The sequence below is a fragment of the Spinacia oleracea genome, chromosome 3 (assembly GCF_020520425.1).
Source record: "Spinacia oleracea cultivar Varoflay chromosome 3, BTI_SOV_V1, whole genome shotgun sequence".
NCBI classification, from domain to species: domain Eukaryota; kingdom Viridiplantae; phylum Streptophyta; class Magnoliopsida; order Caryophyllales; family Amaranthaceae; genus Spinacia; species Spinacia oleracea.
In genome coordinates this window covers 155004628-155107130 of record NC_079489.1, presented here as the reverse complement: position 1 = coordinate 155107130, position 102503 = coordinate 155004628, and the positions used below count along the sequence as shown (strand labels likewise).

Sequence of the window (102503 nt, the reverse complement as noted above, 5' to 3'; positions counted from 1 at the left end):
ATAAAGAATTTACGTTAAAAAAAAAAAAATTAAGCTCTCACAAGTTTCTATTCATCCATGTTAATATCTATATTAATTACACAATTTTTTTATTAAAAAAACTGGTTAACAGTAAATTATAAATGGCTAACCAAACTGATTAAATATGTGCGTTTTATTATTGCACTAATTGCACTATTATCCTTGACCATGGTCCATTTTCTCCTTGAATAAGGTCACTTTAATTTGTCCACCGTGAGTGGTTACCCTTGAGTAAGGTTACTTTTCTCATTCGATAATATAACTTATTTCCTTGAATAGTAAGGTCACTTTTATCTATAATTAGGGTTATTGTTATCTCTAATTAGTGAAGTAAGATGGGTATAATGGGGTTAAACCTTAACAAAAGAAGGAATAAAGAAAAATGGGAAGAACTTCAAGGAACAGATTTAAACGGAAAATGGAAAGAAAAATAGTGCATTCTCTAAATAATAATAACAGTGTTATTTAACATTAAATAAATATTAAGTATCGTGATAAAAATGGTTTGTCTATTGGAAGGAATAAATATTCTTAGTGCAAGATTGAATACTTAATATTTTAACACATTTAATTATTTATGTAACGCAAACACTCAAACAATAATGTTGCATAATTTAAAATAATTCTATTATCAAAATTATTTTGTTCTAGAAAAAATCTCTAACATTAAAGCGTTGAAACATATTTACGGGTACTTGATCAAGAGCCAAGAAGACTCACCACATACTCTTAATTAGTCTTTCTCGAACTTTTAAATAAAAAATTGGTAGGTTAAATATGTATTAATATAGACTATATGGCTACTAGAGCACATAAAGTGGGTGGAGAAACATGTAAGGATCCTTGCTCTAGAAAGGTATGAGGTAGGTGGGTGGAGCTAGAGAGTGTTTTAAGTGGGGTTTGAGATGTCAAGGGGTACATAAGATTTAATAAAAGTTAGATAAAATAGAAATAAAGTAGAAGTGTAATCAACCAAAAAAAGTGGGATAAAAATGAAAAAGGTGTAACAAAAAAAACTCGAGGAGGTATCTGCTTCTCTTATACAATTCATTCCCTTATATATTTGTAATTATTCCTTTTTTTGAAGAAAAAAAAACTTTGTACGACTCAAAAGAGAACATATTGACGGTCTCTCTATGATCGATAAATTAAGTATCGAGTATATTTTAGTTTACTAAACGACTATGATGATTAGTTTCTTAATGTAATTACATAAATTTGTGATGTGAAATTTTATGTTATGACACATCTATATAAAGTAATAATTTAAAATACAAAATTATATAAATTTAAATATCTGATTTTTATATCATCACTTATGGAATTTTAAATTAGCGAGAGCTTAATATTTAAAAAATTTAAACCGTGCAATTGCACGGGTACTATACTAGTTATAGTCTATTCTATAGGAAATGTCAAAAGGTCATTTACATTAGTGATCTCATGAGTTTCTTTGTAGAATAGAGAAGAAATAAGATAATAATATCGTACTTAAGCTAGTAAAAACGGAGCAGTCCGGGAACACTCCCCCTACTTTTCCCTAGCTTCATGCATTCACAACCCCATCCGTTAATTTAAGAATCCGTCAATCGGATTACTATTATTTGCATGTTATAGTTTATTAGTAAGTTATGGTCCTTATGGAGAGAATCAGAAAATAGATTATACTCCGACAAATCAAATTATTTGCATGCTACATAATTGATTTGATTTTCTTATGGAGTTAAAAAAAGATTCCTTGTAATCAAATTTATTAAGGCAATATTAATTGAATGCTACACAATTTATTTGTCTTTTTTTTTTAATTATAAAAAAGATGTACAGTATTTGATTTTTTAAGGAGGTAAAAATCCTTTGTAATCAAATTATGAAGTTATTAAGGCAATATCCCCTCAAAAAAAGAATAAAGAGAATTTGTTAACGCAATATCCCCTCAAAAAGTATATTCATGATATTTATTTATTAACACAATATCTTGTTTTTAATGTATTCCTTTTAAAATCAGCCCTAATTAACAAGCTATCACTATATATAAACACCTAACAACGCACGAAGTAGAATATCATTACAAAATTTTCAACTTCTTCTGAGCAAAAAGTAAATTGCTAAACACTGGAAATGTCGTCTACTCTTTCATTGAAGAAGATCATCACTCTTTTGTTAGTGATTGTAGCCGGTATTCTTCTTTTTTCAATATTTGATATTTGTAACGGGTCACACGTTTGTACTTATCGTGTCTCTTTTTGTAATAATTAACATTTTGCTTATGCCTTTTCAGTTATTAAAAATTGTTTTACTTTTAAAATATGAAAATTTTATTATTTAATCTAAAAACTATCTTATCCAATAGAGTTATATGTTGGTTTGTGCAGTTGTGATGGCACTGGCAGTGGAAGTAAAAGCAAAAGATTGTAGCGGGACCATTGGGTATTGCGGTAATGATTGTGGGAAACAATGTTGTTGTTAGTTTAGATGAACAACACAAGAGGGGGGTTGAATTAGTGTTTGTAGATGTTGGATCTACTTTTTCGCGGAATTAAAAACATTAAGAGATTGCAAGAGAGATTTTAGCGTGGAAACCTCTCTACCCTAATAGAGAGGAAAAACCACGGCCCCGTAGGGACTTAAATCCTTTTACTAATTAGGAAAATCACAGTTCCCTAAACTCAACTCCCTTAGGAACAGTCCCTCAACCGTTCCTTCTCAATGATCTCTCTAGTGATCTTCTCTCTCAACTCTTCAGCTTGACTCTAAGCTGATTCTCTCAATTACAAGGTTCACTCAAACCCCTTCCCAACTCTCAAGTATAAAAGATAGAATAACAAATAGAATCTGAAATTATGCTGGAGCAGGAACTACGTATGTGGAACAGGAACTGACGGTACTGACGTGGGTTATAATGTAGATTTAACTTAAGCACGTAACACCACTAAGTCAGACAATTTTCCTAGACTTATGAATGCAGTATATATAGTGATGCATGTTATCTATTAACCCTAGAAGATATATTTTATGTTTATCTTTTATTTAGGAATCCTAGACCTAATAGAACTCTATCATGATAGACTTTTATCCTAAGACTCTAACAAACATATGATCGAATAATAACTCTTTATGCAGTAGATATATTAATGAAAACTCTATCTAAACGACACTCCTTTCCTATCATGACTCTTAAATAAGATAAACATTATTTAACCATTAACTAATGCAATCCTAATTACTATCAAACACATAATCCTAACTATACTAAAACTCCTTAGTACATGACTTAGTATTATTATGTTTAGACTTCTATTAGGACACAAACTCTAAGGTAACGTGATCTAAATACTATACTCATGCAATCCTATATACTACGTGCAGACTAGGACCAGTACCCTCGTCATTGACACTGTTCCACGTACGTTGTTCCACCAGCTCCGAACTTTCAGCTTCTAAAACAAATCTATTAAGCACACTAATGCTACTAGATTTTCTTCTCTTCTCTTTCTCTGTACTTGTACTCTTAATTCTCCTCGAGTCCAAGTTCCTCTTCTCTTAGATTCTCTAACTCTTGAATCCTCGTTCTTCCTGTAAGTCTTTGGGTCTTCTTCAAAGTCTTACCTACACACGTCATTTATCATTTATTTGCATGCATAATAAACCACGTTAGATATTGAGTCAAGTATGATAAATATGCATAAATCATATATTATAATATTTGCTTAACTAAAATACACATAGGATAATATGGAATATAATATACTAGTGGATAAATACTATTCCTATCATAATATGAACTTAATATTTACGGCAAGTATTATGTGACTCAAACACCTAAAATACATTGAATCTAGACAGTCCTATATTATGCATAATACTAATTATAAAAGCTTAAACTCTAAACATTTAATCTTTCCTAACATGCTTATGCAAACTAAAACTCTTAGACTCCTACATCGTCTACAATGCACCATAATATATGATAAATGAGACCAGCTATGATATGCATTCCTAGAAGACTCCTAATGCATATATAACTATATGAAGAGTCCTAATCACACACAACTATATGTACTTATGATAGGATATTATAAGAGACCTAAACTAATGCAAAGTCCTAAGTCTAATAAACAACTTATCCCAATATGGACTCTTAATTACACATGCATATAACGAACATATTAGGATGCAAATATGAAAGAACTATATGCACTCCTAAACTCTATTGATGCACGCATGCGTATCTCGTACGGGTGACTGGGAACAGGAACAGTCAGACAACTAGGAACTCTGTTAAACTGTTTCTGATCTCTTTCTTGTTGTTTCTGCTAGACCATATAAAGTATCATTTCGTTCCTCCTTTGTCACTTTACTTACCACATGAAGTTTACCAATGTAAATGCTAATTTACATATAAACAACATGTATAACGTAGCCATCTCCGCTCTCGTCAACAATAGCTTATCATTGCTCATGTCCCTTGTCTCTTGGTTTAATCATAGCTTGTTCTTCCTATGCATATCTTAGCACACATGTTAACTAGATAATCATCATTTGTTTATAATCATCAAAACCTCACTACTCAAAAATTTCCCCCTTTTTGATGATGACAAACTAATGATGCTTATCACAATTTAAGCAATAAATCGATTACACTTATTCCCCCTTAATTTTGTAAACCAACAACTTATGAACAAGTATAATGACATAGTACGTAAGAGCAATACTAATAAACACCATATAGATAAGGATTTAGATTGTATTATATCAAACAATAAGCATCATACATACTCTTCCCCCTTTTGGCATTATCGAAAAGGGTTACTTTGCACACAATCTTTTTAGGTTAACCATACACACCCTGATTTTATATGTCACACACACCACCTGATAGGTTAGACACTTGTTTGTCACAAAAGTCCTCGAGTTTCCAATTTTGAACTAAGGATGTTGTTGCTACATAATTCCAATTCACAATCCAAAGACCCAATGTTAGAAGCAATGAAGTAATTTGACAAATAATATAAAAAAAGGTTAGAAGAAAATGGTTTCATTGTTAATTGCCAAGGGCGAGAATTAAGTAGAAATGGTGTGAAGAAAAGGCTTGGTGAATAATCGAGTAGAGGGAACCAAAGGTAGATGATGTGTTTGTGGTTTCTTCTTTTAAATGAGGTCCTCAACAATCATTAGAGCTTTTTAATGAATATGAAACCAAACCCAACACACCTCCATCTCTTTGTATGTAGCACCTTATCGTACCAAGTTCCCATATATCACCAATCTTCCATAAGGAACTGACATCATAGTGAAACGTGGACTGACTGCTGAAATCAGTGCCTGCAGTGGCTGTTCAACTTACCAAGTTTAGTGGAACAGGAACTAACATTAGTGTTGCTTCCTTTTCCTGTTCCTGGTCCTAGAACCGTCTGTTCCTTTACTGCTCAACGAGTGTATGAGTTTAAATTTCTGTAACTCATTGATATTCTTCATAATAATTGAATTCTAGGAGAAAATAATAAAGTACAAGAATTGATCACCTTTGCTTCAATTTTTTTATTTTTATTTTTATTTTATTTTTTTTTTTTTTTTGATTTTTTTTTTTGATTTTTTTTTTTTGATTTTTTTTTGAAACAAAGGCGTCATTACAAAATTTTGAGCTTTCCTAGAGTATAAGATCATATAATAATATAGAAAGGACTTACCATTAAATATAAGTTCCACCATCGAATATCAAAATCATGTTCAATGTTCCCTACCTTATTCCCCCTGAGTTCCTTACCATCTTCTTTCATGCGGAACCTTGTAGAAGTGAAGTTCCATATGATACCTAGTAAATTTCTATGTGATACGTACATCATACGGTGATTTTCCTTCAAAGCTTTTATTGATAAATAATAACCCGCTGCTTCTACTTCATCTTTGACTTCCCTCTCAAAACATATTCATAATTATTACTCTTCATGCATCGTCGAACCATAGGAAAGAAGAATATATTTTTGGAGTTCAAGGGTAGTGAGAATGTGAAGTGGTAGAGTACACATATGATATGAGATAAGGAAAGAACATTCAAAATTATTGAAAGATGATATGGAGAAAGACAAGATCAGGATTATAGAGTATGATTGAACTTAGCACACACCCACAATCATAAGATTGTAGAATTATGCTAATGGCTCGGCCTGGGTAGGCTCAACCCAATCACGAAAACACAAACCTGACTTGGGGAATGATATTGGTATTGAAAGTTTGTTCCCTCTAAAAGATTTAAAAAGAAGTGCAATATTTCAGGGACACTACTGCCTTGTTCCTTCAACGTTTCTTTCATTGTTCCTTTGGCAACTTAGGAATTTTGTATTGGGACAACATCCAAATTTCTCAACGAGTCCTCTAATAATTTTGGGCAAGTGAATATGTCTTTTAAAACATGAGAATTGAGTGTGACACATTGACTTATAGGCGTGCATGATTTACTTCAATTGAAAAGTGTACAAGGGCCCTAAACGAAAAGCTCATGTTAGTTTCAACAAGTCTTGTTCCTTTACTACTTGGTGATAGCATCAAAAGCATTTATTCACATGAAATAGCATTTAGAAAGTTGCTTAAAATAAATGGTGCGATATTCATGCAATTTGACACATCATTAATATGAGTAAGAGTGTTATACCTCACATGGTCCAAACTTGCTTGAAAACATTGGATATGGTTTGATCATTGATGGCTTGCTTACGAGTTTCATTAAGTGTTAGTTTCACATGTACTCCAGTTGCTCCTTGTGACACCTTTTAATTGTTGAGATCTTGTTCGCGTTCTTTTCTTCTTTGCTGGAACGCTCTAAGTGATGCTGAATGGTTCGTCTCAACTGCTCCCTGTTCCCTGTTCCTTTTTCATCTGAACAGGAACTCGTTCTATTTCCTTTGGTCTTTATGCTTGACCATGCTTCTTCATCTTGGTTTGTCTCTCGTAGATCTGAGGAATAAGTTGCATTGGCCAGTTTGGGGTCTTTATTAACCAGTAAAGCATCTTTGTTTTCGCTCACAATGATGTAATCTAAAATTAAGACCCAAGTGTAATCTTTTGTGCAATTATAAAGTTAGTAGGTTAGTCTTCAAGAAATAAATATATATTAAAGCATAGAAATAAATATACAGAAAATTCAAGACGTGGATACTCCCTTTTGATAGTCTCTTACAACAGTGCACCTTGTTGATGTTCCTTGTTGTATATTCACTAAGAGAGTTGTTCCCGAACTTCTGTTATATTTGTGAAATTGAGTTCCTCATGAGTTGGACCAGGAACTTATGCGTCGGCGTCAAAGCCTTCTCATGGATAAGTTGTTTTTCGTTCCTGTATTCTTAGGTACTTCAGTCGTTCCTTCAAATCTTGGTCTCTGTTTCCTTGATACGTGGAACATATTTTTACGCTTCAATTTCATTTACTTCAAGAATAGACCTTCAAAACCTTATCGTTAATTTGCACAACTGACCAAATACAAAGTGAAGTTAATAATATAAGAAATAAAAGAAACAAAGTAAATCACACAAAGTAAATAAGGATTTTGATTAAACTCCCTTCTTCATATTACTCATAACTCAGTCTCCTTAACGTAGTCTTTGAAACTTCAATTTAATCCATATGAGTTTGTTCGTTGTCTTCATCCATCTTGATTACAAGGAACTGATTTGTTGTGGAGGAATTGAATTTGACTTTTTACTGTTTTCTTATCCAGTTCCTACTGCGCCTGTTCCTAATATTTCAACGGACCTTAAGGGATATACCATCTTTCCTTTCTTCTTTGTGTGATTCGTTAGCTGTTCATTTCTTCGTTATAGATCTCTTGCATAATGATATAAACCTGTAATACAACTTCTCTTCTAGAACCTCTTTTAAAGGCTTTTCGTGAGAACGCACTTATATGTCTTCAAATATGTGCATGAATAACATTTTTATCATGAGCTTTATATTGTCTTTTCTCACATATGGCCTGCAAAATAGATCAGTTCTTGGTCTTGGGTACCCAAATTTGCTTGAGTCCCTTCTTGTTAGTAGGAGTAGTCATATGTGCCCCTTTTTTTTTTCAAACATGTTCTACTATACTACTAATACTAACAAGATTAATTATGCATTCATATGGTACTGAATAAGTAAATAGTTCATAATGCATAACCTTCTTGACTTTAGGCATACTATTTGAGAATATTAAAATAACAGTGCCTAAATAATTCAGTTCCTATAAGTAGGAACAATCAGTTCCTCCAGATTTGTTCCTTGTACTGTTTCTAGTGAGATGAAGATTGATAATTTTTTGAAATGATTTGAAAACCTTCTCTTCCATTGAAGACACATAAAAATCGTATTTAAAACAGTTAAAGTCGGATTTCAAATTCTAAAAATAGATAAGGTCATCTTTACTAGAAACAGTTGTAGGAACATGTCTGAGTTCCATCAAAGTCAATTGAAAACTTAAAGTCGGAAATTTCCATATAAGCTACCTACATGTGTTCAACACTTCACCAATAAGAAACTTATTTTGATTCGTAAAACCTGTTTTGAAATTGATATGACTTGATCCATAAACGATATATAGGTTGTTCCTAGTAAATTCAGATTTTGAAAATTTTATTTTGAAAATCTGATTTTTCCTTTTTATTTGCATTATGAAGAAGTTCAATCATTTTTAAACACAGATTTCAAAACTCTTTTGGAACCAAAAATTGTTTTACCGAAAACAACACAAGGAACAACGAATCTCAGTTCCATCTCAATAATTTTGGTGTTCATGGTCACGTGGTTCAATTCAAGTTACATGACCTTTTCGACAATTTGCAAAAACAATTTTTGATATCTCAAATCAATATTGCTTTTAACAAGTCTTGTTGCACACATGTTCCTGGTAAAATATTTATGAAACAAATTCTTTGCAATTTTTAAAATCTATTTAAAAATCAAACTTTTCAGATTCAAGATAATAAAATTATATTTCAAACCTTTTGGAAAAATAGAAATATTTTTAATATCGACAAGACTAGTAGAAAATTTTAATTTTGCTGGAATTGTGCAACAAACAAGACCACTTTGTTCCTCTTCAAAACCGCAAGAACTATTTTAAATTTAAAGCAAAGCCCTATTGAAAACTTGTAAATGAACATGGTTAATTCAAGGTTGCTCACAATCAATCGTTGATTTCTATTTCTGCGTTACGGAATGAACACACATATGGCCAGTAATATATAACGTATGATGTTCATAATATTTAACAATTAAGAGCGAACATAAATAATATCATAAAGATTGAAAATTTACCTCTAATTATTTTTCTTCAATCTTTGTGTTAATCATCATCATCAAATACGTGCTATCCTCCTTTTCGTCCATCAGGAACAGCAGAATTGTGGGAACTGTTTCTTTCATAACATTGTTCATCTTTTACCGGATCACTCATCAGAATTACCTGTAAAATATAGAGCACCAGCTCTGATACCAATTGTTAGTTTAGATGAACAACACAAGAAGGGGGGTGAATTAGTGTTTGTAGATGTTGGATCTACTTTTTCGCGGAATTAAAAACATTAAGAGATTGCAAGAGAGATTTTAGCGTGGAAACCTCTCTACCCTAATAGAGAGGAAAAACCACGGCCCCGTAGGGACTTAAACCCTTTTACTAATTAGGAAAATCACAGTTCCCTAAACTCAACTCCCTTAGGAACAGTCCCTCAAGCGTTCCTTCTCAATGATCTCTCTAGTGATCTTCTCTCTCAACTCTTCAGCTTGACTCTAAGCTGATTCTCTCAATTACAAGGTTCACTCAAACCCCTTCCCAACTCTCAAGTATAAAAGATAGAATAACAAATAGAATCTGAAATTATGCTGGAGCAGGAACTACGTATGTGGAACAGGAACTGACGGTACTGACGTGGGTTATAATGTAGATTTAACTTAAGCACGTAACACCACTAAGTCAGACAATTTTCCTAGACTTATGAATGCAGTATATATAGTGATGCATGTTATCTATTAACCCTAGAAGATATATTTTATGTTTATCTTTTATTTAGGAATCCTAGACCTAATAGAACTCTATCATGATAGACTTTTATCCTAAGACTCTAACAAACATATGATCGAATAATAACTCTTTATGCAGTAGATATATTAATGAAAACTCTATCTAAACGACACTCCTTTCCTATCATGACTCTTAAATAAGATAAACATTATTTAACCATTAACTAATGCAATCCTAATTACTATCAAACACATAATCCTAACTATACTAAAACTCCTTAGTACATGACTTAGTATTATTATGTTTAGACTTCTATTAGGACACAAACTCTAAGGTAACGTGATCTAAATACTATACTCATGCAATCCTATATACTACGTGCAGACTAGGACCAGTACCCTCGTCATTGACACTGTTCCACGTACGTTGTTCCACCAGCTCCGAACTTTCAGCTTCTAAAACAAATCTATTAAGCACACTAATGCTACTAGATTTTCTTCTCTTCTCTTTCTCTGTACTTGTACTCTTAATTCTCCTCGAGTCCAAGTTCCTCTTCTCTTGGATTCTCTAACTCTTGAATCCTCGTTCTTCCTGTAAGTCTTTGGGTCTTCTTCAAAGTCTTACCTACACACGTCATTTATCATTTATTTGCATGCATAATAAACCACGTTAGATATTGAGTCAAGTATGATAAATATGCATAAATCATATATTATAATATTTGCTTAACTAAAATACACATAGGATAATATGGAATATAATATACTAGTGGATAAATACTATTCCTATCCTAATATGAACTTAATATTTACGGCAAGTATTATGTGACTCAAACACCTAAAATACATTGAATCTAGACAGTCCTATATTATGCATAATACTAATTATAAAAGCTTAAACTCTAAACATTTAATCTTTCCTAACATGCTTATGCAAACTAAAACTCTTAGACTCCTACATCGTCTACAATGCACCATAATATATGATAAATGAGACCAGCTATGATATGCATTCCTAGAAGACTCCTAATGCATATATAACTATATGAAGAGTCCTAATCACACACAACTATATGTACTTATGATAGGATATTATAAGAGACCTAAACTAATGCAAAGTCCTAAGTCTAATAAACAACTTATCCCAATATGGACTCTTAATTACACATGCATATAACGAACATATTAGGATGCAAATATGAAAGAACTATATGCACTCCTAAACTCTATTGATGCACGCATGCGTATCTCGTACGGGTGACTGGGAACAGGAACAGTCAGACAACTAGGAACTCTGTTAAACTGTTTCTGATCTCTTTCTTGTTGTTTCTGCTAGACCATATAAAGTATCATTTCGTTCCTCCTTTGTCACTTTACTTACCACATGAAGTTTACCAATGTAAATGCTAATTTACATATAAACAACATGTATAACGTAGCCATCTCCGCTCTCGTCAACAATAGCTTATCATTGCTCATGTCCCTTGTCTCTTGGTTTAATCATAGCTTGTTCTTCCTATGCACATCTTAGCACACATGTTAATTAGATAATCATCATTTGTTTATAATCATCAAAACCTCACTACTCAACAGTTGTGATCTGAAGTGCAAATCTGCGCATCCTCCATATGCGACTACTCGAGGTGTTTGCCAAGGAAGTATTGGCGTCACACCAATTGTTTGCGCCTGCTACTATCAATGTTGATTCAACAATAATCAACTTTTACTCTAATAAATAAATGATTTCTCATCTTATTAATTTTATTTCATTAATACCATGTTCTGAATGATATTTATATGTTTCATTTTAGCACTTGTTTTATTTAATACTCTCTATGTTCCTAAATACGTGTCCTGTTTTCAAAAATAGCATCGCCTTATAAGTGTATTGTTTCTATTTTTGAACATACACTTTTCCATACATTTGTTGTCACTTTTCCATTAATTATAATGACTTTTTTTTTACATATTCTACACTTTTCCCATTTTTCAATCCCCACATCCACTTTTATTTGTATTTTATACTTTTTTCAAAAATACACTCCCAATCATTATTTTTCTACACACTTTTCATTTTTCTTAAACACCGCACATTTATCCAAAAATTATACATGTTTAGAAACGAAGGGAGTATATTATGGTACAAATATATACCTAGTATATTACTACGTATTAAAACTTATCATAGGACCAACAATTTGGGCTTCCAAGTTGTGAGGCCGCATCGGTTTCGATTAAAATTTGCGCCAAAGCGAATTGGGTCATGAGAGTCGGACTCTTCTGAATTTTTACTAGCTCTATCTATACGATTATACTACACCTTTTATTTTATCGGTAATTTTTGTGTAAGACCGCCTCACCGGAAAGACCACTTTCATTGCTTAACTAATTAGTTTCAATGCTTAACTAATTAGTTTCATTGCTTAACTAATAAGTTCCAGTGCTTAACTAATTAGTTATAATGCTTAACTAATTGACTTCATTGTTTAACTTATCTGACAACAAGTGTAAGACCGCCTTATAGAAAAATTTGTATTATTTTAATTAAAAAACTAAAACCACATCTGACACATGTCGCACTCTGGTTAAAAGTTTTCCAGCTTTTTTTTCCTTCCTTAATTAAATAGAATAATAATTATATATTTTGTTCAATTTACGACAACACTATTTTACTGAATCCATTGTTACCTAAAAATAAGTATATTGAATTTGCATAAGGTAAATAATGAAAAATTATATGGACATGAAATATTTTATATATGCTGAAAATATTTTTAGATTCAGGATACTGATATAATATGATGATAATATTTTTAGACTGAGAAAATTAATATAATAACCATAATAACTTGAGCAAATTGTAAAGTAAAATTCTAGGAGACACACATTGATAATATTCAATTACCTAAGAGTCTTATTGTATATACTTCACGTAATATCGTTAATGCTAAGAATCAAACTAATCTTAGATATAATATTGTTGGAAATTAGTCTTTTTACGAACTATGAAAGGCCTATTGACTATTGGTAATATAGTTAAACTCCACGCTCTAATAATACCTAATAATCTTACTATCCATTGATTATATAATTAATTACTTAAGATACAAACATATATTTTGTGTCTACATATATATCAATTAAAAGTTAACAATATTTTATTGACTCGATCATTTAAAGTTATAATTTTATTAACATCACAATATTATTGACTCAATCATTACCTAAAAATAAATATACTGGATATTTTTAGATTGAAGGAACTCATAAAATGTTGGAAATATTCTTTCTCCATCCTGAAAATATGCTTACGCATAACTTAATTTATAAGTAATAATTCAAATATTATGAATATTAGTCTACGTGTATAAAGCTCTAATGTTATATCAAACCAAAAAAGTTATAATTTTCTTAGTAGAGATTATTAGAGCATAATTTTGCCAATAACTAAATGATTTGTTAATGTAATATACACGTCAACGCGTTCAAAGACTGGGTTCTATAGCCAAAAGTTACGCTAAACTTGTTATACTACAGTCAAGTTATCTTACTAAATTTGTTATGCTACAACCAATTGCTCAAAAAAAGCACGGGTAATTTCCTTAATTACAATCAATAATAAAGAATTTACGTTAAAAAAAAAAAAATTAAGCTCTCACAAGTTTCTATTCATCCATGTTAATATCTATATTAATTACACAATTTTTTTATTAAAAAAACTGGTTAACAGTAAATTATAAATGGCTAACCAAACTGATTAAATATGTGCGTTTTATTATTGCACTAATTGCACTATTATCCTTGACCATGGTCCATTTTCTCCTCGAATAAGGTCACTTTAATTTGTCCACCGTGAGTGGTTACCCTTGAGTAAGGTTACTTTTCTCATTCGATAATATAACTTATTTCCTTGAATAGTAAGGTCACTTTTATCTATAATTAGGGTTATTGTTATCTCTAATTAGTGAAGTAAGATGAGTATAATGGGGTTAAACCTTGACAAAAGAAGGAATAAAGAAAAATGGGAAGAACTTCAAGGAACAGATTTAAACGGAAAATGGAAAGAAAAATAGTGCATTCTCTAAATAATAATAACAGTGTTATCTAACATTAAATAAATATTAAGTATCGTGATAAAAATGGTTTGTCTATTGGAAGGAATAAATATTCTTAGTGCAAGATTGAATACTTAATATTTTAACACATTTAATTATTTATGTAACGCAAACACTCAAACAATAATGTTGCATAATTTAAAATAATTCTACTATCAAAATTATTTTGTTCTAGAAAAAATCTCTAACATTAAAGCGTTGAAACATATTTACGGGTACTTGATCAAGAGCCAAGAAGACTCACCACATACTCTTAATTAGTCTTTCTCGAACTTTTAAATAAAAAATTGGTAGGTTAAATATGTATTAATATAGACTATATGGCTACTAGAGCACATAAAGTGGGTGGAGAAACATGTAAGGATCCTTGCTCTAGAAAGATATGAGGTAGGTGGGTGGAGCTAGAGAGTGTTTTAAGCGGGGTTTGAGATGTCAAGGGGTACATAAGATTTAATAAAAGTTAGATAAAATAGAAATAAAGTAGAAGTGTAATCAACCAAAAAAAGTGGGATAAAAATGAAAAGGTGTAACAAAAAAAACTCGAGGAGGTATCTGCTTCTCTTATTCAATTCATTCCCTTATATATTTGTAATTATTCCTTTTTTTGAAAAAAAAAACTTTGTACGACTCAAAAGAGAACATATTGACGGTCTCTCTATGATCGATAAATTAAGTATCGAGTATATTTTAGTTTACTAAACGACTATGATGATTAGTTTCTTAATGTAATTACATAAATTTGTGATGTGAAATTTTATGTTATGACACATCTATATAAAGTAATAATTTAAAATACAAAATTATATAAATTTAAATATCTGATTTTTATATCATCACTTATGGAATTTTAAATTAGCGAGAGCTTAATATTTAAAAAATTTAAACCGTGCAATTGCACGGGTACTATACTAGTTAGAGAGAAAAGGAGAAAAGGTAAAGAGAGCAGGAGACGATAATAGAGAGATAAAGTGACAAAGTAAAGAGAGAAGGTACCATTTCTTTTTTAAAAAAAACATCAATATTGTTTCATTTTTTTGTACCATTAATTTATTTTTTCGTATCCATAATCAATCAAAAAAGTTGACATCAATTGTTTTTTTGTCTTTTCTCAATTTTTTTTCTATGTTATGTAATTGGTATTACATAACCGTTATCCGAAAACTTCCTCGATGTGTCACATAGATTTTCTTAAAAAAATTGTAAATGAACTTTTAAAATTTTGTTAATGCAGAGAAATACTTCCTCTATTCTTTTTTATATGATACAATTGAGTTTTTGACACTCACACAAACTCAATTGATTTCAATTTGTGATTTATACTTGAGAAAAAACATAGTCGTGGGATCTTGTTTGATTCGTCTCAATAAATATGTTTTTAATATCAACTTTTTATAATTTTTTCTTTTCCATAATTGTAGATATTAATGTATGAAATCGTACATTGATAAACGTGACTAAATAATTGTGTCATCTCTATTCTATAAGGGAACACCTGAGGTCAATTTAGTAATTGAACTTTTGGTGTCCCCTATTGAATAGACAACAATACCCTTTGATGCCTCTTTACAAAATACAGATTAAAATAACTGAAACTTTTTTTTACCAAATTAAATTAATTTAGAAAACGTATCTAACGCTAATCATCAATAACGAAATTCTAACGTACATAGTCAATCAATTATGAAAATTTACAGCAAAGAAAACAATTAATCCATACAGCTAACTGATTTTTTAATCAAATTGAATTAATTTACAAAATTGACTATTTAATACTAATCATCAATCAAGAAATTCTAACGTATAGAATCAATCAATTGTGAAAATTTACAGCAAATAAGTCAATAACAATTAATCCCTACACAAATAAGTCAATAACAATTAATCCCTACACCTGCAAGAAAGCAAATTACAAAGTCAAAAAATCAAAAAAAAAAACGGAGTACTTAATTACAGTTGTAAATCACGCCGGAAATATCTCTCATTTTCCTTTAGGAAACAATTAACAATCCTTATAAATATTCCTCCACTACAAATCAAAAGAAGATCGTAATAAAGTACAATTCTCAAATTTAACAGATAAATAAAATTAGACATCACAACCACCATCAGCGGCGGAACGATGCAGGAAACCCCAATAATGGTTAGCCTAAATAAGAAGAGTGGGAAGCCATACCTGATCATGCATGTCGTAATTGGGTAGTGATCAAATCATTGTCTTTCCACCCTTTCTTATTTGAAGATCAAGGCTTTCCTAAATCAAATTCCAGACTTGGCGATTTGAACTCCACACGATCTCAACAGCATAGAAAAGTTAATTGGAGAGGAGGATGACAGAGTTGCGTCGTTACATAGTTAAGAGTTGAGTTCTCTTGAGAGGACACAACGGGGAGCAGAGATTAATTGGTGGGACTATTGTCACCATCTTTGGGCAGATCTCCTTCTTAATTGATGTTGATGGTGGTGTTGTTGTCGACAAAGAGGAGAGAGTGACGAAGAGGCGAGAGAAAAGGATTAGACGATTGTGGATGATGACAACTCTTCACTCCCTTAGTGCTCTCTAATTTTTGAGTCTTAATTAAGGGTCTTTAGTTTTTTACTCCTTTAGTGCTCTTTAATTTTTGACTTATATACGACCATTTTCTAGAATATATGAGGTGAAGTATAGTTTTTGTCTTTATTAAGACAAGTTTGATTGAAGTAATTTGGTGAGATAATATTGATAAGGTAATAAAAATATTTAATTAAAAAAACTTAATAATATCGATAAAATGATACGTCTTTTTACAAATGTATAAAATTGAAGATCAAGGTATGTAATATCAAAATACGACAAATGTAATCACATGATAACATATAATGGAAAGAAAAGAGGATTAATGTTGTAACTATTCTAAGGTACTCAGTACGAATCGAAAAGTTCTTTATTCTTGAACTCACGTGATAATATAAAATATCTAAATTAATATCTGATTTTTTAAAGGAATTTTTTTATCTGATTATAGGTCAAATATTGCTTCAACTTATGCTATCTGATAAAAGTGATCATTTGAAAGTAACGGTACTATAAGACCTTGCACAACACATTTTAGACTACTTAGCTACTAAAATAAAATCATTACTTTTTTTTTCTTCTAAAGAAAATAAAATTAATCCTTCAACAGGCTTCAATCTACTATGACTACATAAACTTATAATTTTAATTACCTCATATTTTATTTAAAATTAAAAGGAAAATTGTTAACGTTTATTCACCTTAATGGACACAATAGTCCGGGTAATGGAAAAAGAATTCTCAAACTTCAGAAGCTTTTTCGTGGGCTACCTCCACCAATATTTCAAGGTTTTAATCTAGGATTTTTATACTTAATGTTAGTTATGTGATGCACATTAATTGGGCGAAGGAGTGCGCGCATGTGGTTAGGCAAGTACATTGTGAGAAAAATAAATTGCGAAACACACTATTTTATACTATGTAAGTGTTAATTTATTTATTTCGGTATTACAATTAAGATTTTTCAATGTGTACGGGAATAAGTATTATATTATTTCTGGAATTAGATTTTATTAAGTAGAAATGATGTCTATTGCAAATAATTTTTCTTGCCTATTATTTATGGTGATTAGTTATAACAACACATTTTTTTTAGTTTTTATATAATCTCGCACGCATCGCGTGCATATAAGACTAGTATAAATAAGAACAGAGGAAGTACCTCTACGTCTCTTTTTGTTTTTTACGTATTCTTGTCCCATTTTGTTATTTACATTTCCTTTTATATTATTACATTAATGCTTTAATATTCCATCAAAAATTGTCCTCAAAGATCATTTTAACCAAATGAAATTTATTGGGACATTAAATCCCTCACACTTTTTCAAAAATATGATTTATGCACCCGGGTGCACAATAGTTAAAATACAAACCCTGTTTTTAAAAGAACATATAGTTCAGATACAAAGAACATATAACAACTGAACATATAGTTCAAATATTCCACATGTATATGTTCATTGCAATCACTCTCCATGTTCATCAGGGTGCGCAATGAGCATTATACACCCGGGTGTATAATCCAAATTGCGAGGGGCATTAAATCTTTCCATTTTCTCAATGTTAGATTTTTAATGGAAAAAAAGATGATAATTACAAAAGTTAAAAAATTTCTAAGATGATAATTACCGAAAAATCCTTTATTTAGAGTTATTATTTCAAGTTTTCAACCGAACTATTCGGAGCTCCGCCCAGTCAATCTCCATGATTGAAGAGCAAAACATACCAAACGGTATTTTCCTAAATAAATTGTCAAAATATACAATTTACATATTTAAATATATATAGTCTAATTTTATATTAAAATTATTTTCTTTTATTTTTATTTTATTAAAGTATTAAATAAACTGTACTCCGTACATTATAATTTTTATATTGTATATGTATTCATTATAATCACGAGAATGCCACTTGATATGTCAAAATCAAGAGGTCAAAGTCTTCAAAGTTCAAACTAATCACCTTTACAAAAGTGTCAAACGCGCCATTTTCTCATTCAACACTAAACCCAGAAAACGCAGAACTCCAGAAATCATTCGAGCAATGTAATGCGATCTCCGACTATTCCTCGTCTCTCACTCTCAGCCAACGCAATCCACAAATTCTGCTTTCAAGACAAGTCAATTCTCCCTCCTCCAACCCCAAATCACCATCTTCAACAACTCTCTGAATCACGCATTATCTCTCTCCTCGATTCCTGCACTCATCTCAACCACCTCAAAGCCGTCCATGCGAGTATCTACCGTTGCTGCCTGGAACAAAACAGATTCGTCCTCACCAAACTCATCCGTGTTCTCACCAACCTCAACTCACCCATTAATGGCTACCCTCGCGCCATCTTCAACCAAGTTCAGCACCCGAATTGCTTCCTCTGGACCGCTCTGATTCGTGGGTATGTCGTAAGTAGGCTGTTTCATGAAGCTATAAATTTATATGATTGTATGAAAAGAGATTGTGTTAGACCTAATTCTTTTACTTTCTGTACTCTGTTTAAGGCTGCTACTTTAATGGGGGATGTGGGTTTGGGTTGTCAGTTACATGGAGAGCTGTTTAAGCTTGGTGGGTTTGGTGGGTCGGGTTTTTTTTTACACGCTGGGAATACTTTGATTGATTTGTATGTGAAATGTGGGGTTATGGAAAGTGCACGCAATGTGTTTGATGAAATGCCTGTGAGAGATGTTGTATCTGGCACTTCGCTCATTGTTGCGTATGCTAAAGGTGGGGCGATGGAGGCTGCTATGGAGTTGTTTGATGAGCTTGATGTGAAGGATGTTGTGGTATGGACTGCTATGATTACCTCGTATTCACAGAATGCTCGACCTAGGGATGCTTTGGAGATGTTTGAGAGAATGCAAGGTTGTGCAATTGAACCTGATGAGTTTACATTGGCTGGTGTTATTTCTGCTTGTGCTCAGCTTGGTACGACTAAGTATTCGATGTGTATTCGAGATATTGCTGAAAGATCGGGACATGGGCCAGAGAGAAATGTGTTTATTGGGTCTGCTTTGGTAGATATGTATTCCAAGTGTGGGAGAGTGGATGATGCGTATGCCATTTTTAAGGTGATGAGAGAAAGGAATGTGTACAGTTACAGTTCGATGATTCTGGGGTTCGCAGTTCATGGTCGTGCTGTTGAAGCAATGCAATTGTTCTGTGAGATGAAGAAGACGGATATAAGACCGAACAGAGTCACTTTGATTGGGGTTCTTACAGCTTGTAGTCATGCTGGAATGGTGGAAGAAGGCCGTAAGTTATTCAAAACTATGGAGGAAACTTATGGTGTTACTCCTACAGGTGATCATTATACTTGCATGGTTGACCTTCTTGGAAGATCTGGTCACTTGGAAGAAGCTCTTGATCTTGCCAAATCAATGCCAATAGAACCTCATGGGGGTGTATGGGGTGCATTACTTGGAGCTTGTAGCATTTATAATAACCCTGAAACTGCTGAGATTGCTGCTAGCCATTTATTTGAACTTGAACCTAATAATATAGGGAATTATGTCTTGTTTGCAAACATACTTTCATCAGCTGGAAAATGGGATGGTGTTTCAAGAGTGAGGAAACTAATGAGGATCAAAGGTTTGAAAAAGAATCCTGCTTGTAGTTGGGTGGAAGGAAAGAAAGGAATTATACACGAGTTTTTTGCTGGAGACCAGACACATCCGAGATTCAGAGAGATTAAGCAGGTGTTGGAAGACCTTCTTACTAGGCTGAGGCTTCATGGATACCAACCAAATCTGGTTTCAGTGAGTTATGATGTTAGTGATGATGACAAGAGACAAATACTAATGACTCACAGTGAGAAGTTAGCTTTAGCTTTTGAATTGTTGAGTACCGAGTCTGCTCATACAATCAGGATTATGAAGAACCTTAGAATTTGTGAGGACTGTCACATTTTTATGTGTGGTGCTTCAAAGATTACTGAGAGGGAGATTGTTGTTAGAGATAACTTGAGATTCCACCATTTTCGAGATGGATCATGCTCATGTGGAAATTTCTGGTAACATATGATTTACTGTGTGATAGTTAGATAATGCTCTCATTCAATAACTATCATCTGCCTGATAGGATGGTGATAGTGGATCAGCTGATTCAGTGCTCAGAGGTGGTTGAACATGTATCAGCTGATTCAGAGGTGCTTATTGTGGATTTTGCGGGTGCATTTCCAAAATGTAAAGAATTCACTAGTGACTTATTGGGGTTTGTAAAGGACCAGCATTGGTGAGATATCTGTGTATTTATTTACCTTGGTCTTCATAATAATTGGGTGATGTTTTCTTAATGGAAAACAGAAATAAAGAAAGAAGATAGCATGGAATTTGACAATATGGAATGTAAGATGTGTTGGAAGTTATTTTAATTTTATTTCTCCGAATTTGGGTAATTTTTATTGGTAATTTTCTTTTGGACATTGATGACTACAGATTAATCATAATATCTTTTACAGTTTCTTACTGTCTGTGTGCTTCTAATACCCTTTTCCTGTCTCTGATTTCTTCTTTCTCCTCTCATCAATTCCTCTATCTTATTTCTAATACCCATTTTCTTATTTCTCCTCTCATCAATTCCTCTATCTTCCTCTTTCTTTCCTTCCTGTAATCTCTCCCTACCTTTCCTAATCTTGTCACCGTCTTGCTAAATTTTGAATGGTGAACCAGGTATTATCATGCTTGGAGTTGGTTTAGTCTGAGTCTCAACTGCATGAGAGATGAGACACTTCTCCTCATCCAGTCCTTGTAATTCCCAATAGAGTGTTGTCGTCTTGATGGGCCGTTGGAATGGAAAAAAAAGAAATTATGAACCTCAAATTAAAGAATCTTCGTATAGCTTCATTTTTGCTATGTTTGGTAATTTTTGTAAAATTATTTATTTCGATTTATCTACATGTTTGTGATCATATTGATAGTCTATGCTTCTATAGTTCTATGTTGTGTCACATTTAGAGGTTGTCCCATTTTTTGTTACATAGGAAGATTGTCAGACTAATGCTGCGATATTGTTACATGCTGCAGATCACGTCTGCTTGATTGATAAAGAAGGCGAGTATGCATTCCATGGCTGTGAATTACCCGCTATCACCACTTTCATCGGAATTGCCAACCTGCAAGTAAGAATGATTAAATATTATGCTCAAGGATTCTTGTAGGTGTAAGTACTTTTATTATAGTACTCTCTTGTTAATCTGCTGACCGTTAATTCCTTTCAATTTCCCAACTCCTGATTCTGAATTACTATGAAGATCAAAGCCTCAATTTTCACTTTTCCTAATCTGCTTCTTCTCATGTCTGCAATCTGTTGATGATATTTTATTTTGTCTGGTCTTAATTAAAAAAAAATCCCCATTTTTACTTAATTGACACTTGTAATTAGATAGGGTTGAATTATATTATGGAATTTGCTAGATTACTGGGGATTTGCTCCAAAGCTCTTTTCACTATAGAGCAACAACTCTGTTACAATCCTATAAGGAACTTGGGCCACAATTGTGTTCCTCTAGGGACAAATTTCCCAAGTAGAAGTTCCCTCTAACTTGTAATGAACTGATAATTTTGATAATTTTGAGCAGAAAATTAATGTTAGAAATATATTAATTTGCTTGGAAGATGATGAACACAAAACAGGATACAAAAGGTAGTGACTTGAGGCCACCAATCTCCAGATTTAGTGACTTGAGGTCACCATTCTCCAAAGCCTAAGCTTTACCCAATTCTCAACCTACCTCTCATAACCTAATGTGCCTTATTTATAACCATTCTACTACACCTACCTAATTTGTCTTCTACCTAATGTTACTCACTCCCTATTATGCCCTCCCCTTACACTTGGTTCATTGCATGACTTCTGCTGCTCACTGACTTCCTTAGAAGTCTCTCTTTACTCTTTTGTTTTACTCAAAGCCTCTCTGTTTCTTTCTCATAGACTTCACTCAAAGTCTACCCAAATACAACAGGAACTACTTCAACTTCATATCCCAAATTTGATACGGGAATTCAATCAAACCCTTGACCAATTCCCCATTACAACTTTACAAGAGTTCACTCACACCCTTGAACAACTCTAAAATAGACGTTTAAGAATTGGTTTAACTCTAGTATGTAGCAAGTGAAGAATAATTAGGAACTCATAGGAACTTAGAACCCCTGGAACTGAATTAGAAACGTGGAAGACAAACTTTATTTCTTTTGTACATGAAATTATTCCACCTAAACCATACCCTGTGGAATGATAATGATGGCTAAAGTCAGATAGATTGGAATGGAGAAAGCCTTCTTTTATAGTGTAGCAAACCCTAACCACTTTCCCCCCACAACCTCATCCTCTTACGGTCATGTTGCCTTAATTTTAGGTATGTTCCCATGATTTAGTCAGTTGAGGAGAATGTGCGATATTTCCCTTCTAGAAATAGTGAGATGAGAATAAAATAGAAAAATATGAGTAAATAAAATCCTTGGAGAAAAGTAACATTTTGTATATAGAATCCAAGTTGTATTTTCAAAAACATAACCTTTTAATTTATTTCCATGTGATAAAAACTCTATTTTATAAAATATTTCTTTAGAAAGTGTTAATCTTAACAGAGAAAATTCAGTTTACCATTTTAAGACCACAATTTCTCCAAGTTCCTTTTAGTACCTTGTTCCATAATCCTTTAAGTTTCTACATATTTACATGAATCCTAGAAAACAAACTCTTATTTTATGTCTTCATCTTCCATGCTGCTTCGCATGCCCAAATTTTTGGCTGCATAGCTATGCATGCAAAATTGCATGCATATGAGCTTCAACTGCTTCGTTTTAGCAGTTTCAGCCTTCCTTTTTTAGTGTATTATTCTGTTTCCTTTTCTTCTTCTTTTTTTCAAATTTTTAATTTTAATTTTTTTTCTTCTAAAGATTATATAACGCTTTTTTTCCCCAAAAAAAATCTCATTATTTGAGTAAGCTGCAAGCACAACAGGGAACAAACAAATGGATATTTAAAATAACTTAATGAACATTCATGTTCAAAAAATGAACATATCATCTATTTTTTTATATGTTTCATCTATTTTTTTATATGCTTCTTCTATTTTAGTTCTAAATTTTCTGCTTCTTTCCTTTCGGCTTCCACTTTTTCGTTAGACCGGTCGTTTTTCTCTTTCAATCTGCTTCCTTATTTGCAGATTCTTTTCTTGTTGTTTTTGCGTTCAATTTTTGCAGCCTCTCTTAATACCACATCTTTCATTTCTGAATCGGTTTCTTTTTTTTCTTTTGTTGGCGCATTCATATTAACCTTTTCCTTCCTGCATGAAAATCATAATGTTGTTAGTTGAACATTGTTCTGTATAAATTGAACATAAGACTTGAGAAACTGAACATCCCACAAAGTGTTCTTATTCATGAACATATGATAGTTTATAAGTTGAATTTAGTTGAATATGATTCGTTATAAGTTGAACACGAGACTTGAGAAACTGAACATCACACAAAATTGTTCTTATTTTCATCTTTTATAAATTGAACATCATCTTTTATAAGTTGAACATGATGAGTTATAAAATGAACATGACAATATTTAGAAAGTGCCAATTTTGATATTTTAGTAAAGACTAATGAACAACTGCTTATTACTGTTGCTACTTGCCTTTTTAGTTGAACATGATTCTGTACATAATTCTTTATAAGTTGAACATGAGACTGAGAAATTGAACATCACACAAAAATATTGAACATATATTAGTTTTATAAGTTGAATGTAGTTGAACATGATTTTGTATAAGTTGAACATAAGATTTGAAAAATTGAACATCACCCAAAAGTGTTCTTATTTGTGAACATCATCTTTTATAAATTAAACATCATCTTTTATAAGTTGAACATAATGAGTTATAAACTGAACATGACAATATTTAGAAGGTGCCAATTTTGATATTTTAGTAAAGAATAATGAACACCTACTTATAAAATCTGAACATGATCTTTTAGTAAAGAATAATGAACATTAGTTTTAAAGAATGCTTTTGGCTCGTTGTTTGAAGGTATACTGATTTTTTTTATTTTTTATTTTATTAATGTCGATGCTTGCCTTTTAGTTGAACATGATTCTGTATAAGTTGAACCTAAGACTAGAGAAACTGGACATCACACAAAGTGTTGAAGATGTCATAGTTTTATAGGTTAAATTTAGTTGTACATAATTCTTAATAAGTTGAACATGAGATTTTAGAAAGTGAACATCACACAAAAGTATTGAACATATATTAGTTTTATAAGTTAAATTTCGTTGAACAACATCACACCAAAGTGTTGAACATATCAGTTTTATAAGTTGAATTTAGTTGAACATGATTCTTTATAAGTTTAACACGAGAGTTGAAAAATTGAACATCACACTAAAGTGTTATTATTTGTGAACATCATCTTTTATAAGTTGAACATGATAAATTATAAACTGAACATAACAAATTCAGAATTAATATTCAGCAATAACTACCACAAGCACCACGAACAACAATCCCAACAACAACAACAACAACACAATATGAAGTTACCAAATGTAGTTCATTCTACAATTCCGAACATCGAACTTTATAAATCAAACATGAACGGTGATAGATCTAAAATCGCAGCATAAAATTGTTGTTTAAAAAAAATGAACACCTACATATATTATTTTGAACATCTCCATATATTAATTTGAACATCTCCAACCACGAAATCAATTAACGACAATATGTAAATTAAAATCACAATCAAATTTGGTGGCGAAACTACCAAATTATTAAACACGAATTCGCAGCAAAAACCTTGAATAAATGCAAATTAAAGATCAATTTACAAAGAAAACTCACGAATTTCACACAAATATGGATTGGCGTAAAGAGAGGAGAGAGATATGCGACGGATCTGATCAAAAATTCGCCGAAATCGATCAGAAATTCGACATATTCGACCAGAAAATTGACAGATCTGACCAAAATTTGACATATCCGACCAAAAATTCGATAGAGCTGACCATAGATTCGACGAATCCGACTAGAAATTCGCCGGAATCGCATGAGTAACCGTCACTGTGGAATCCATCGGAGTCAAATTGGAGGTGTAAAGAGAGATAAATATGTAGTTTGATGAGAGAGAATGTGGAGGTTTTGATGAAAGAGAAAATGGTGAGAGAAAAATAAAATGGGGTTTGATGAGAGAGAAAATGGGAAAAGGTTAGAGGAGAGAGAAAAATGGGTATGTATAATGTAGTGTGTCTTGGCTCATATGCATCTAGAGATAGATGCATAGCTATGCAGCCATTAATTAATTGCTTCGCATGTTGATTACTTTAAGTAAAGTTTTTTACGGAATTTAAACAACCAAGTATTAACAAACGTAATAAGCACAAGAGAATTAATCCGAGGACAATCAAAAAGGAAAAACCTCACCTCTTTGATATAGAGCAATAACTATATTACAACCTATTCTGTAACTCAAGTTCCTCTCGAACTCGAGTTCCTCACAATGATTCCCTTTAATCATTATGCTTCTCTTTCTCTCTCACTGCATAGACTTAACTCTAGGTCTTACTCCGTTTACTCAACCCTTTGAACCCAAATTACAACTCAATGTACATAAACTCTAGTGTTTAATAACGCTTAATGACAATAAGGAACCTTATGAACACTATTTTGGAAAACTGACTCTTTGAAAACGGTTTTGCTCTTTAGGAAATTGAAACGTCCAACCTTTTATAGAGGAGTCTCATTAGGGTTGTTCCACTATCCTGTCAACATGGAAAACATTTTACTTGGAAAACAAGGTTTTGAAAAACAGAATCCAAGAATTTATTTTACAAGAATGGTTTTATTTATTAACATTTAATTTTCACATAAAATCCCATTTTACCAATATTTTTCCACAAAAACATACTAAGACTCTTTTCTTCCGTATTACCATTAAACAATAAATAACACTTACACAAAACCTACAAGCAAACTCATGTGATTTAGTCTTCATGTCAACATCTTTTAAAGCTTCAACCCGAGTTCTAACTCTGGAATTTCGAAGTTTCTCATAGGATAGAAGGAACTCTGATCAGGAACTCAGTCTGGAATATCTTTAAATGACAGTCTTCTTAGCTGCTTCGAACATCTTGGTCTTGTGTTGAACACTTAACTCATTTAGCTTGTTCCAGCTATGGAACTTCCTAGCTTAGCATTTTCCAACTCAGGAACTTGAGGGCCTAAACTTCATACACAATTAATTAACATCAGGAACTTTGCTTTGTCATCAACCAAAACTATAAGGTCAACAAAAACCATGTTAGCTCAACAAACACTTTCTTTTTATCACTTTTGTCAATGCATAACTTCTAATAATATTCTGAAACTATATGATAAGAACAAGATCTCAAATAACTACTTTGTATATTTTCCCCTCAAGTATAACTCACAAAAGATAGTCAAATTAGATTATTAAATCCGAGGAAGCATAACAGAACTTCCACAACCCTTTTTGGTAAGAGAGGGGCAACTCTCTTGAGTCTTGAATATGAATATAGTTCTGAACTTCTGCATTCCGACCTTTGTCTAAAGACTTGAGATAATAATATGCTTTCTAGCTACCCTTTAAGTTTCAAATACCAATGGGTCGTCACAGCCAAAGATTTAGGGAATTACAAACAATTATGGAATTTGCAGAAGCCACAAGACTATCAGATCTAATATGTGGCAACTTATAGGCTCTATAATACATGATTTTCGTTAGTACGTGTAAAATTTACATGGCTTTCCCATCTATGTTTATCTTCTCCAAGAACCCTTCCTCTTATGCCAACTAATCCAATTTATAAGCTTTCTACCCAGTAGCAACCCAACCATCAATCTTGTTAAACAAAGTGTAACTTCTTACTTCTTAGGATTAATCTTAACTTTCCTCGAGTTAATATGATGAGTCAGAATCCTGATCATCAAGCTGATCAAACACATGTCAAAACTCCTGAGACAACCCAACAAGGAGTTGTGCCTGCAAGATCATCAGGCCCGGACACACAACCCAAAACCCATGACTCTTCTGAAATTGTTTCAGAAGGGAGCCAGAAAGAACAAGTGGAGTATCAGGATCCCATAACCGTGGCATTTAGCTCTCCTTATTATGACCCGTTTGGTGAGGGTGATGAAAAGGAGGTGGAGTTTGTTAGTCTTGTTGACAGTGAAGGTGTCGCAACCATTAAAGCGTATCATTCAAATGGTTCCCATCGTTAACAATGTTCACCAGTTCTTTGTTTGTAGTGTTAGAAAAAGCATGGGGGTATTGTCAAGTATTATCTTCCATGTCTCCTTGTATCTGAACTAATAAGCTGGTTCTCTTGTTTTCCTTGTGTTAAGTTAATGTTATCACTTCTATATCTTAGTAGTGGAGGCCGAAAAGGGAGATTGTATGCTCTTCCTCCAGAAATAATCCTACTTATCCTTGAAAAGCTTACTTTTATGGAAGAGAGATTATGATATGAATTCCTTGTAAGCTTTGAAAAAAACCATAATTCTTCCTTAGATGTTGCCAGATTGATTTCGCAAACTGTCACCTTCGTAAGTTGTTTCTATCATTCTATGATTATAGGACTCCTTATCAAATTCAGATGTTCATTCATGAGAAATTGTTTCTATGATTATACGGAGTATTGGGGGATTTTGATTGATCTAGCCATCTAGGGAGTTTCCTGCGATAAGGCCCTGGTAAATTCAGTTTCGAAAAATATTTAGAAACTATAGGACTCTGTCACCTCTGTGCACTCACTGGGGGGAGCAAAGGATGTATATACTCACTGGATAGAGTTTTCTTAATCGCAAAGGAAGCATACCCCGTTACCCCCGAAATAGCGTCTGCAAGCAGTGTCTAGACTGTGTACTGCACTGAGCTTACTTAAATGGCCAAAAACTCAGCAATCTTAGTTTAAAGAAAAAGGAAAATGGAAACAAATATGGCAAGTGGAAATAAGCAGATGACTATGGGGGTTGTAGGAGCACTACAAGTGGGCTAGGTGGTCAGGTGGATAATTTGTGGTTCCGCTGCTTCTTGTGGAGGTGCAGGCCGTGCAGCAGGTGCAAGGTCAGGCGGTTACTTGTAGTTTTTTTTGGTGCAGAAGCCCATATACTACATATTGCCCGTCTGCAGGTTCTGGATTTGGAGGTTATGATACAACTACTGGATCACACCGTTCCTAAGGTAGCCAAGAATCGCTTATTAGGCATCCAAGTCTTGGAGATAAGGACCAGGGTCAAGGGCTGAGGTAACAACCCCGGACCCCAGGGTGAATAGGCTTGGGTCCGGGGATGATAAAGAGTCCAATCAGGGAGCTGATGTCGTTGTGGTTGAACAACCCTTGGCATTGAAACTGGTGTTCAATTTGTATACCTAGATCTTAGAGACCGTATAATGTATGAATCCAACTCTCTGTTCTGATTATCACTATAATCAATGAGTTCGGCTCATTTACCATTTTACCTCTTTATGCTGAGTGTAAAAACTTCAAGATCATGGTTATAATGAAGCAGACAGTACAGGATATTAGAGATAGATAAGCATCAATTTGGGACGGTGGCAGCTTGGCCGTATACGGCAATATGTCAAAACTGTCTGCATTTGCTGATGCAGTGCAGAGATATTGGCAAAGAAGTGTCCACCGTGCATACCGGCCAGGTGTTATTTGCACCCTATATGCCGTCTTAAGACGATGCCACGCCATGTGAGGCAAACTCAAATGGCACGCAATTCAAGTAAACTTAAACCTTCTGCAATACTAATAATTTATAATAGTTAGATTTAGGTCCTTGTTTCCAAGGTTTCAAATGTTATAAGCAGTCTAAATAAGTACACTTAAAACCTTCTGCAAGTTATAAAGCTGAAAGTAGACAATCACCTTTGTTTTTATGGCAGATGCTCAAAGAGGAGGAGGTCGAGGAGGTGACCATGGTGCTGCAACCGTGGATCCATATAGTGGGACCACCGGGGCGGGACTTGGGTCTGTAGAGGTCGATAATTCCTCCACCACTGATAATGGTACTAGCACTGAACATACTGGGAATGATACTGGGGGTGCTTATTATGCTGTGTACCAAGGGCAAGCAACCAGGATCCCTGCATCGGAGCCCGTTGGGCAGGGACAAGGTCAAGGTCAAGCTCAAGGTCAACTTCATCGTCGCGGTATTAGAGATGAAGGAGCGGCTGACCACAGGCCAGACCCTACTGGTGGTCACTTTGACTTTCGCCGTAGGTCAACCTAGTGTTGATCATAAATATATACAAATGTATAGGTAAGAAGGACCCTACTAAACCAAAACTTGTCACAGGTTAGCCAGTCCAAGTACAACAGGTGTTTACTTGAGCCACTCCCAAGCATTTGGCAGTTGATGGGGCTCGACCTACTCAATCAACTCCACCTACTCCCCCAACTTGTGTTGATATTGCTGATGTCCATGATAAGTTTTTGGTGATGTCCATATGTATGTTTACGGTCGTCTGTTATGTTTTGAATTAGGTGCTTGTAGGTTTTTCAATGTACTACTTACTACTCGTATGTATTACTAATGTCTATATGGAATAGCAAGCAAAGACACACATTCCATTACTCGTTTGCTTCATTCGTTTGCACCTGAAACTCTGAACTGATTATATGCAAGATGATGACAAAATCGGAGTAGTAACCTCAAAATTTGTACTTCTCTGGCAGAAATAATATCGGAGTCGTAGTTATCCGAGGTGATGTTTGGTTGAAATGAAAATTCATGGAAAATATGATTTTCTAGGAAGTGGAAGGTTATAGTGTTGTCTGGTTGACAAATACATGAAAAGTCTAGGTTGTCCGGAAATATATACTCCATAAAATGCATTGTAAGCCATAGTAATAAGAGGTTTGTAGCATACGCAGTGAGAAATTAAACCTCACTCAAGAATACAAGATGGTCGTCGAGGCGACATAATTTGGTAGATATAACTATTATGTAACCCAGGAGTTGTCCTGAGTTTTGACTTTTATTCGGGGTTTTTTTTAAAAAATATGTGTACGTAGAGATGATGTCATCATCAAAATACGGTGGTGACATAAGATTAGTGGCCGATCAACAACCTCCCCGATTAAATCCCACATCCAAAAATCTAAATAAAGGATCCTTTTCTTCAAAGTAATAATTGTACATTTATGAATTAAATAATCATTTATTTTTTACGTTCAATTTTATTCAATGTATTTGTTTATTGTAGAAAGAATATATAGGCTTATATGGAAAGATATTACATAAGTTGTAGTTGGTTAAGATAGTAAAAAGTGTAACTTTTAACAAATAGGTTTGGCGTTCGATCCTTGTTAGATGTTTTTTTGGTTGTAATGACGTGTCATGATGCTAATTAGTGGTGACGTGGCGTAATAAGGAGAGGTTTACGTGACACGTATACGTTCTTCAAAACGCCTTTTAATATATTAGTATAGATATAGACTAGAATAGGTCCCGTGGACGCACGGGTATTTGATAATTATTATTGACTATCTTTTTTATACAAATTTTAATTGAATTATTTATCCCTTAAATCTATTGCGTAATTAATTAATAATCTCGAATGTACTCATTTATCATATTTTAACTTACTACGTATTATATATTTTATATATTTAATATAATGATCTGACTAAAATATTTGATATATTTAATATAATGATCTGGCCAAAATATTGAGTAAGAATATTTTCTATTATTGATATGAAAGTTTGACTAAAATATTACCAAAATTTTAATAATGGCATAATCCATAATCCCATATTTTTTTCCATATATAAACTAACATTTATACTAAAGGAGAGAAAATAAAAAGAGGAAAAAGTAATATATGTCTTTTTAGGAAAGAGTTTTTGGCGGGAAATTTGTTCACCAGGAAGTGACACGTGTCATTCCTGGTGTCTCTTTTATTATATAGTAATAGATGAGTTAAACAATTTATCATAGTTGATACTTGATACCATTATGTCACGGATGAACTCCCACACCATCGCATCATGTAGCAGCATGCAAGGCCTTATCGCAAGGCAACGCAGTGCACCGCCAAGGGTGGCGGCAAGGTCGTTTGGTAACGTGTGGGTCGATGTGGCAACGAAGTGCATCAGGTGCACGGACGTGGGCGCTGGCACTAGGCGCTAGGCAACATCGTGGGCAGCAGAGGTGTGCCTGGGCGTTGGCGGCAAGTGGAGCACCCACCCCCTCAAGATGTTTATTTTGAATAGGAGAAAATTCTTAGTGAACACCCACATGACATTAACGTAATAATGGGCCGTTCGGGAGACCAAACGATATCTAAATTGACTGAAACTTGGGAGTCCCACGTATTTTGGGCCAAAGAAGATGATGGTGGGGCCATATTTTGGGTTTGAGACCCCGAAGGCCTGGTTTTCCAGCAGGTCAGTCTAGTGTGAATCGGAAGGTTCTAGAGTGATGCAGATGGGTCTTGAGCATTCTAGCTTGGTTGTTCTCGAAGGTTCTAGCTTGGATGATTCTAGAACCTTGTTGTACAAACTTCTAGATACCTCCATGTATTTAGAGGGTTCCCTTGGAGCGTAGGGATTTCTTTGTAAAGAATAGTATATAATATTCTAGAGAGTTGAATTTCAGGCCTTAGGAACTTGGGTGCCTATAAATAGACTGCCCCATTCATCAACCAACACATTGTAATCATTCTAAAGCAATCTAAAAACTTTTCTAAATACTCTTGCTTTTAATTTCCTTACTTAGCCATTTTCGTAGGACACTTAACCTAGCAACAATCGGGTAGTCTTGAATTGTGATAGGATGAGACTGTGACGTTAGCGGGCAGCGTACATAATGCTTGGTTATAGTCCGCACGTGACAATTATGGAAACCTCTATCATTGGTGGGAAGGTTTTTTTTTCCTTTTTTTTTCTCAATTGGGGAAATTATTTTCTCACCAATATTGATGTTGTTGTGTGTCTGTATGAGTGTATTACTCCGTATTTAAGTCAACTTTTAGGACTTTGATATCCAAATAAAATATAATTCACCCCCTTATTAAATGTTGGAACATTGATCCGATGTAAAGAACTTTAAAATATTTGCACCGGGAAAATAATGAAGTTGGACTTTCTCAGATTTTGTCATTCGAACTGATTGTCTATGTTCGAATATTGTAATTTGGGTTAGATGTTTCTAACCTTCTACGGAAAAGAGACAGATCGAGAGAAGATGGTGCTAAATTTCTGGGTATTTGGATTCATTGAAATCAGATTGTCTTTCGGGAAAGCAAGTTTAACTCCGTTAAGATCCGTTCTATTATCGAGGAGCATATTTGTAGATTCAACCAGATTCATAGTCAAGTCCCAGACATCACTTTCTAGAGTATTGACTCCTCCGAGACAGAGCAACCAACGATTATTACAGCTGATGGAACCTGGAAAAAAATAAAGGTCGGCACAAACATGTACATGCAGGTATTGGATGGGCAAGCCACACTCCTTCGGGTCAGAGAGAGGAAGGGAGTGAAACTATTAGGGTTATTTCAACAAAATGATGGCAATATGGAGAGGCGTGGAAAATAGAATGCAGATAGATAAGAGAACAAAGATCCAACTTGACTGTTTGGGTGCTATCAATGCTATTGCTATTCTCAAAAAAATATCTTTTGTTTAGCTAAAAGTCTTAATTGTTTATGTTGTTATAAGGTTCCCTGTCGCGTGATTACTAGGGCTCCCTCCTTAGCTTTTAGTGCTAGGAAAGCAGTTTAGTAAGCGGCGATTTTCTTCCTTACCCACAAAAAATAAATTATTGCATGCATCAAGTACATGGATTATGTTACAAGCTAATGAGTTATGGATTTAACCTACTTATACAACCGGAAACATATTAAACCAATTTTTTTTTGTTATAGTGTAATAGAACTTCCTCCATTTCTTTTTTCTTGCAACATTGGCTTTTACGATTGTCAATACATAACATTAATAATAAGTAAAAATAAAAAGTTGATATTCTAAAAATATACATCAAGACGAATCAACAAGATCCCACCTTATTACTCCTTCCGTCTCGAAATACTTGAAACGGTTTGACCGGCACAGAGTTTAATGCATTGTAGTTGACTTATTATTTAATTAGATGGTACTCCCTACGTCCCTTAATACTCACACCGGTTTGACCGATGCGGAGTTTAAGACAGTTGAATTGACTTATTAATTTAATGGGTGTTAGTTGATAGTGGGGTATTTTTTTTTAACATAGTTAGTGGGAAATGCGTAAGGGATGGGGAGGGGTGAATACGGGATATGAATTTTTAAATGATTTTTTGTAGGGAGTAGGGGTGTAAATAGGTTAGGCCCTGTTTTTTTGGCTTAATTTTAGTTTTATGATTTATTTCGCAGTTCAGTTCAAGCATTCAGTTCAGTTCAGTTTAGGAGCATTCAGTTCAGTTCAGTTCAGTTCAGTTCAACTTAATAATAATAATATTATAATAATCATAATTATGATTATTAATTATTAACTATTAGCTATTAATTATTAATTATTAATTACTAATGACTAATTACTAATTACTAATTATTAATTACTGATTATTAATTACATTAATTATTAATTATTAATTCTTTTTTATTTCTCTTCCTTTCCTTTACTAATAATGAACCAAATAGGGCCTTAGACTAACTTATTTCTTCCGACTAACTTCCCCTTTTTTTTTTCTTTTTTTTCCTCCCTTTTCTGTACAATCTCTATTTTTATAGGAATTCTGTATAATCTCCCTACAGAGTTACAGTAGCAGAAATCAGACAATCAGTAAATATTGAAACAGACCATCAGTAAACATTAAAAAAAAGTCCTTCAAAAATTATTGCCATTCATATTCTTTGATCTTATCCGATACACTGCACGGGTGTAATTCTATTTCATAAACAAGTTGCATAGTGTGTGCTTAGTGTCAAGTGAGCTCCGCCAACAATAAGCCACGCTACAACCTTACCGTTACGTGTCGAAAATAACATATACGTAACCAAACCATATCATCTACACATTACACTTATAAATACTTTATTAAATCATCTATTTATTCTCAAAACATATCCCAAAACAAGAAAAGAAACATTTCATATAATTCTACTTTGAAGAAAAACATGTCAAACCGTCAAACTGATCGACAAACAGGAACCCATGAAAAGGGTAGTGGTGGTGGTGGGGGGTTAGGAGCTCCAGGATCCACGGGTGCATCCGGAGCCCGTGATCCATTAGGAGCACCTGGGTCAACTGGAGCATCCATGACTAACAAAGGGGCACCCGGGTATGACCCAACAGCTTATGGACTTGATACCGGTGGTCAACAACAACAACTCCACCGCGTTGCTGGTGATGAGGGTGCTGGGAAACAACACGGAACCACCACCGGCGGCGGGCAGCACCGCACAGACGCGGGTGTAGGCACTGGGCAAGGGTACACTTACGGGACAGCAGGAAGCATGGGACAAACTGGTACAACAACAGGGTACCATGCTGGAGTTCATGTCCCCCACTCCACCGGTAGCGGCGGTGGGGAGCAGAAGCAGCAGCTACACCGCACGGAACACGGTGGAGGGGATACCGGAAGGGCGGGCCTCGGAGGTGTTGGCGAAGGATACGATACAGGGATGGGTGGCGGAATCGGAGGAGGACAACGAGAGGTGAGAACTGATACTGTGATTATTGAAAGTGTTGGTGTTGGAGGTGACATTGGGAATGATACAGGGGAAATGGACCAGTGGGCAGCCCGTGGAGTCGGTGGAGAGGGTAAAGGAACTCACGGTGGATATGATACTAGAGGGCAACGTAGAGGATGAAGAGGCAAAAGCACCGTACAACTGAAACTATAAACTGTTTGACATCAGTATTCTGTAGTAGATAGATTTCCTTTCTGTTTTTATTTTCTGAATAATAATGAGTAATACTTCGAACTTTGTAGGAATACCAACTCTCCATTGTCTAGTGGAAATGCTTACAAATTATAACCCCAAGGTCATGTGTTCGAGGGTCGGTACGACCGTGATTACATATCTGTCTAAAAAAAACTTCGTAGGAATTGTGTGAGTGGGTGTGGCCTTTTGGTTTTTGTTGCAAGGCTATGAATAGTTTGGTCCTTTGTAAAACCAGTTTTCTTCTTTGCATTGTAAATTTTCTTTATATCATAGATAATAAATTCTCCTTTTTTTTAATTGATTGTAAAAAAAGTACTATGAAAATCCACTAATAATAATCTAATATAATGTAAATACTACGAAAACCCACTAATCTCATGAAATAGTAAAAAAAAAAGCTATGAAAATCCACTAATCTAATGTAAATACTGTGAAAATCCCCTAATCTAATGTACTATGAAAATCCCCTAATCTAATATACTATGAAAATCCACCAATCTAATGTCAATACTATGAAAACCCACTTATCTAACTAATGAAATATAGCCAAAAAGCTATGAAAATCCACTAATCTAACTAATGAAATGTAGCCAAAAAGCTAAAAATCCACTAATAATGTGAATACTATGAAAATCGACTAATCTAATGTAAATACTATGAAAATCTACTAATTAAGTAATTAATTTGATGGAATATAGCCAAAAAAAAAGCCACGAAAATCCACTAATATAATGAAAATCAACTAATCTAATGAATTTCTCATCATGATTATAAATCCTCTTTTTTTATTAGTAGTTCGAATTTTATGAGTTTCCGCTTCATGACCGTTTCAATTACATTTTGTGTGAACTTTATTTTATTTTTTGGCTATTAGGAGGGAGGATACATCGCAGTTACCAAAAAAAAAAAAAAAGAAAATAAATTGCAATGATGGCCCACCCTTTAAGTAAATGGTAAAAATATTGCGAACTTGCTATATACTATGAAAGGTTAGATAAATATTGTCATTATTGTGTATATACTGTCATTGTTGTATTAAAATTTGTCATAATCATCCAAAAAGAAGAAAACGGAATGAAACAAAAAGAGTAAAGAGACCACTTAAATGACTGGATAAACGTGTTACATATACTCTCTATCATTAATCATCCAAAAAGAAGAAAACGAAATGAAACAAAAATAGTAAAGGGGCACTTAAATAACTGGATAAACGTGTTACATATACTCTGTCATTGTTTGTATAAATGTTGTCATTGTTGTATTGAATACTGTCAATGTTGTATTGAATACTGTCATTTATTTCCGATACTTAGTACTTTGTTTGACTTTTCAACTAAGCCGCTGATGAACTGCGATGTAGCCAACCTCTTATACTTAAACCTATTCAACTTAGTATTCCTTATCTAAACTTACCTCTTTCGAAGAAATTAAAAATAGGGTAAGTCGGTAGTAAGTGAGAACTCCGCTCTTTTTTTCCTGAATTTAGTACTGTATTTCCCATATTATTTTACCAATTAATGGAATACTCCGTATTTACATTAACATATCACTTGTGTATTTATTCATGTAAGATATTACTACTCATCAATTGTAACACGAAGTTACCAACTCATTCCAAAAGTTTCTACGGAGTACTAAAACTCTAAAAGTGTTACGACCAATTATAATGGAGAGTATATTACTAATTAACACAATAGAAGGATTCATGAAAAGAATGCTTCATGAGTCAAGTAATTAAGTTACGCTCAGTAATTAATTATTTTCGGTAAGGTGCCGAAGACCCTACTAGACTGGTGACCAGGATCATAGTGGCATACTCTCCCCTAGGCCCTAGCTATGAAGACAATCTTATGGAAGATGGGAAGCTCACCCCTAAAAACAGGAGGTAATAGGATTTGAACACTTGACCTTTAAATTACAAAAACGGTGAGAGATCTACTCCTACTACCGAAGCTTTCTAAGATTATGATTTTGTTCTTCTAAGCTTTATTTGACTAAATTGTACTGAACTAAGGTCTTATTATGTTTATCTTATTTTCACTTATTTCAGAAAAAATAAGTTAAGTTAAGTTCAAATAAGTTCAGATAAGATAAGTTCAGGAAAAATATGGGTTGACCAAGTACAACTTATAACTAAAATAAGTTTTGATAAATTTTAATAAGTTCAAATAAGTTCAGCTAAGTTCAGATAAGATAAGTTCAGAAAAAGTAAATGAAAATCAATTGAATAAAACGCACCCAGCTAACTACTTATAAAACTTAGCTTGTCAGCTGCCAACTGCTTAAAAAAGTTAGCTCCCTCATCCGGCTTATCTTGACTTTGTGCTCCTAGAATTGCCAATAACCTAGCGTTTATAGTCTCTTTGAGTTTGATTCTTTCTTCCGTAGCATATGGAAAAGGCGGAAAAAGATAAGGCACGACAAAACACACTAAATTTAATAAAATCAGACCTAGAAACTACAGCCAATGGGCTTAACCCTTGTTTTGAAACTTTGATCAGGCCCGACATAATGCAGAGTGAGCGCGGCCCAAGCCAGCTTAAGTACACGTAGTAGTGTTCGGGACAGCAACAAAGCATTAGGTAATTATTCAACGATTATTTTATTGATACGTGGGTGTAAAGCAGTGGCGGAGCTAGGTAGGTGACCCCCAAAAAAAACTGGAAAAAAAAAACTTATAGCTGAGATCTAAGAGACCGGGTATTATAGAGAACCGATCTCTTAGGTTATACTTAAAAACACCCGCTGCATACGTAAGAGATCAGTATACTATAGAGATAATCCGAAAAGAACAGTCTTTAGAAACAACCGTTCTCTTAGAAGTTTGAATAACTATATCGGGATTATCTTAAGAGAGTCCTTTAGAAACAACTGGTCTCTTATAGTTTTAAATTTAAATACCCGCTATCTTAAATTAATTTATTCTTTTCAGTTTTCATCACATATGAAAATCGTAGAGAATAATTGTAATAGTTTTGTACGATTGTAATATGAATATTGATTAGTTTAAGGACAATACATTTTATTTAGTAATATATTGTGTGTTGTGGAGGATCACTCGACATAATACTCTAAAAATCCTGGGAACGTCACTGCCGACACCCCAAAAAAAATTTCCTGGCTCCGCCACTGGTGTAAAGATGTGGGCCGGGTCAGGTTTCGGGCCGAGCAAGTCGTGGGCCTAATCGAGACGGGTCCACGTTGAATCATGTCGGGCCGAACTGAAAAGTTCAAAACAAGCCCCAGGACCACGTGCTTTTGTGCCAGACCGTCGTGCCTAAGGCAAATTAACTAAATTTAGGGTGCTTTGTCGTGCAGGATTGAGTCAGACCTTGTCATACTTTTTCTAAAAAATTATGGTCCACGGCCCACGACTTTGTGCCCGTGCCAGGCCGTGCTCTTTTAGTAGTCGTTCTGGGCCAAGATTTTTTCATACGGGGTCAGGCATCGGGCAGGCCCGACCCACTGCCATCACTGGGATGTCGGTAACAGGACACAGTCGACTTTGAAGTAGAAAAGAGATGATCATCCTTCGAGTCAAAGGCTTATCATGCGTGTCACCTCATCATGCAGCCAGAAACACCTTAACCCCCTACGTGTAAGCATCTAAGATGATCCAAACTCCAAAGCATGTGTAATGATACGGCATGTCATGCACGTGACTACGTGAGTCGATCTTTCTTCTAACATATCCGAGTTTCCCTCCCTCGAAATTTATGTATAAAATGTCTTCAGCAGACTCTTTTCTTTATCAAACACTCAAGAGCATATCACTTAAGTAATTGAAAAACCAAGCTTACAAACAAAAAGAAAAGAAAGAAAAGTTTTTAATGGAGAAATTGAGGGATGAGTATGGAAACCCGGTTCGTCAAACCGACGAATACGGTAACCCGGTTCAGAATCAGTACTCTGCAGGAACCATGGGTGCATATGATATAGGAACGGGCAAGTATGGTGGTTCGGATACTGGTGTTCCTGGTTATGATGGTGTCGGAACCGGAACCGGAACTGGAACCTACGACACGGGGGTTGGCACGGGTACTAGAACCTACGATACGGGAGTTGGCACAGGCACCAGAACCTACGACACTGGGACTGGTACCGGCATTGGAACCGGCCACCACGGTGGCAGCTACGACACAGGGATCGGTGGCACAGGTATTGGAACCGGTCACCACGGTGGAAGCCACGACACAGGTGTTGGTATGGGTGGAGGCCATGTACAACATCAGAAGCCTCATGAAGGTGGTGGTCTAACTGGTATGCTCCACCGCTCTGGGAGCTCCAGCTCTAGCTCGGTAAGAAACTCTTTAAACCTCTGCTTTCTACGAAGCATTTTTTTTTTTTTCTTTTTTACTAAGTTCGTTTTGAAATGATATTTACGTTTTTTGTTTTTAGCATGTTTCCCAATGTTATCTTAGATTGTGTTTTAGTTTATTTTTGGATATAATTTTATTATCTTACCCCTCCCATATAGTTTATTAACACTTTTCTTTTATTTTTCTTTTTACTAAGTTCGTTTTGAAATGATATTTACGGGTTTTTTAGCTTGTTTTATACTCCCTCCGTTTATTATTTTCTTTACTTTTTTTTCAAAATGTTAATTATATATTTTTATATTACCACGTAAATATTTTAATATACTATCAAAATTTATATTCAACGATCATTTTAATCTATTAAATTTATCGAGTTATTTAATCTTTCCTTTTGTTCTAAGTTTTTTTTGGATGTTTTACATTTCCTTTTATTTATCACATAAATATTTTAATATTGTATTAAAATTTGTGTTTAAGAATTATTTTAATCAATTAAATTCATTGAGTTATTTAATCTTTTACACTTTTTACCATTTTCCTTTTCGTACTTTTCTATTGGGATATTAAATTTTTTTTCATTTTTTCAGTTTTGTAATTTTTAACAAATAAACGGAATAAGTAATGTTCTCTACATTGTGTTTTTATTTTAATTTTACTATCTTACCCTCCCATCGCGTAGCATTAAGCCATTAACACTTTCCCTTCACTTTCTTTTGTTTGATTTTTTTTTTTTTACACTCATAAAACGGTAACCTTTTTACACATTTCTTGCTTTTTGTTTTATACACTATTATTATTTTTTTTATTTTTTTTGGTTCAAATGAAATGACATGTTGTACTTACTAAAAATGATGAAAATTGAAAATTGCAGTCAGAGGATGACGGGCTAGGGGGTAGAAGGAAGAAGAAGGGACTGAGGGAGAAGATTAAGGAGAAACTACCTGGTGGTGGCCATAAGAAAACCGAATATGGAGCTACGACAACTCCAGGGTACGATCCACAAGGCCGTCACAGTGGCTATGAACAGACTGAGAAGAAAGGAATTATGGACAAGATTAAAGAAAAGCTACCTGGTAGCCATTAAGAATAATGAGAAGAAAGGAATTATGGACAAGATTAAAGAAAAGCTACCTGGTAGCCATTAAGAATAATACTCCTTGCTATGTATATCTTTGTACTGCATCAGCAATTCAGCATTCAGCTACCCCTGTTTTCCTTGATTTAATGCATCAGCAACCCTATTTTCCTTGATTTAATGCATCAGCACCTCTGTTTTCTTTACTGTTTTTTCTTGTTAGGCATCATGAATCTGTAATGAAAAAAAAAAAAAAGTGTTCAGAAATTAATTGATGTATGTATCTAACAGAAATAAAGCCCCTGGTTTACCACAACATCCCCAGAGTGCCACTAAAATTCAAGCAGCCATTACAATTTGGGACACCAATCAATATATTGGGAAATTTTGAGAGGGGGTTCAGGGTTCCCCTTACCATCTTCAATCTCAAAGTATCTAGCCAGTTAACCCGTGCCGGGTTGACTCGTGCATGGTTCTGGCAAAGTATCAAGTCCGTTAACCAGAGGTGGGTGGACTCGTGCTTGATTCTGGCCGGGAAAAGTAATAATAATAATAATAATAATAATAATAATAATAATAATAAGTTGGGACAAATATATAATCCAAGGTTTCACCAAAATGCAGAATAGAAAACACGAGCCGGGTTGGCTTGTGTATGATTCTGGCAAAGTATCTAGTCCGCTGACCCGAGTCGGGTTGACTCGTGCATGGTTCTGGCAAAGTATCTAGTCTTCTAATCCGAGCTGGGTGGACTCGTGCATGGTTATGGCCAGATAGAGCATTTTATCTTACCTTTAAGGGGGAAAAAGTAATAATAATAATAATAATAATAATAATAATAATAATTTGGGACACATATATAATGCAAGGTTTCACCAATATGCAGAATGAAAAACTTGGATGTACCCAAATGTGATATACATGCTGAGCTATATGCATACAAAACAACATGATATACACCATGATTTAAAACTGCAATGTTATAGCTCCATGAAAGCCACTACATCATCATCACTCTTCTAACAAGTATATATAGTGAAAATGCTAAAATGTGACTAATATGATTAATGATGTGAGCAATTGTTATATGCTAGAATGCACAAATTTGATCTGTAGTTGTGCATTTTAGTACTACCCATAATTGATCATCAACAAGTTTGCCAATAACCTACTCAAAAAACTAAAGCTAACCAGCAAAACAGAATATCCAGCCAGATGAGGATTATCTAGGGATGGAGGACAACAGAAAGCCCGGGGATGAGCTACAAGAAGGCGGAAAGTTGCCTGTCGCTTCCTCGATGGACTTCACAAGCTCCTTAATCACATGACTCAACATATAGATCTCATCAGCTCGGTTTTTCGTTTCCCAATCTTGATCCATTCTGCAAAGGAAATTTCTTTTAGATGAATTCGATTGTTTGACCAAATATGAATAAGTGCAAATGCTTGTTGGTGTGGGGAGTTATAACCAACAAAATCAAACTCAGAGTCAAGCTTGGACACTTGTATTTGATTTGTCTCTAACTTGTTTGCAGCATTAGATGCAATAACCATATCCAAAATAAATGTAAAAACAGAGCCTTAATCCCAATTTACAGAACAACAAACTTCCTGATGCTATTTAACTGTGTAAAGAGTAGGTCTCAACTCTCAAATTCTTATATTAGAGTATCTTAAGCAAGGGAGTTCCAGAGGTGGAATTAGTGAAGTAAAGAGTCCAATGTTCAATGCTTACCAAAAAGTCAGAAGCAGATGAGAAGATTAATCATTAAGAAATATCCCATATTGAGTTTCTATGGAGCTTCAAAAAGACCAGACATAAATAATAAATCACTAGTTGTGTTTAGGTTTTATGCAAGTGTTTGTATTGTACAATGATAAGTTGGAACAAAAGGGAACTATTGAGTCTTAGTATGTGTTTACGAAATATCTGGCAGTTTATCAAAATAGTTTTCGGGGAAAAGTATTGTTAATAAATACGGAGTAAATGATTTTTGCAAAATAAAATCTGGGATTCTGTTTTTCCAGCCTTGTTCTCCAAGCAAAATTGTTTTCCATGTTCCTATTATTTCACCTGACATTTTCGTGTTTTAGTGGCTAGTTGAAATGGTCTTCCACAAATCTCTCTGTGGTTAGTGACTGCAAATAGTGGTTGTTGATTATGGTAGTTGAGAGGTTAGTGGAGCAACCCTAATGAGACTCCTGTGTACTTACAATTCACCCTCTCCCCCCTCTTGTAGAGTTCCAATTCGAATAAAATTTGGACACTTGTGTTTGATTTGTTTCTAACTTGTTTGCAGGAGATGCAATGACCAGAATTTCTTTCTTAATACTCCGTAAGAAAAACAGAACCTTTATCCAAGTTTGACCAGACAAAACAGCAAGCTAATACATGCTAGTTGTTGGTTGTGGTACAATAACAAATCTGGCTTTAAGAAGGATAACATTTGAACTTACCTGGATTTAGAGTCCGGATTGTCATCGCAATGAGAAAAAAGCACCTTGACAACAGGGTGCAGATTGATCTTTACAGTTGGTTCAGCAGTACCTTCTGAGCAACAACCAGTACAGCACCATGAACTCGGATTAAGTAGAAGTACGTGCATCATGGAAGATTTTGTCTTCACGTCCTTAACCACAGAGCGGAAGGACAGTTCATCTTTAGCACTTTCCAGGAGTTGGCAAGTGAACATTCTCTCCAATGTATACTTACTGTCAAAAAGAGCAAATGGAAGCAATTAGTGCAAGTTTCAGGTTAAATCCTGATTTTACCAATGCAGGAAAACATTTATAAATTATATAGGTAAGGAACATCATCAGAGAGTTTCAACAATTACCTGAACAAGTCATCTGATAACTCTGAAGGAGAAATCGAGATGTTACATTTAAGCAGTCTAATGCCACCGTCTAGTGGTTCACAACCATCGCTACATGGGTATGCCCCTAGAGTACACGAGCACTGAGGACATGCGAAATCAATCCATTCAATAGCTTTTGAAAGGCCATCTAATCTAAATAAAAAGGCATTTCCAAGATAGCAGTTAAGAAATGACTTCTGGTCAGCTTGAAGATCAATAGGTCCGCTAACAGGTTGGTCCTTTACGGAAGGGTTTAATGCATTGTGTTCACAACAGCCATGGGCTGTTTCAGCATCTTTAGTGGAATCAGCTCTAGGAGGAGCACAAGTCGGCTTCTCTTCGTGGTCTTCATCAGGTTCTGTGGATTCTTTGTTCAATTCTAGAAAGTGTTCTGAGCCAAGTTTTGCGGCAGAATCATGCAATAAGGGAGCTTCAGCAGATACACTTGCACCAGTTTTGTAACAATTATCAGCAATATCACTCAACAACATGTTCTCAGCACTTCTAATCATATCTGCCTTTTGAGGATTAAATCCTGAAATGTCATCCTTGCAAAGAATGACAGATGCAACGGTTAACAAGCATGTTCCCTCTGCACACCTATAGGATTTGACATACTTGTCCACAAGTTTCTCACTTATCCCTCCAAATGAACAGCAGCAAGTCCCGAACCAATTATCTGCTACATCAGTCCAGTTAACAGAAGGCAGGTCCACCAAACACCTATAATCACACGAGACGTATAAAAAGAATTTCATCTAGTTGAACCAAATTGAAAACAAAGGGCAGCATGTGTTTAAATAAATTTTGAATCGGAAAAGAAAGAAGCTAGAAGCAACTCGCCCTTAAAATTAGAATGATTAACTAAACGGCCTGAAGATATCACCTTAAAGGAATAGAAACCTCCAAATAGTATAATGATAATCAGAAACTTGGTTTTAATATCAGAATGATTAACTGGTTTGTTCATGGACACAGAGACACAGCAAGGAAACGTAAAACATATAGCATGTCAATTAAAGGAATAGAATTATCCTACAACCTTGATCAAATGTGTAGGACAGGTGGTAGATGGTGACAAACAACGACCAATCTTGAAAGACCACTCTTTCGTTTAAGGCTACCTAACCGCCATACTCATCCTTCAGGGTAAGGAGGGTCACTGCGAGGTGAGTAGTAATGTGGGGAGGGAGCCTCCTATCACATCTGAAAGACATTTATGCAACAATAGAAAAATCTCATTTTACTGCATTTCAATAACTTTTTTTTCTGTTTCTCAAGTTCAGTCAGAAAACTCTGTCAAAGAGATGGCACAGTTGTCAGCCTGTTTGTTACTATCACCTGCTTCACAAAGGTACTCAGTAGTCATTAGTAACTGGAATGTTTTCTTATTGAGACCTCGCAGAGCTGGTGCTGAGGTATGAAGGACTGGAGCCGTCATGAAAAGATTGAGAGGGCGGTGGAGGCAAACACAACGTGCCGCCATTGCAAGGCCAACTGCACATATAAGAGTTCAAAAGAGAGCAGCCAAGATGACGGCATAATCTGATGGTATAGAATGTAGTCCTGCATTATTGGCTGCATTACTGGCAGGTAAATCCGTGTGAAATTGAGAAAGAAACCTTAGACCAACAGCCATGGCTTTCCCTTCTTTCTTCTATTCTTTGAATTTCCCTGAGATCTCTTAAGGAGGAGGAGAAGGGGAGGAGAGGTTGTAGAGTGTAAAGGAGTGTGCAGATAAAGGGTTTATCTCTCACAGAGGTTCTGTTGACCCTAAGTTTTGATGATGACAAAGCAAACCGCTGACTGTTGATTAAGTTATGTTGCAAATTAGGTCCCGAGATCCTTTAAAGGATAATGCTAAGTTAGGGAGATCCTGAGTTGGATAAACTAACAAAGTGGAATATATGCAATTATTTGATCCATGTCAGACACTACGTTGAAGAATTAATAATTAAGCAAGGCGAGATCCTTAGGCGAGTTCCTAAGGCGAGATCCTCATATATTATGTGGATCCTCGATGTTCAAGAGAAGGATCAAACTGTGAATACTTCGAGTGAAGCTTACTAAAGGTGCAAGCATGAAGACTATAACATATGAGACTATGTTTAGGATTTATGTAAGTATTTAATATTGTTTATACGTAATTTGGAACGAAAGGAACATAAGTATTTTGGTACGTTTTAATTGAAAATATTAACTGTAATTATAGAAGAGTTTTAAACAAGAAAATCTTTGTTAATAAATAAAATGAATTTAATTAATATAAACATAGGATTCTGATTTACATTTTCCTTGTTTTCCAAGCAAAAGATTTTCCATGATCCTTAAAACTCTCCCCAGTATTTTCATTTAAACGTGCAAGTAATGTTTGAAATTGGTCTCCCCTGTTTCTCTCCAACTATGACCATGTTACTGAGCAGTAACAGTTAGTGGGAAGTTGAGGGAAACATGGGTAACCAACCTTAGGTAAAAACTCCTCTATAAAAGGAAAAGAGTTTTCACTTTTTCAAACACACAACTGATCTTTGCAAAATATATCTTAAAGAGCTTAAACGTTTTTAAGAGAATCAGTTTACAAATAGAGTGTTCCTTGAGTTCCTTATTGCTATAAGCTTTATTACGTACTAGAGTTTTCTACCAAATTGTATTTTGGGTTTAAGGGTTGAGTGATTCTTGAGTGACTTAGAGTTAAGTCAGAGAGAGAAAGAGTGAGAAAGAGGAGCACAGTAATCGACGGGGGTTGCTGTGGGGAACTCGAGTTAAAGAGCGTATTTGTAATAAAGCTATTACATCAACACAAAAGAGTTGTGAGGTTCTTCTTGATTAGGGTCAAGAAGGTTCCTCAGTTTCATATCTTTCTTCGCTTATTGATTACAGTTTCTTTATTGTTTAAATTCCGCAAGAAACTTACCCAAGTTCACAAGAAACAATTTACCCCCCTCTTGTCAAGTGTTCCTACTGAACTATCACTTGGTATCAGAGCAGGATCTCACAAAAATACAGGAAACCCTGCTGAGAAAAAGTCCCTGGAAAGTATGAACGCTTACGAGAAACTCGAGGAAGGTTATTCCACTCAAAGACCTCCAATGTTCAATGGAAAATTCTACACCTACTGGAAGAACAAGATAGAGATCTACATCAAGGCAGAGAATTATCAAGTCTGGCGAGTCATAGAAGTTGGCGATTTCGAGGTAACAACGACCAATGCTCAAAATGAGGTAGTTCCTAAACCTATGTCTGAATTTACTAAGGAAGATTTTGAGAAATATGAAATCAATGCAATGCCTGTGAAATCTCGCATTGCGGCCTTGAACCTCACGATCATAACAGAGTTATGGGGTGCAAGAGCGCAAAGCAAATTTGGGATCACCTTCAAATAACTCATGAAGGAACTAACGAGATTAAACGTTCTAAAATTGATTTATTAATGTCTAAATATGAACGCTTCGAAATGCAACCAAGAGAAACAATCCAGGAAATGTTTACACGTTCACTAACATTACTTATGAGCTAGTTTCTCTTGGAAGAATTATTCCCTCTGATGAACAGGTTAGGAAGATCCTAAGGAGCATGCCTCGAGATGATAGATGGAGAACCAATGTCACTGCATTGTTTGAAACAAAGGACTTCACCAAATTCAACATTGAACAATTGGCGGGATCCTTGATGACTCATGAATCACATCTAGGCGCAGCTGTTCCTGAGAATCCCAAGAACCGAGGCCTTGCTCTTAAGGCTGAGGAACAGGAGAACTCAGAAGCTGATGAAGAAGAAGCTGCTATGTTAGTCAGAAGAATGTAAAGATTTTACAGGAACTCGATGTGTGTTGAAGTACATATTATATTTTATGAAGCTAACAATGTTGATGAAATTCAGGAACAGGAAGATTTCGAAATTGGTTTAATTCGTTTTACAGATAATGATGAGGAAATCTCTCCTTGAAGGCAGCAAAATGGAATAGCAGTTCCACAAACACAAGAAACTGACTAACCAAGAAGTTCTTGTACGAAGAAATCCAAGAGTTCCCGATCCTGAGGAACTAGAAACTGTTGATCCTGAGGAACCTGAAGAAGATCAAGAAACCTCTGATGATGCAAAGGATCTAATAGAAGTTCCAGTTCACGTTGAACAAAATATCATTCAACAGGAACAAGGATCTCAGGAAACAAAGGAACTGAGGAGACCTTAGATGTTCTCACCCAATGGAACTGATCATCAGTGACATTAGGAAAGGAACTCAGAAAAGGTCTCAACTGATGATATATTATTTGGTGCTACTAACAAAAAATTGTGCAAGGATTTTGCTAATCTGAGCAGTGGGTTTGAAATGAGCATGATGGGGGGGAACTCAATTTCTTTCTTGGTTTGCAAACCAAACAAACCAAGGACGAAATTATGATCCATCAACAAAAATTATGATTATGCAGGTGATTTAGTGTACATATTATTTTTTATGAAGCTAACAATTGTTTCTTGGGAACTCGAGTTAAAGAGCGTATTTGTAATAGAGCTATTACATCAACACAAAAGAGTTGTGAGGTTCTTCTTGATTAGGGTCAAGAAGGTTCCTCAGTTTCATATCTTTCTTCGCTTATTGATTACAGTTTCTTTATTGTTTGAATTCCGCAAGACACTTACCCAAGTTCCCAAGAAACAATTCACCCCCCCCCCCCCCCCGCCTTTGTCAAGTGTTCCTACTGAACTATCAAGTTCAAGTCTACGGTTTGCATAGCTTTTATATTAATAGCAATACAAAACAAGTTGCTGTCAACCAATAACAGAACAGCAATTACTTTCCTCCTCCCACGAAAAAAATAAAAATAAAAAAAATCCTGTGACATTCCTCTCTTGTTTCTTTCTAGAGAAATAGATGAGCATAAGCTTATGCACCACTTAGCCTCTTAAGCCCAGCATCCAATATAATTTCTATTTTTAGATTTCCAACAAGTAACATAATAATGATTTTGCTCTGTTTTCATGTCAGAGTTCTTCCAAGACTTCATAAAATGCATATTGACAGGAAAGTGATCAAATTGTATTATTGAACTATATAAATAGGTTAGCTTCCTTTCTCAAAATGGAGTACAGTCTCACACGTTGTTAAGGCAAATGACGGAAACTAGAAATCAGGCCATCAAACTAAAACTCTACGAGTGAAGTTCGAAGCAAAGCACTGATGCTTAGCTGATTACATGAAATGTAACTTGTAAGCATCTAGTCATTCAAGGGGTCATCAAAGTATTCCTTATGTGACAAAGACGGTTAAAGATCATAACTTCTACTAGAATTTCATGAAACATGCTAGCATAAATTTGGTTAATAATAACTTTTAAGCTTCTATTTTGATCACTTCGTGCCAGGTGAAGTAAAATTTATCCGGATCGAGCCCCATAAACGTACTACTGGTCAGTGTTTGATTAGCTATTGACACGGGCTTGTGCAGTGGTGTTGCAGTTCTGTGCAGAAGTATAAACCATAACAAATCTTAATAAGGATACTAATTAACAGGATAATAGGATATGGAACATGTGTTCTTTCCACTTCATTATATGTCTTCATATTTTCAGAATTTACTAACAACATTGATAAATAGGATGTTTGATATACATAATTTGCTTATCAACTATCAAACAAAAAAACTCTGCATTCGGCATTAACAAGAACTAAAGAGCAAAAGCTGATAGACTGTGAAATAGTCAACGTACATATTAGCATAATATTTTCATAATTAGCAAGTGTATATTAGGCGTGTAATCTTCCCTTTGTACAAGGCTAATTAGGTCCTAGAATCTAGTCTTTAATTACGCTAACAGTTAGACAATTGTATTGTATACATTGACGTTGACACAATCAATAGAAATGAAATATTCATCTTCCTACATGGTATCAATAGAATTGTCTAACTGTTAGCATAATTAAAGGCTAGATTATAGGACCTAATTAGTTATACAAGGGGAAAATTACAAGCTTAATATACACTTGCTAAGTTGCTAATATGTACGTTGACAATTTCATAGTCTATCAAAAGAATCTCCCATTTAAACAAATGTTTGAACCTGATAATTAGCGGAAGCACACAACCGCATGATGCTGATCCTAAAAGCAAATTAATAAGTAGAGTTCCATTTCTACCAATAACAACTTACTCCAATTAGTATATACTCCCTCCGTATTTATTTAAGAGATACACTTGCCTTTTCCGGCGTATTTATTTAAGAGATACACTTGCCATTTTTAGTAACTTATCAACCCCACCATCTAATTAAATAATCTATCTATACTCATCCCCACCCCCCATCCCCTAAAATGACATGGTCCCCACTTGTTTTATTTATTAAAATATCTACTCAACCCCACTTGTTTTATTACTTTATTTCATTCAATTCTTTTTCTTAATACCCGTGCCCGACCAAGTGTATCTCTTAAATAAATACGGAGGGAGTATATAAAAAGTGTGCATATGTTTATAGCATAAGCATGACAAAAGTTTAAAGGAACTTTTAGTAGTGGGATAGCCTAAGAGATCACTGACAGAGATTTCTGATGGAGATATGATGAGGATTTTTCAAGTTCATTCACACACCATACTTATGGTTCAATCATTTTCAGTTTGATCCTTCTACATACTCTACATTTTGTTTTCGCCTTACAGTTATTACAATCAGCTGTTGAGCATACATCTAATCTTTGGTAAGTTTAACAGTTCTCCAAGTATACAGCTTTATAATCACAGTGATTAGCGCGTCTAAGCAACAAACAATAGCAAAACATTGCTATCAAATTCGACCTATCAATCTGTCAAGCCACCAATTAAACCTTTTGATAGACAAAATATGCATACTATTAGATAACAAAGAAATGAATTCAACCAAAACAAAGTATTCTTACCTAACAGAGCGGTTAGTCAACTTAAATGCGCAGTTTCTGCAATAGAAGTCAACATCTCCTTTAGAAGACAAAGCCTTGAAATCTACTCCAAAACAACAATTACACAAAATTCAAATTAGAAACAAACAAATTCCAAAAATAAACACAAAATCTAAGCAAATTTTACCGTACCGGAATCCATTGAAAGCGGCTCGAGAAATCCATTGGATGAATTACAGGCGCCAAATTCATCTCCAGAATTAAGCTCAGAAATAAAGCTGGAAACAATAGGATGATCAACAGAAAGTAGCAACGGAATCTTAACTTGAATATGATCTTCGAAAACCCTGGAATTGAGCGGAGAATCGAGGTCGACTAAAACCCTAGGTAACGGAACGAGAAGAGTGACCAGGTTTGGGGATTTTTCGTGTTTCCAGGTTAAAATGAGGAGTGATTTTTCGAACTTCAAGTTGACATGGAGATCATTGCAATGACTGATTAGATTGATTTCTGGGGAGAAGATGAAGAGTTTGAGGAGAGGGATGTGAGATTGAGCTTCCCAAGTGTATCGCCATTTTCTAGGGTTTGAGTTTTCTGGCGACATTTTTTTTGGTTCTCCCGCCTTCAATTCTTGCTGCTTGTGCTTCACTGATGTTGGTTTGAAGTTCAAAAGTAAGTTTGGTGTTGGTTTGAAGAGTAAATAGATCTGCAGGTCCCTAAACTTTGCCAAAATGAGCAGTTAGGTCCCTCAAGTTTCAAAAGGAGCATTTAGGTCCCTCAAAATGGATGGAAACCGCTGCTTTTTGACTTCTGTTACTAACGGCCGTTAAAATTCAATTAAATTAAAAGGAAACTAAATAAAAGGCACTAAACGACAAAAAAAACAGTTACATTTACCATTTACCAATAATTAAATAAAGGGAAATTCATTTCAGTTAGCTTTTTACAAAAATATAGCCGTTGAGGCTCTCAAAAAACAGAGTATTTAACATTCCATGGCAAATAAAACACTTAAAAATTTTGTAGAACGTGAATTATGAATTTTGTTACAATTTACAATTAGACGTTGCACTTACCGATATGTCCAATATTTCATGCTCCTGAATCTAATTTATTTATCAAGTTTAGATGTGCGTTCAAGCCCGTCTAATTAATTAAATAAATGAACATAAACGAGCTTGTTCACGAGCTTGTAACATGAACGAGCATGTTTGTGTTCAGATCATGTCCAAACTGATTTGTTTAATGAGCCTCATTTTGTGTTCTATCTCGTCTCAAAGCTAAGCTCGCTCATCAGAGTATTATTTAACGAAATTCAATTAATGGTCATACTCGTTAGATAAGAGGACGTAAAAGAGCTTCGTCCGAGTAAGGTAATGAACCTTAATACGGAGTATGTGTTCAAACTAGGCACATATACGGAGTATGTATCCACTGTTCTGGAAATTTAAACATTTGTATTAGATACAAGTTGCATTTCAGACGCACTATATTTAATTTGGTCTTCCTTGGTCTACTAACTACTCCTAAGTATTTAATGAGGAGCATTGAGATGTGAGAAACAGCTTATCTTCCATTGGTCTTCCTTGACTATATAAACACAAGGGGGTTGGCTTAAAGCATTACAACAATATTCATCTCTTATATCTTGGTTTGTATTCAATACTCCATATATATTTCTTCTTCTACTCAACAACCTAGTTTTTTTTCCTTTCAATTCATCACAACACAATGAATATCTTCTTTACCATAGAAGATTTCGTATACAAATATCACCCCCCATATCAGAAAATAAAAATTAGTCATAAAAAAAACACGACCGTAGTTTCTCTGTCTAAGTAGCCTTCCAATGTCATGCTTCCATGACCCCTTGTTGAGTCATTCTCAAAGGGGTTGTGAATGTTGGAGAATCCTGAAAAGCAGATCATCGAATGGTGAGGAAATCATTTTTCGATGAAGTGAAACTTGGGTTCGACAAAGGCGTGTTGTGAAGGGATCCACCTCGTGGGGCCTCACCTCGAGAGTTCTAGATGATGGCCATCAAATACATGAAACGAATGTATGGCATGTGAACAGAAGGTACGCGAGGCAGTTGGTCTGTATCCCAGAATGTCTGTATCCCGGGCCGAACAAACGTGAGTCGGATCAAATTGTGCATAAATGGTATCCGTTACTCGGTTGGTCTTATGTTATGGTTCAAGTGTATTACCCTTTTGAGGATTGGGTTGGCAACGGGTATTTACTAGCCTTGTACAGTGGGGAAGGACCATTGTCATGTAACACCCCGACTTCTAAACACCATAAATTAGGTTAATTATCTTTAATTAGCAGCGGAAACCCTAATTTAGTCGGAGTGTCACATGCCTATTTCCCTCGTGGGAAATACAAGGCGACATAACCCTTTTAAATTACTAAATAAACTTTAATAATAAACACTTTTAACATCTGATTAAACATTAATATTAAAATCTAACTCAAATCATGAAATCAAACTTAGACTTTAAATAATACATCCCTTTATTACTAATGACATAGTTATCTTTACTAAACATCGATCGTGAATTTGGTGGTTGCATCCTCACTCTAAGGCATCCCATGATCTTCTTCGTACCTAAAACAAAAGCAATATCGTGAGCCGAGGCCCAGTAACATACTACCCTAACAGCGTAAACTCATTTCAATTCATTTTATTTACTTTGCAATCAGGGAGAATAGAATATAGTAAAACACTTTCATAAATGCATTATAATAAAACATAATTTATAACTTGAAACTTTAATAGTTCCCATTATCTTTCATAAAACATTCATTTTACTTGGTAACTGACAAGTTAGCCTTGCGGGACGTCTCCCACCTTGCGATAGTCCTCAAGGAGCACTCTCCCTTGTTGGACATACGCCCGTACCTAAAAAGTTTCTCTTTTAGCTTGCGGTAACCCTCAAGGAGCACTCTCCCTTGTTGGGTGTCCCGCGGTACGGCGGTGTTAGGTTATGATACATATGACGTTACATAGATCATGCGGAAACAACCATTAACCCAGGACAACATATTATTTACACATAATCATATAGCATAATTTAGATGCATACTCTTTGTTGCGTGCCCTCCCTAGCTGCGCCCGAACCGAACAAGAACAAGTCTTTTAGGACTCCAAGTGTCGTCCCTCCGTAGATAGTCCACAGCACGTCCGGATCCGCCTTAAGATTGACCAACTAGAATCGCTCTTAAGGTACTAGAAAATTTCGGCACTTTATGAGCAAGATGTGTGTTTTAATTTTCTCTCAAAAAAAAACTCACTTTTGAATACTTTGAAACTTGTGTATAAATTATGACCCCTAGGCCTTTATTTATAGAGTTATGGAAAAGGAATCGTAATCCTAGTAGGATACGAATTAATTGAAATTAGAATCCTACATGAATTCTATTTAATTAAATTATCCAATTAGGAATAGAAATTTAATCATACACTGACTCTTGCAGATTCAGGAATCACGCATGAGCACAAACTCACACACACACGGCAGCCACAAGGGCTGCCCATGCGCGTGCGAGCAGCAGCCCACGCAGCACGGCCCACGCATCCGTGGCCCTTGGCGCGCGCTGGGCCTGCCTTGCGGTAGGCCTGGGCGCTGCCTTGGCTGGGCTTGTGGCGCGCATGCTTGCTGGGCGATTGGCCCCGGCTTCGTGCTGGGCCTTCGTTCGGCAAGCCTCGTCCGATGCTAATTCGTACGATACGCTTCCGATTAAATTTCCATTTCCGGAATCTATTTTCCGATACGAACAATATTTAATATTTCCGGTTCCGGAATTAATTTCCGTTTCGAACAAAATATTTAATATTTCCGTTTCCGGAATTATTTTCCGATTCCGGCAATATTTCCGATTCTGACAATATTTCCGTTTCCGGTAATATTTCCGATTCTGGTAATATTTCCATTTCCAATAATATTTTCCGATACGTACCATGTTTCCGTTACCGGCAACATCTACGACTTGGATAATATTCATATTTCCGATACGATCCATATTTCCGTTTCCGGCAATATCATCGTTTCCGGAGTATTCATTTCTTGCCTGTGACGATCTTAGCTCCCACTGAAACCAAGATCCGTCGGTTCCGAATATTCATAGATGGAGTATTTAATGCCATTAAATACTTGATCCGTTTACGTACTATTTGTGTGACCCTACGGGTTCAGTCAAGAGTAAGCTGTGGATTAATATCATTAATTCCACTTGAACTGAAGCGGCCTCTAGCTAGGCATTCAGCTCACTTGATCTCACTGAATTATTAACTTGTTAATTAATACTGAACCGCATTTATTAGACTTAACATAGAATGCATACTTGGACCAAGGGCATTATTTCCTTCAGTCTCCCACTTGTCCTTAGGGACAAGTGTGCATTTCCTAATTCCTTTGTCGCTCGATGCTTGCTCTTGAACATAAGGTAAGAGTTGTCATCCTTATTATGTCCAGAGGTGTTCCTCGGTTTCAGAGTTCAACTGATCAAATAAACAGATAATCATAGCCTATGATTCATCCGAGCACGGCCATGCATTTTACAGTTTCTAGCTCTCCGAGTGGCCTTGTACAACTTTTAAGCATCTCATCCCGATTTATGGGAGGACAATCCCAATCTTGCGATCTTGAGATTAGACTTCGTTTGATAGGTGATTACCTGAGCGTTGCCTTTATAGCCTCCTTTTACGGTGCGACGGTTGGTCAACGTCAAAGCAACCAGTTCTCAAACAAGTAATCTCAAATCACTCAGGTATTGAGGATTTAGTGTCTAATAATTTAATGAAATTTACTTATGACAGACTTTCATCTCTTACAGTAAAGTTTCATAGGTCTTGTCCGATACTAGTCTTCCCAAAGTAAGTATCTATGCAAATGATTATGACATTGCCATGTCCACATAGTTCAAGAAACAGAACTACTAGTCATCTTGCATTCTAATCGTCTAACGTTTTCTATGCGTCCAATTTTATAGAAAACTCCGATTAGGGACCATTTTCAATCTTTGACATTCAAGTTCACTTGATAGACATTTCTTAGTCACAGGACTGGTCCTGACAGTCTATCTTGAATATATCGTCAAATTGAAGGGACTCATCATTTAATACTAAACCAAGATTAAATGGAATATGAAAATACATTTCATATATGATAAATGTTCAACCCCAATGTTTTACAAGCATGGGCCTCAAACCCATCTTCTAAAACAGTTCATGGAATTCAAAGCTATGTTTGATTTCCAGTGCTACAATGTGAGTGTTGCTTCTCACTTGTTGCATAGGTTTAGTTATCATGCTTTGCCAATCTTAATATCCTTTTCATCGAATGTTCTTCGAGATATGATGATAAGATCTTTTCGAGTTTGTTTATTATGTGATCTAGTCTTTCTTACTTCGATGGTGGTTTTACTCATTTTGCAATGAAGAACCATCAAGTTAGCAGACGTTTTTCTTGCTTCAAGAGTGGTTCTACGCATTTTTCAATGAAGAATCATCAAGCCAGCAGATAGGTGATCTACCCAAGTTCAGTGAAGAACTTTAAACAACCCTGTTTTATTGCTTCTTAGGCAATAATTACTTTTACTTCAACTTTATAGGTTGCTAATGATGCTTTGTTTGGAATTACTTATCCAAGCAGTTCACAGATATGTGGAATACTCTCAACTATATCTTAGAACATAGAAATCATTATTTTAATTTCCCACGCAACAACTCATGGTCTCCAACCCATGTTGCCATTTCAAAACACGATGCTCTATAGCTCGTCCTTGTCAATGGTTAACTCCAAAGGGGTCTTGCTTGATCCTTTGCCAGTGTTTCTGCGTGTAGCATCAATATTTAGCATATCTTTATTTCCTTGAATCAAGAACTATTCCTATGTACCTTTTCAAGTACCATAAGTATTCTTGATCTCAATCTAGTTGGTCTTCACTTAGATCAATAGAGATTGGTATATGTTCGTCATGGCTAAAGTCATACGATACGTTTTTGGCGATCCTCATATTATATCATACATGATAAATTCTTTTGCAGAATAATTCCCAATTGAATTCTATTCATGTAACTTTAGCTTATTCAATTTCAGCAGATACTGAATCCAGCTAAATTCTTTGACATATAATATAGGTTAAGAATCTCATTTAGACTCTTTGATGTTTAACTTAGTAAATGCTTATACATAGTTCAAACATCCTTTACTTAGATTTATTCATATGGGTCGAATATCTCCAATGGAGACTTTCGTGTTTGATTTAGTAAATGCCATTACTTAATCCAAAACAATATCATAAGATCTTTGTAAATAGATCTTAATACCCAGTATGTACTAAGTTTCGCCATGGTCCATTATTGATGAATAATCTCAAACCTAAGTCATTAGCATTTGAATGTTATTTCACAATAGAGAGATATGTGTGATACACATAGGACCAAATAAGTTTTATGTACTCCCACTAAACTTCTTATATATCTATAAGAATCATGTACATTTTATGAAACTAAAATACTTATTAGCTTCACTAAAATACATTTCTAATTCCCAATCTTGCTTAAATCTGTACTTAGATTTCATAAGCTAGCTTTCCTTTTCAAGCATTTATTTGGATCCACAAATCCTATGACATACCATGTACATAGTTTATTCCAACATTTGATTGAGGAATACGTTTTGTCATCCAATTGCCATATGTACCAATATGCAATCATTGCTTGAATTATAGACTTAAGCATTACGATTTTGCATGAGGTTTCAACACAATCCATGCCATGAATTTGCTTGTAACCTTTAGCAACTAATCTAGCTTTGTGTGTGAACACAATTCTATGTTTGATGGTTTTTATCCTTAAAACAAACTTGCAACCAATAGGTGTGAAACTATTCTTGCAAATCAACAAAATTTCAATTTTGTCATCAAAACATTGAGTATGTTTTATGGCCTCTAACCATTTAAAACATTTGAGTCTATATATGGCCTCTAACCATTTTAGGGAATCTAGGTTTCGTCATAGCTTTCTTACAAGTCATAAACTCATTAATCTACATGATAATAGTTTGACTGCAAGTTGTAGGTTTCTTCACTATCGAATAGAAGAATCTCATAGTTTCATTGACCAGAACTCTATGTTTCCTTACTATCTAATAGAAGAATCTCATAGTTCCAGTGACTTGAACTCTATGCCTACTTGGGTATAGAACATCAAACAATAGAATATCAACAGGCACTTTGAGAGTCCTTTGAATATTCTATTCTCCTTGAAGCACTTGTAAAGTCTTCTAAGAGATGTCTATTCTTTAAAAGCTACTTCTAAAGTCCTTTCAGAATAAGTTCGGATTTTCTGAAGCACTTCGAAAAGCCTCCGGAATGTCCGTTTATGTTTGTTGTTCGCCTCGAAAACTTTCGAGGTCTATTTTCTCCCACTTGTCATTTTGGAAACGAATCTCCAAAAGGACATTATTTCGAGCAAACAAACATTATGTTCTCAAAAATTCGTGGTAGAAACAATACCCTTGTGTCTCATTTGAATAAATCACAATGAAACATATATCTAGACTTGGGCCTTAGTTTGTTGAATAACAAACATTAAGCTCCCACTGAGTTTAGCAACTCTTTAGATATATATAATTGAAAAGATATCCTGAAATTACTTTTCAATAGCTTTGACGAATTTGGTTTAGTTTGGTGGTAGTTGAGCATTTTGTTTTAGAAATTATAGGAAAAGTCTTTATGATTCATCATTGATCGAATCAAGTACTAATTGACTTCGATCATTCCAACGTAGATATGCCATATCTTATGGAGCTAGATTGTGAAATTACAACACACAATCATTGATGATCATATTTGGTCTCAAGTAATCATCAACATGATCTAACCTAGATCTTTATGATTTCTTGCCGAGTGGATTTTATACTTCTGAATCTTTGAACTAGCCAAACAGATTCAACTTATATCACATTTGAGTAAATAAACCTATATTCACTCAAATCCATGTGAAATAATAAAGTCATAAAACCTTTCTTTAGCTTTGAACTCTATCGTCTAGGCGTTCTAACAATAGTTCATATTCTTTGTTACTTTCAACAAGTAAGACTTGCTTGTCTTAAGTTGATCTAGAAATCAACCAACTTTCAAAAAGTCCATTAAAATAGAGTTTGTGAATGTTAACTTGTTGATATGGTCTAAGCAACAATGCCAAAGATGAATGGAACTCAAATCAAGGGTTTGATTTGAACCTAGTAAAGTTCTTTAAAGAGTTGTTTGTTTTAATCAAGCATATTAACTCAACCTGTAATTGACCATTTCATTCAAATAAACAAACAAACAAGCATTGTTTTTGTTCTTCTGAATGTGAGTCTTTCTGTGTTTGAAGCAGAAATTTAGGTATGCTGATTATGGAACAAAATAGCCATTAAGCTCCAGCCTTTGAAAGGACTTAAAACAAACTAGATGACCCTACAACTAATGTAGCATTGCCATGCTTCATTTCCCACTTGTAGGTCATTAGTGTATCCTAGCTTCCATTTATTTGAGTTATTACCGAAGTAAGAACCTCAAGCGGTATATGATACCAAGGAAGTTTGATTGCTAGGTCACTTCTCTTTAAACATAAATTTATAGGTAGAAACGGAATCGTAAATTCCTTTCATTTGTTCCTCGTTTTCCTATTTCTTGTACCCTTTCTTATAGTCTTAAGAATTGAATTCTTTAGTGTTGACTTTTATACTTTGTTAGACATGTCCAATGTCACCAACAAGGTTCTTTACCATTTTAATTTATGTTGAATATTTTGTTTCAACTAGATGATCTTACCAGAAGCTTCTAAAGTTCTCTAAGTATCGATCTATTCGAATGTCTAGGGACTAGACTCATTCGAGAATTAAATGGACAAAGATATTAGGTTGTTAACCATTGGTAAAGCTGAGCGTTTAAGCTCAATGCTTTATGATCTCAAAACTACAGTGTATTTTGAATTCACAAGCACCAATTGGTTTGCCATTCGATTTTGATATTCGAAAACAACCATAAAAGTCGATATAAGAAACGTACATTTTAAATTGCTCACTTTCTCTCTTTTCCGTGAATCGTTCTTGGATTCACTACCAATCGAGGAAATTTACTGTTACCTTTCTAAAAGGATTTATTGCAGTGCAAGATATTTAATTATAAACAATAATTAAAACATACATTGAAGCATGCAAAGTCTAAACATTTATCATGAATAATAACTTGAAATTAAAGCAACCATGCAATTCAAACAAGTTATTAGCATTTTATTCGATTTTATTGTTCCGGCAGGTGTGAATAAAATGATTCCAAGACCCTAAAACCATTGAAGAATTAAGCACAGTTTGTCGACTCAATTCTAAAACATTTTAGGTAAGCAAAAGCCTTTTGCTAATAGTCTAGAAACTATTCTTGGTTGATAGGTACGTCTAAGAACTTATTAGGTAAACCTATCGAATTTGCCACGACATAAAAGGACTCCTTACTTATATCGTTGAGTTTCACCAAAACTAACGTGTACTCACAATTATTTGTGTACCTTGCCCCTTTAGGACCAATAAGTAACACCTCGCTGAGCGAAAACTATTACTAGATTGATGTAAAGGATATCCAAGCAAGTGTATATTTTGGCATGGCACCTTTTAACTCAATTTTTTAAGTTTGGAACTTAAGGCTCTTACTATGTTGGTTAGATTTTAAGTGAACTAAAATCCTTAATCATGCAACATAATCAAGCTTTTGATCTCATGCATTTTAAGACATATTTAAAACAATAAATAACTTAAAACATGCATAAGATATTTGTGATCTAGTATGGCCCGACTTCATCTTGAAGCTTCAACTTCAAAGTCCGTCTTGAAAATCTCCGTGGGAGGCACCATTTTCTTCAAATAGGATAAGCTATAACTAATTACAACTATTTGATGGTACGCAGACCATATTTGAATTGAAAAATAACTTTGGTACTTTAGACCAATTACATTCAAATTAATGGTACGCAGAACATATTTTCTATCCTATTTGGGCCATACTAGTCACTTCATAACCTGCAAAACAGTACATATACAATATATACCATTCACCCATTCATTATCATGAATGGCCCACATAGCTGGTTAGTAAAACACATTATGCATCACGTAAACATTTGCAGCAATTAATCAAGGGCACCAATAATCTACCAATTATTCAGTCCTTATTAATTCTAATCGAGTTGTTTTAACCTTAAGGATTTGTAGACCTAATCAAGAGTTTATGACTAAAAAGCGCTCCCACTCAAACCAATAAATTCATATGCTTTACTAATTTTAAACATAAAATTGTATTTCTAGTCTAACCGGAAACATACAAATTTAATTAAAATTTAAAGCTCATATAAATTTATAATTGAATCCAAAAATTTAATTTAATTTCAGTCGCATTTAAATTAATTCATGATTTTAATTTTAGTAAAATAATTAGAATAAATTCCATTTATTATAATTATAATATTCAAAATTAAAATCCAAGAAATTAATTCAAATTATTAATTTTAAAATTAATTAAAATTACGTGAACTGAAATTTTCAAATTAAACATTCAAAACGATCTAATCGTAACGCAAACACCCTACGCGTTGCACGCCCATGGGCCGTACGCACACAGCCATTGCTGGCCATGTGCGCGCAGCCCATGCGCTCGTCGCATAGCTGCTGCTGTCCTATCGCAAGCCTCCGCACAGCGCCCCATCGCACGCGAGCTATCGCTCGCAGTGCGCGCGCGCGAGATCGCTCGATGGGCGCGCGACATCGCTCGCTGGGCGCGCTGGCTCGCTCGCTGTGCGCGCGAGCCATCGCTCGCTGGGGCGCGACATCGCTCGCTGGGCGGGCGACATCGCGCGCTGTGCGCGCGAGCTATCGCTCGCTGGGGCGCGACATCGCTCGCTGGGCGAGCGACATCGCGCGCTGTGCGCGCGAGTAGTGCTGGGCGCAGCGCTCGTGGCACGCGAGCTTGCGCTCGCTGCGCGCGAGGCTGCGCGCACTTGTGCGAGGCAGCGCGCGTTGTGGCGCAGCTCGCTTGCTGCCCACACGCGACTGCCTTGGCTCGCCCCTCGCCCATGCCCATTCGTTCATTGCTCGTGGCACACGACACAAGGCAGGGCTGCTGCCTTGTGCTCGTGCACTACGCCCTTGCTCTTTGCATTCGTGCCGCACGGGCGACGAGCTCCCTTGCTCGTCGTCGCATGCCCGCATTATACAACACCCCTTAAGGGTAACACGAAGCGTCCATTGCTTCGTGCGTGCAAGTTATTTGAACGAATCGCATAAAAATTTTAAAATTTATATTTAAAATTAATGACAAATTAATAAATAATATTAATTTCATAATTTTAGGGCGAAAAATCGAAAATTTATTATCCAATTGATTTCCGATTGATATGGATTCAAGTCTAGGTCATAAAAATTTAAAATTTATCGTAAATTTACAATTTTTATGGTGGTTTTTAATCATAGGTTTCTAATTAAATTACAATTAATTATGAAAATCAAATTAATTCTAAATTATTCTAATTTTCAACAAATTAATCATAATTACAAATTAGATTGCATAATTAACAAGACTAGGCATTCAAACTTGTTAAACATATGCAGTAGGTCAATCAAAAATTCAAGATTTATCAACAAGAATCGCAAATATTTAATTTAACATCTTAAATTTACGAAATTTTGCATTCGAAAAACTAAAACCTTCGAAAAGTCATAGTTAGGCTTCGAATTTGAGAATTCTGGGTTCGGCAGAAAAATACTATTTTTGTCAAAATTTTAGAATGCCTTTTACATGCGGAATGGACACAAAAATCACTCAATTCGGATGAGTAACGAAGAAACTGCCGAAAAACTGCGTACGTATAATTAAATAAACGCAATTTGCAATTAATTAACAATTACGAAAATTAATCACCCCTTTTAATTCTTGCAAATTTGTAATATTTAATCATGTTCATGCAATTTAGATTATGAAAATAATAAGGGGCTCGTGATACCACTGTTAGGTTATGATACATATGACGTTACATAGATCATGCGGAAACAACCATTAACCCAGGACAACATATTATTTACACATAATCATATAGCATAATTTAGATGCATACTCTTTGTTGCGTGCCCTCCCTAGCTGCGCCCGAACCGAACAAGAACAAGTCTTTTAGGACTCCAAGTGTCGTCCCTCCGTAGATAGTCCACAGCACGTCCGGATTCGCCTTAAGATTGACCAACTAGAATCGCCCTTAAGGTACTAGAAAATTTCGGCACTTTATGAGCAAGATGTGTGTTTTAATTTTCTCTCAAAAAAAAACTCACTTTTGAATACTTTGAAACTTGTGTATAAATTATGACCCCTAGGCCTTTATTTATAGAGTTATGGAAAAGGAATCGTAATCCTAGTAGGATACGAATTAATTGAAATTAGAATCCTACATGAATTCTATTTAATTAAATTATCCAATTAGGAATAGAAATTTAATCATACACTGACTCTTGCAGATTCAGGAATCACGCATGAGCACAAACTCACACACACACGGCAGCCACAAGGGCTGCCCATGCGCGTGCGAGCAGCAGCCCACGCAGCACGGCCCACGCATCCGTGGCCCTTGGCGCGCGCTGGGCCTGCCTTGCGGTAGGCCTGGGCGCTGCCTTGGCTGGGCTTGTGGCGCGCATGCTTGCTGGGCGATTGGCCCCGGCTTCGTGCTGGGCCTTCGTTCGGCAAGCCTCGTCCGATGCTAATTCGTACGATACGCTTCCGATTAAATTTCCATTTCCGGAATCTATTTTCCGATACGAACAATATTTAATATTTCCGATTCCGGAATTAATTTCCGTTTCGAACAAAATATTTAATATTTCCGTTTCCGGAATTATTTTCCGATTCCGGCAATATTTCCGATTCTGACAATATTTCCGTTTCCGGTAATATTTCCGATTCTGGTAATATTTCCATTTCCAATAATATTTTCCGATACGTACCATGTTTCCGTTACCGGCAACATCTACGACTTGGATAATATTCATATTTCCGATACGATCCATATTTCCGTTTCCGGCAATATCATCGTTTCCGGAGTATTCATTTCTTGCCTGTGACGATCTTAGCTCCCACTGAAACCAAGATCCGTCGGTTCCGAATATTCATAGATGGAGTATTTAATGCCATTAAATACTTGATCCGTTTACGTACTATTTGTGTGACCCTACGGGTTCAGTCAAGAGTAAGCTGTGGATTAATATCATTAATTCCACTTGAACTGAAGCGGCCTCTAGCTAGGCATTCAGCTCACTTGATCTCACTGAATTATTAACTTGTTAATTAATACTGAACCGCATTTATTAGACTTAACATAGAATGCATACTTGGACCAAGGGCATTATTTCCTTCAGGCGGTACGTGCACGACCTAAAAATAGTAACCCCACTAACTGCCAGAACCTGTTACACTTTTATTTATCATGTTTCGTATCTTATTAATAACTCGTAAACATCATCTTATAAAATCATTCATAAACATATTTAAATATCATCATTCATAAAACACACTTCATAAATACATTTCATATCCCACAATCCAATAAAAACACATCATTATAAACATATTTCATAATCACATAAACACATTTTATAAGGGGATTGTGGGTGTTAGCAATAGATGTTACCTCAACCGTAGTTTATACTTCCTGTTCGATGGACCGTTCTTCCTGAGCTCCGAGAATACTTATACGATTAAATTACCAAAATTAGTAATTATATACAATTATGAATATAGTTGTTAATAATCATACTTGAAGAATCTATTAGGAGTATTACTTGTATTACGTAGAATAGCATTAAAACTTACCCAATTTGTCTTTAGTGGTTGGTAAGTATAGTTGACTTTTTTTTTTTTTTGAAAAGAAAATATTAGCAGCATATTAATTGGGATTTGGAGCAAGGTCCCAACCACCTGGTTTCACATTAGACGAAACAGAGGCAAGAAAAAGGAGAGGTGAGGCGTGCGTGAGTTAGCGGCAACATCACTAGGGTGACACATGGAGGTGGTCAGGTGGTCGGAGTTTCTGGGCGGCAAAGTTCAGTGGTGCTTCCACCGGTGAGGTGATACGGTGGTGACAATGGTGGTGGTTCGTGGCGGCGAAACAGCAAGGAAGGGGGAAGGGTCGTGCGAACGGGGAAAGCAGGGAAATGGGTGTTTCCGGTCGATTATGGGCGGCGAAAGAGGTGTACAGGCAGTGAGGGTGGCTGGGAAAGGTGGGCGGAGTGCGGTGGTTGCGGCACGGTGGCGGAACAGCAAGGGAAAGGGAGTGCGAACCGGGGAGGGGATGCGGGGGTGTTTGCAGTGGTGGAAGTAGTTGCAGTGGCAGAGCTGCGGTGTCTATGGTGGTGGCCACAAGAGGTGGCGTTGGTGGTTTGTTTCGAAACAGGGGAATAGCTAGAGGACTTGAGGTTTTTTGTTAGATTACTCCACCGAATTGTTGTGAAAATGGGAAACAGATTTCATCTCTATTTATAAGGTAATTGGAATTCAATGGACATCACCCATGATCTCAGCATGGAAGTAGAGTAAAGAAGAAGGAGAGGTACTTGGGGGTCAAGAAAATGAACTTAGACTGCATTGTGGGTAAAGAGGAGTCAAAGAAACTAGGAAATTTTGACCCTTATTGTACCCATACACGTAGGAGAAGGGGGGAAAGCTAGGGGATTTCCCTTTTTTTTTTTTTTTTAATTTTAAATAGCATTTTGGGTTATTTCATAAGGTGGGTAAAATTCAGAAATTTCTTTGCTATATTTAGGAATCCTATATAAATAGAAATGTTTAATTAAAAACAGATTGTGAAATAATTCTTTAATAAATATCGTTAACATAAAATAAATTTAGTTTTCGAATAATATAGGAACGTTCCGAAATTATTAAAATCCTTTATAAACTACGAAATAATAATTAAGATTTAAAAGGTAGCTTAAGCTCGTAAATATTAAATTATAAATCTAAAATAAATAAATCGTGTAACAATATTAAAATTCAAGCGACATAAAACTTCGTAAACTAAAATCAAGTTCGAAATTAGGATTTAAAACGGTTTTAAGCTAAGTAGAAATAATTAAGCATAATTAATCAAGTTTTAAAAAAAATTCGGGGTATTACACTCTTACCCCCTTAGAAAAAGTTTCGTCCTCGAAACTTGAAAATTAAACCTATAAAATGATTGTTCTGAATCGAAAATATTCGAAATAAAAGTATGACATTTTATTTTAAAACCAAGATCTCACAATTGTATATCAATTCCGACAATGTCTAGCTTTCATTCCGCCATCTTCTTTGATGACTCAGCTTCAACTCGAGACCTAGAATTGAAGAGTAAAGAATACAAAAGGGGCAAAATTATATATCGACCCTTAATCGTCATTAAGGTCAATTACATTCTGCCAACATCTTTCGTACCTCCACTTTACTTCATAAAATAGGATCGAGGAGCAAAGAACATAAAAGGGGCAAACTTGTTAGCTTAGACTAGGCTCCCATTTTACTTTGTGATATCTTGTTTGAAAATATTTTTCTTACCAAAAATAGTAATATTTAATGCAAAATTTATGACTTTGAAAATGAGAATAAATATTTATCTAACAATTGCAATACTCAAATAATTCGTAAAAGTCATTTATTATAACAATCTCATACTCTGAGCTCAGGAGAACGTCCACCGAAGTCGGCTTCCATGTATAACGATTAGATTACCAATACAATCATGTCAGCATAAACATAATCCATAAAGCATATCATAAAGACATAATTCATAAATTGAAAATTTTCACATTCAACATAAGCATAACATTCATAATCATTCGATCTAACACACGAGCATGGTTGATTCATAACACGTTTACATAAAACCTCGTGATTCGTACATTATATTGTTCTTAGGCGACTATCTGGAGATGTTGCGTTTTCGTTTGCTCTTGAGCTTCTTTGCTGCAGGAATCTTGTCGTTGACTTTCTTTATTCGATTCGTTTTGATTTCGATCTCCTATCTTTTCCTCTACGTTGAATAACTTCGTTGACTACGTTCGTTGCAGGGGTTCGAGTCAATCACGTGATAGAAAATACATCGTTGGACATACGACTTCGATCGTTACTTATTCTTAGTATTTCAGGTAGACAACCCTCGTATTTCGCGGATAATGCTAAGTCATCAAATGTGCCTTTATCAGAAACAATCTATCTTCCAGAAAACTTAGTTCAGACTACCTGGTTTTATAGACATGTTGTTTTGTCAATTTCCTATTCTCAATTTCATTGCATTCCTCAATCATTCATAACTCATTTCGAATTTCATAACATTCATTGATATCATCAACCTGATACACATACTAATTCTTGATAACTCATTTTGGTAGAATCCTCAAAACTTTATATGCAAACTCAATTTCGTCTTTTCGATCACCACAAAACATGTTTTCCCATAACATTTTACAAACCTTAAATTATCTCTCTTAGCTTTCTTTATGGAGATTATCAAGCATCCTTTCAGATAAATACATAAAAAAAACAATCCTTATAATTATGCGGAATGGTAATCTAAGAATCGATTTCAATCGTAACTTCAATGCTTTAAACCTCGATTTAATTGTTGATTCGCCACTTACGAAATACAAACTCATGCTCTTTCGATACTCTATCATTCAATCTTTTGATATACTAATTCCTGATAACTCCTTTTGATAAAATCCTCAAAATCTTATTCATATGTCAACTAAAACGGGTCTTCTACCCTAACTCATGTGGTTCATAACATTTATGTATAACTTCTTAGCTTCCTTAATAGAGGCATATCAATCATCTTTTAGATACTAGACTTTTGTACTTATACACCAAAATATTTATCATGGATAACACGGGAAGGTAACCCTAGAATCAATTTCATTCATAATTTGAACACTATAAACCTATAATAACCTTAACTTAATTAGTGATCCACCACTCGTGAAATACAACCTTATGCTCGTTTGATACTTAACATTTATACTATCCTTAAAGATTCCATAACCATAAAAATTCCTCAAAACAATTCATATCCACAAAATCTTTGTGTTCGCATCGTGCTTTAACTTAACTTCTTTCAAGAAAACAGTAATGCTTAAACTTTGCCTAGTCTGTCTAGGGTAGGAAACTCATAACATGATAAACATGGGAAGTTCGGATCCAAAGCGAGAGAGATAAATTGAAATAATACTAATGTTGGCGCCATCGTGAATGTTGTGCTTGTTGTGAGCTTCGTTCATGGCATCGTTAATGCCCTCGACAATCGATATTTCGCATAATATATTCAATCAGGAAGACATAAATAACAAGAGAATAAATCCCTTTAATCCCGTTCCTACACTCACAATCATTCCATTTTAACTTGAATTGATTTTAAAATATTCTTTTTAACTTATTCCTTAAAATTCTTGCTTAAAGCCTAATGAATTTTATTTCGTGCAAAACCCGTAAGGTTTAGCACTTATGGTCGCAGAACCTTGGCTCTGAATACCAAACTGTAACACCCCGACTTCTAAACACCATAAATTAGGTTAATTATCTTTAATTAGCAGCGGAAACCCTAATTTAGTCGGAGTGTCACATGCCTATTTCCCTCGTGGGAAATACAAGGCGACATAACCTTTTTAAATTACTAAATAAACTTTAATAATAAACACTTTTAACATCTGATTAAACATTAATATTAAAATCTAACTCAAATCATGAAATCAAACTTAGACTTTAAATAATACATCCCTTTATTACTAATGACATAGTTATCTTTACTAAACATCGATCGTGAATTTGGTGGTTGCATCCTCACTCTAAGGCATCCCATGATCTTCTTCGTACCTAAAACAAAAGCAATATCGTGAGCCGAGGCCCAGTAACATACTACCCTAACAGCGTAAACTCATTTCAATTCATTTTATTTACTTTGCAATCAGGGAGAATAGAATATAGTAAAACACTTTCATAAATGCATTATAATAAAACATAATTTATAACTTGAAACTTTAATAGTTCCCATTATCTTTCATAAAACATTCATTTTACTTGGTAACTGACAAGTTAGCCTTGCGGGACGTCTCCCACCTTGCGATAGTCCTCAAGGAGCACTCTCCCTTGTTGGACATACGCCCGTACCTAAATAGTTTCTCTTTTAGCTTGCGGTAACCCTCAAGGAGCACTCTCCTTTGTTGGGTGTCCCGCGGTACGGCGGTACGTGCACGACCTAAAAATAGTAACCCCACTAACTGCCAGAACCTGTTACACTTTTATTTATCATGTTTCGTATCTTATTAATAACTCGTAAACATCATCTTATAAAATCATTCATAAACATATTTAAATATCATCATTCATAAAACACACTTCATAAATACATTTCATATCCCACAATCCAATAAAAACACATCATTATAAACATATTTCATAATCACATAAACACATTTTATAAGGGGATTGTGGGTGTTAGCAATAGATGTTACCTCAACCGTAGTTTATACTTCCTGTTCGATGGACCGTTCTTCCTGAGCTCCGAGAATACTTATACGATTAAATTACCAAAATTAGTAATTATATACAATTATGAATATAGTTGTTAATAATCATACTTGAAGAATCTATTAGGAGTATTACTTGTATTACGTAGAATAGCATTAAAACTTACCCAATTTGTCTTTAGTGGTTGGTAAGTATAGTTGACTTTTTTTTTTTTTTTTGAAAAGAAAATATTAGCAGCATATTAATTGGGATTTGGAGCAAGGTCCCAACCACCTGGTTTCACATTAGACGAAACAGAGGCAAGAAAAAGGAGAGGTGAGGCGTGCGTGAGTTAGCGGCAACATCACTAGGGTGACACATGGAGGTGGTCAGGTGGTCGGAGTTTCTGGGCGGCAAAGTTCAGTGGTGCTTCCACCGGTGAGGTGATGCGGTGGTGACAATGGTGGTGGTTCGTGGCGGCGAAACAGCAAGGAAGGGGGAAGGGTCGTGCGAACGGGGAAAGCAGGGAAATGGGTGTTTCCGGTCGATTATGGGCGGCGAAAGAGGTGTACAGGCAGTGAGGGTGGCTGGGAAAGGTGGGCGGAGTGCGGTGGTTGCGGCACGGTGGCGGAACAGCAAGGGAAAGGGAGTGCGAACCGGGGAGGGGATGCGGGGGTGTTTGCAGTGGTGGAAGTAGTTGCAGTGGCAGAGCTGCGGTGTCTATGGTGGTGGCCACAAGAGGTGGCGTTGGTGGTTTGTTTCGAAACAGGGGAATAGCTAGAGGACTTGAGGTTTTTTGTTAGATTACTCCACCGAATTGTTGTGAAAATGGGAAACAGATTTCATCTCTATTTATAAGGTAATTGGAATTCAATGGACATCACCCATGATCTCAGCATGGAAGTAGAGTAAAGAAGAAGGAGAGGTACTTGGGGGTCAAGAAAATGAACTTAGACTGCATTGTGGGTAAAGAGGAGTCAAAGAAACTAGGAAATTTTGACCCTTATTGTACCCATACACGTAGGAGAAGGGGGGAAAGCTAGGGGATTTCCCTTTTTTTTTTTTTTTTAATTTTAAATAGCATTTTGGGTTATTTCATAAGGTGGGTAAAATTCAGAAATTTCTTTGCTATATTTAGGAATCCTATATAAATAGAAATGTTTAATTAAAAACAGATTGTGAAATAATTCTTTAATAAATATCGTTAACATAAAATAAATTTAGTTTTCGAATAATATAGGAACGTTCCGAAATTATTAAAATCCTTTATAAACTACGAAATAATAATTAAGATTTAAAAGGTAGCTTAAGCTCGTAAATATTAAATTATAAATCTAAAATAAATAAATCGTGTAACAATATTAAAATTCAAGCGACATAAAACTTCGTAAACTAAAATCAAGTTCGAAATTAGGATTTAAAACGGTTTTAAGCTAAGTAGAAATAATTAAGCATAATTAATCAAGTTTTAAAAAAAATTCGGGGTATTACATGTCATGTAACTAGATTATCCTTTATTAATATATGTTGTGATTTTGTGTTTAATAAGTTAAGTGTAAGAACTATTTGTAATCACATCGACACTTGATTTTTAACTACTTAGATATCTCATAGGATTTTGCCTTGGGATATTTGATGTATATTAGACTTCTAGTCATATTAATGAATTAGGACTCGATCATATTGTAATCCCTATATCATTGTTCAATGGAATACACTGCCATCTTCCACCAAATGATCAATCTATTTGTTTGGGGGGATTAGATCTCAGTTTTTTCTTTCTCGGAATTAATCAAGATCAAATATTTTAGCATCTCTTTTAATATATTTTGTTAATTTTTATTGTAGATGTATAGGGTTAAATTGCTCTGTTATGATGAAATGTGTAGGGTGAAAAAGCAAATGAAAAGGCTAAGGAACTTGAAAAAGCTAAGTCAAAATCAAAAGAAGCTATTTTAAATCATTTATACACATGTAAATTGATTTCCCTTTATTTAAAATCAGTTTTATTATTATTTAATTGAACTTAACGGAAAATGTAACGGTGTTAATAAAAATAGCTTATTCCATTCATTTTGAGGGACCTAAATGCTCCTTTTGAAACTTGAGGGACTTAACTGCTCCTTTTGGCAAAGTTAAGGGACCTCCAGACCTATTTACTCTTGGTTTGAACTTCAAAAGTCGGGTTTAGGATTTGAGTTGAAACCCATTAGCCCATTTGGATTAAAATAGTTTACAATCATCGGCCCAATTGTATGGGAATTTCATTTCTTTTTTAAGTACTAATTATACGAAGTAATTGCATTCTCTTCATACTTGTAAGACGTGTTCGATGATAGCGTGAGTAGCGTCTAAGATAGTAGTAGCGTTTGACTATATTTGAAAATTGTGCAAGTGTTTGGCAGGTAGAGGTCTAGGTAGCGACTAGCTGTAGAAGTAGCGATTTGATAACTAGCGTTTAAAAGTAAGAGGTTGCATTTGATCAATTATACTTCGTAGTAAAGTTTTGAACAGTATACTCCATCTGTTCCAATTTAATTGTTGCACTTTCCATTTACGTCTATCCCAATTTAATTGTCATATTTCCTTTGGGGCATGGATCTACTAGTATTTTATTACCTCTCTCTATCCACTACCCAAAATTATGACTCTACGTCCTCTCACGTTCAATTAACAAAATTTATTCCACTATTTCTTACCACACCTACTTTTCTATTAAATTATAGTGTATGGTCTTTTGTTTCTAAAATCTCAAATCTTACTTTTAACGCTAGTACGTACTATCAATAACTGCTTTGATAGTTAAATATATGATACTAGTTTACCGCTACCCGTTACTTTGTCAAAAGTTTCATTTCATGTGCAATAGAGTGGATATTTTTATTCTGTGTATATAGGTAGATGGTCTGATTTACTACAATTTACTAACTTTGTTAAAGTATATACGGAGTACATCATAAGAAATTACAAAAGGTCTTGCATGCACAAGGTGTACAATAAATTTATCGTACACCAACATAACTTGTACCCAATTTTCTCTAACTTTTACCCTATTTTCTCTAACTTTTATATTACTTCCTCCGTTCCGGAAATATCGCACCATTTGTTTGTTATACTATTCACACTACGACTTTGGTCATTTTTAGTGATGCGTACGTAAGCAAATTTTAATCATGTGGGGTCATATTAGATTCGTATCGTTATATATTTTGTAAATATTAATTTTTTATAACTTTTACTTGCACACGATTTGAGATATTAAGAGTCAAAGTAATGGTTAGAGGAGCAAAAGTCAACCATGGTGCGATATTTCCGGAACGGAGGAAGTATTAAAAAAAATTGATAGATAAATATTTTAAAGGGTTCAATATTTAATTTTATACATTATTGGCGATTTTGAAGAAATATTTTTTATTAAAATAAAAATTAAAAATATATAACTTTTACATATATAAGAGTAACTTTTAAGCATTTTACATTAACTTTAACTCCGGTGTACAATATTTATCATACACCCCGTGAATTTTGTGTAATTAAGCAAATATCCTAAAGTTTTATTTATTTATATTTCTATAACCATATCATTTTATAAGCCAATAACTATTTGCCAATTCAAACACCTTCACACAAATAAGTAATCAAACAAGCTTATACAGGCTTTGTTCTACTCGATTTTATTTTGTCTAAACATATTTGAAAAAAAAATCTATTTTATCTAAAACAAACTTAATTGTGTGTGAAAATAAATTAAAAAAACTTTTTTTTAAAAACTTATCTTAATTGAATTTATCTAAACTCATCTAAATTTATCTAAATTCATCTAAATTTACTTACTCCGTGTCTAAATTTATTTGAACTTATTTTGTCTGAAATAAATCAAAATAAGTCGAACAAAATAGAGCACAAATGGCTAACCGCTAATCCCAAATATGGTTGAATAGCATATGTAGATCCTTCTTATGGATCGGGGTGCATAATACCCCGAAACATGGCTATGTAAAGTGGGATAAAGTTTGTAGCCCTAAATATGCAGGAGGGCTTGGAGTTAGAAATATCCTACTTTGGAATAAGGTGGCAATTGGCAAGCAAGCTTGGCATATAGCTCGAAAAGCATACAACTTGTGGGTGAAATGGGTCCATAATGTCTACATAAAGGACAAGAACTGGGAGGAGTATTCAGCTCCTGTCAGCTCCAGTTGGGCCTGGAAACACATACGTCACACAAAAAATGAGCTCCTCACAAGTAAGTTAGGTGGTGCATGGCTAACTCAAGGTAACTTCTCCATTAGTGATTGTTATGCAAAAATAATGAGGGTGGAACAAAAGCTGCAATAGTGCAGACTAGTTTGGGATAAATTTAATTTTCCTAAGCACATAATTATAGCATGGTTGCTATGCACGAAAGGTTACAAACCAGGCAAAGGCTACAACATCTTCACATTGTGGATTCTGATAAATGTACAATATGTGATGATGCTAGTGAAACACATAACCATCTACTGTTCGAATGCAAGTACAGTGCTGAGTGTATCAAGATGTTGAAATCTTGGCTTGGCATTAAAGCAAGAGTTGTTCTGTTTCATACTCTTCTTCACCGGGCTGACAGGAGGTTTAACGGCTCCAAGTTCAGGATAAGAGTCATTACTGCTCTGTTTGTAGCTGCAGTTTAAAAAATTTGGCAAGAGAGAAATTAATAATGTTTTGTGGAATGCAAGAGTCTACTCAGTGCAGAAAATTTAGTCAAAATTATGTTGTTTGGCTTTGTGCTTTGTACCAGGTGTATTCAGTATTCTGGTGTGGTTCTTGTTGTTGTAAGGCTGATGCTTTAGTCTTATTTGGTATTTTGAGCTAGAGGGGAACTTTCCTAAAAGGGTTGCCTCTTCTCTTGTAGTCCATAGGTTGGTATGTACTTGTTCATATCTTTATCAATATATCTACTTAAAAAATAAATAATAAATAAAAAAATCCCAAATATGGCCTAAAAAATCAGCTTATATTTGTTATGGGACACACAATTGTCAACTTCTTGATTGATGTTTATAGACAAAACAATCAATGGAAGGTTGTGAATATGTGACCTCATATCTCATCATCCATAGAATATGACCAAACAATTAAGCACCTCATACACCTAATCCCCTGTCCATTGGATATTAGCCTATTACGTAATACACTAACTCGGATTAGTATTAATGTAATTTTCTGCGTCACTGATACTGTGCTGTGAGTCTTGTGTTGAATGTGTGAGTGAAGAAGGAAAGAAGAAGAATAAAGGAAGGAGATAAGAGTGACGCCATTGTTGAGCTTGAGAGCTCGTGGCTTTTGAGAGAGGAAACCAGAAACTACATTTTATTAATTGTGTAACTCAAAAGTAAGGTAGTACAAACTACTGTATTTATACTAAGTATTTACAAGCTAATGTTCAATACTATTTATATACTCCAATACCCCCCCTCAAACTGGAGATGGTGTAAACATCTTCAGTTTGAAAGCTTCAAAACAGACTCTTTCATTAACTTTGCACCAAGAACTCCTCATGAACAAGCATAGATGTTGGCCACTGCTGTTGCTGTTGTACCAACTGCTCATATCAAACTGCAACGTCCAATATTGTTTTGAAGAAATGAGCCTCAATGGGTCTCATCAAAAGAATGATCACAATGGATCAATGAAATCTGACCTCTTTGGGTCACAAAACTGACCTCTTTGGGTCTCAAAACTGACATCTTTGGGTCTCAAAACTGACATCTTTGGGTCTCAAAAATTGACCTGATTTTACAGGTTCTGATTCTCCAGATCTGTTGCTGGGAAAAATGAACAAAATTGACCTGATTATACAGGTACTGAACTCCAGATCTGTTGCTGGAAAGAAATGTTGAATCGTGCCAACATTCAAAAGAAAAAAAAACTTCAACCCAAAACTGTATACTATCCTCTTGCAAAACTGCTGCATGATCTCCTATTCCAAGGTTTTGCATCCATTCTTTAAACTGTTCCTGTTTTTCGTGAATATCCCCAATTATCAGACATTTCTTCAATGCAAAGTGTAAACACAACAACACTTGTGCAGCCTTCTTATGCAATTTCCATTTGAATTGTCTATATTGCAATTCAATAGTGCAGAGAAATAGTTGAGCACCAAATAAGATCATCACATGACCACAGAACAAACCAGCAGACCAGGGGCACAAATGTATTGCAGAAGAAAGAGCTATACCACTGCTTGTAAGCATTCATCGAAGAAGATGAGCTCCATCAAAAATCGAAAACAATCTCAACCCAAACTTACTCCTATTCTCACACAAGAACCACCAACAGCAAAAATTCAATTGAACAGATGATTGGGAATTAGCTAAAATTGAGCCATGATTCGTGGACGATAGACGAAGTAATTCCCAGAATACAGGCAAGACAAAATATATTGCCAAATTTAAAATCAACTGTAGATATTCCCTAATGAACAAAATCACCCAGAAATTCACCAACAATCACCAAGCAGCGAATTGTAATCAAATGAATTAATCAAGAAGATCAAGAAATCAAACCAAGAACTCTCCAGACAACGTGCGAATTCAAGAATCGCAATCCTCCAAGAGTTTCTTCCATGGCGGCGACGATTATCCATCTTCCTCTTGTTATCGTCGGCGAGGAATATGTGATGAGATGTTTGCGGTTAATTTCAGGAGTACCCAGATTCTTGAAGTAGGAGAAGCAGACGTCGAAGAAGACGTCGAAGAAGACGACGACAAAAAAACTTCAATAAATCCAAAGCAATCGAAAACCCAGCAAAATCGAATTGGGGAAAATCGCTCAATTCTGCGATTTGGTATGAACCCTAGAAATTGGGGGAAAACTCAAGAATCAAAAAACGTTTGATTCAATTATGGAAAGAAGATTTGAGAGCGAAAATATGAGATTTTAGGGCGAATTACATCCTAATTCGTCGAGTTTTGACTCAATTCGACCCAAAAATAAATTCGAAGCAGAAAAATTGGGGAAAAATTGATGAGATGATTTGAACGAAAATTTATGCGGAATTGAAGAGCCGGGATCGTTCCCGCTCTGATACCATGTTGAATGTGTGAGTGAAGAAGGAAAGAAGAAGAATAAAGGAAGGAGATAAGAGTGACGCCATTGTTGAGCTTGAGAGCTCGTGGCTTTTGAGAGAGGAAACCAGAAACTACATTTTATTAATTGTGTAACTCAAAAGTAAGGTAGTACAAACTACTGTATTTATACTAAGTATTTACAAGCTAATGTTCAATACTATTTATATACTCCAATATCTTGTGACATAATACTTGTACCCTTGTGAACCCTAATTCGTCAATTAGTTCGTGTATGTCCAATTTTTTTGTCCCTCTATTCATAACAACAATAATAAATAATGCTACGTATATTAATAATATACCGTTCTCAATTAATATGAATAATGAGGATATTAACGAAGAGTAATAAATAGGGGTACAAAAGAGCTAATATATTCATGAATAACGCACGAGCAAGTTTGGTTGAAAGTCGGTCATTAAGAAAATGAATGCTCGAGCAAATATCTATGGCTCGTATACTAAACGAGCTTTGCTTGAACACCATCGTGCAGTGTATGACTCGTTAATGTTCATGAACATCTTATTCAGTAAGTAGTATATTTTAATAATATGAAAAATATATGTTTTCTTAAAAATCTTACAATTAAATTATAAGATTTGTTATTCAGTATAATTGTAAAGTCCAACATTTTTATGTAGTACCTATTTCAATTTCTCTTTTATCTTTGTAAAAAGAGGATGAGTTGCAAACATTGTTTGTTTAAGGCACGTTTGACTTAAAGCTCGAGCTCGAAATATGAACAAGCAAGTTTAAGTTGAGCCCAAGCAAGTATTGTGCTAAACTAGGAACAACAAAAATTAGAATTACCAATATTCCTTAATAAGCTTAGCTTGATAATGAGAATTTAATCACATATAAGTCTAATAAGGTTCCATCATAAAACCAATATATTGATGACAATTGACACTTGGAGTAATATACTAGTCTTATATACTATATGTTAGTCATATTTCCAGTTCTTTTTCCAAGTGGGGCAATCAGTCTTAACTCACGTGTGGGTTATTATTATTAACAACGAGAGTCAGCAAATTAAACGGAAAAACGGATAACTTTTAAGACGGAATGTTAATTTTTAAGAGGTACATATACTACAAGTACGTTCTATTTATCTGTTATAATTTATTTTTCTTGAACTTATCTTTTCTGAACTTTATCTGAACTTTATTTGAACTTATATTGCCTTTGTTTTCATGATCTAAGCTTATATAAATTTATCTGAACATATAATCTTAAATAAACTTATTTTTTTGGTAAAAATGAAAATAAGGTGAACAGAGCATAGCTTACGTCGTTTAGATAGAAGGGAAAATAATTTTATATACTAAATTGACTTTTGTGGGTGACACGGTTCGCATTGATTGCTCAATCCAATGATTAAAAGGAGCCAAAAGAAACCATAATGTTTTTTTATATACAATAATTTCATAACCAATCAATTTCTAATAAAATAGGTTGGAAAGGTAGGTCATGAACTCCTGATACATTGATAAGGGACCCTTGAATCATATAGTACACAAATTAAATTGTAGAAAGCTCCAAACTATCTGCATCAACTGACGCATTTGCATTACCATATCACTAATTACTAATTAGTGCCATCACTAATTACAACAATTTCCCATTCTAAAATTTTTAAACAATGTACTATCACAATAAATTAATTTACAACCATAACAAAAGCACACTTTATTCTTTAAATATAATAAAAACAAGTAGTTTCCTAAATCCAACAATCCGACTGTCACCTCTAATTTCTTCAATGATCATTAATGACATCGATCAACACATGAACACATCTAGGGTCGTAGTAGGCACGATAGGATAATTAATTACCAAACTTTAATAACAGAGTCCTGAAAATCGAACAACCCGACTGCCACCTCTAATTTCTTCACCAATGATAGTTAATTAATAACATCGATCAACACATGAACGCATCTGGGGTCGTAGTAGGATAATTCGCGAACGAAAACCCCCACGAATTCATCGAAAAATCATCATCAAACTCAAGATCAACATCAAAGCTACCAATCAAGCTAATCTCTTGATCATCACTACTACAACCATCACTTGTAGTGCTAGTTGTAATCCTCATGACGTTGTTGTTGTTGTTGTTGTTGTTGTTGTTGTTGATGTTTCCATGAACGTTGTTGTTACTGAGGCAGTTGATGATGTCATTAAGGGACTGAAGACGGTTACTGAGCTCAGACAGCTGAGCCCTCAGGACAGAATTCTCCGCCTCGACCTCCAAATAAAGCTGCGTACTCGTGTTGGTGGTGGATATTATTCTGCTGTTCTGAGCCTTGAGCTCGGCCACCTGGACCGCCAGGTCGTCCAGGTGGTTTTGTTTTCGAAGGCGGGACCTTCTAGCTGATTCTCTGTTCGACTGCATACGCTTCCTCTTTTTACAGCAGGTATCCGCCCCTTCTTGCTTTTGGTGATCTCTTTGTTGTTGACCTGATGGACTCGAACTTGCCATATTATTATATTATATTAGTGATGATTGAGGCTGAACTTGATAGAGATGACTGCGTGTTCGATCATCCACAACAACAATTATAGGAACCGGAACCTATCCACCCAGAAATCACCCTGAGTCCGAATTAATCCCTAATTGTGAACAAGGTGGTGACGCCAGAAAAATATTATATATATTAAATTTATTTACGGAGTACTGCGTACAAGTGTATATATGGATGAATATTTTATCTAGTAGTATAATGAATATGATTTGAGTAGGAGGAGAAAAGGTTCATGAGAAAACGTAGAACCAGTAAAGGAAGACAACGGAGAAGGAGGAGACGAGGTGGGTACGGCGGCGGAGGGCGGAGTTTATGGTGAACCCGGAGAGGAGGACTTCACTGATTATAGGAGACATGAAGGAAACAATTTTTGGGTTTCAATTTTAATCATTTGATTTATTTCATGTTTGGTTTTTGTGTATGTAATAGAAATGACTCAATGAGCAAGAGAAAGATAGGATTTGGGGTTTTATTTTATTTATTATTGGTTTTTTTGAGGAAGCTAATTAATGAAATTAAAGGAAGAAATCTTCAACCAAAAAAACAAAAACAAAAAAACTTTTTAATGGACAGAAAGAAAAGATGGGAGGTGAAGAAAAAACAAAAAGTTCAACCAAAAGAGAGATGGAGAATGAGGATGAGAAAGAGGTTTTTGTGATGGGTGAAGGGTGTATTTTATAACAAATGATTGCTATTGTTTCTTCCATTTTAATTAATTTAATTAATTAATTCAAAAGATTCTATTTAATGTACTCCAATATATAGTCCAACCTAATTGATTACATTTCAATTATTTTTGCAATTAATTGTAAAAGTATTTTGAATTATTGCAACTTGAGAATGACGGTGCCAATTGATTTATTTTGGAAAACTTTATTATATTAAAATATAAGGAAAAAAATTAGTCGATCACCTTTATAAAAAGTCCACTTTTTTATTAACTCAAGGTAGTCCTAATTTTAGGGATTTGCAAATTTTGAATGGTCCTTGATCAAAATTAACCTATTAAATTGATTAATAGAGCTACATGTCATGTGTCATGTTTGTGTTGGTCATTCAATTTTTTTCCTAGACGAAGTATATATTATTTCCACTAACAATTAACTCATTCACTAATTAGGTTAACTCAAAAGGTATTAGGTACCTCATCATAAGATAATTTATGTATATGCATTATCTTAATTCCGTTTGTAACAAAAAGAATTTATATTTATTCTATAAAAACATATGATGTTGACTTATATGATGTCCTGTTTTGATATACTGTCCCATTAAAATTAACAATTTTTTTTTTTTATAAACAAATTAATTCATTGATAAAAATCATACGACATTTACATAAAGATTTAAATCTAACAAATACATAACAATCGAATCAAATAAAAACTTCCTTTCACCATAGCTAAGATCGTAGTATATCAAACATTCTGTATATCCTCTTTTATATCGCTGTGATTTATAGCCTCCATTGACGAAGGGGTCTATAGATCTGTTGTAGCCTTGACAAATATGATTTCCGTCTGATTCGTCTGATTGTAGTCGAAAGATTAACAAAATTTATAAATATATGGCAAATAATATTTGAAGAAATAATTAACACACCTACAATAGTATAAAACAATAATATTTATATAAAATGTCATACACCCTCCATATATGGACAATCAAGAATTAATAAGCTGAAGTACAAAATTCAAATGATATGTACAAGTTTTGGAGAATAAAATAAATAAAAATATCTTTATTTATAATTGTTAAAGTGACTTGTGTGGTTATGTACTTATGTCCATCAAACTGTAATAAGGATTAATAAGATGGGCTAACAGACTATTAGGCACAGTTATATTAAAGGGCCAAAGGCCCACAATCTATTGCAGTCGAGTAGCTGATGAAAGCTTAATTTGGAATACACACTCTGATCTATCTATCTATCTATTACATTATATTAAAACAAACACCATGAATAGCACGCGGCATGTGTCTTTCCTGTTGCAGTTTTTCCGCCAAAACATTTTATTTTATTTATTTTCTTTTTAAAAAAATTACATGATCTTTTTTAGGAAACTAAGATAAAAATGAAATAAAAAATACTTCATCCGTCTTTTAATACTCGCAACGTTTAGATTTTTGCCACTATTCATATAATCTACTTTGACTATTCGTAGTGTTTTTTATATAAGATAAAACATAGTCACGTGGGATCTTGTTAGATTCGTCTCAATGTGTGTTTTCAAAATATCAACTTTTTATAATTTTTGCATAAAAAGAATTTAAGATATAAATGATCAAAGTTGTGTATTGGCATGCGTGAAACTAACAAACGTTGCGAGTATTAAAAGACGGAGGAAGTATAATTCAGTTACCATAAATGTTAGTACAATTTTCCTCCATTCTTTTTTAAATGACACAATTGTACTTTTGGCACTATTCATATAATATACTTTGACCATCAATTGTGATTTATATTTAACAAAAAATATAGTCATGTGGGGTCTTGTTATAATCGTCTCATCCTATAGATTTATAATATCAAACTTTTATAATTTTTAACCATTGATAATAAAAGGTATTTATGGTTGAAATATTGCATTGGCAAACGTGACAAAAAATTGTGTCATTTAATAAAGAATGGAGGAAATCATATCATAAGGGGAAAAATAAAATTGTTCAAGAGTCACACTTACCATTTTATACCGTATTTTATTAGGAGTCATGCTTCCATTTTTAGTAATTTTTCTAACCCACCTTCTAATTATTTAATATATCTAAGTTCGTATAGAGATCACCACCACAAAAAAACATCTTTGTACTTTGATTAAAATAATTTTCTCATCATCTTTTTTCTATTTGTTTACCGCGGCTCTCCCGTATGACGCGCCACACCATCAATTGATGGTGTGATGTATCCACACAAGAAGTTGGAATGTGCTGCGAACTACAGAAATTACTTTAAAAAATATTGCGAAGGCAAAAGACATACTCCGTAATCAATTAAGCTCCACGTTTGGTCGCGAGTTCGACGACGCCTAACAGCAATATTGTGTCATGATTTTTTTGGTTTCTTTTATTTTTACTTTCATCTCTTGCTTTTCAATTTTTTTCCGGTCTTTCAAAATTTTATTCTAACCTTAATATATCCTTTTCAGTAGCTCCTTAAATTTTATCAGTTCTATAATACAATATAATAATAACCTCCACATGTATGACTTATCATAATATTTAAAGTTACTTCATGTGTTATTAGAGGTTACTTTACTTTTTTATATAAAAAGTTATTTTGTCCTTGTTATTTTGGGTTACTTATTATTAGGGGTTACTTAAATTATTTTAAATGAAGGTCATTTCTTTCTCGTTATTTTGGTTACTTATTATATGTTTCGGTGTTACTTGTAATTATATTGTTGTTTACTATAACATTATTCGACATTACTCAACATAATATCCAGGGTTATCAATCTTAATTTATATAGTTACTATTTTCTAAAGAGGTTATTTTATCATACTTCCTCCGTCTTTTAATACTCGCAACGTTTGTTAGTTTCACGCATGCCAATGCACAAATTTGATCATTTATATCTTAAATTCTCTTTATGCAAAAATTATAAAAAGTTGGTATTTTGAAAATACACATTGAGACGAATCTAACAAGATCCCACATGACTATGTTTTATCTTATATAAAAAGCACTAAGAATAGTCAAAGTATATTATATGAATAGTGGCAAAAGTCCAAACGTTGCGAGTATTAAAATACGGAGGAAGTATAAAATAAGAAAATTTGTCAGAAAGGATCTTTTAAAACACAAAAATTGTGACAAATGACATTTTAAAAAAAAAGTTGTGACATAGGACCTAAAATCGATTTTTTGTTGTGAATAGGGACCAACACCCATTTTCCGGTGGTCAACTCAATTTTCCGACGTTGACCCGCGTGTGCGTGGCACGTGACTTTAAAAAATGATTTTTTTTCCAGATTTTCCCTCCACTTTTCCAGTTTTTTCCCCATTAACTACCTAAAAAAAACCGCTCTTCTTCATACACAATTACACACTACAAGTAGTTACCCATTTCTATCACATTCTGTATTCAAAGGAAATTGCATAGACCACATTAAATTGGTTAACTAATCAAGAACGAAATTGGTTTCCTGGTTTACTGATACTCCAATCTGAATCATATTCTGGAATCTCATTTACCCTTAAACCAGTCAAAGGAGCCCTATATCTCATTCACCCTTAAACTTTCTGTAATTCTGTGCTGGAGCTCTATATGTCATACAAAAATGAGTCTCTTTGTATGACCCTAAGATGTTATAGTAGCAAAAAAAATAAATAGATATGAACCCTGACTTCCACTATGATGAAATTGGACGAATTGGAGCAAATAAATTGGGGCTTTTACTCTTACCTGGTACGAATAACAACGAATTGAAAGGGGGAAGCAGTGTTTTTATTAAACAATATACCACAAATCATGAATTGATGAACTTCAGCAAGAAGATAGAAGAAACGTTCAACAGAGCAATAGGAGAGAGAGGTTTTTTTAGGGCTTTTTTTTAAAGGTAGTTAGGGGGAGAAACCAGAGGGAAAATCTGAAAGGAAAAAAAAAACTCATTTAATTTTTTAAAAGTCATGCACCACGCACGCACGGGTCAACGCCGGAGAAATTGAGTTGACCACCGGAAAATGGGTGTTGGTCCCTATTCACAACTAAAAATCGATTTTAGGTCCTATGTCACAACTTTTTTTTAAAAAGGTCCTTTGTCACAATTTTGGTGTTTTAAAAGGTCCTTTCTGACAAATTTTCCTATAAAATATTAGTAATTAAGTTACTTTAATTTTTAGTCAGGGTTACATGTTGTATGTGTAAGGTATTATGAACAATATAATTAATGCGGAAAAACCTCAAAGCCAGGAATCCAAATTAATTGTCACATAGTCAATTAGCATAGTTTAGTATACATACTATATGATGCGTGTCTTCCCTAGCTGCTCCCGAACCGAACAAGTAAAGAGCTCCAAATGTCGCCCCTTCGCAGATAGTCCACAACATGTTTGCATCCGCCTTAGATTCAATCAATTAGGATATTCTCTAAGGTTTTATGCACTTGGGAACTCACAATATGTGATAGGAAAATATTAAACTCGGTTGAATTCAATGTATGTTGTATATTATAAATTATGATCATGAACCACATATTTATAGGGTGGAAAATAGAGAAGTTTAATCCTACTAGGAATCGAATAATTAAACCCATTAGGATTCTAGTTAAACAAAACCACTTAATATTATAGGAATAATCAAACACTAATTAAGCATTAGATTTATCCTAGGATTCTAATTAACATAGTATTAGGAAAACGAACAACTTATGACCCAAGTAACTTGGCGCCTAAGTTGATAGCATGCGTGTGGGCTTGCGCCTTGGCGCGCAAGGCTGGCTTGCCTCCCACGCTGCCTTGCAGGCCACAGTGCTTGGCGCGCACTGCAGACCACGCTGGGCGCTGGCCCATTGTTGTTACTGAAGGAAATAGTGCCCTTGGTCCAAGTATGCATTCAATGTTAAGTCTAATAAATGCGGTTCAGTATTAATTAACAAGTTAATAATTCAGTGAGATCAAGTGAGCTGAATGCCTAGCTAGAGGCCGCTTCAGTTCAAGTGGAATTAATGATATTAATCCACAGCTTACTCTTGACTGAACCCGTAGGGTCACACAAATAGTACGTAAACGGATCAAGTATTTAATGGCATTAAATACTCCACCTATGGATATTCGGAATCGACGGATCTTGGTTTCAGTGGGAGCTGAGATCGTCACAAGCAAGAAATGAATACTCTGGAAACGATGATATTGCCGGAAATGGAAATATGGATCGTATCGGAAATATAAATATTATCCAAGTCGTAGATGTTGCCGGAAACGGAAACATGGCACGTATCGGAAAATATTATCGGAAATTGAAATATTGCCGGAAACGGAAATATTGTCAGAATCGGAAATATTATCGGAATCGGAAAATAAATCCGGAAACGGAAATATTAAATATTTGTTCGAAACGGAAATTAATTCCGGAATCGGAAATATTAAATATTGTTCGTATCGGAAATGAATTCCGGAACCGGGAATTTAATCGGAAGCGTATCGTACGAATAAGCATCGGACGAGGCCTGCCGGACGAAGGCCCAGCACGAAGCGGGGCCATCGCCCAGCAAGCCAAACGCGCGCCACACGCCAAGCCAAGGCAGCGCCCAGGACCACCGCAAGGCAGGCCCAGCGCGCGCCAAGGCCATGGCTGCGTTGCGGGCCTCGTGGCGTGGGCTGAGCGCGCGCACACATAGGCACCCCTCGTGGGCTGCCGTGCGTGTGTGTGTTTGTGTTCATGCACGATTCCTAAAGCTATTAGGATTTGGTATATGATTAAATTCCTAATCCTAAAAGGATAAATTAATTAATTAGAGTTCTTATAGGATTCTAGTTTAATTAATTCGTATCCTAGTAGGATTCCAATTCCCTTTCCATACCTCTATAAATAAGAGCCTAGGGTCATAATTTATAGAGACAATTGAAGTATTCAAAGGGTAAGTTTTTGAAAGGAAATTCAGCCATACACTTGCACTACAATAGCCGAAAATTCCTAGCACCTTAAGGGCGATTCTAGTTGGTCAATCTTGAGGCGGATCCGGACGTACTGTGGACTATCTACGGAGGGACGACACTTGGAGTCCTAAAGACTTGTTCTTGTTCGGTTCGGGCGCAGCTAGGGAGGGCACGCAACAAAGTGTATGCATCTAAACTATGCTAAATGATTATGTGTAAATAATATGCTTTCCTGGCTTTATGGTTTTTCCGCATGATTTATGTTTTGTCATATGAATCATAACCTAACAGTGGTATCACGAGCCTCTTATTATTTTCATAATCTAAATTGCATAACATGGTTAAATTTCACAAATTTGCAAGGAATTAAAAGGGGTGATTAATTTTCGTAATTGTTAATTAATTGCAAATTGCGTTTATTTAATTATATGTACGCAGTTTTTCGGCAGTTTATTCGTTACTCATCCAAATCGAGTGATTTTTGTGTTAATTCCGCATGTAAAAGGCATTCTAAAATTTTGACAAAAACAATATTTTTCGGCCGAACCCAGAATTCCCAAATTCGAAGCCTAACTATGACTTTTCGGAGGTTTTAGTTTTTCGAACGCAAAAGTTTGTAAATTTAAGATGTTAAATTAAATATTGCGATTCTTGTTGATAAATCTTGAATTTTTGATTGACCTACTGTATATGTTTAACAAGTTTGAATGCCTAGCCTTGTTAATCATGCAATCTAATTTGTAATTATGATTAATTTGTTGAAATTCGAATAATTTAGAATTGATTTGATTTTCATGATTAATTAATAATTTAATTAGATACCTATGATTAAAAACCACCATAAAAATTGTTAATTTGTGTTAAATTGTAAATTTTTATTACCTGAATCCATGTTAATCGGAAATTATTTAATTAATAAATTTCGATTTTTCGCCCTAAAATTATGAAATTAATATAATTTATTAATTTGTCATTAATTTTGAAAATAAAAGTTTTAATTTTTATGCAATTCGCTCATAAAACTTGCACGCACAAAGCAATGGACGCTACGTGTTACCCTTAAGGGGTGTTGTATAGTGCGGGCATGCGACGACGAGCAAGGGAGCTCGTCGCCCATGCGGTACGAATGCAGCGAGCAAGGCAATGGTGCGTGAGCACAAGGCAGTAGCCCTGCCTTGTGTCGTGTGCTATGCGCGATGGGCGAGTGGGCAAGGGCGAGAGGCAAGGGAGCGAGCAGTTGCGTGTGGGCAGCAAGCGAGCTGCGCCACAGCGCGCACTGCCTCGCGCAGCGAGCGCGGGCTCGCGCGCAGCGAGCGCTGGCTCGCGTGCAGCGAGCAATGCCTCGTGCAGCGAGCGTTGGCTCGCGTGCATCAAGCGCTGGCGCGCGCAGCGAGCACTTTCTCGCGTGCTTCGATTGATGCCTTGCGAGGGTGAGCAGCAGCAGACGCGACACAACACATAGGCTGCGCGCATCGTGGCCAGCGATGGCTGCGTGCGTGTGGCCTATGGCTGTGCGTTGCGTGGTGATGTGCGTACCTTGTGTTACGATTAAATCGTTTTAAAATTTTAATTTGAAATTTTCAGTTTACGTAATTTTAATTAATTTTAAAATTAATAATTTAAATTATTTTCTTGGATTTTAATTTTGAATATTGTAATTATAATAAATTTTATTTATTCTAATTATTTTACTAAAATTAAAATCATGAATTAATTTAAATACGACTGAAATTAAATTAAACTTTTTGGATTCAATTATAAATTTATATGAGCTTTAAATTTTAATTAAATTTGTATGTTTCCGGTTAGACTAGAAATACATTTTTATGTTTAAAATTAGTAAAGCATATGAATTTATTGGTTTAAGTGGGAGAATTTTTAGTCATAAACTCTTGATTAGGTCTACAAATCCCTTAAGGTTAAACAACTTGATTAGAATTAATAAGGACTGAATAATTGGTAGATTATTGGTGCCCTTGATTAATTGCTGCAAATATTTATGTGATGCATAACGTGTTTTACTAACCAGCTATGTGGGCCATTCATGATAATGAATGGGTGAATGGTATATATTGTATATGTACTGTTTTGCAGGTTATGAAGTGACTAGTATGGCCCAAATAGGATAGAAAATATGGTCTGCGTACCATTAATTTGAATGTAATTGGTCTAAAGTACCAAAATTGTTTTTCAATTCAAATATGGTCTGCGTACCATCAAATAGTTGTAATTAGTTTAATTATAGCTTACCCTATTTGAAGAAAATGGCGCCTCCCACTGTGGAATTCAAGACGAAGTGTCCATTTTCAAGACGGACTTTGAAGTTGAAGCTTCAAGATGAAGTCGGGCCATACTAGATCACATTTATCTTATGCATGTTTTAAGTTATTTATTGCTTTTAAATATGTCTTAAATATGCATGAGATCAAACCTTGATTATGTTGCATGATTAAGGATTTTAGTTCACTTAAAATCTAACCAACATAGTAAGAGCTTTAAGTTCCAAACTTAAAAAAATTGAGTTAAAAGGTGCCATGCCAAAATAACACTTACTTGGATATCCTTTCTTCATCGATCTTAGTAATAGTTTTCCGCCATAGCGAGGTGTTACTTATCGATACTAAAGGGGTAAGGTACACAAATAATTGTGAGTACATGTTAGTTTTGGTGAAACTCAACGATATAAGTAAGGAGTCCTTTTATGTCGTGGCAAAATCGATAGGTTTACTTAATAAGTTCTTAGACGTACCTATCAACCAAGAGTAGTTTCTAGACTATTAGCAAAAGGCTTTTGCTTACCTAAAAGAATTTAGAATTAAGTATAAATACATAATGTGCTTAATTCTTCAATGGATTTTAGGATCTTGGAATCATTTTATTCACACCTGCCGGAACACATAACTTGAATAAAATGCTTAATGAACATTGAATTATGCATGTATGCTAGAATTTAAGTTTATTAAGAGAAACTGTGAATGATTATTTATTTGTTTATTCTTTTTCAATTGTAGTTTTAACTATGGCAAACAACAATCAAAACATCATCATGGGTTCTGAGCTTATGGTCAAGCTGAACCTAACAAATTTTCTTGAATGGGAAGCTAAGCTAGTTGAAATAGTCAGACTCAATGGACTTGAGTTTGTACTATTACATCTCATGCCAAGCTACTATGCCAGAGACATGACCCCTGAAAGATTTTCCGCCTGGGATGCGGATCTCAAAAAGGTTATGAGTCTCATGCTGAACAATATCCCTGATGAATGGGCTAGAAGGTTTGTAGCTTATGAACCTTTTACGCTCATCAAGAATCTGAGGGATATCTGTCGTGGAAGCACAGAGGATAGGGACCTGAACGTCCATGAGTTGATTGAATCAATGTCTGTTCTAAAGGTTAATTCTCCCAACAGGTGTTATAGGATGGAAGTCCAAGAAACACATGTTCAGCTCCTTCGCACTAAACAAAGGGTAGGCGTCCCACTAAGGTTCCATGTGGATCTTATGCTTTCATATTTTGATCGCCTAAGTCTGCTAGGAACACCAATAAGCGAAAGGATGGCAGTCTCTATCTTGCTCAATTCACTGCACAGTGGGTTTGGTCGCTTCAAGCAACTATACCTAAGTGAACCAAGAGAAGAAATAGTTGCAGAATTTGTTCACCTTGTCAGAAAGGCTGAGATAATACTGGACTGCGAAGCCAAAGATTTACTCAAGGCTAAAGGGAGACCGTTCAAGAAAAGTGGAAAGTCCAAGGGCAATGCTAAATCAAAGCAGGACAAGTCCACATCAAGCTGTCTTTATTGTGATGGAATAGGCCATTACAAAAGAGAATGTCCAAAGCTAAAGGAAGATCAGAAGAACGGAACAGTCGTTCCATCTTCAGGTATTTTCGTTATAGACTGTACACTTGTTAATTAAACTTCTTGGGTATTAGATACAGGTTGTGGCTCACACTTATGTTCCAATTCTCAGGGACTAAGAAGAACTAGAAAGTTAAGCAAGGGTGAAGTCGACCTACGAGTGGGAAATGGAGCACGGATTGCTGCATTAGCTGTAGGAACTTATTATTTGTCGTTGCCCTCTGGGCTAGTTTTGGAACTGGAAGAGTGTTTCCATGTTCCAAGTCTTACTAAAAACATCATTTCAGTTTCTTGCTTAGATGCTAAGGGATTTTCCTTTTTAATAAAAGACAATAGTTGTTCGTTTTATTTTAAAGAGATGTTTTATGGATCTTCTAGATTAGTCAATGGACTTTATTTATTAGATCACGACCAACAAGTTTATAACATAAATACCAAAAAGGCCAAAACGGATGATTCAGATCTCACCTATCTGTGGCATTGTCGATTAGGCCATATTAACTTGAAACGCATGGAAAGACTTCAAAAGGAAGGAATTCTAGAACCATTTGACTTAGAGGATTATGGTAAGTGCGAATCATGTTTACTTGGAAAAATGACAAAGCAACCTTTCTCTAAAGTTGGAGAAAGAGAAACTGAACTATTGGGTTTAATCCATACGGATGTATGTGGACCAATGAGTACAAATGCTAGAGGTGGTTTCAACTACTTTATCACTTTCACTGATGACTTCAGTAGATATGGTCATGTCTACCTAATGAAGCATAAGTCTGAATCCTTTGATAAATTCAAGGAATTTCAGAGTGAAGTAGAGAATCAATTAGGCAAGAAGATTAAGGCACTGCGGTCTGATAGAGGCGGTGAATATCTGAGCTATGAATTTGATGACCATCTGAAAGAATATGGAATTCTATCAGAATTGACTCCTCCTGGAACACCACAATGGAACGGTGTGTCAGAACGGAGGAACAGAACCTTGCTAGACATCGTTAGGTCAATGATGGGTCAGGCCGAACTTCCAATAGAATTTTGGGGACATGCACTAAATACAGCTGCACTCACTATAAATAGAGCTCCGTCTAAAGCTGTCGAAAAGACTCCATATGAGTTATGGTTTGGAAAATCTCCAAAAGTGTCTTTTCTTAAGATTTGGGGACGTGAAGTATACGTCAAACGATTAATTTCAGACAAACTTCATCCGAAATCTGACAAATGTATCCTTGTGGGCTATCCAAAGGAAACAAAGGGGTATTACTTCTACAATACATCTGAGAACAAGGTGTTTATTGCTCGAGATGGTGTCTTTTTGGAGAAAGATCACATTTCCAAAATGACAAGTGGGAGAAAAGTAGACCTCGAAGAAATTCGAGTCGAACAACAAACTCTAGAGAATGCTCAAGATGACATTCAGAATGAAACTCAGAGATCTTTAGAAGAATCTGGTGAGAATCATGGTCAATCTAGAAATGTTACCCCGCGTAGATCGCAGAGATATAGATCTCAACCGGAAAGGTACTTAGATATTTTGACGAACGAGAGCTATGACGTTCTATTAATTGAAAGTGATGAACCTGCGACTTACAAACAAGCTATGACGATCCCTAGCTCCAATAGAAGCCATGCAATCTGAATTAGACTCCATGTCAGAAAACCAAGTATGGGATTTGGTCGATTTGCCAGATGGCTACCAAGCCATTGGAAGCAAATGGGTTTTCAAACTGAAAAAGGACAAGGATGGGAAACTTGAAGTTTTCAAAGCTAGATTGGTTGCAAAAGGTTACAGGCAAGTCCACGGTTGGATTACGATGAAACCTTTTCACCAGTTGCAATGCTAAAGTCTATTCGGATAATGTTAGCAATCGCTGCATATTACGACTACGAAATATGGCAGATGGATGTCAAAACCGCTTTCTTAAACGGCATTTTAACAGAAACTGTGTTTATGACACAGCCTGAAGGTTTTGAGGATCCAAAGAATGCTAAAAAGGTATGCAAGCTAAAGAAATCAATCTACGGATTGAAGCAGGCATCCAGGAGCTGGAATATACGTTTTGATGAAGCAGTCAGTGACTTTGGTTTCATCAAAAGCGCAGACGAATCTTGTGTATACAAGAAGGTCAGTGGGAGCAAAATTGCTTTCCTAGTATTATATGTCGATGACATATTACTTATCGGAAATGACATTCCTATGTTGAACTTTGTCAAGATTTGGCTTGGGAAATGTTTTTCAATGAAGGATCTAGGAGAAGCACAGTACATATTGGGCATCAAGATTTACAGAGATAGATCTAAAAAGATGATTGGACTTAGTCAAAGCACTTATATCAATAAGGTGCTTGATAGGTTCAAGATGGCAGACTCCAAGCGAGGCTACCTACCCATGTCTCATGGAATAACTCTAAGCAAGACTTAGTGCCCAAAAACACTTAATGAGCGTAGACGAATGAATGGGATTCCGTATGCATCATTGATTGGTTCAGTAATGTATGCTATGATATGTACACGCCCGGATGTTGCATACGCACTCAGTGCTACGAGCAGATACCAGTCAGACCCAGGAGAGGCACATTGGACTACTGCCAAGAACATTCTGAAGTACCTGAAAAGGCACAAAGATGACTTCCCGGTCTATGGTGGAGATGATGAATTAATTGTTAAAGGCTATACGGACGCAAGTTTCCAAACCGACAAAGATGATTTCAGATCACAGTCTGGGTTTGTCTTCTGCCTCAACGGAGGTGCAGTAAGCTGGAAAAGTGCTAAGCAAAGCACCATTGCGGATTCTACAACTGAAGCGGAGTACATTGCTGCACATGAAGCAGCAAAGGAAGCTATATGGCTAAGGAAGTTCATAGGTGAACTTGGTGTAGTCCCCTCCATTAAAGGACCAATAGCCCTGTATTGTGATAATAACTGAGCTATTGCACAGGCAAAGGAGCCTAGACACCACCAAAGAGTCAAGCATGTACTTCGTAGATTTCACCTTCTACGAGAGTTCGTTGAAAGAAAAGAAGTCAAGATAAGCAAGATTGGAACTGATGACAACATATCAGATCCATTGACTAAACCTCTGCCGCAGGCGAAGCACAACTCGCACATTGTAGCTATGGGAATCAAGCATGTTGGAGAATGGCTTTGATGTCCTTATTTAATGTTTTAAAGTTTTAGAGTTTAATTCTTTGTAAAACATTATTGGTTAATCATTCACAATAAATGAATAGAATTCATTTTTCCATTTAATTTGTAGTTTATTAAATGATGAGTCCCTTCAATTTGACGATATATTCAAGATAGACTGTCAGGACCAGTCCTGTGACTAAGAAATGTCTATCAAGTGAACTTGAATGTCAAAAGTTGAAAATGGTCCCTGGTCGGAGTTTTCTATAAAATTGGACGCATAGAAAACGTTAGACGACTAGAATGCAAGATGACTAGTAGTTCTGTTTCTTGAACTATGTGGACATGGCAATGTCATAATCATTTGCATAGATACTTACTTTGAGAAGACTAGTATCGGATAGACCTATGAAACTTTACTGTAAGAGATGAAAATCTGTCATAAGTAAATTTCATTAAAATTATTAGACACTAAATCCTCAATACCTGAGTGATTTGAGATTACTTGTTTGAGAACTGGTTGCTTTGACGTTGACCAACCGTCGCACCGTAAAAGGAGGCTATAAAGGCAATGCTCAGGTAATCACCTATCAAACGAAGTCTAATCTCAAGATCGCAAGATTGGGATTGTCCTCCCATAAATCGGGATCAGATGCTTAAAAGTTGTACAAGGCCACTCGGAGAGCTAGAAACTTTGAAATGCATGGCCGTGCTCGGATGAAACATAGGCTATGATTATCTGTTTATTTGATCAGTTGAACTCTGAAACCGAGAAACACCTCTGGACATAATAAGGATGAAAACTCTTACCTTATGTTCAAGAGCAAGCATCGAGCGACAAAGGAATTACGTAATGTACACTTGTCCCTAAGGACAAGTGGGAGACTGAAGGAAATAGTGCCCTTGGTCCAAGTATGCATTCAATGTTAAGTCTAATAAATGCGGTTCAGTATTAATTAACAAGTTAATAATTCAGTGAGATCAAGTGAGCTGAATGCCTAGCTAGAGGCCGCTTCAGTTCAAGTGGAATTAATGATATTAATCCACAGCTTACTCTTGACTGAACCCGTAGGGTCACACAAATAGTACGTAAACGGATCAAGTATTTAATAGCATTAAATACTACACCTATGGATATTCGGAATCGACGGATCTTGGTTTCAGTGGGAGCTGAGATCGTCACAAGCAAGAAATGAATACTCTGGAAACGATGATATTGCCGGAAACGGAAATATGGATCGTATCGGAAATATAAATATTATCCAAGTCGTAGATGTTGCCGGAAACGGAAACATAGTACGTATCGGAAAATATTATCGGAAATGGAAATATTGCCGGAATCGGAAATATTGCTGGAAACGGAAATATTGTCAGAATCGGAAATATTATCGGAATCGGAAAATAAATCCGGAAACGGAAATATTAAATATTTGTTCGAAACGGAAATTAATTCCGGAATCGGAAATATTAAATATTGTTCGTATCGGAAATGAATTCCGGAACCGGGAATTTAATCGGAAGAGTATCGTACGAATAAGCATCGGACGAGGCCTGCCGGACGAAGGCCCAGCACGAAGCCGGGCCATCGCCCAGCAAGCTAAATGCGCGCCACACGCCAAGCCAAGGCAGCGCCCAGGCCCACCGCAAGGCAGGCCCAGCGCGCGCCAAGGCCATGGCTGCGTTGCGGGCCTCGTGGCGTGGGCTGAGCGCGCGCACGCATAGGCGCCCCTCGTGGGCTGCCGTGCGTGTGTGTGTTTGTGTTCATGCACGATTCCTAAAGCTATTAGGATTTGGTATATGATTAAATTCCTAATCCTAAAAGGATAAATTAATTAATTAGAGTTCTTATAAGATTCTAGTTTAATTAATTCGTATCCTAGTAGGATTCCAATTCCCTTTCCATACCTCTATAAATAAGAGCCTAGGGTCATAATTTATAGAGACAATTGAAGTATTCAAAGGGTAAGTTTTTGAAAGAAAATTCAGCCATACACTTGCACTACAATAGCCGAAAATTCCTAGCACCTTAAGGGCGATTCTAGTTGGTCAATCTTGAGGCGGATCCGGACGTACTGTGGACTATCTACGGAGGGACGACACTTGGAGTCCTAAAGACTTGTTTTTGTTCGGTTCGGGCGCAGCTAGGGACGGCACGCAACAATGTGTATGCATCTAAACTATGCTAAATGATTATGTGTAAATAATATGCTTTCCTGGCTTTATGGTTTTTCCGCATGATTTATGTTTTGTCATATGAATCATAACCTAACAGTTAAGCTGTCGACCCATCGATGCTGCTCTGCGCGCGCAAGCCTTCTGGGCGGTGGGCCTGACGCTTGAGACAATATTTCCGATTTCGACAATATTTTTGATTCTGATAATATCCGTTCCAACAATATTTCCGATTCCGGCAATATTTTCACTTCCATTAATATTTTCCGAAACGAACTATATTATCATTTCTGGAAATATCTCCGACTTGTATGATATTTATATCTCCGTTATGAACAATATTTATGTTTCCGGTAATATCTATATTTCTGTGAAATATTCTTTCTTTGCCTTTTGATGATTTTAGCTCCCACTGGAACCAAGATTCATCATTTCCGAATGACCATAAATAGAGTACTTAATAAATATTATATTCACTTATTTACTTGATCCGTTTATGCACTATTTGTGTGACCCTACGGGTTCAGTCAAGAGTAAGTTGTGGATTAACATTATTAATTCCACTTGAACTGAAGCGGCCTCTAGCTAGGCATTCAGATCATTTGATCTCACCGAATTATTAACTTGTTAATTAATATTGAACCATATTTATTAGACTTAACATTAAATGCTTTAAATGCAAACTTGGACCAAGGGCATTATTTCCTTCAGTATGTGAATGGTGTTACTTTTAAATGTTAGGCACAATTACCACTAATAATACTCATAATTACTTATATTTGTAATTGGTTACTTCAATTTATAATTTTAGTTACCTTTATATTTATAACAGCGTTACTTTTAATCTTGTTACTTTTCATTTAAAACATTAGGAATTCAGAGTTACTTGAGTATTTTACTAGGATTATTTTTAAGATTACTTTTTGTATAATGGTACGTGTCACTTTTAAGCAACATACACAAGTTCTACTAATACTCCATCCGTCCCGGAATACTCGCATAAGTTTTACCGACACATAGTTTAAGGCAATTTAATTGACTTATTATTTAATTAGGTGGTGGTTGATATTGAGTATTTTTTTTAATATATTTAGTGGGATTTGTGTCAACTTTTTGAGAGTGGTGGAGGGTGAGGTTGATTTTTTAAATATTTTTTTAGATGTTAGGAATACAAGTGAGATCTTAGGTAAGTGAGAGAAACGATATAAAATAAGAAAAGTATTTCTTTTATAGAAAAAGTGCAAGTATTTCGAGACGACTTTATAAGGAAAGTGACGCGAGTGTTCCGCGACGGAGGGAGAATTACTAAAGGTTACATCTATTTGTAATTGATTACTTCTATTTATAATTTCAGTTACTTTTATAGTTTTGAAGAGTGTTTTTTAATCCAGCTACTTAGTGACTTAAAACAATAGAAAGTTACTTTGGTGTTTTTTACCAGGGTTACTTTTTGTATGTTAAGGGTGTTACTTTTAAACACTAGACACAATTACTTTTTTTTTTTGCTAAGCAAGAGAGAATAAAATTATTAAGCTCAAACCAAGATACAAGCTCAACTAGAACCAAGAGAGACAAACCAACTAGGTTGGACCATCTCACCAAGGAACTAGCATAAACATACTAGCCAACAGGCATACACACACCACAAACACAACCTATAAAGCCAAAAACCAGTGGCTATCAACCCTACTAACACTCTTAGGCAACACTGCCTGAATTCTAGCTTTTACAACTTGTTTCAAACTACTGATTGTACTATTGACAGAAGGGATAATATGCTCCCAATAACTTGTATTCCTGCACCTCCAAATCAAGTACACAAGAGCCACAACAGCTGCAAAAACAATCTGTTTTATGAACTTGGACCTTCTACTGTGACTGATGCTTCTGAAAATATGCTGCAATTTGTTTACACACTGCAAACCCAACCACTTCTTCATTTCTACCAGACACATGTTACTATAGGTACACCTGAAGAATAAGTGATCATGAATCTCATCTCCCTGACCACAAATCAGGCAAGTAGCAGAAGCACTAATCCCTATTTTTGCAAGCTTAGCTGTAGTCTGCAATCTAGCCTGAATAGCAAGCCAAGCAATGAATCTATGTTTAGGAGTATTGAGCCTATTCCACACTAATTTGTCCCAGTGAACCTTAGGCTTATCAACTGCTAACTTCTCATACACTTGTTTCACAGAGTAGTGAGGCATATTACTAAACTCATTCTCAGAATATACTTGCTTCAGAACTTCTTTCACTTCACAAATTTTCTTCCAATACCAGCTTGCACTATTGCCTGGCTGGTATCCCCACCATTCCCCATTCTTTAAGTACACAGAAGTCACCCATCTAACCCAAACATTATCTTGTTTGGAAGCTAAAGCCCACACATATTTACCCATGCTTGCAGTGTTCCAAAGAACAACATCTCTAAAACCTAACCCACCTGTTTGCTTGCTACTGCGTGTATTATGCCAAGAAACATTGCTAGGTTTAGAGCTGTAAGCTAAACCACTCCATAGAAAGGCCCTGCAGATCTTAGTGATCTCCTGCAACACACTCTTAGGCAAAATGTATATTTGTGCCCAATACATATGCAAGCTTAACAGGACTGAATTAATAAGCTGCATTCTAGCCACATAAGACAGATTCCTAGAGCTCCACATCTTAATCCTAGCTTTCATCTTGTCAACTAACATTCCACACTGAGCAACAGAAATTTTCTTGGCACAAATGGGGACACCAAGATACCTAAAAGGCAACTGGCTTCTGGTAAAACCAGAAACATCAATGATTCTCTGAATGACATCATTACTCATACCATGGCAATAAATGGATGATTTCTGCTGATTTGCCTTCAGACCAGAGGAAGCAGAGAATAACTTGAAAGCTTGCAAAATAAGATAAGCAGATGGAAATTCACCTTTGCAACAGAGAATAAGATCATCAGCAAAGCACAAATGTGTGAGTTTGAGCTCTTTGCATCTTGGATGATACTGAAATTGGTTCATATTACTCATTTTATGCAATATCCTTGACAAATATTCCATGCAAACCACAAAAAGGAGAGGAGAGATTGGATCTCCTTGTCTCAGTCCCCTCTTAGACTTGAAAAAGCCATGCATTGAACCATTAATCATGAGAGAAAACATTGGAGTAGTAACACACTCCATTACTAGGTTAACAAACTGCTCAGGAAAGTCCAGATAAGTCAACATATCCTTTAGAAAGTTCCAATCAACAGTGTCATAGGCCTTTTGAAGATCAATCTTCATTAAACAGCTTGGCTTCACTCCTCTCCTCCTATAATGCCTTACAAGATCTTGGACAACCATGATATTGTGAACAATATACCTTCCATGAACAAACCCCCCTTGATTCTCAAAGATCAAATCAGGAAGAATTTGTCTAAGTCTTGCACACAAAACTTTAGTAACACATTTGTACAGTGTGTTGCAGCATGAAATGGGTCTGAACTCACTTACATTTCTTGGACATTTGACCTTAGGAATCAAAGTAATTACAGTATGATTAAGCTCCTTGAGTAGCTTGCCATGCTGAAGTACATCTAATACAGCTGAAACAACATCATCCCCCACTATTGACCATGAACCTTTGTAAAAATAGGAACCAAAACCATCAGGACATGGAGCCTTGACTCCTGGAATAGAAAACAAGGCAGCTTTAACTTCATCAGCAGTGTAAGGAGCATTGAGGATATCTTTGTGATGATTCTGACAGATAGGACCAGACTGAACTATCTGTTTGATAACATGTGTTCTATTATCATGAACACTTCCCAGAAGTTCTGTGTAATAAGCCAAGAAAGCACCTGATACCTCATCAGGGTTATCTCTCCACACACCATCCTTGTTAAAAATACTATACACTTGATTCTGTAGTCTTCTGCTTTTAATACTCTGATGAAACAATGAGGTGTTTTCATCCCCATTTTTAATCCACTCCACTTTAGCTTTCTGTTTCAGAAAGTCTAGATACGCTTTATGAGTGGTTCTATACTCTTGAATTGCTTGCAGTTCCAGATTTGCTAACTCCTTATCATGTGGATTAAGATGCATTGCCTCCTGAGCAGCAATCATGCCATGGTGGGCTTTCAAATCAGCTGCCTGAATATCAGTGAAGCCAACTCTATTCAGCTCCTTAAGAGAGGCTTTAACTTTCTTCAATTTATTGGTCAAAACATACATTTTGCTACCAAAACATTGGAAATTCCAAGCCATTTGATTGGTCACTATTGATATTACTAACATACCTTCTATCTTTGATTGGTCACTTCTATATATATAATTTCAGTTACTTTTATGCTACTTATTCAGTTACAAGTACTTACAACATTAGGATGATATACTTTAATATCTTAATAGGGCTAACTTGTATATGTTAATGGTGTTATATATTAGGCACAATTAATTCTAACATTATTAAGAGTTATTTTTTGTATGTTATTGGTGTTACTTTTAAATATTATGCACAATTACTACTATTATTACTAAGTTAACGCCAAAACGCTCGACCTACATCTCCATAAGGGCGACCGGTCGTAAAGGAATACCTACTCCTGCATCGTATCAGTTTGATCGAGAAAAGAAAACAATCCAATTTCGATGTATGACGCAATAGACAATGCAATTCGATGTAAAACAACTTAACAAGTTGTTGCTTTCTCATAGCAATAATTTCCCAAATTGAATTTACTTGATCCCACGTCAAATATTAACAAACCAATCCCATTGTAAAAAGAAGCGATCATCATCGATGGGGGTGAAACATTTCGATCGCCAATTTTCCTGCACCTTTATCTCTCATGTTATGTTTCATGGTGTAAATATAACACACTTTCAATTGATGGTGTGACTTGCCACATATGAGACTTGAGGATTTGATTATTACTCCCTCCCCCAATTGGTTCATTATTTTTACGGAAATTTCATGAAATTCCCTCGAGTTTTGTCATAAATCACCAAACGCCCATCAAATTTCAATAACTTCATAAAATACCCCTCACAAATGACTTAATACCCCCAAATATCCCTTCATGACGTCATCATCCTCATAATCAACCAATTAGGATCTAATTACCCACCTAATCCCTAATTTGTAAGGTTATGAACAATATAATTCATGCGGAAAAATCATAAAAGCCAGGAATCCAAATTAATTGTCACATAGTCAATTAGCATAATTTAGTATACATACTATGTGATGCGTGCCTTGCCTAGCTGCTCCCGGGCCGAACAAGAATAAGTAAAGGACTCCAAGTGTCGTCCCTCTGTACCAAGTCCACAACACGTCCGGATCTGCCTTATATTCAACCTACTAGAATAGTCTCTAAGTGTTAGGTTATGATTCATATGACAAAACATAAATCATGCGGAAAAACCATAAAGCCAGGAAAACATATTATTTACACATAATCATTTAGCATAGTTTAGATGCATACACTTTCTTGCGTGCCCTCCCTAGCTGCGCCCGAACCGAACAAGAACAAGTCTTTAGGACTCCAAGTGTCGTCCCTCCGTAGATAGTCCACAACACGTCCGGATCCGCCTTAAGCTTGACCAACTAGAATCGCCCTTAAGGTAGCTTAGGAATTTCGGTTATTTAGGTGCAAGTGTATGGCAGATTTTTCTTCAAAATCTTACCTTTAGAATACTTCAATTGTATCTATAAATTATGACCCTAGTCACCTATTTATAGAGGTATGGAAAAGGAATTATAATACTACTAGGATTTTGATTTATTAATTAGAATCCAACATGAACTCTAAATAATAAACTTAATCTATTAGGATTAGGATTTAATCTATACACGAATTCCGATAGGATTAGGATTCGTTACGAACATGAGCATCGTATGGCCACGAGCATCGCACCGCCCGCGCAGGCCTTGCGGCCCACACGAGCAGTCGCTGCTCGCAGCCCAACAGCACGCCTAGCGTGCGCGCGCCAAGGCCTTGCTGGGCCTGGCCTTGCGCTGGGCCTGGCGAGGCTGTGGCAGCTCCATGTTGGGCGCTCGGCTTGCTGGGCGCGGGCCTGGCTTCGTGCTGGGCCTTCGTCTAGCAAGCCTCGTCTGATGCTAATTCGTACGATGCGCTTCCGATTAAATTCCCGGTTCCGGAATTCATTTCCGATACGAACAATATTTAATATTTCCGATTCCGGAATTAATTTCCGTTTCGAACAAATATTTAATATTTCCGTTTTCGGAATTATTTTCCGATTCCGATAATATTTCCGATTCCGACAATATTTCCGTTTCCGGCAATATTTCCGATTCCGGCAATATTTCCATTTCCGATAATATTTTCCGATACGTACCATGTTTTCTTTTCCGGCAACATCTACAACTTGGATAATATTTATATTTCGGATACGATCCATATTTCCGTTTCCGGCAATATCATCGTTTCCGGAGTATTCATTTCTTGCTTGTGACGATTTCAGCTCCCACTGAAACCAAGATCCGTCGATTCCGAATATCCATAGATGGAGTATTTAATGCCATTAAATACTTGATCCGTTTACGTACTATTTGTGTGACCCTACGAGTTCAGTCAAGAGTAAGCTGTGGATTAATATCATTAATTCCACTTGAACTGAAGCGGCCTCTAGCTAGGCATTCAGCTCACTTGATCTCACTGAATTATTAACTTGTTAATTAATAATAAACCGCATTTATTAGGCTTAATATTATATGCATACTTGGACCAAGGGCATTTATTTCCTTCAGTCTCCCACTTGTCCTTAGGGACAAGTGTGCATTACCTAATTCCTTTGTCGCTCAATGCTTGCTCTTGAACATAAGGTAAGAGTTGTCATCCTTATTATGTCCAGAGGTGTTTCTCGGTTTCAGAGTTCAACTGATCAAATAAACAGATAATCATAGCCTATGATTCATCCGAGCACGGCCATGCATTTCACAGTTTCTAGCTCTCCGAGTGGCCTTGTACAACTTTTAAGCATCTCATCCCGATTTATGGGAGGACAATCCCAATCTTGTGATCTTGAGATTAGACTTCGTTTGATGGGTGATTACCTGAGCGTTGCCTTTATAGCCTCCTTTTACGGTGCGACGGTTGGTCAACGTCAAAGCAACCAGTTCTCAAACAAGTAATCTCAAATCACTCAGGTATTGAGGATTTAGTGTCTAATAATTTTTAATGAAATTTACTTATGACAGATTTTCATCTCTTACAGTAAAGTTTCATAGATCTGTCCGATACTAGTCTTCCCAAAGTAAGTATCTATGCAAATGATTACGACATTGCCATGTCCACATAGTTCAAGAAACAGAACTACTAGTCATCTTGCATTCTAGTCGTCTAACGTTTTCTATGCGTCCATCTTTATAGAAAACTCCGACCAGGGACCTTTTTCAACTTTTGGCATTCAAGTTCACTTGATAGACATTTCTTAGTCATAGGACTGGTCCTGACAGTCTATCTTGAATGTATCGTCAAATTGAAGGGACTCATCATTTAATACTAAACCAAGATTAAATGGAATATGAAAATACATTTCATATATGATAAATGTTCAACCCCGATGTTAACCATGGGCCTCAAACCCATTTTTAAAACATTTCATGGAATTCAAAGCTATGCTTGATTTCCAGTGCTACAACGTGAGTGTTGCTTCTCACTTGTTGCATAGGTTTAGTTATCACGCTTTGCCAATCTTAACATCCTTTTCATCGAATGTTCTTCGAGATATGATGATAAGATCTTTTGAGTATGTTTATTTTGTGATCTAGTCTTTCTTGCTACATTAGTGGTTCTACGCATTTTGCAATGAAGAACCATTAAGTCAACAGACATGTGATCTTCCCAAGTACAATGAAGAACTCATATAAACAACTCTG

At 35.3% G+C, this 102503-nt stretch overlaps 5 protein-coding genes and 1 long non-coding RNA gene across 15 annotated transcripts; 3 read left to right on the top strand and 3 right to left on the bottom strand.

The window, feature by feature from the left end:
• The first annotated feature begins 18647 nt into the window (after positions 1 to 18647).
• On the top strand, positions 18648 to 30277 carry LOC110776337 (pentatricopeptide repeat-containing protein At5g44230). Of its 2 annotated transcripts, none has more exons than XM_021980889.2 (3): positions 18648 to 20898; positions 21690 to 21784; positions 29574 to 30277. In XM_021980889.2, exon 1 carries the CDS (start codon positions 18723 to 18725, stop codon positions 20679 to 20681), a length of 1959 nt encoding a protein of 652 aa, XP_021836581.1. In that variant the 5' UTR covers positions 18648 to 18722; the 3' UTR covers positions 20682 to 20898; positions 21690 to 21784; positions 29574 to 30277. The 2 variants fall into 2 exon arrangements, with proteins under 2 accessions (XP_021836581.1, XP_021836580.1); XM_021980888.2 differs by having other exon boundaries at positions 18648 to 21011.
• On the bottom strand, positions 23644 to 51341 carry LOC110776338 (uncharacterized). 9 transcript variants are annotated; one of them, XM_056840991.1, is made up of 10 exons: positions 50880 to 51341; positions 50709 to 50790; positions 43797 to 44540; positions 43417 to 43671; positions 42151 to 42341; positions 41016 to 41193; positions 40826 to 40912; positions 29557 to 29916; positions 25505 to 26880; positions 23644 to 23956 (listed from the first exon to the last, which is right to left on the bottom strand). In XM_056840991.1, exons 1-5 carry the CDS (start codon positions 51289 to 51291, stop codon positions 42182 to 42184), a joined length of 1653 nt encoding a protein of 550 aa, XP_056696969.1. In that variant the 5' UTR covers positions 51292 to 51341; the 3' UTR covers positions 23644 to 23956; positions 25505 to 26880; positions 29557 to 29916; positions 40826 to 40912; positions 41016 to 41193; positions 42151 to 42181. The 9 variants fall into 9 exon arrangements, with proteins under 9 accessions (XP_056696969.1, XP_056696970.1, XP_056696968.1 ...); XM_056840992.1 differs by having other exon boundaries at positions 29557 to 29774; XM_056840990.1 differs by having other exon boundaries at positions 29557 to 40912; positions 42128 to 42341.
• On the top strand, positions 34780 to 35615 carry LOC110776339 (glycine-rich cell wall structural protein 1.8-like). The gene has a single exon (XM_021980893.2). The coding sequence runs from the start codon at positions 34795 to 34797 to the stop codon at positions 35488 to 35490; it is 696 nt and encodes a 231-aa protein (XP_021836585.1). The 5' UTR covers positions 34780 to 34794; the 3' UTR covers positions 35491 to 35615.
• On the top strand, positions 39396 to 41165 carry LOC110776340 (dehydrin Rab18-like). The gene is made up of 2 exons (XM_056840994.1): positions 39396 to 39863; positions 40756 to 41165. Exons 1-2 carry the CDS (start codon positions 39396 to 39398, stop codon positions 40966 to 40968), a joined length of 681 nt encoding a protein of 226 aa, XP_056696972.1. The 3' UTR covers positions 40969 to 41165.
• Positions 51342 to 68445: 17104 nt separating the features above from the next.
• On the bottom strand, positions 68446 to 70358 carry LOC110804979 (uncharacterized). Its single transcript, XR_008930124.1, has 3 exons — positions 69433 to 70358; positions 69251 to 69308; positions 68446 to 68612 (listed from the first exon to the last, which is right to left on the bottom strand). It is a non-coding gene; the product is annotated as an uncharacterized lncRNA (long non-coding RNA).
• Positions 70359 to 77818: 7460 nt separating this feature from the next.
• On the bottom strand, positions 77819 to 79519 carry LOC110777732 (bZIP transcription factor 11-like). Its single transcript, XM_021982321.2, has one exon. It carries the CDS (start codon positions 78832 to 78834, stop codon positions 78277 to 78279), a length of 558 nt encoding a protein of 185 aa, XP_021838013.2. The 5' UTR covers positions 78835 to 79519; the 3' UTR covers positions 77819 to 78276.
• Positions 79520 to 102503: the final 22984 nt, after the last annotated feature.

Bases quoted from the DNA above. Each gene is read 5' to 3' on its own strand.
- LOC110776337 (XM_021980889.2), top strand. From the start codon at position 18,723: ATGCGATCTCCGACTATTCCTCGTCTCTCACTCTCAGCCAACGCAATC.
- LOC110776339 (XM_021980893.2), top strand. From the start codon at position 34,795: ATGTCAAACCGTCAAACTGATCGACAAACAGGAACCCATGAAAAGGGT.
- LOC110776340 (XM_056840994.1), top strand. From the start codon at position 39,396: ATGGAGAAATTGAGGGATGAGTATGGAAACCCGGTTCGTCAAACCGAC. The intron at 39,864-40,755 runs GTAAGAAACTCT...TGAAAATTGCAG, and splicing joins GGAGCTCCAGCTCTAGCTCG to TCAGAGGATGACGGGCTAGG.
- LOC110776338 (XM_056840990.1), bottom strand. From the start codon at position 51,291: ATGTCGCCAGAAAACTCAAACCCTAGAAAATGGCGATACACTTGGGAA. The intron at 50,791-50,879 runs GTACGGTAAAAT...GTTTTGGAGTAG, and splicing joins GCCGCTTTCAATGGATTCCG to ATTTCAAGGCTTTGTCTTCT. The intron at 44,541-50,708 runs GTAAGAATACTT...GTGTGATTATAG, and splicing joins TTGACTAACCGCTCTGTTAG to GTGTTTGGTGGACCTGCCTT.
- LOC110777732 (XM_021982321.2), bottom strand. From the start codon at position 78,834: ATGGCAAGTTCGAGTCCATCAGGTCAACAACAAAGAGATCACCAAAAG.